Consider the following 132,331-nt stretch of genomic DNA (forward strand, 5'->3'; position numbering starts at 1 on the left):
CTCTGGGTGTGGTGGGCAGATGCCAGCTGGTCTCTTCCTTGTCCTGCTGGGTCAAGCCTGCTGTGCCCCCCTGGCCTCCAAGCCTCACCTCAGCAGGCCTCCCGGTGGCTTCTCTGTCCCTGGGCCCCAAGGAGGCTAAGGCCCAGTATCGGCGTGACCCACAGATTCCCAGGAAACAGCAAAGCCTGTGTGTGAACTTGTCCCTTTGCTGAGGGATGAGAGCATACAGCTCCTATGCTTACCCTTGTTGACAGAGGGAAGCCCTGATGTCCCCCAACACACAGCTCCCTGGGACCCTCGGCCTAAGCTTTCAAATACTCCCTCAGCATTTTGCTGCTCCCTGGCAGGCTCCTCCCCCAGGCCAGGGCTGATCAATAGGGTCACCTCAGTACAGAGGACGCTGATTGTGCAAGATCCACTCTTCAGACCGTCCAGCTACCAGGTGGCTCCGGTCGGGGCCTGGGCCTCTTGGCCTTGCAAAGGACAAGGTGGGACACAGAGCAGGGCTCTGGGTGTCTTGGCCCCACCCCCACACATTGTCGCTGCTCCGTCCCAAGCACCAGTCCCTCAGAAAGTTTGCAAGGTGGGGGCCAGGGCCTGAGAAGAGGGGAGCTTGGAGGATGAGGGAAAATTGTAAGGGGATGAAGTGAGGGGTTTGGGGTAAGGTCACAGGTCAGGGTCAGACCCATGGGCAGGGCTGAAGAACAGGAAAAGGGGAGGAAGGCATCCCCCATCCAGGATCCTAACCAGCCCCACGGTGTGCCCCTTGCCCTGCCCAGCCTCTGTGAGGTGGAGATGCTGCTGTGCTGAGCTTGTGGGCAGATGTGGTGGGTATGGGCCTCCACACCTCAGGACACACGTGCACCCACACCCACACACGCAGGGATGCAGAAAGTACACGCCAGAGAGTGAGTGCCGAGATACTCATGAAGGGCCGCACAAAGGCATCGCTCACGCAGCCTGTCTCTGCCTGGTCTCCAGTGTACACTCTGACCTGGCCTCAATGTCCAGGGTGTCACCCCGTGACCAGAAGGGTACTCTGCTGGGCACCCCGCACAATACTGGCCCTTCACGCTCGCCTTTTCTCGTTATCAAGTAGAGCCTAATTCTCTGCATTTTCCAGATCAGGAAACAGCTCACAAGTCAGGGAACTGTCTGGGTTCCTACAATGACAACTCCACTGGCATCGCAGAGAGGGCGTGAGCCTCCCCACAGAGCGCACCCCAAACCCCAACCTGTCCCAGCCATAGGTACCCACACTCCACACACACCTCACACTCCACACACTTCACACTCCACACACGCCTCACGCTCCACACACCTCACACTCCACACACGCCTCACTCTCCACATACCTCACACTCCACACATGCCTCACGCTCCACACACCTCACACTCCACACACGCCTCACGCTCCACACACACCTCACGCTTCATACACGCCTCACGCTCCACACACCTCACACTCCACACATGCCTCACGCTCCACACACCTCACACTCCACACACGCCTCACGCTCCACACACCTCACACTCCACACACACCTCACGCTCCACACACCTCACACTCCACACACGCCTCACTCTCCACATACCTCACACTCCACACATGCTTCACGCTCCACACACCTCACACTCCACACACGCCTCACGCTCCACACACACCTCACGCTTCATACACGCCTCACGCTCCACACACCTCACACTCCACACATGCCTCACGCTCCACACACCTCACACTCCACACACACCTCACGCTCCACACACCTCACACTCCACACACGCCTCACGCTCCACACACACCTCACGCTTCACACATCCCTCACGCTCCACACACCCCTCACGCTTCATACACGCCTCACGCTCCACACACCTCACACTCCACACACGCCTCACGCTCCACACACCTCACACGCCTCACGCTCCACACACCTCACACTCCACACATGCCTCACACTCCACACACGCCTCACGCTCCACACACCTCACGCTTCACACATCCCTCACGCTCCACACACCCCTCACGCTCCACACATGCCTCACACTCCACACACCTCACACTCCATACACCTCACACTCCACACACGCCTCACACTCCACACACCTCACATTCCACACACCCCTCAGGCTCCACAAATGCCTCACATTCCACACACACCATACACCTCACACTCCACACATGCTTCATGCTCTGCATACACCTCACACTCCACACACTTCACACTCCATACTTCACACTCCATGCATGCCTCACACTTCACACATGTCTTACGCTGCACACACTCATGTTCCAGACACCTCACACTCCACATACCTCGTACTCCACACACCTCACGCTCCACGCCTGCCTCATGCTCTGTACACACCTCACGTTCCATGCATGCCTCACACTCCACACACACATACCCTCCACATTGAGCATGTACATACACGTTCATACACACACATGCACACACTACCCCACACCACATATCTTCACACACACCTCTTACACTGTGCACACCCCAACCCCCACACTGTATACACATGGGCAGTCCACACACACTCACACACTCTACCTCACTCCATACACACCTCACACACGCCACACACTCTACACCCCACACTCCCTCACACACATATCCCACCCAAACTGGAAGCCGCATGCATATGGCGCCTCTGGTGCGCTCACCACATTCTGGTCAGAACACATACTCATTGACCCCTTACTGGGACAAACACCTGTTTGCACCCCAGCAAACCCAGGTGCCCATGCTTTGGAGCACACGCAGGTCACCCATCCCTGCAGCAGCACTGCCACAGAGCAACAGTGTCAGCCACACTCGTAATGTAAATTTTCTAGTAGTCACTTAAATCCTGCAAAAAGAAGCAAGCGAAGTTAATTTTTTTTTTTTTTTTTGAGACAGAGCCTCAAGCTGTTGCCCTGGGTAGAGTGCCGTGGCATCATAGCTCACAGCAAGCCCCAGCTCCTGGGCTCAAGTGATTCTTCTGCCTCCACCTCCCAAGTAGCTGGGATTACAGGGGCCTGCCACAACGCCCAGCTATTTTTTGGTTGCAGCTGTCATTGTTGTTTGGCAGGCCCAGGCTGGATTAGAACCTGCCAGCTCAGGTGTATGTGGCTAGCACCTTAGCTGCTTGAGCCACAGGCGCCGAGCTGTGAAGTTAATTTTAATAATAAATGTTTTTTGTTTTTTTTTTTTTGTAGAGACAGAGTCTCACTGTACCGCCCTCCGGTAGAGTGCCGTGGCGTCACACGGCTCACAGCAACCTCTAACTCTTGGGCTTAGGCGATTCTCTTGCCTCAGCCTCCCAAGCAGCTGGGACTACAGGCGCCCGCCACAACACCCGGCTATTTAATAATAAATGTTATTCAACCCAAGACAGCCCAAATGTTACCATTTCGACACAGTCGATATAGAAACTTTCAGGATAATTTACATCCTTCGTTTGCACTCTGTGCTGGAAGCCTGGCGTGCATCTCACCTGTGCAGTCACATCCTGAGTGCCCGAGAGCCACAGTGGTCAGGGGCCACTGCTAAGGATCAGGAAGGAATTCAAATAATTCCCAGTTAAATTGAGAATGGCGGCAAGCCCCACCCCTGCCTCCACTTTCTCCTCTTCTGTCCCCAGGCTGCATGAACCCCCCCTCTTTTCTCTCTTGGGCCCATGGCTCCTCTGGTCTCATCTGTCCAGGTAAGTGCAGGACGTGAGTCTCTGCTCTTACCTGCGTGGGCCTCTGCACAGCCCCCAGTCCTGGCCTCCCCCACCTCATGCTCTTGGGGACCGGGGGCTGTAACCAGGCAGGAATGTCACCAGGCAACGGCCCCCGGGGAGAGCTCAGGTCTCCCGCACCTGCCCGCCAGCCTCCGGGGTGCCACGGGGCGGGCACTGCGTGTCTCCTGCCTCTGGCCTGTTTACGTGAGCTTGGTCACAGTGCTGTCCTGGATCCAGCAGGAAGCCCATGGAGCCTGGGGCCACAGGCCACAGGGGACAAGGGCCAGACACCCCGGCCATGGCTCCAGGCCATTGATCCAGGCCAGGCCGGCCAGGCGGGGGTTGGGAAACCTTGGCCTAGACAAACAGAGGCTTCTGAGGCCTGTGTGCAGGCCCTGCACCTACCTGCCACTCCCAAAGGTAAGTGGGGGGGTCTCCAGGACAGGGGACCAGGACCTATGGATGACCTAGTGACTGTGTCCACTCTGAGAGCTAGGCCTGGCCTCTGAGGACTGAGCCACCTCATCAGGTGTTCTGAAGCCAGGTCTGCAGGACCTCATCAGCCAGAGAGTGACCAGTGAGCAGAAGGTGAGGGGTCCACAGAGCTGGGCTGGGGAGGCATGGTGGAGCAAGGCCAGGTGTGTGGAGGCTGTGCTGGCTGCAGGGTGGCCTGAAATTCAGGCCGGCAGGGACAGGGGGAGGGGAGAGGCCTAATTTAGCCAGATGAGCACCCTACCCCCACCCCACAGGACTAGACATGCTGCCCTCTCCACACCCAGGTTCTCCCCTGACCTCCCGCTGTGGGAGACAGGCACAGAGCCCCCCACCGCACCCATGTACTGACCTTGGCATGGAACCCTGGGCTCACGGGCTCCAGTTGGTGTGTGTGTGTGTGCACGCACGTGTGTGTGAATGCACGTATGCATGAAGTGAAGGTGTGCATCCGTGAGTTTCTGTGTCATGAATAAATGTGTGTGTAGCCCTCGGTGTGTCTCTGCTGCCTGTGTGTGAGTCTGTGAGTGTTCATATGTGAGGAGGGGATGTCCACAGTCCTCTATTCTCTCAGAGACACCCAGTTACAGTAGCTCCTGCCAGGGCTTTGCTCTGGCTCTGATGGCCTCTCTGAAAGGTGCCCCCATGGTCCTAGATCAGAATTAGGAATAACCAGAGAATCCGTGGGCTCTGTGCAAAGCTCACATGACAGTGTGGATAAAGCACTGGGAATAGTCAAAATCATGTGCAAGTGTTGTGGCCTCTGTTCCTGAGTCCCCATGGCTCTAGGAGTCATCCCCAAACAGTTCCTCCGTGGTCCACACTCAGAGTTAAAGAGGGGTGTGTCTCCTCGGGTGGAGAGACGGGACCTGGAGCGGAGAGAGGGTGAGAGCTGGCCCACCACCTGGGTTCTCTCCAGTCTAGCCACTCTGGGCAGGTTGTGGGGGACAGCCACTGCAGACACAGGTGGCCAGCCCAGGACAAAGAGGCAGCCCTGCACTTCCTGTTTCTCACCTGTCTCTTGCCTCTTTCTCACCAGGGATGCTGTGGACACTGGGGGAGTGCGTGAGGCTTTCCTACCCATGGCAGTACATTTACCAATCCCTGGCCCCCTAAAAGCCAGTAGGGCCCATCCCACATGTAGGGCTGACTATCCTACAGCTAGAGGGTGGAGAGGACAGCCCTGCCCAGTGAGAATGCCCTGCAGTTCCTGCGCTCCTTGGATCTGTTGGAAGCCACTCAGAGGGTCCCCGTGGCTAGCTGCCAGAGAAACTTAGCTGGGAACAGTGCCAAGAGGAGCTGCAGGGAGCAGGGAGGATAGAGGAAGGCTGGGGCCCCGCACGCACATCTGGGAGGACTTTGAGCATCATGGAGGAGCCACATTTTCAGGAATAACCCAAGATGAGCCCAAAGGAAGCAACAGGTGGCATTTATGGATGTAGTAAGAGGGAGACAAGCCTCCCAGTGGTCTACCTGCTGGGTGGTAGGTGGGTGAGTGGAGGGCCTTCTCTGTGCTGTGGGCAAACTCGCCCGGAGGACAAAGACATTCAGATGTTTGTTTAGATGTGTCTGAGACAGAGCTTCAGTGCTGAGCACTGAGAAGGGTGACATTCAGTAATTATTTAATCACTAATTGTTAATTAACAGCTCATTTGCAAGAGGCATCCCAACATAGTGGAAAGAACAGGGAGTCAGGCACCTGGACTCAAACCCCACTTCCCTGCTGTGTAACCTTGGGCAAGTGGCTTAGCCTCTCTGGGCTTCAATTTTTTTCATACGTAAAATTCGGCTGGTAGTGAAGGCCAGATATTCGAATGGCATTGGGAAACTGAGGCTAGGAAAACCCTAGACTGAATTGTTGCTACAGCCCTCTGGGTCTCAGTTTCCATAGAAACTTCTAGAAGGAAGCAGAGCTTTAAATGAGATAATGAACAGAAAGTGCCCTTACAGAGTGGGCCCAAGGAAGAAAAACACACAGGATTGGTCCCCAATCCCCAGGACCTGAGGATTAAATGTGAAATGTTTCATGAAGGCATTAAACCAGTGGTTCTCAGCCTTCCTAATGCCGTGATGTATTTTCATTGTTACAAAGGGGTCGCGACCCACAGGTTGAGAACCGCTGCATTAAATGAATATTAGATTTTGTCCCCTTCCTCAGCCCCAGGAGACTTTGAGAGAGTAGTGAGGTGACAGGGATGGTAAACCTGAAGGAGGCAGTCCCTGGCCCAGCACAGTGCTGGCTCCAGGTTCTGGTAGCTAAGGACATTGGCCATGATGGTGATTGAGAGAAAGAAAAGCATTCCCTTTCTGGAAGGAAAGTGAGGGGAAGAGAAGCTGACAGACACCTACATGACTTTGTACCTCCCGTACTCCTGTGAGGTGCAGCCTCGGGACTCGATGCTCATGGATTCAGGCACTGAACCTGCCTGTCCTCTGACTGTAGAGAGCAAAGAGGGTACGAAGGGGAGCTTCTTGAGTCCAGCTCTAGTCCAGTGGCTAGTCCAGCTTAGAGAGTGCAAGCCTCTCTAAGAGGCTTTCCTCCTCTGTGAGCTGGCTCAGTGCCCACTGTCACTGCCACTGCCACCTGGGGTTGTCACCCTGCCATTCCAAAAGGCAGGGGTGCTGTCTTGCTCATGTGCACCGTTGGTGCTCAGCAAAGCCCCCTCGCAAATGCCAGGCTGTCTCCAACTCTGATCTTTCCCCGCCAGGATGCCCATGGCTGAAGCCCCCCAAGCAGCTGGTGGGCAGAGCGATGGAGGTGATGGCAAGGAAGCAGAGCCGGAGAGGGTGTTCAAGGCCCCCGAGGGCACCAAGAGAAAAGCCCAGAACTACCTCCGCCTGGCGCCCCTGTGGCTGTCCCTGGTCGTGCTGGCATCAGTGGGAGTGCTGCTCTGGTACTTCCTAGGTAATGGTGTGGGCCCCCTAGGAAAGGCACCTGGAGGGGGTTTGGGGAGGCCATGGCGGGCACAGCAGGACAGATGTGGAACCTAGGTCTGTAGTCTGTCAATGCTTAGCAACTTGCTGTGTGACCTTGGGCAAGGCTTCCTCTCTCTGAGTCTCCCTCTGTGTCCCTCAAGGTGACAATGCTGCTGGACTCTGTTCCAGGTCCTATGGCTGGGGTCTGCTCCTTGCTTGGGCCAAGTGCCCTGCAGCTCCCCACAAGCTGGAAAAGGAGGGCTTTCTTAGCACCAGTTTTTGTAAACCAATAAGCCTAAGTAGTGTGAATACTGCCCTCTCCCCTTGCTGCAGTCATTCTCGGTTGCCCTGACCCTCAGAGCCACCCCCCTCGGCTGGAGGCGGCCCAGAGGCATTGGTGATGCCTGGTGTCAGTAAGTGCCTCTGCTCACTGAATCCAACCTGGGTGCTCCTCCAGGATGGGGACTACAGCTCTATCTGCTCTGGGTCTCCAGGGCCCAGCATGAATGGGGAAGGAAGGGGAGAACTAGAGAGCAGCTGACCTTGGGAGCCTCTTCTGTGTCTCTAACCCTGGCCCGCCCTCCTGATATCATAGCCCTCAATCAGTCCCCTGGAGCCCCAGGAGAAATGGGCCCACACTGGCCTTCCATGGTGGGTTCAAATGCTCTTGGGCATCTGCTGTCTTTCTTTGAAACCAATGGAGACAGTATCTCTTTCCTTCAGCTCTTGGCAGTGGGAAGTAATAAAAAAACCACACAGACGGTGTCCGTAAAAATGCTCCCTGCACACTGTAGAAGACCCATTCATTCATTCTGTGCTGAACACCTCCTGTGTGCCGGATTCTGGGGCCAGCCCTGCCCTGGTGACTTAGATGTGGAGTTAAACAGGACAATTGTACTAACACACAGCACGTGCTAGGATAGAGGAAGCTGAGGGACTGGGAAGCCACAGCAGGGACTACCCCGCTCGCCCAAGTGAGTGAGAAGCTATTAAACATTTAACCCCACTAAACATTCTGCACAAGTTAGACAGTGATCTCACTGCCTGAATCCCCCGGTGGAATTGCAGGCCTGTTAAAAGGAACCCAGGGATCAGCCTTGGAGCAGTGGAGATAAATCTACCTAGGCACCTCTGCTCCAAAGGGGGTCAGGGTGTGGAGATCTCTGGAACCACCCTCCAGGGGTGATGCTGTTGGGAAGCCTAAGTCAGACACGGACCCACTTGCAGTGACTCGTAGAGATTCTTCTCAAAGCTGAGCAACACAGGCAGGGAGGAGATGCTGTGTGCATTTCACCACTGGTGGGAAGCCAGCGCCCCAAATAGCACAGGGCTACGGAGGCCTCCTTGGGTAGCGGGATAATTAATCTTAAGGTTAAGCACGGGGCACTGGCCTGGAAGGCCAGGAGTTCTGTGGGACTGAGGAGCCAATGAGTGAGTGCTCCCTAACCTCAGCTTGGGCAAGCCAACACCCCCCCCACACACACACCACCCCACCTCCTGGCCAGCGATCAGGGGTAGAGGAGGCATTTTGGGGAACCATCTGAACTAGCAGCTTCCCCCACTGGGACCAGGCTGTGCTCCTGCTGCTGAACTCTCACCTGCATGACTGCAGTCGCCTTCCCGCAGCCCTCCCTGCCTCGGGCCTTCGCCTCCCCAGAGCCTTGCTCTGTGTAACAGCAGAGGGACCATTTCATAAAGCAAATCTAGTCATCTAACTTTTCTGCTTAAAACTCCTGAAACTCCCATCTCACTCAGGGTAAAAGCCCAAGTCCTCCCTGCGTGGCCGCGCCCTTCCCTTCCCCTTCTCGGCTCCGCCTGCTCTCACTCCCTCTTCAAACATAGCACAAACCCCCGCCTCCGGGCCTTTGCACTTGTGAAGATAGACACTACCCCACCCTGGCCCCCACATTGCCCTCCCACCACTCCAGTCCCTGGTTTCCATGGCACTTGCCGGCTCTACCTGTACAGACTGAACATGCTTTTTTTTGTTTCTTCCTCACTGGACTAGAACTTGAGGGAGAGCAGTATTCTTCTGTCGCTGTTATTTTGATATATTTGCACATGCTTTAGACTAGTCCCTCAATAAATGTGAGTAAAAGAATAAATGAATAAATAGGGGTATAACCCAGGGCTGTGAATCTGCTGTCTTCCCATCAGTCAAAATGGTCTTGGTGAAGCAGAAATCTGATGACATCATCCCGATCTTTCGTGGTTTCCCTTGTTCATCAGATAAGGACTAAAACCTGCCTTTCTGGCGCCCCAGCCTCTCTTGTCCCTCCCCTTCTCTGATTGCTCCAGTCACACCAACTGAGAGCCCCCTGCTCACCGGGCCCCTCTGCCTCGGGCCTGCACACATTCTGACCCTTTGGCCTTAAAGGTACTTCCTCCTCCCTTGTCTTCTCCATATGGTCCCCCAGACCTCGCATCTCAGCTGGAGGGTCATTCTTGCCTGCTGGGTTTCTTCATCACATCTCCTTAATGGCACCCCGTGCTTTTCCTTGGTGGCCCTCCTCATGAATGGATCCCACATGCTGGGCGGTTACTGGAATAAGGACCAACTAGTGCACCCCACATAGTGCGTGCTTAGCTCATACTAGAAACCTGGTGAATGGAAGGCTACATAGAGATGCTGACCCACGACCTTGGCCCCCTGCCTCTGTATGGGTTTCCTGGACTTCCTGCCATTCATGTCCTGCCCTGGTCACTGTGTCAGCCTTTCACTGTGAACCTGTGAGCCACCATCATCTATGGACCTCTCTCCTCCCTGGCACCTTACAGCCAGTTTGTCATCCAAGGAACTGTGGATGGCCATGATGCAAATGCCAATGACAAAGACGATGATGGAGGCTGAGTCACTGAGGTTGGGGGTGGCAGGAGATGGCATGGGAGAAGCAGGAGCCTTTCTCACCTGCCTCCTCTGTTAACCCTGCTGTATTCTTCCTGGGCAGGGTACAAGGCAGAGGTGACAGTCAGCCAGGTGTACGCGGGCAGCCTCCGCGTGCTCAATCGCCACTTCTCTCAGGACTTCATCCACCGGGAGTCCAGTGCCTTTCGCAGTGAAACCGCCAAAGCCCAGAAGATGGTAGGAAAGGATTTTAAAGATGAGATGAAGGGAATGAGGGAGCAAGAACGGAGGGGAAGGGGTCCAATCAGGTCAAGCCAGTGGGCAGCCCATCTGGAGCACACTCCGGGAGCAGGCCTGTTCTGTGTACCAGGAAAGGGACGTGGGCTAGGGTGGCGGGAAAGTCAGTGGGCGCTTGCTGGTACCTCTCACTAGGACAGAGAATGTGTGGCCTTAGGGCAGAGCAGTTGCTGCTGTGGGAGCCCCACCTGTCCTTCCCTCACTGGGCAGCAGCAGTGCATGGGTTTGGTCTGCTGCTAGCACCTTCCACTTAGGCTGCAGGACCCCTGCCCAGCAGTGTAGGCCAGAGTGCCCAGGAGTTATTCTCAGCGGCACCCCTCAGCCACAAGAGCGGGAGTGGGTGGATAAATGCCCCAAGTTCCTTGGCCCTGGTGGGAGCCAGTTCTGAGGCTGTCCCATGCCGTTTCCCAGGGTGCCCTCTTGGGCTGAGCCTCAGATACCCAGCAGCTCAAGCCCATGTCTTAACAGCCCGTGTTGGCTGGGTGGGGCCCGTAGCCCAGTGAGTAGGGGGCGGCCACAAACACCAAGGCTGAGTTCAAACCCAGCCCAGGCCAGCTAAAACAACAATGACAACTGAAACAACAACAACAACAACAAAAATAGCTGGGTGTTCACCTATAGTCCCAGCTACTTGGGAGACTGAGGCAAGAGAATCACTTAAGCCCAAGAGTTTGAGGTTGCTGTGAGCTGTGACACTGTGGCACTCTACTGAGGGTGACAGCTTGAGACTCTGTCTCAAAAAAAAAAAAAAACAGCCCGTGTTGGTTGTCACCCTTCTTGTGCCTCTCCCTTCCCAACTAGTGTTTTTCTGAATTACCTTCAGATAAACCACTGCCTCATGTCCCTGACATAGGGTCTGCTTCTGGGGGCCCCCACCTGAGGCCCTCTGCTTCCTTTTCTATAAAGTGGGGGTAATAATAGGGCCTGGCCCTAGGGACCTTCCATGGATGGTATGAGATTGAGATAACATGGCCATAATATTTCCTTGCCATTCAAAGGGCTCAGGAGCCCCTGCCCCCCTTGGCACTGTAGTTGGAAATGTGCAAAGACTCCAACCAGCTGAGATCCCCATTGGAGCAGGAACTGTGTCCCAGGCAGCTGGGAGGAGGAGCAGAGGGGACCCAGAGTCGGGGAGTGACCTTGACAAGGGGCAAAAAGGACACTGGGGATTCTGGTGGAGGCGAGAGCCAGGTGTGGGGGAAGGAGAAAAAGGTGGGCGGGGTGTGAGGTTTGCCTCCCTGCTGGGCACGGATCACTGATTGACCATGAACAGGCCTCTCCACCTGTAGGCTCCTGTGTTAAGCAGGGCTACCACGGGAGCAAAGTTAGGGAGCTGGCGCTATCTGCCCCAGGCAGGGTCCCCAGGGGGCTCTGTCTTCCCTCTTCACAGCTCAAGGAGCTCCTTGCCAGCACCAGCTTGGGAAGTTACTACAACTCCAGCTCTGTCTATGCCTTTGGGTGAGTTGTCCCCAGCCCCTACCAGCCCATGCTAGAACCTCAGACTCAAAGAATGGGAGGGGAACCTGTGGGCTTCTGATGCCATTTTTTAAATGGGGAAATTAAGGCACAGACAAAGAAACTTGACATCCCACATGTGACCTCCCTTTACTCAGCTTGGTTTCTTCATCTGTAGAATGGGTGTGATAGGGTTATGACCGTGACTGCTAATCAAGGGCCAGGCACGCATTAGGTGGGGCCATGAGGCCACGTAGGATTGGGAAGAATTAAGAGCAAGTGGCTCCACCACTTATGGCATTGACTGTGGCATAACCCAACCTCCCGTGCCTCAGTTTCCTCACCTGTAAGATGGGAATGGTGAAAGTACCTTCCTCAGAGGTTGCACAGAAGGAGGGAGAGCACTGCCTGGGATGTAGTAAGCGCTCTGTGTACATGGGGCCGATGTTGGTTTTCCCCCTGACCGGACCTGGGGCTGGGCGGAGGCCAGACTTCAGGCTTCTTCCCTGGCCCCTCTCACTTCTGCCTGTCTTAGGGAGGGACCCCTCACCTGCTTCTTCTGGTTCATTCTCCAAATCCCCGAGCACCGCCAGCCAATGCTGGGCCCCGAGGTGGTACGGGCGCTGATAGTGGAGGAGCTGCTGTCCACGGCCAACAGCTCGGCCCCCGCCAGCTACAGGGCCGAGTATGAGGTGGACCCCGAGAGCCTGGTCATCCTGGGTCAGTACTGGGAGGGGAATGTGGGGTCAGCCTGGTAAGGCTGGGGGAGATGAAATGGGGGCAAGGCCTGGGAAAGCCACCTGCCGGGGCTGGGAGACACTCAGGGTGGGCTCCCCAGTGACCCAGAGCCAGGACTGAAGAGTGGGGTGGGGGCATCTAGGGTAAATCTCAGACAAGGTCAGCTCTGATAGTCTCCTCTATTTTTTTATTTTTTTGCATTTTATTTTTATTCATTTGTCCTTGTTTATTTGTCTGTTCATTTCCTTTTGACAGAAGCCAGCGTGAAAGATATAGTTGCACTGAATTCCACGCTGGGTATGAGACTTTTATGTTTCTCCTCATTTTCCTTTTGAGTTGGTGTTTTTCTTGGCTTGGCTGAGTGTCAGGGAGCCACATGGCTCCTATAGCGGGTGCAGGGAGCCCTGGCCTGGAGTCTCCCAGGGCGTGCCGTGGCAGGCTGGGAGACGGGTCCTGAGTGAGGCATGGGGCCTATGGGGACAGGGGAGGTGGTGCTGTGCACGTGTGTATGTGTGTGTCTTGTAGATGGGTGTGCATCTGTTGCCTGGGTGGGTGTGAGACGAGTTGCAGATTTAGTCACACATAACGTGACTCTGCTTGTCTATCACTTGATTCAACTTGCCCACAAGCCACCGTTTCCACTGATCGTAGAAAATTATCTTGCCGACTCAAGGCATATCAGTCACTTTGGGTTTAAAACTTGGTCTTTTGGAGGTAATAATTCTGTTGCATTCAAGAATACTCCCAACATGCTCCCTTCACAGCTAGGCTAATTGGCCCTCCCTTCCCACCTGGTGCCACCTTGTTAGAGTCCCTTGCCTTTCTCCAGGAGATCCCATGGTCTTCTGTTGAGCCCTGAGAAGCAAAACATCCAGCAGAGCTACCTTTCTGCACAATGCCAGGAGGCGACGTTCACATCGTAGTCTGTGGGACTGGCAATGTCTGGAGTTGCGCAGTGCACCACCTGGGCTACTGTACCCTAAGATCCAGAGAACAAGCCCCTTAATTCTCAGATTTCTCCTACACTATGTGGTCTCCCCAGATACTTTGTGAGAGTGAACACCTCAACCCCTTCTTGAGAAGGGAGTTAGAGTGTAAATCCTAATTACACTCTTTTTGACCTTTCTCTCTTCTCATCCCTCTGATCAGATGCTTACTCCCTCGGTGAGTAGAGGTGATGATGTTCATGTCAATTTTCAAAAAGTCAAAACCATGACTCTCATACAAAGATAAAGTGAGCATGTGTCAAAAATTTATTTAGTCCATTAACGAGGGAGCCAGTAGGATGGTAAAGAACACGAGAAACTGATCTATCCCCTATCTATCATCTATCTGCAGTGGATAAAAAGAATTACTGGAGTAAGATTACCAATTTAGATATGAAGCTGGCTAATGTCCTACCTACTGGCCAATGAAACTCTAAGCTTTGGTGTTATCTTTTCTAGTGAACCAAAATAATTTACAGCTTTATTAGTCTTCTAAATGTTAACTGTAACTGGAAAGTGGAAAGCTTAGTAGGTGCTCGCAGCCTGGAGATTTAGATTTAAAAAGTATAAAATTTATTTTATCTCCTTAGAAGGGGAGAGAAACTGAGAGAGTGGGGAAAGAGAAAGAAAAGAACAGGGAGACCGCCTGGCATCCCAAAGAAGGAAAAAAAATGTCAGCCCTGAGGTCAAGTGGCATGTGAATTTAAGGGGGACAAAGAGAAAAAAAGTCATTGTAGCCCAATTCATAGGATAGTATAAAAGTGCTCCATCACTCCTGTTTTCTTAGCGGCTGATGATAGGCAGCTGTCTTGCCACTGGAGACATATTTATCACTGGTTTTCTGGTCCTGAGAACTGGCACTCACATCCTATTGTTTGTCCAGGAGCTGCAATCCTGAGAAGCGGGTTCTCAAAAGTAGTGAGCTGGTGGGTGCAAAAAGAGAGACTCACATTTCCTTTCATCTGCTCTTTTCAGTGGTTTGTGAAAACAGAATCCCACAGGGTGCCTGCTAGCAAGAGAGGCCAAGGTCAGAGAGAGAGAGCGCGCGCGCTTGATTTTTAGCTTGTACTGAAAAAATTACGAGTTCATAATTTTTCTCTTATATCACTATCAAGACCAAAACCATCCTTTCATTAACATCTAACGCTATAGAGTCTGGGACTTGGAAAACAAGAGTAAGTCAGGGTTACAGCTGGCAACACCAAGTCTTGCCCATTAGTTCCTGATTTTCTATGGAACCAGGAGCTGAGAATGATTTTTACATTTTTAAATGATTGAAACAAATCCTATAGAATTTTCTTTTTTCTCTCATTAATGAAATTACCTATAAAATAGCCTCCGTTTTGCCTCTTAAATCTCAAAGCTTAAAATATTTACCGAAGTTTGCTGCCCCCTGATCCCGGGCAATGCCTCTCAAACTTTTTGTGACTCAGGACTCCTTGATCCTTCCAGAAATTGTTGAGGACTCCCAAAGAGCTTATGTGAATTGTAGGTCTCAATATTTATCTTAGAAATTAAAGCTGCAAAAATTAAAAACCAATAAATAAATTAATTAATGAATTAAATTAAAAATTTATTCATTCATTATATCTATTTTTAAAACAATAACAAGCCTTTTAATATTAACATACATTTTTTATAAAAAATAATCATTTTCCAAAAAATAAAAATATCTTTTTTTTTTTTTTTTGCAGTTTTTGGCCAGGGCTGGGTTTGAACCTGTCACCCCCAGCATATGGGGCTGGCGCCCTACCCCTTTGAGCTACAGGCACTGCCCAAAATACCTTTTGAAGACCAGCGCCATCACACATTTTCATGTGTGTCTTTGGTGCCTAGCTTACTAAGGGACAGCTGGGTGCTCACATCTGCTTCTGAATTCTGTGTGTTCTGATGCCACAGGCCCCTCAGCCTTGGAAAACTCCACTGTGTACAAAAGGCAAACAGGAACATCCCTTAGTCTTGTTGTGACAATAGTTTTGACCTTGAGTTCCCCTTGAAAGGGTCTCAGGGCCCCCTTGGGGGCACCATATTGACAACCCCTGCTCTAGCATGGGTTTGAAATGGCTCACCGTAAGTAGTCTTTATTTCTGAGTTTTGAACAATTTTTTTGGATGGCTTTTAGAACTTCAGGCCATTCCCCCTACTCTGTGGTTTATAACAGTGGTTCTCAAACGCTGGGGCTCCCAAGAACCCTATGGAAAATAAATTAAATGTAGAATCTACACTGTTCCAAAATCTACATTTCATTCTGCAGCCCCAGGAGATGGGCTGAGATTTGGGTGGGAAAGGCTGTCTTGATAGTGAAAATGGCAAGCAAGCAAACTCCCTAAGCTCTGCCCTCTCTCCCAGCTTGACTCTGGACATGCTTTATCTTCTCAAGGTCTGGCTTTCTCTGCTTTAAAATGCCTTTCCTGGAAGGTCACAGAGGAGCAAAGGCCCCTCAACCTTCAGGCTGCCCCAGGTCTAGCTATCTGCTGGGCCTCAGTGGGGGATGAGGAGGAGGGAACTGGAGAGGTCGGCCCCACACCTAGTTAGGGTGGCACCACCACTATGCTGCCCCCACCTGGCCTGGCTGGACTGCCTGAGGAATTGGTGCTACCACTGTGTCCACATGTATGTACTCATTTGCATGTGACTGCACCCTGCAAGGGTACACGTGTTACCCTGGCCTGCACCATGTGTCCGCACCCTGTGTCCCTGTGTCCCCATTGCTCTGTAACTATCAGTGTTTGGTTCGGTGCGGGTCCAGAGCCGTGCTCTCCAAGAGAAGAGTCTGAGGGGCAGAAATGACAAGTAGACATTTTGAGCACCATTTCCTCTGCGCCTGCACTAAAGATGCCGGGTGACCATGTCCTCACCCCTGCCCTCAGAGGAGTTCTGAGCCCAGAGATAGACACATAAACGGATTCTTATATTTCAAGTGCCCTTTTGAGATAAGCGGCCCCAGAGGCATTGTCCAGAGAGAATCATCTGCCATGGGGACAGAGATGGCCAGCTGGGGCTGTGATCCAAAGCAGGAACATTCCTTTACGGACTCAGCACAGTGCACTGGGAGCCAGGGATAAAGGAGTTGCTCCTGACTTGGGGATCCAGGAAGACTTCATGGAGGGGGCGGCAGACTCAGGCATGGGGGTAGGTGGGAATGTGTCAGGGTGATGAGGGAAGAGGGCGCCCTGGGCAGAGGGAATGGTTTGTGCACAGGCCTAGAGAGAACGCACCAGACATGCCCCTTCTCTTTGCCAGTGACCAGAGCTGCCAGGTCCCAGAAACATGTTTCTTTCTTTTTTCTTTTTGCTTTTGCAGTTTTTGGCTGGAGCTGGGTTTGAACTTGCTACCTCTGGTGTATGGGGCCGGCATGCTAGTCCTTTGAGCCACAGGCACCGCCCCCACAAACATATTTTGGACCAACAAGAGAGGTTAGAATATACCTCTACACTTAATTATCCTCAAAAATTTTACTAAAATAACAAGAGCAAAGCATTAGCTTGGAGCATAATTTAAAGAACATAAGCACCTAGACGCAGCCAGGACCCCTTCCCCAGCTGCTGGTGGAGGCAGGTATCAGAAGCCCTGACCCTTCCCGCAGGTATCACAGGTCTATGCCTGGGGAGGTCAGCTCCCCGCTGCAGTCAGGATGTCCAGCTGGGAATGAGCAGACCAACAGGCAGCAGCCCCAGAGCAAAGCACACTCACCCCCATTGCCTTCTGGGTCCTCAGAACCCAGAGAAGGGAGGGGACAGGGGTTATTATTATCGTGTCTGATGGGCAGTGGTGTGGGGTTATGAAACGCTGCCTGTCAGCTCCAGTTTCCTCCCCCTTAATGCCTAGGAGTCCAGCAGATGGCTAGCCCTGGGGGAAGCCCACAGGCTGACCAAGCGGACAGAAGGGACCTTTGCTTAACTGTGACCTTTCACAGAAGACATTTTAAAAGCAGAGGAAATAACTGAAAACACGGGTTTTGTAATTTGGAGTCACCAGGCTGCCTCCCACATCCCTGGTTCGTGCCTTAATCCCTACTACTTCCTGGCAGAACACCCAACCTCCCGCTTCACAGGCTTAAGGGGAGGTTTAAATGTGATACCGCGTGGGCCATGGGAGAGGATGTGTCCACTGCTGGACCCTGGTGCCAGGGTGATCAAACACTCAGCAGCCACTCCACAATAGTTAAGAATGAATGAACCCAGGATGTGGGAAGTACTGCTCGCAAGTTCTATCAGCTCATCAAAGCTCAGGGAGTAGATTGAGAGGAGGCTCCCTGGTGGTTGGTTGGGGAGATGAGGAAGGAGGCCTCGTGAGATAGCCATGAGACAGGCCAGGTCCAGGCCTCAAACAGGGTCAGTTGCAGGGTGAGCGGTCACAGGACTTTCTCCCCAGCCCCACCTCCTCCCTCTCTGACACCCATCCAAAGAGTAGTCACTGCCATGTGTGTTCCTACTGTGAGGCCCTATCCTGAGCACACGTCATCCCTAAGGCTTATGCAAGGGTGGTGCTATTGCCCCCATTCTAAGGTCTGGGAAAGATCAGGTGATGATTAGGTGAATCCAGATCTGCCCAGCCCAGGTCGTGAAAATGGGCACAATAATAGAAAGTTTCTCATGGAGCTGTCATGAGCAGGGAAATAGCGCTTGTGAAGCATTCGGCTAAGTGCCCACCATGTAGCAAATGCTTGCACAGCACAGCCTGTTTTCTTCTCAGGGTCCCATCATCATTAGCTCAAAGCACATGTCCTCCCCTGGGGCTGCGTCCCAGACCCATCCTGGGTGCACACTCATCTCTCCCCCAGAAGTGAAACACTTGTCCCTTCTCACCTTGTTCATTGCACAGCCAGTTCAGTTGTCTCCCAGCCTCCCCAGTGTTGCTCCCAGGAGTCTGTGAACAGCCAGAGCATGCCCAGCCCTACCTAACCTTCCATGGCTCCCTGTGGCCGCAGTAGAAAGTACTGTCTGTCCTGGGTGTGATCTGGGCTCTGCCTTCCTGTCTCCAGCTTGCCCTCCTGCTGCACATGTCCTGTGCTCAGAGTCCTCAAAGCTCCCCTGTTCACCTGGCGTCTTGCTCCGTGACCCTCAGGATACCCCTGACTCACAGGCTGGCTTTGGACCCCTCACTTCCTGAGCTATTTCTGCCAGTTTCTGTATCTGTCCCCGCTGTTCTCCACATTCCCAGATAGCAACTGGACCTTTATCTGGGCACTCACCTGGCAGGGAGAGCTCAGAGGGTGTTTGCTCAGTGAGTGAATGATGGAACCAATGAATGAATGAGGAGACTAGACAGGGGAAGCAGAGGGAAGGAGACAGATGGACAGAGCATGTCTGGCTGTCCCCTTGGGCTCCTCCCCTGTCCTGTCACAGCCTGGGAGGACTAAGCAGGCCTGGCTCCCCTGGACCTCTCCTTCTGGCTCACAGGAGTCAGGGGTTCTGCCCCTCTCCCCTCTCCAGGCTGTTATCGATACAGCTACGTAAGCCTGGGCCAGGTCCTCTGGCTGAAGGGTCCCGACCAACTGGCCTCCAGCTGCCTGTGGCACCTGCAGGGCCCCAAGGATCTCATGCTCAAACTCCGGCTGGAGTGGAGACTGGCTGAGTGCCGGGACCGCCTGGCAATGTTCGATGCAGCTGGGCCCCTAGAGAAGAGGCTCATCACCTCGTGAGTCCCTGGCAAGGTGGGTGGGTGATGTGGGAGATCAAAGATCACACCCAGAGTCTGAGACAGGGGCTGTGTGATCCTGGGCCTGGGTATCTGGGAGACAGGATGGGTAGAGGGCAGCTAGTCTAGAGGGATAGGGAGAGGAGGCTAGCAATGGTCATGGACTGTGGGTAGTCCCTTCCCCTCTCTGAGCCTCACATTTCCCTGTCTGTAACAAAGCAGTGGAGGTTCAGCTCTGGGAGACAAGAAGGTTTGTCGGAATGTTTCAGAGTTTGGCAGCAGCCCTGGACTTCCAATCTCCACTCTGGCTTCCTAACTGTGTGCCAGCCCAGGTCATGAAAATGGGCACAATATAGAAAGTTTTGCCTTTGACACTTTGCCTCCCTGAGTGTCAATTTTCTCACCTGTAAAATGGGTGTACAATCATGCTTCCTTTGGAGGGTTATTGGAGGCTGTAATCCAGACTCCCTGTGCCATGCTCTTCACACATAGTGGGTGCTCAGTAAATGCCACCCTTTATTATTATTACTATACATAGTCTTCCTGGGACTGGGCCACAGAAGGGATTGAGTGGCAGGAGCAATTTGATATTTGTTAAATGGGAAGCTATTGAAAGTTCTTGAGCAGACGATCAGGGCTTTAGGGCAAGATCCTAGTGTGGAGTACGGAAGTGACCAGAATCAGAGGGCAGGCAGTAAGGAGGGAGAGGAAGTGGCCTTGGCCTCCAGGAGCCTAGCCACTGCCCCCTACAGGCTGGGGGGAGGCTCTGTAGGAGGTCAGGGGGAACATGTTGGGTGGGCAGCTCTCACTTACCTTGTGCCAGGCGCCAGGCAGATGCCTCTTTTGTCTCACTGCCAGCTCCTAGGCAGATGGGGATGGGACCAGAGCGGATCACTCAGATCAAGGGTACCCTCCCCCTCCCCCAGGGCTGCTCACTCATCTGCCTCCCTCCTGCTGCCCTGCTGTGTGCTGACCTCAATCTGGGGCATGCGTGGGCTGAGTTCCTGGAGGGCTCTGGGAAGTGCAGAGAAGATGCACACCTCTGACTTCCAAGTCTGGGGAAGGCGGGGATGCTCAGGGACTTCCCCTGGGGCTTCTCTGAGTGCTCCGTGAGCCTGCTGTTAGCGAGGGGACCTGGCTGCCAGGCCCTGCTCTACCCTTGCTCACGGTGGCCTCCAGCAGCTCACTGGTCGTGGACCTCTGGAGAAGGTCTAAAATGACTGGTCAGATAAGACTGGGGGTTCCTCAAACAAGTACCCCAGAGATATGCTAGGCCGTGGGTGGGGGCATGGTGGTGATGGGAAGGCGGAGGAGGTGGGACCCTCACCTGACTTTAACTATGTGGGTAGATTCCTGGGGTACCCTGGGGGTCACCAGACAATACACCTGCTTTCTCCCTATCTCAGCCTCAAACAAGACGAGGAGTTGGGGTGTGAGCAGCTGGAGGGGGTGGACCTTACCTAATCTTCCTGCCAGGAGCGCTCAGGTCACAGGTTATTCAGAGGGGGGTAATGAGGGTGCTGTGGGACTGCAGCCAAATGCCCTAGTTGAACTGTAAGCTGCAAAAGAGGGGGTGACCTCCCACCTCTTCCACCTGAGAAGCTGTTCTGGTCCTTGGAGGGCTTTCAGTCAGTCCCCTGGGGCCCGAAAAGGGTAGACACCTGCCTGGACACACACCAGTCTGGTTGTAGACCCAGGCCTGGAATCCAGGTGCGCAGACTCCCATCCACCCTCCTCTGTCCCTCTGGCAGCCACCCTGCCACGCTCCCTGCCATGTCCCTCCCAGACCCAGACCCACCCTTGCCACACTTTTCTGTTCCGTAGGGTCTACGGCTGCAGCCGCCAGGAGCCCGTGGTGGAGGTCCTGGCATCGGGTGCCGTCATGGCGGTGGTCTGGAAGAAGGGCCTGCACAGCTACTATGACCCCTTCGTGCTCTCTGTACAGCCTGTGGCCTTCCGGGGTGAGGGGGTGGTGTTCCCGGGGTAGGGGAGGGGGGGTGGGAGAACCCCAGGGTCCTCCCCAGGGCTCACCCTTCGCCTTCTCTACCATAGTTGGAGTGGGATGGGGGAGGGGGAGGGTTCTGGCAGCTCCCTGGCTCTCCTCCCGGTACTCTGGGCCTTTTCCTCCCGCCCTTCTCACTTCCATTTCCATCTCTTCCTCTCCTTCCTCTCTTCCCTAGGCTCTTCCTCTCTCACCACTCCCTCAACCCTCACTCCTCTTTCTCCCGATTTGGGTTTCTCTTTCCTCCCGTCCTGGGCCTGCGTCCCCTCCCTGGCTCTTTTCCTGGCCTCTTCCTTCTACATCCAGGGCCAGCTGAGCCCAGAACCTGGGTCTGTTTGCAGAAGGCCTGAGAACTTGTCACATTCAGCCCCAGACAATCCTCTCATAGCCAAGGTCAGGGTGTAGGGCACTTGGGGAGGGGCAGTGACACAGTAGGAAGGGCCAAGGCCTCTGGTCTCCCTCCCCTCCCCCTTTCCCAGAAAGCCCACCCTGCCCCACACTCCAGATCAGCCCTGCCAGGGCAGGAAGGGAGGACGGCATATAAGGGCTGCTTCTCCCCCAACTCTGCTCCTTTTGCTCGGTGTCCCCTCCCTCTCCTGGGTAGTGACCTAGGCCCTCAGCCCCTTAGCCTCCCCTGTGTGACCCCAATATGTCATTCCTCTTCTCTGAAACCCATCTTGAAAAAGGGATCAAATCAGCTTGGCGCCATAGCTCAGTGAGTAGGGCACCAGCCACATACACTGAGGCTGGCAGGTTGGAGCTCGGCCTGGGCCTGCTAAATAACAATGACAGCTGCAACCAAAAAATAGCCAGGCGTTGTGGTGTGTGCCTGTAGTCCCAGCTACTCAGGAGGCTAAGGCAAGAGAATCACTTAAGCCCAAGAGTTTGAGGTTGCTATGAGCTGTGATGCCACAGTACTCTACTGAGTGAGACTCTATCTCAAAAAAAAAAAAGGGAACAATTCTGAGCCCCCATCGACCATAACTGTGAGGCTTGTGCAGTTGTGAATGCATTCCGTACTCTATTGAGTGCTGTGCCATTGTCAATAGCGAGCATGTAGTGAGCACTTACTATATGCTAGGCTATAAGCGTCGGTACTGCTATTGTGCCATTTTACAGATGAAAAAACTGAGGCCTGAGTTCACCCAGCCACACTCAACCACTGGGCCTTACTGGTAGTGGTGATAGGGAGGTGGGGTTACTAGTGGCTCTGCCGAATGGGAGGTGCAGCCTGGGTGGGGCCCTGTGTAATGGCCTCTCTCCGGCTCAGGCTGTGAGGTGAACTTGACATTGGAGGGCAGGCTGGAGCCACAGGGTGTCCTCAGCACCCCATACTTCCCCAGCTACTACTCACCCAGCACCCACTGCTCCTGGCACCTCACGGTGAGCCCCCAGCCCGCCTGCCCTTGGGCTGAAGCACCCCATGGGAGGAGAGGGTCACAGTGTCCTGCCCCTGCTGAAGCATCCACAGGCTGACCCCGGGGTACAAATCCTGCCAGGGTAGATAGTGGGTATGGCTGAAGCCTTCTTCCTCTGTGGGTCATGCAATGCCTGTTGATTGAGTGACTGACAGACCTTGGGCCCAGCAGGGGTTCTGTGTCAGTAGGCTTCCTTCCTCCTGTGTTGCCTGGGGAGTTGGACCCCCACACTGGCCACACACACGCTACAGGATGACCTGCTCCTCCCTCCTAGGTGCCCTCCCTGGACTACGGCTTGGCCCTCTGGTTTGATGCCTATGCGCTCCGGAGGCAGAAATATGACTTACCGTGTACCCAGGGCCAGTGGACAATCCAGAACAGGAGGTACCTCAGGGCCCCCATTCTCTTTTTCTTCCCCTACAGCTATCCTCTTGGGAGGCCAAGTCTCAGACTTCAAAGGGGCAGCACTAGCCCCTGTCCTGGCCCTGGTCCTAGCCTCCCCTCCACCTGCTCCAAAAGTCTCAGACAAATACTTGGTCGTCAGACACTTTGGATGTTGATCCTGCTCAGAGCAAATGGTCCCATTTCCTTGGGTGCACCCCGGATCCTTAACTGAGATGATGTGGGAGTCTTGGACTCACAGATGACTGAGTGCCTTGCCCTTAAAACCACACAGAGTATGGCAGGGGTACCTGTTCCCAACCGCTGCTCGCTGCACAGCCAGATGGCCACTTGTGCCTCCCCAGCTGCTTCTACAGGGAAGGTGGTTATCAGGGGTATGCTGCGTCCCCGCATCCCTGCAGGGCAGATGGATAGGAGATGGTGGGGACAGGCAGAGTAAAGAGACATCCTCAGGGTCAGCCATGACTGGGGTTTGGACAGTAGTATGAGGACTGTCAGATACCTTCTGGGTTGTCCTGACAGCTTCAAGGAAGGGTCATTTTTTTTTAATTTTATATATATATATATATATATATTTTTTTTTTTTTGCAGTTTTTGTCTGGGGCTGGGTTTGAACCCGCCACCTCCGGCATATGGGGCTGGCCCCCTACCCCTTTGAGCCACAGGCGCCGCCCAAGGAAGGGACATTTAAGATGGAGAAGACTCTGTGTTTAAATGCCGTGCTGGGGCTTCCCACGGGGGTGGGGGTGCAGGTGCAGGTGGCAACACCCACAGGGGAGGTCTGGGGAGAGGGGAGCAGGTACAGGGAGCAGAGAGAGCCCTGTGGCTCTATTGTTGGAGGCAGAGGTTTGGGGAGAGAGGAGGGATCTTGAAGTCAGATCTGTCTTCAGGCCAGAGAGAACTGTGCTCACTTGTAGTCCAGGATGAGAAGGGCCATTTGGATAGGCACGCTAAGACGAGATCCCACATCTAACAGCAGGTTGGGCCCCGCCCTCTCTCCCAACCCTGGATTCTGGGGACTGGGAGGCTGAATTCTGGGCTGCAACATGCTTCCTTTCTTGGCTTCAAGGTTTTGAGCATTCAAGATTCCAGCATTGGAAGATGCTAGAATTGGAAAGTTCTAAGACTATTCAGTTCTGGGGTTTCTGTTCCAATTCTCCAACACTGATAATTTGCTTGTTGGTTGATCTTATTCCAAAGGATCATCCAGACAAAAGATAACAGGGATTGACAATGCTTGCTTCATTCTTGCTCCTTCTCAAAAACTTTGAAATTTATCAAGGACTGTGGTTAAAAGGAAGGAGAAGTAGCCAAGTTATGACTTTAGGCCTGTGCTGTTGAGGGGGCATTTTGTGGCCTGGCTGCCCAGATCCCTCATTCGTTCTCTTAGGGCCCCTTGCTCTCCTCCTGGGATGGCTGGGTCCGCCCCTCAGCCTCAGCTGGGGTGACCTGAGATTAAACCATGATTCACATTTCTGTGAATGATAACAAGTGTTCCTATCACCCCTCCCCCCCATTGCAATATAGAGCTGAATTGGATATCTCGGGGAGTCCTAGGAAGGAGAGCGAGAAGTCCTGGGTCTGACACCCCCGCTTTTGCCCCACCAGAGGCCGGGCCTCAGTGCCAGGGGCACAACAGCATGGAGCTAGGTGCTCAGCATGGAGCACTCAATTCATTGGCCCCAAACCTGGGTGGTCAATTTCATTGTTTCTGTCCCAAAGAAGTGAACAAAGGCTCAGGGGGATTAGGTGGCATGAAGGTGAGTCTGCAAACAAGGTCTCTCCCATCACTATCCACAAACAGCAGGACACAGGACTGGCCACACCGTGCTCCCCAGAGGAGAGCCCTCTTCCCTTCTCTCTGATGCAGGACCGGGAGAATTTGGGCAGGGGTCTGGGTATTAGGGCACTATGGACTCCATGAGCTACCCTTGGGTAATGACAGAGGGTGTTTTATATGTGGAGCATGGATGGAGATAGTCTCAGAAGGAATGATGCCATAATGGTGGGACTTTAGGTACTATGACAATGGGTTTGGAGGGGTCTCCCTAGTGTCTCTAAGCACCATTGAGTAGAGTGTGTGGGACTGGTCACGATGCCCAACCCTCACCCATTGTACAAAAAGGGAAACTGAGGTTAGAGAGGGCTAAGGACTGGGACTCTTACCCTGTCTTTTCCACTTTTAAAAGTGGTGGGATGGTCTTTGGGATATAGCCAAGAGATGGGTGAGTGAAGCCTGATAGGACCCATTGTTCCCACCATGTCTGTGTGTCTGTGGACATGTGTCCACACATATATGTGCACGTGTGTGTGTGTGTGTACATGAGTACAGCGCTCACACTCACGTAGATTCGTCCCCCAGTCTCTGAGCAGCCATGCCAGCTGTTAACTCAGCCATTCTAACCAACCCGTCCACATCCTGGCAGGAGAAATGATGGTTTCTGTGGCTCTCCCACCAGCTCCGAGAGAAGCCTGGGCAGTCCCAGCCCTGTCATCTCAGACCTTCTTCAACAGTCTGGGGTCTCCAGGGCGATAATTGCTTTCTCTCCCTCTCCAAGACATGTCTGACGGTGGCAGGGAAGGCAGAGGTGGCAGCTGCAGGCTGTGAGCGCTGGGCCAGCCCTTTCCTCTAGACATCACCCTTTTGATAATGATCATCCTTCGTAGATACTGAGAAATTGTATGAAGGAGCATTTGTTGGAAATCTGCTTATGTGGGTGGCAAAGACTTTAGAGGTCTGGGGAAGGGTAAATTTGGGGGCATGAGGTTTTAGGAGAGAGGATCTTAACCCTTAGGTGACTGCACAGGAACCAGGAAAGGGCCTGGGTGCCTACTGCTAGCTGGGCACCCTTGGGCACATCACTCAACTCCTCTGAGCCCTTCATGCCTGTCCCCACCCTGACCTCCCTGTTTTTTACCCAGCTCCTCTCTGTGCCCACTGGACCCTGGCTGAGGCTTTATGCCCTGGAATGGTCTGGAAACTGTGGGGAGACTTGGCCTCAAGAGATCTGGCCGTCAGCTGCTCAATGTCACAGAAGCCACTCCCAGGGCACCACCGCAGCTCAGGCTTCCCCGTTTCTGGGAACCTGCCTCTCGCCAGCTTCCTCTCCTGTGACATCACTTTTCTTGTGTTCCGCCCCACCATTTCCACTCAATCCTGGCCAAAGGGGACAGGCAGAATCACAGGCTCCCTGGGCCAGCTGGAGCCTCTCTGGCCTGATCTGGCTGTGGGTTGGTCCCTGTCCTTCCAGAGGCCCTGGTGGCCAGCACTGCCTAGAGCACAGACACTCACTGGGCACTTCCAGTGCCAACCCTGTCCTGTGGCTCGCCATGTAGCAGCTGGAGCCAGGTGAGCTCACGACCTGACAGAGTCAGCCATGTGCTTCCAAAGCAGTCGTGTTCTTCTGTACGCCCTAAAACACCCTACGGGGAAGACATGATTGCCCCCATTTTGCACACCTGGAAATTGAAGCTGGCTGAGGTAAAGCCACACGCCCAGCCTCACACAGTGTATACCTGTGGCAAAGCCGGGCCTCAAACTCAGCTCTGTAACTGCAGGTCCATTTCTCTGGCCACCATGGTGGATGCTGTTCTCTCCCCTCTCTTCTGTGGCGCTTTCCTTCTCTGGTCCTTCTTCCAGTTCAACCTGTCCTTAGGAAAGAGCATTCAGGCGTGCGTCCATCCCTCCACCCACCCTTACGTCCATCTGTCCATCCATCCATTCAGTACTTTTCAGATTCCTCCAGGTGGACTTGCTAATGTGCAAGAAGGTTGACAGGGTCCCTACTTACTAACTGGGAGGGGCAAGAAAGAAATATTCCCCAAATCCAAGAGGTGGGAAAGCAAGACAGGCCACATGGTGAGAAAGTGTGCCTTCAGCCACTCGGCACTGGCAGCGGAGACAAGTGGGCGGGCATCACAGCCTTCAGATGGCTGGTTCTTCTTGGGGAGAGCTTGTGGGGAGCACTTGGTAGACGGGAGGGGTTGGAGAGTCAAAGGCTGTGCACCCTCCCCCCGAAGTCTCTGAGGCAGGAACCAGAAACTTAGATGGGGAAAGGGCCAGGCCAGCTCCACCTCCTCCCAGAGCGGCTCCATAGGGAGGGCAAGGAGGGGAAAGGCCCCATGTGCCCTGCCAGTGCCTTCAGGGCTGCTTATTTTTTAGGAAGAGCAAGAATCTAGATTATTATGTGAAATTAGCTGGAAACTAAATTAAACATAATTTTTTTTTAGCACTGCATAGACTAAACAGATCCTCTCTAAGTTGAGTGACTCAGATTGAATCAGTAGATTGCAGCTGCTGCCTTGAATTCTCGTGCGGCCCCCACAAAGCAGAGGCTTACCCCAGGAATTCCACCCGCTCCGCCCTGCCCCCAGGCCTCCAGAGAGAGAACTAAATGCTGCCCAGGCCAGACAGGTTGAGCCTTGGGGGTGGTTCTGGTGTTCTTCCCAGAGCCCAACAGAGAGAGCATCCTGTTGGCAGGTGTTGGGGCCTTAGAGTCCCTGCCCAAGGCTCAGGTGACAACGCAGCCCTGCAGGCAGTTTCTGCTAGGTCGGAGAGTTCTTCTCCCCTCTGCCCCCTCTGATCCCTTCCCTGTTTCTCCACAGTTTCTGTGACAGTGTGGGAACACCCCCAAAGTCCCTGACGCTCTGGCTCCTCATCCCCACCCCAGCCCTTCCCACCTTCCCAGCCCCAAGCCCTGGACCCACTTCCTGGGGCCAGTTCTTTGTTTGAAGTTATAGACTGTTTTCCTCAAGCAACAAACCCCACACTTCCTTAGATTTAAAGGGCAAGAGGGGCCAGGCTTGCTCTGGGGCACCCCCTGGTGGTGGCTCTCTGACCCTGGGCCTGTGGGGGCTGCAGGAATCTTGGCATGGGCAGCCATTCTATCTCAGGATGTTCTGAGTCTCTTCAAAATTACTCAGCACCCTAAAGAGTGCTTGTTTATACAGGTTATGTAGCTATATTTACAGTATTAGGAGTTAAAACAGGGAAAATTTATTTCTTGTTTTTGTTTTTCTCCTTGCAACTTTATTTTCTTTTATTTCTTATGGGTTTTTTTTTTGTTTGTTTAGAACATGGAAAATTTAAAAACATTTATTATTTTAATATACTAATAAGCCCATTACATTTTAACATAAATAACATACTATGAAAATTCATTACATTTTCCAAAACTAAAAATATTTAGTGATAAGAGTATTGTTGACTTTCTTTTTTGTGTATCTTTAATGAATATAGTCTCTGGAAGATTCCACTGTATCTTTGTGAGAGAATGAGGTCAAATGACATCTGAGTATTATTAGGAAAATGAATCTGAGGCACCCAGGGGTCCCTGGACTGCACTTTGAGACCTGCTGCTTAACATAAGGACAAGAAATTGGTCACTGTGGCCAGACAGATCTACAGCAAGACTCTAGGCTAGGCCCTGGGGCACTTGTGGGGTGTGAGGGGGCTCAGATCCCAGAGCTCCTGGTGCAGTGGCAGTTAGAGTGTCCCCCACTGAGCAGGCTGGGTGAGTTCTGTATCTGAAGGCCAGATTCTTGCCCCACCTTGGCTCATGAACTTCATCTATGAAACGTGATGGGAATGATTCCTCCCTCACTGTGTGGAGTTGCCAGATGAATCTCAGAATTCCTATGGAGTGAGGTCTTGTGAAGCTGCTGCCAATGAGAGAAGGGCCAGACCAGAGGTCAGGTCCAGCCCCACACCTTGAGTTGTCAAAACCACCTCAGGGCTCATCCTCAGTTGTTTGTTGACTAACTCATCAAACTGTTAAGTCTTTGCCATGTTCTAGATGTTCTGGAGAAGTGCCGAGTCCCAGAGAATTAGGTGGCCTGCTTTATGGGGGGCTGCACTTGTTGTGGGGGGTTTCCACCAAGATTTGGGGACATTCCAACCTGCTCTCTTGATTTCCTTCCACTTTCTCTGCTGAGGGAATTTTCACCTATCTCTGTTTCTCCATCTGCCAAGTTGTTCCTATTTCTGTGGGGTGCTCCTTTTCCTGGGGGCATTCCTATGAGCTGATGAAGCTGTCCCCATCTGTTCTGCAAGGATGTCCCACCTGAGATGGAAAGGAAGCCCCAGCTATTGTGTAGGAAAGGTCCCACTGTTCTGGGGGAGAGCTTGTACACACTCTGTGAAGGCATGCCCACCTGCTCATAGGTGAGGTGCACCCAGATCTTCTGTGGAAGGAGCCCCCGAACCCTCCACCCAGAGGTGGAATGACTTCTACCTGTTCTCAGGGTAGGAGAGAAAGGCTCTGCCTCTCTGTGGATGTTCCCCACCTGCTCTGTTTAAACAGGTGGTGTAGGGGGGCATCACCCAGCAGGGGTGTGAGGGTGCTCCCGCAATGGTACACCCGGTGTGGCCAGGCACGGAGAAGATGCTGCCTATCAGCTCTGTGCTATTGGCCCAGGAGAAGGTCCTTGCCTCAAGCCCAGTGGGTCACAGGGAGACCACCAGGGCTGTGGCGGTGTCTCAGCAGAAGGGACAGAGCCTGAATGAGAGCATTGCTGTCCGCCCCGCCCCCCATCCCACCTTGAGCACAAGAAGAATAACCTGTCTTGTCTACCGAGAGTGGGCTGATCAAAGACACTGCTGATACATGGAAACTTTTTCTCAGGTTTAAGATCAACAGAAATAATAATTTCCCCTGTTTTATGCAAGAGAAAAGTGAGGCTCGGAGAAGGCCCCTGGCCTGCTAGAATCTCACAGTTTCCTAGGTGACTGGGACTAGAATCCAGACTTTGGATTTTTATCCCATAGAAAACTGAAGGTTTTTGAGCAGGGGATTGGCATAGCCAGCCTGCTTTCTAGAAGATGACTGTGGGGATGAGCAGTCACTCAAGGGAGAAACCAAGATAGAGGAGGTGTGTGTGGGGGATGAGCCCCTTGTTCCCCTTTTGCTGCCCTGTTCTTGCCCTATCTGTGCACAAGGACCCAGGCTGTGCCTTTCCTTGGGCTGGGAGATGAGCTGGTGTGGCCCTGAGTTGTTTCTAATCACCCCCAGGCTATGTGGCCTCCGCACCCTGCAGCCCTATGCTGAAAGGATCCCTGTGGTGGCCACGGCTGGCATCACCATCAACTTCACCTCCCAGATTTCCCTCACTGGGCCTGGCGTGCAGGTGCACTACGGCTTGTACAACCAGTCAGACCGTGAGTATGAGCTGGTCGGGCACCTCCTGAACCCCTGCAGTGTCTCCCTGCCACTCGGCCATTCCTAGAACCACAGGGCTCATTGGCAGCTGCTTAAGGGGCTGGACCAAAGGAGTGTGAGAGAGAGTGTGTGTGCACATGCTAAACACACGCAGCTTTGTGTGTGAACATGTGTGCAAGGAGGTCGGCTTGCAGCTGTGTACACTCACATATGCGTATGTCTGAGTGGACTGTGTACACAGGTGCCCAGAGACAGGTATCTGCAGGTACCTGATCATGCATGTGTAAGCACACAGGTGCTGATGCCTCTTCATGCGTTTTCACGATTACACGTGTCCTAATGGTACCCTCCTTGTCTCCACTGTTGCTTGTGATTGCCCAGCCTGCCCTGGAGAGTTCCTCTGCTCTGTGAATGGACTCTGTGTTCCTGCCTGTGATGGGATCAAGGACTGCCCCAATGGCCTGGATGAGAGAAACTGCGGTGAGCAGCCCGCTTGTCCCTCCTCTGTCCTCACCTTCCCTGGGAGCTGAGCAGAGACCTGGCTCCCACATGCAGCTCCCATTATCAGCACCCAGGAAGTGGAGTCCTCTGCTGTGCTGAGATGGCACAGTAAAGCACAGAGTGGGAAAGCGGCCTGGCCAGGACCACCCTATGGGAGCAGTGGCAGGGACAAGGAAGTGCCCTGGTCTCCTGACTCCCACCTCGGGGCTTCTTCCCACCAGATTACCACCCCCTGCCTTCTATACTGTCCAGCCTTCTAGGAAGGAAGAGAGTAGAGGAGGAGGAGGGGATGGCAGGTCTGGACGGCCAAGGAGAGAATCCTTTATCTTGCTCCCTTGAATGAGGCCTTCCTCCCTCCACTGCCGGGGCTCAGACTGGGAGTTGCCAGCTCTTACTGGAGTTGTGGTCACCACTGCTCAGCCCTGGGAGAAGGAGCTCAGGGTCCCCGTGGCTCCCTAACCCAGAGCTCTCCCTCTGAATAACACTTTCCCTCTGAATCCTGGCTTCTGACCCCAGAGTCACCACTCAGACAGGAGACGTCCCCCTTCCCTGCTTGACAAAGTTTAAATCTGTGGGAAGAGAAGTGAGAGAGAAAAGAGATGTGCCTGCCCGGGAGGATCCTGCCAAGGTGCTGAGGAGGGTGCCTTGTATTTGGAAACTGTCTTGCTTCAAGTTCTGGCTCAGCCAAGTGACCTTGGAGAAGTCACTTCATCTCTGTTTCTACCAATGAAATGGGGTATCGCACAGGGCTGCCGTGATACTCAGGTGTAAAGTAGCTGAGGAAGAGATCTGTGATGGGTAGAGGGCACTAGAGTAAGCCTTCCACAGCCATCTCAGGTCCCCCTGCCTCCCCTCCTGTGTCTCCCCCACAGTTTGCAGAGCCACATTCCAGTGCCGAGAGGATAGCACGTGCATCTCACTGTCCCGGGTCTGTGATGGGTGGCCTGACTGTCTCAACGGCAGCGATGAGCAGCAGTGCCAGGAAGGTAGGTGGCCCTGCTGTGTGCCTCTTCTGCCTCTTAGGCAACCCCTCTGTGCCTGCACCTGCATACCCATCAATCACCCTGTCTCCATTGATTCATATGTCCATTCATCATTCACCTATCCATCCACCGACCCATTCAGCTGCCAATCTACCTATATATTGGTTTGACCAACTACCCGTCTGTCTGTTCATCATTCATCCAACCTTTCGTTGATCTCCCTAGCCACCTGTATGTCCACTGGTCCTTACATCCACTCATTTATCCATCCTTCTAGCTGCTTGTCAGTCTCCCTGCCAGACCATCAATCTGTCAAGGGCTGCCCAACTTCCCGCCTGGGTCCGTTGTCCTATGCACCTGTCCAAACATCCACCCTTCCATCCAACTCACTAATATAGGCAGACTACCCAGGGATAGGAAAGGCGGGCTGAGGAAGTAGGGATAGAGACACAAAGATGTGGTTCCTGCCCTCCACATGGCTCCTGTTATCAGGAAGATGTGATGGGAGACTCTCCTGAACCAGAGCCTTCTGAACATTATGTCCAGCGGTGTGGAGAGACTGGGGGGCAGGGAGGACGTCAGACCTTCCTAGAGGCGGAAGGCTTTTAACTGGGGCTTGATCACAGGTAAAATGTAAATAGGCAGGAGAAAGGAGACCAGGCAAAGACCACTCAGAAAGTTCTGATGGTAAAAGTAGAGACAAGGTAGGCAGCAGTGCAGGGCCAGAGCAGGGGCCTGTCAGGCTAAGTGGGGAGACTTAGTCAACCAAGAGACACAGCCCTGCTTTGGGGACCCTGTAAATGGAGGCCCAGTTCTGTCTTCAAGGTCCACGTAGGCTGTGGAGGCACAGATGTCAGGAGCCCCAGGCTGAGAGGGAGACGCAGCCTTGTTCTCAACACCCTGTCTAAGTAGAGGGACATGGCTGGCTTTTAGGGGACCCTTCAGTGTGATTAAGGGACCCCTCCTTGTCATCTCCTGGCCTCTTTGGCTCCATCTTTCCTTGGGGCTCAGAGACCCACCTTCTATGCCCTGCACCCCTCCACCCCAGGGGTGCCTTGTGGGACATTCACCTTCCAGTGTGAGGACCGAAGCTGTGTGAAGAAGCCTAACCCCCAGTGTGATGGGCAGCCCGTCTGCAGGGATGGCTCTGACGAGCAGCAATGTGGTGAGTGGGCCCAGCCGCCCCAGACTGCAGCCCGGGGGGAGAGAGGGGCTGCAGCGGAAGGCTGAAGGGAAATTTCAACATTTGTCCATCTGTCTCTCTCTATCTTGGCCTCTGGCTCCTTGTGGCCTTGACTGTCCCTTTCTCTTCCCTTTCCTTTGCTCTTCCTCTGTCTCTCTGTCCGTGTCTCACTGGCCTTTCTGTCCACCCCTGTCCCTACCCCAGATTGTGGCCTCCAGGGCCCCTCCAGCCGCATTGTGGGTGGGGCTGTGTCCTCTGAGGGTGAATGGCCATGGCAGGCCAGCCTCCAGGTCCGGGGTCGACACATCTGTGGGGGGGCCCTCATCGCTGACCGCTGGGTGATAACAGCTGCCCACTGCTTCCAGGAGGACAGGTGAGCAGGGCACAGGGCCTAGACTGGGAGATGTGGGCAGGGAAGGCCAGGTGGGAGGCACATCTGAGCCCTTCGCAGACAGATGAAGGGGGATGAAGAGCCCCCAGACTGCCTACCAGGACAAGGCATCTAGTCCTGGCTCCACAGTGAGTGTACCGTGCTCCTGGACACATGGCTCAACCTCTCTGTGAACTACTTTTGGTATCTTGCTTCAAGTTGGGTCAGTGATTCATTCATTTACTCATTCATTTATTCAGCAATATCTTTTGTTCTACTACACGCAAGGGGCTGCGTCAGGCGCTGGGGATACAGTGAAGGACAGAACTGCACAGCCTGGTCATGAGCAGGCTCCCCCAGGTGTGACTGAGCTGTGACAGGGGTGGTGGGCAGGGCCAGGGAAGCCCCCAGGGGACATCTCCTCCAACTCCGTGGACATCTTCCCCATCTGGTGGGCTGAAACCTTCTTACCCCCCAGCCAAATCTGGGCTCCAGAGCCTGCCCCCCCGCAGAAGCCACCTCCCTTTCGCATCCCCTGCTAGAGGCCAAACCGCTGCATTCTATAACCCCATCCCTGGCTCCCCACTGCCCTCAGGTAAAGAAAGAACTCAAGGCCCAGGATGGCACGTCCAGACTGCTGGATCCCTCTTGTTTCTGCCCCTCACTCAGCTTCCACTCGCTCCCTATTAGAGAGCTCAGAGCAGTCCCAGCCTGTAAAGTGTACAGGGAAGAAGAAAAAAAAAAAAAAAAAAAAAAAACAGTGTTTTTCGGGCACTGTGCCAAATTTTTTACATAGGCCATCTTATTCCCAAGAACATATGAGTAGAAAATGCTACTCCCATTTCACGGATAGCAAGAGGGAGGCCTAGAGAGGACACGGATCTGAGGCGGGAGGCTGGGGTTGGACCCAGGCAGGCAGACTCCAGGGCCGACACTGAACGCTGTGCCCCCAGCTGCGGATCCTGAGGTGGGATGGGTGAGTGTGGAGGACCACGACCCAGGCAGGGAAGCTGGCAGCCGTGAGGGTCCGGGCGGGCAGAGGCAGCCGCGAGCAGGACACGGTCCTCTCGCCCCGCCCCCAGCATGGCCTCCCCGACGCTGTGGACCGTGTTCCTGGGCAAGGTGTGGCAGAGCTCGCGCTGGCCTGGCGAGGTGTCCTTCAAAGTGAGCCGCCTGCTCCTGCACCCGTACCACGAGGAGGACAGCCACGACTACGACGTGGCGCTGCTGCAGCTCGACCACCCCGTGGTGCGCTCGGCCGCCGTCCGCCCTGTCTGCCTGCCCGCTCGCTCTCACTTCTTTGAGCCTGGCCTGCACTGCTGGATCACGGGCTGGGGCGCCCTGCGGGAGGGCGGTGAGCAGGGGAATCCACCGTGGGGGGATACAGGGTGCAACATCCGGGCCTGGAGGAAGGTGGGCAGGGATCGGGGCCCTACTCCCGGCTCTCTTAGTCCTGGAATTCCACAGAGCTGGATTTCACAGAAGAAACTCTCCTTTTGGTATGGTCTGTAGGCCTCTGCCATCTATCCTCCGGGCTCTTCCCTTCCTTCTGGAAGGGCATTTAAGAATTGAGGTCACAGACATATGTGTGGGATAAACGGGCAGGCCAGGGACTCCACTACTCAAGCACAAGTTCCCACCCTCTGCTCTTTAGGCAGTGAGAATAGAAGCTCTTAACTATTTTAGCACTTTCCACATCCAGGCTGGATTTCAGGGGAACATGATTTCATATAATCTACTCAATAACCCTGGCGTGGGTATTACAGCTCCATTTTGTGGATGGAGAAACCAAGGTTTAGAGACATTTAGCAGCTCAAAGTCACACTGCCAGACAAGACTGGGACAGAGACTGGAACCCGGGGCTGCCTGCCTCCAGAGCCCCAGCTCTTTCTGCTCTAGCTCTCAGAAACAGGGGATCTCTCCTTTCCATCTTAGCTGACCAGAGCCAGCTGTCCTTGGAGGCACCTAGCTGTCCTGTGACTACAGGCCCAGATAGCATAAGTACACCCATGCCCGGCAAACTTCATGGGGTAGCTTTCAATATGTGTACAATGATTTATAGTCTTGGAGGCAGGCAGGACCATACAGGAATTTTAAAGATGGGGAAACTGAGAGGAAAGGTGATTTGTCCAAGAGAATGGCAGAGTCATGGCAAAGCAAGGGTTGGTTCACTCACTTAATTTGTTCATTCAACAACACCTACTATAGACCAGACATCGAGTTAAGCAAAGGGGATATAAAAATGACAATAGAATATTCTTGGGGGGCTTGGCGCCCATAGATCAGTGGTTAGGGTATTGGACACATACACAGGGGCTGGTGGGTTCGAACCCAGCCCGGGGCCTGCTAAACAACAATGACAACTACAACAAAAAAATAGCCTGGCATTGTGGTGGGCGCCTGTAGTCCCAGCTACTTGGGAGGCTGAGGCAAGAGAATCGCTTAAGCCCAAGAGTTAGAGGTTGCAGTGAGCTGTGACACCACAGGACTCTACCACGGGTGACACAGTGAGACTATCTCAAAAAAAAAAAAAAAGAATATTCTTGGGGGAGACAGACAGTGATAAGCGCTGACATGGATGAGGAGGTACAGGAGACAGTGGCAGCACAGAGAAGGCTCCTACCCAGGTGGGGTCAGGGAGGGTCTAAGCTGGGGCTTGGAGGATGAGTCACAGCATCCAGATGAAGGGGAAAGGTATCCCTTAGAAGGCACAGGTGTTGAGACCGGAAGACCTGAGAACATCAGCGGCCTGCAGAGGGGAGGCAGGGTAGGGGCAGGGGCACCTGGCTGAGGGACAGCAGGAAGGACAGGCAGGGCCTTGCAGGCCCCGTGGGAATCTTGGGCCAGGAGTTCTCCTTCCACCTGCACTTCAGAACCAGAGGCGGGGCTTCAAAAAGCATCCTGATGCCTGGGCTGCCTAAGATGAAAGAGGTCAGATCTCTGAGTTCAGGCAGGTGCCAGTGTGCATTAAAGCCCCCCAGAGGATTGTGATGTGCAGCCTCTCAGAGACGCACTGGGCTAGACAGTGGTCTGCTAGAGTTTTAAAGGGGCCATGAAGGGGTCAGATGTGTACTTTGGAAACATCCCCAGGAGCAGAGGGTTGTGGGAGCCCAGAGGCACTAGAGCAGGAGGGAGGGGCAAGGAGGCTGGGGGTTCTGCCACCATGAACCATGCAGAGAAGGAGCCAAGACAGGGCGACTGATGTGGAGGGGCAGGCGCTACTCCCAGTAGGTGTGGGGTGGGAAGAGCTCCTGGGTGCTCCCAGGGATCCCAGATCTTCTCACCTCTGCCCTTGACCCCATGGCAGGCCCCACCAGCAATGCGCTGCAGAAGGTGGATGTGCAGTTGATCCCGCAGGACTTGTGCAGTGAGGCCTATCGCTATCAGGTGACACCTCGCATGCTGTGTGCCGGCTACCTCAAGGGCAAGAAGGATGCTTGCCAGGTGACTTCCTCAGGGCGTGGGGGAGAGAAGGGAGAGAGGGTGAAGCTGACATCACCACGACCCAGTTCTTCACTCACATAAGCCTACTGAAGCCTCCCAGCCTCCCAGCCAGGTGGCGATGGCTGTGCCCACTTTACAAATGAGGAAACTGGACTCAGGTTGAGCTCAGAAGAGACTTCATGGTGGTCAAACCCAGTTCTGCTCCTTGCCCACCGCAAGGCCCAGGGTCACACAGCAAGGTGGATGTGGGAAGGATTGGAGGGCTGTCAGCCACAGAAGGCAGGTCGAGGTGGAGTGGGGGCGTGGGGACTCACAGCCACAGTTCTACAAGAGCCAGGACCCACTGGAGGCCAGGCAGGGCCTACTTTAGACTGTCTCCCTTAGCAGGAAAACAGCTGCAAAAGGCGATATGACTTTCTGGCATCCAGCAAATTTCCAACAGTCAGAACTTGAACCCCCATGTCCCCTTGTCCAGCAGGGGGATGCCCTTACCCTGATGCAGCCCTGTCTCTTCTCTCCCCCTTTCAGGGTGACTCAGGTGGCCCACTGGTGTGCAAGGCACCCAGTGGCCGCTGGTTCCTGGCAGGGCTGGTCAGCTGGGGCCTAGGCTGTGGCCGGCCCAACTACTTTGGCGTCTACACCCGCATCACAGGTGTGATCGGCTGGATCCAGCAGGCGCTCACCTGAGGAGCTGCTTCTGCAAAGCTGGGGCCTATCTGCTGGACTCAAGAGCCCAGGGCACATGCCAGACATGGGCAGGCAGGCCCTATGGAGGCAGGAGGTGGCATCCTGCCCTCAACCCACTCCCTGATGTCTGCCACAGTGATGGCAGGAGGAAGGAGCAAGGCCCTCCACTGGTGGTCAAAACGACCCCCTGGAACCAGGCCCACCAGGCCCAGCTGAAGGGGTTCACATCCAGCCCTTTTGTCTCCCAATTCTCTCTCCTCTGTCCCATTCCTGGTTCAGCAGCGATAATGCTGGCTTCCAGGTCCCCAGCAGGGGTGTCTGATGAGAAGCCTCTCCCCAGTGCAGAGGCTGCTGAGGCAGCCTTGGCTCCGGAGAGCAGATTCCAGCCTGTGAAACCCCAGGTCTAACTTGAGAGGTGGGGGTGGAAGGTGCTCCATAGGAGGGGCCCTCAGAGCCCTGAAGACTGCCTGGTGGGCCAGTGTCTGTAAGCCAAAGGGTGGGGAAGCCCCCGCTCCAGGGTCTTTGCCCCACCCCTTCCTGCCAGCCGGGCCTTCACTGTCCAGACCCTCCCCTGGCAGTGAGATGAGCTCAGCTGCCCTGTAAAATAAAGATGCCTGACCCAAGGCCCTGCTGCTGGGGTTTGAATGGGGAGCTGGCACCAGCCTCACGTCCTTGACTAAAGAGACCCTGCTTCTTGCTCAGCCTGTTCAATGAGGTTGAGTGGGTCAGTGGAGGCAGGTGTGGCCACTAAGACCTGGAGGCTCCAGGGCAGCTGCCCAGGTCCCAGGAGAAACCCCAAGAAGGCAATGGGACCCTCAGGTCAGAGTGAGGGACGGTCCAAGTTACAGGCTTCTTCTGGAACCTTGGGAGGAAACAGAGGCTGGGAGAGGGGCAAAGGCATTCTCACAGTGAAACTGGGGGTTGGGAGTAGAGGTGATGGGGACCTCCTGGTTCCCTCCAGTGCGACATCCACTCCCTTTGCATTCTATTGAGTAAAGCATTTCATGGGCTCCTGCTATGAACAAAGACCGTGTAGGGCCACAGAGACGAGCCCAACATGGCCCCTGCCCTCAGAAGCAGCAGGGCTGATGAGCTAGTAGATAGGGCTATGGGTAGCAGATAACCAGGAATGCCAGCAAAGGCTGCCTGGAGTGTGTGAGACCAGAGCTGGGGTTTGCAGGTGGCCAAGGAGGGGAAGGGCATTCCAGACAGGGGAAGAGCATGTGCAAAGGAGTCCCAAAAGAACGTGGCATATAAGACAACAGCAAGCCACACGTTCTTCAGAAGAGGCTGGGAGGGGAAAGACTGAAGAGGAATTCATGGCTCAGCACCCGGTGGTTACAGCGCCAGCCACATGCAACGAGGCTGGCAGGTTCAAACCCAGCCCAGGCCTGATAAACAATGACAACTACAACAAAAAAATAGCTGGTGTTGTGGTGGGCGCCTGTAGTCCCAGCTACTTGGGAGGCTGAGGCAAGAGAATCTCCTAAGAGTTTGAGGTTGCTGTGAGTTGTGATGCCACAGCACTCTACTGAGGGTGACATAGTGAGACTGTCTCAAAAAAAAAAAAAAAAAGGAAGGCTCTAGCAGAGGAGTAACACAGTGGATCCCCCATGACACCAGTGTGGAGGGAGTGCCAGGAAGGACTGCATGGGGCCTGTGCCAAGCTGTTCAGGACATAGGGTCACCAGGACTCCTGGGGGCAGTGGTAATGGAGCCAGAACAGCTGGAGCTGGGGTGTGGGAGAAGGGAGAGAGGGTGCCTCTGAGGCGGACACACACTGGAGAGGGGGGGGCCACTGTGGCTGGGTAAGGTGGAAGGGGAGGCGGGGTCCTGCCTGGAGGGAATGGGGCAGTTGGGCAGGCAGGGAGCTAAAGCATTCCAGTCCATGCAGTCCACAGGCCTCAGTGGGGTGGGCAGAACACAGCTGGATATCACCTTGGGTGCTTGGCTGAAATGTAGATTCCTAGGTCCCTTCCCAGTCTTGGCTAATCAGAATCCTGGTGGGGAGGGATAATGTATTCTTTTTTTTTTTTAGAGACAGAGTCTCACTTCATGGCCCTCGGTGGAGTGCCGTGGCGTCACACAGCTCACAGCAACCTCCAACTCTTGGGCTTAGGCGATTCTCTTGCCTCAGCCTCCTGAGTAGCTGGGACTATAGGCACCCACAACAATAGCTCAGCTATTATTTTGTTACAGTTTGGCCAGGGTCAGGTTTGAACCCGCCACCCTCAGTATATGGGGCTGGCGCCCTGCTCACTGAGCCACAGGCACCACCAGGGGTAATGTGTTCTTTGAACAAGCCTCCTGGTGACCCTTCCAAGCAAAGTTGGACACAAAGAGTGAGGTTACCTATGGGAGTGATGTGTCCTCAGAAGTGGTAAGGAAGGTGCCCTGCCCATCCATGAAGGGCCGCTACCTTTGGGGGCACTGCCTAGCAGGGATTCCCCCAGGAGCTAGGAGGGCCAGGGAGTTAAAGGAACTGGCCATGTAGGGAGGAGGGGCTGGGGTCCTGGCTGGGCAGGGAAGAGAAGGCTGAGGGTCTAGCAGACTCTATAGAACGGGGGACCTGGGTGGCACTTGGGGCAGAAGGGTAGCAGCAGCAGGGAGGCTGGAGGTGGCCCAGCAGTGTCAGAGCAGGAAGTGGAGGGGGGCATCCCAGGAGTTAGGATGCAGGTGAGGCCGCCTGGGCCTCTGCCCAGAGCTCTCACTTCCCGGCTCCCGGAGGCAACTGGGTGTTCTCAGGTGTCTGGCCACAGGGCAGAGGACCTAGAAGGTCCCCCAGCTCCCCCGTGCCATATAGGAAAGTGACAGCAGAGCAGGGTCCCTGGGCTGTAATCCATTCCTGTGGGTTGGTCTACCTCATCTTGAATTTAGCCATTATCCCCAAAGTGGCCCAGAGAGAGAGAGTGAGGCAGCCGCCAGGGCTGTTTCTTCAGGTTTTATTACATGGTGGGGTCAGATGAGAAGCCCGTGCCCATCCCAGGAGGCCAAACACAGGAGGGGGCCCTTGCTCAGCCCCATCACACCCAGCCCCTCCCCGGGCAGAGGGAGTGTCCCTTTCCCTATACAAGTTCCTGAGTCGATCCACGGCCCCTGCCCGTCTCTTCTCCCCTCCACCCCCTACTCAGACCAGGGCATTCTGCCAGAGATGGTGATGGCTGGTGGGGTGGGGGGAACAGCCAAATTGAAGGCCAAGTCACCCATCCCTCCTCTCAGAGCCAAACCCTCACAGGCTTCACCCCCACCAAGCCATGAACCTCCCCTTGCAAACCCAGTGCTCTGCCTGGAGGTTTGGCTGGGTCCTGCCCCTCCACTGGGAGGTAAAGGGACACTTTCCAGGGCTCCTGGGGGTCTTGCTCCTCTTTGTGCCCTAAGCACAACTCTGTGAGGTGGATGGGGTGAAAGGAGTCACCCCACTGGATGACTAAGGCTCAAGGAGGTGATGTGACCGGGCAGGGGGGGAGGACATCTGCCATGCAGCAGGGTGGCCTGGGGGAAGGGATATGGGGGCCTGGGAGACTCAGCTGGACAGTGCCACACTTTGGCCATGGGCAGGTGGCTCCACCCAGGGGTCCCAAGGCCCACCTCAAGCCTTCAGAGGTCCTAGTGGGCCCCCAGCCTGGCCCCGGAGGCAGGGGTACATCACAGCCCCACAGGCGCAGACAGAGGTGGCAGCGGGGAGCGTGCTTCTTCCATCTCAGGCCAGGAGCCCACCCCGTAGAACAAAAATAAAGGATTTCAGATGGGAACCCCAAGTCCCTGGAGGTGATCTGGGGCCTCACATCCGGGTGCCTCTGGCTTGTAACAGCTAGAAAATAAGAAAGAAGGGAAAGGGGCAGGAAGATGGGAGGGAACGGGCCAGTGAGGAGGGGGTGATGCAGAGAGGAGATTGAAATGGAGGGTGGGGAGAGAGGGAGAGAGAAAGGCAGGTGAGTCACAGGCTCCCTCTGAAGGAGGGAGTGGGGCTGAGGCCCAGAGAAGGTGGGTTCAGAACTGAGGAGGAGAGGAGGAAGGGTACCCCAACCAACCCGTCCAGGAGCCCTAGGCCCCATATGGAATCTGCCTAGGGATGGCCAGATTCTGCCAAGACTCTGACCAGGGGGTCAGGGCCAGGAGAGGCAGGTTACTGCTGCCCCAGACAAAAAGGAGTCACAAAGAGCAGCTGTCTGTCCCCATTTCAGAGGCAACTGTGGCCCAGAGAAGGACAGTGATTTGCCTGTCACAGCAGGCAGATATGGTTGAGTAGGGGCTTGTGGGCACCTGGCCAGGGCTTTTTCTGCCACATTGCAATCCTTAGCTGGCTCTGGCTGACTCCTCATAGGCCAAGGGTATCCAAATGTGGCCTGTCCTCCTCATCCCCACGGAACAAGGGAACTCAGGGCCAAGGGCAGTGAGGCGGGAGCTCCTGGACACGCAGGGAGGAGGCCGAGGCTTCTGGCTCCAGCTTTCCTTCCCTCCTCCCCAGCCTGGCTCCGGTGCTGACTGGTAGGTGGGAGGACAGAGTTCCCACCCCTTAACTTTCTTCTCTCAGAGCCTCGCCCCCAAGGCCAAGATCAGTTGAGAAACTTTGGTGGGTGGAGAAAATCAGCCAATAGCTCGGCTCAAATTCAAAGAACAAGAGATGAGCACCCTCCTCACTTCCGCCCCCCTCTCCAGCTCCACCAAGCTACAAACCAGGGGTGGCAGCTCTGGGGGCGGGCGAGGGGCCAGGGAGAAGCCCTCACTGCAAGCTCGGCCTCAGGTCTGAGAGGGTGCAGACGGGAACCTGCAAGGAGGAAACGTGAGGAGGCGGCGGGGCAGGATAGGGCAGGGCCTGCTGAGGCCCAGCCTCAGAGGTGCCCAGCAGGATTGGTGGGCAGAGAGGAGGTGCAGCTGCACTCCTCCTCCCCAGGCTGGGAGGCAGGAGGTGCTGGAAGGGGCACAGGAGGCGGCAGGCAAGATGCTCTGGGATGCAGGGCCAGGGGGCCTGGGTGGAGGGCACAGGAGGCTGGGACCAGGGCAGCCCCGGGAGGGAGGCGTGAGCAGGCAGAGAGAAAACCCGGACAAGGGCAGAGAGGGAAGAGGCAGGGTGCAGATGAGATCCAGGAGGAAGAGGAGGTGGATGAAGATGAGGCAGGACCTCCAGCAGGAAGCAGAGGAGGAGGAGTAGGAGGCGGTGGTGGTGGGAGGGAGAAAAGGTTAGCGGGATCCTGAGATGACTGGGCTGCAAAGAGAAAGTGAGAGAAGGGATGGTTATGCAGGTGAGGCGCCAGGCAAGTGGCTGAGCTAACCCTGGTGGGCCCGCCCCCCAGCCCCAGGGTCCCGGTCTGCAGCTGGCTCCACGGGGACTGGGTGGGAGGCTCCGGCTCTGATTAGCAATCCTTCTCCTGGGGGTTGGCTGCACCTTTCTCCTGGGTATCTGCCTCCACCTGCACCTGTGCCACCTGCACCTCCACCTCCTCCTCCTGCTGCCGCTGCTCTTCCAGCTGCTCCTCCGCGCTCTGTGACCAGCCGGCGGACCCAGGGAAGAAAGAGCGGAGACGCTAACAAGGGGGCCAGGGCCTGCTGGCTGCTGTCCCCAGAGGTCCCAATCTCAGGCAAGATGAAGGAGGGCCTCAGCAGGGGAGAGGGCTCCAGGCAAAGAAGCTGGGGCGCCTTCTCCAGTCCCCAGGGCAGTAGGGGAGGGCCCCACGGAGATGCTCAGGGATTGATCTGGCTGCAGCTACAGAGCCAGGCTGGGATGAGGGCTCACAACAGACAGGGCGGGCACTGGCACAGGACTGGGGCATCCCAGAGGGGCGCCTGGGAGGACTGATCCTGAGCAGAAATGTGGCCAAGGAATGTGGCCCCAGGGCAGACGCTAGATCTGAGATGCCAATCACAATCTGGCACCTCAGGTCTGGAGGCTTTGGCCCAGAGAGGCAAAGGGCTCACACTGCACCCTTGTAAGGCAGCGCCAGCCACTGGCACCAGTGTGGTGGGGTGGGCAGGAAAGTCACAGCAGGACAAGGAGGCAGACAGACAGACAGGAAGCCGGAGTTCCTAAGTCCACCACTTAGGGAAAAGTCCCCAGAAGGAACAGTCTTCCCAACTTGGCCTATGCCTGCACTGCTGGCCCTGTCCAAGGCCCTCAGGGTGTCTGAGCAGTTCCAGGTCCAGGATGGTGGGCAGAATCCCTGGTCAACCCCTTCCCCTCTGTAGGCACACGCTACTGAGGTGGGAGGTTCCTCACAGGCCAGGGGGCAACACAGGTCGGACTCCACAGGGCTCCTGATCACCATTGGGCAGAGCACCCAAGGGGCCTGGGAACCATTCTGCTTCCCTGAACTAGCCCAGCCCAGCTAGGGACATTCACCCACCCTGGGGAATAAATTGGCCGTTTAGGATCCCAGAAGTTCCAAGCTTGAAGGCACCAAGAGAACATGTAGTCATTCTCACGTCACGGAGAACTCAGCAAAGGTGCCAAGAGAGGGCACGCCTTGTCTACGGTCACACAGAGGATGTCACACTGCCCACGACCCCTAGTTCAGTGTACTTCCCATACCCCCTTAAGCCACAGCAACCGGTGGCCACCATGTGGCCCTCATTCAAGTGGCATCTGAATCCACACTGGGAAGGCCCTCAGGATGGTCTCATCTCATTGCCCCCCAGCCTGGGCCTGGGTAACAGCATGAGCAGACAGGACCACAGTGGCATGGGATGGATGGCATCAGCTGTGACCATGGGGTTATGCATGTGCAGCGGGAGGGAGAAAGAAGGTGGCAGGATGGTGTGGGGGTGGGGGAAGCAGGGGGTGGGGAGAGGGGGGAGCCTTCTCTAGACCAAGACTGGGGTGGGTGTGGCTCACCTTGGTTTTGCGGCTGGATTCAGAGCTAGGCCCGTTTGGGGAGCTATAGAGCTCCTTGGATACCACGCACAGGAACTCTGCCTGGTCCTCGCTACCATAGTTGTAGGAGGAGCCGATGTTCACCAGCTGGATGGGCAGAAAGTGGGGAGAAAGATGCAGGTTGGGGTTGGGGGGGCAGTGAGATGGGATGAGGTGGACCTTAGCACCCATCAGCATCAGCTCATGTCCTGACCTTGCTGCCTACAGGGACCCTGCCCTGAATTTGCAGAGTCCTCTCCCCACCCCACCTGCACCTCTGGTCTGTTCCCCAGGACCAGCCTTTCCCCACCTGGCATGTCTGGCCCAGCCCTGGAGAAGGGTGGCAGCATCCCCACCATCCCCACCCACCACCCAGCCAAGCCTCAGATCCAGGCGGCCTCTGTCCAATCCAGGCGGAGGCCTGTCATGGCAGGCTGGCCCTTATCCCAGAGGGGGCTGGTGCAGCTCCAGGATAAGATTACAGGGTGGGGTTGGCATGACAAGCCCCACAGAACACTCGCTTCACTCTTGAAAGCAGAGGAACACGGTGCCTATTTCTCAGGCTAGAGGGCAAAGGACCAGTGGCCCCTGACCCACTCAATTTGAGAGTCTATGTAACTGCTAAAGAATCCTGTAGGTTCTCTGAGTGGCCCCATCTTTGTTTTGGAGTCCCTAGAATAACCACACCTATGGGCCTTTCTGGCTAATAAAGTCCTTGCTCATGACAGGTCTCATTCAGCCTTCAGCGACCCTCATACAGCAGGCAGAAAGATGTCACTCCTTTTGGCAGAGAAGGCTTAGTGAGGTGGTGGCCTGCTGGAGTCCCATAGCAGGGGAGAGGTGGACAAGGATTGAATATGGAATCCCTTCTGAGAGTCTCACAGACTTAAACACAGCACTTCCACTCAGTGGCACTACACTAGTGCCAATGCAGGGAGTCTCACCCGGAGCGAGGGGCTTCAGGGGCTTCCTTCTAATACTTACAGCCATCCTGCAAGGGAAGGACTATTAGCCCACATCACAGATGAGGCAACTGAGGCCTAGAGAGGAGACTTGACTTGTCCAAGGTGGCAAGCCTATCAGCGGATAAGCCTAGAGGTGGATCCAGGCCTTATGCTCCTGCCCTAGGCTCCACCTTTCATACCACCAGGTCTCCCTGGAGCCCGGCCTTCTGCCTGCTTTAGTCTCCCCATGTAGGGGAGCTGTGGGCAGCTGTGGATAAAAGGTGAGGCAAACCCTTCTCCTTCTCTCAGGGCAAATTAAGACTTCAGATTCACTTTCTGGCTTTGTTCCTCCCAAACCCCAAGAGGTGAGACATCAGCTCTATCACTAGGGCAACTGCGCTTAGGACAAGTCTCCCCTGACTGGCAAACTGCATCTGGGCTAGGAGGAAGCATAGGGCACCATAAATACCGCATGGGAAGTCACTGCCTTGGGCTTCCCTGAATGTGGTAATGTTTATAACTGGGAATGTCCCTGGTGAGCCCCTGGATGTGCCTAAGCAATTGTTACAGCCATGTGGTGTTGACTCGAGAGTTACAGAGGTGTGAACTCGAGATGGACTCCACTCGTCCTGTTGATCTGGTCTCCTTGCACCTAAGCTGTCACCTAGTTTTAGGAGACTTGCACATGCTACCATGTAGATCATGGCCCAGCTGCGTGAGGTTCCAGGTGCTACCCTGTGGCAAGTGGGTCCCCCGTTCTCTCTCCTCCTTGGTCAAACTGCTGCTGAATGTGGTCTTTCCTAACCTTGTTTAGTTTGATTTAAGAAGATTCTGGTGGGGACTATGGTGGGGAATCGGAAGCTGGGACTGCAGGAAAGGAGGGGCTTGCTGTGCTGGGAATCGGGGAGGTCGTACGGTGGGCCTGTGTCCCCAGCCCACCTGCTCAAAGCGCCAGCCGTCGGACATGGTGGAGACCATCTGTGTGAGCTCCTCCTCCTGGCACTGCAGCACACGGTATACGTGCTTGGGCGGGACCTGAAGACAGAAGGGCCACATGGAGGGTACCAGCACCAGGCACCCCAGGGGGTAAACACCTACCACCCCCCAACAATATACCTAAAGAGAAGGGGGGGAACCATGTCCTGAGCACCACTATGTACCAGGCACTGGACACAATGGCCTCATGTAACCCTTCTAAGGCTCTATGGATCACGGGCTTTGTCAATGAGGTTGACCTACTTGCACAAAGTCACACAGCTCCAGGGTAGCAGAGCCAGGACTGGAACCCAGGTGATACAAGAAGGAAGGAGAGCAGTGCATGGGGGACACTCTGGGTTGCCAGTCCAGTCAGCCCTTCATGGGGACATGGGTCTCTATCTGTCCCTCAATCCTAATGTCTCCCTGAGGTAGGCAGAGAATCTCTCCACCCCCTCCCGCACACTGTTCACAGACGTCCAAGGTCCAAGTTCAGAAATGCCAGCCCCAATAGCTTGTGCTAGGTCTATTAGGGGATGGCCTGATACCATGAAATGCACAATTTACTCATCCTGTGTTGTCCCTAAAGGGCCGCTGATCCCCACCCTGACCCCTGTGAAGAACGGATGGCAGCTCTCAATACCTCTGTATCCTACAAGAGGAAATCAGGGTTCAAGAGAGAAGAGAGCGCAAATGGAGCTGAGGCAGGAACAGAACCCCAGCATGTCTCCCAGGCTGGGGCCACACTGTGCAGTCTGGAACACCAACAAGTGCCCCTTTCCTTACGGGCCAGCTCGGCCTCCTGCCCTCCCCCACCCACCCCTGTGCCCCACCTGGGTGACCGTGTAGTCCTTCTCTTCCATCCGGTCTTTGATGATGCGGATCAGCGGGCCAATGTTGTAGAATTCAGCTTCCTCCAGGACCCCTGGGAAAAACAGAGCAGCCCCACATCACTCCTACTGTCCCCACTCCCCATATCCCCTCTGCCCCCAAACCACCTCCTCCTGCACCAGCCACACCTGAGGGGTGAGCTGAGCATCTGTGTGTTCAGGGCTCAGGCCGGAGGGAGCACTTCCTCCCCTGAAACCCACACTCCCCAAGGAAAGGATGAATGCCACCACAGCCCCGGTCTCTTCCACTGTGCTGAACATGGGAAACCAAGGACACCTGCCAGGCCATAATCTAGGCTGCTTTAGGGCTATCACGAGACAGCAGACTCATTGGGACTGATCCCTAGAATGTCACCATGCGCCTTGGCCGACCCCCTAGTACATACCCTACTGATTATGTACCTGCTGAATGCCAGGCACTGTGCTAGGCACAGTCTACCCTTGATAGCATTTAATTTTCAGAGCCAGAAATAGGTATTTTTCATCATCTGCACTGAACAACTGGGGAAACTGAAGCTTTGACAGAAGAAGTAGCAAGGTAAGTGGCAAAGTAAGTACAAGTTTTTCAGACTACAAGCCCATGTTTTCCCACCAGACCCACACAGTCTCTGCATGTGCACCCCCCAGCTGCCATCCTTTAGTCTGCAAAGGCTTTCATGTGCTCATCACAAGTCCTGGGGACATGAGAAAAGCAGATATTACTGTCTCCATTTTACAATTAAATTAACCTGAGAGATTAAGCAAGTCACTCCACCAGAGAGGTGGAATAAGCTCCCAGGGGTGTGGTCCCCTAAACTCTATAGGGCAGGAGACCGTCTAGTCCTTTAAGCCTTGACTGGCCTCTGGGCTCCATGGGGACTGAATGTGTTACCCCAAAATTTACATGCTAAAAACCTATCCCCAGTGTGATAGTATTAGAAAGGAAGTGGGAGCCTTAAAGAAGTAATTAGGATATGAGGGTGGAGTCCCCAGGTTGGAATTAGTGTCCTTTTAAAAAGAGGCCAAAGAGCTAAGACTTTCTTTCTGCCACATGAGGATATAATGAGAAGTTGTCAGTTTGCAACCTAGAAGAAGATCCTCACCAGAATGGCACCATGCTTGTGCTCTGCTCTTGACCTTCCAGCCTCCAGACTGTGAGAAATAAAGAAGCCCCCCAGTCTATGGTACTGTTATAGAAGCCCAAACCGACAAGGTGGGGGCCTATTTCTGACCTGTTGTCTGTCCCAAGTGACCACAAAGGATCTTACACAAAGCAGGTGGTCAGTGAGTGTTGCTGCCTGAGTGACAGAATTCTCCCCAGTGCCCTGGGTGGAGCCCTGCAGGTGGCAGGCAACAACACTGCATCCCACAGCCTCACGGCCAGGAACTGAGCTACATATGGCTCTGTGCTAGCCCTCTGATGCTCACAGCATTTTAGTGAGGTGGATGCTACTGTCACCCCATTTCAGATTGAATGGACAGATTCCCCAGATTCCCTATGCCCCTGACCGGGGGCCCTTGCCCTGTTGAAGGTGCTGAGGGTAGCAGGGCTTTGAGAAACCCAAAACCTGTAAACAGGCGTTGGCTGTGACGTGGCTGGAGTATATTCACCTCGCCTCCCTGTGGGACTGGCTCCTGTGCCCAGGCCACACCCATGGTATCTATGCTTCCCTAAGGGTGCAGGGGGAAGCTGTGGGGCTCTGCAAAGCCACGTACATACAGCAGGCTCTGATGCCAAAGCCCTGACCTCCTGGGGAGATGCTTGGCTTCCACAGGGCTGTGGGAGAGGAGAACACAGCCTAGAGGGGGGAGCCCTGGGCTGTACTCAGTATACCACAGGCACAACTGCTAGGCATAGGCCTCATGACATCTGTGATCCCAAAGCAGGCTCTCCAAAATGCAGGTCACGGCCCCCATTTTATAGACATCATGGAGATGCAGAGAGGACAAATGACAAGTAAAAGTTAGCCTGGCTGGGTCAGCTGACCCACAGCCATATCCTGTGCCCCAAGGAAGAGTTAACTTGGCACTGGCTGTTGTCCTTGCCCTTGGCTGGTGCTTCGCTAAGTAGTCATTCTCTCAGACACGAATTCCCCATGGTCTGCTAGGCCCAGATGTGGACATCGATCTGTAAGGCCTCAGCTACCCAGGCCTGGGAAAGACCAAAATGCTGCTAGGGAGCAGACTCGCCCCTCCGCTGCCTCCACCTACGACCGGCACTGTGCTGCAGAGGCTGCCAGACTTAGGGAAGAGTCACCGCCCCACCTACCTGCTGCTGCAAGCCCTTACCAGGCAGAGTCTGAGATCCTGGATCTCCCAGAGGAAGAGAGCTACAGCTCTTCTCATGCCTGTCTCCACCTCATTCCCTTTCTCACCCCAGCCTCTGGGTGTGAGAAAGGGCAGCCCTGCCCACAGTGGAGGCTCCCTCCATCCTCTGTGTGTCTGTCCCAACAGCAACCAGTGAAAGCTCAGGCCCATCAGCTTGGCAGAGCCCCTAGGCTCAGCCCACACGGGGGCTTTGGGAGTCCGCCCTGTCTGAGACAGGAAGAGGAAGGAAACACGGGAGAAAGCAGATGTCTGTCCTGGCTTTGGGCCTCCACAGAAGGCCCTGGCAGACTGCAGAGGACAGGGCTAGCATGTGGGCTCCGGGCCAGCCCGATGGACCAACTTACCCTCCTCAGCCATGTCCTTGTCCAGCACCAGCTTGCCATGACGGAGGAAGTTCAGAATGGGCCCGAAGTAGGTGGGGTCACGGTCAATGAGGTAGGCCCCAGTCTCATCCTATGGAGGGAAGGGACAGACAGTGAAAGGAGAGTGAGGCTTCCCCTCTGCCCAGCCTGCACATAGGCCCTCACACAGGCCTAAGAAAGGACTGCAGGGAAGGAGAGTCCAGGCTGCTCTTCCTTGAAACAAAGAAACATGATGAAAAAAAGGCTCTGGAGGAGACAGACCTAGGTTCAAACCTTGCCTCTGCCTTTTCCTGGCTGTGTGATCTTGGGCCAATGGTTTGGCCTCTCTAAGCATCACCCCTCTCTCCCATAATTAGGGGTCACTGTGAGCATCCAGAGAGGAGGTCTGAGTGGCACCTGGCCCAATGCAGGATTCAGTGAATGTTCCTGTTAGAAGCTGTCCTCCTGTAGCCAGCCCCTCTGTCGCCACCAGTTCCCTAGACTTTCAGGGAATGTTTACAAATTTGCAAAGGAGCCACTATCTCATTGGACACTCACAGCCTGCAGGGAGACAGGCAGGCACCAGCACAACTCTACAGAGGGAAGGAAGACATTAAGAGGTGAAGAGGACTTGCCCAAGGTCATGGTATCAGATGGTCACCAGATATTGGGGACAGAGGACCCTAGAGTCATCTCCAGACCAGGTTACAGATGAGGAAGCTGAGCCCAAAGCATGAAGGGTCTGACCCAAGGTCATGCAGGCAGTTTGCTGCAGTCAGGATGGGAGCCCAGAAAAGGTGCCTGCCCCTGGGGCAGGGCCATCGCTGCTCCCAGAGGAAGCCCATAACAAAGGAACTTCAGGACTCCTCAGCCCACCTCCCTGCACCCCTCTTCCACCCACGCCCCAAAGTATGGGAAGAAGCAGACTCATCAGCTCCTTCCCCTTTGGGAAGGAAGGAAATGCCTACATGTCTGTTCTTCCCCATGGCCCCAGAGTAGGGGAAGAGGCCCCGATCTGGCCGTGCTCAAAAGCTTCAAATGGCCGCGGCCTGCGTTGTCCCGTTGCCACAGCAATGGGCACATCCCTCACTCTCAGACCTACTTCCCCTCCTTCCTCCCGCCAGTCCTTCCCACCTCCCGCTCCTCGGAAACTACCCCAGCCGGGTCCCCAGCCCGGCGGGCGGGCAAGGCTGGACAGCCCCGCCGCGGGAGAGCAGAGGACCCCGGCCCGACAGCCGCCCACTCCGCGGGCCTCACCCGGTCCGACTGCAGCTCCTCCCCCTGGCACAAGCGGCTGAGGAAGGACTTCTGCTCGCGGCACAGCGTCTGCCGGGTGGTCAGGAACACCGTGCCCCCCACGTTGAGCCGCACCCACTTGCCCCAGCCGCCCGCGGCGCGGCCGCCCGCCCCCACCGGCGGCGCTGCCTCCCCGGCCTCCATCCTCATCGCCCGCCGGGCGTCTGCATCCTCCGCCCGGAGCGGGGGGCGGGCAGGTGCTGCGCGCGGGGCCCGCCGGGAGCTGTAGTCCGCACCCGGCTCGGCGTGGCCGCGGGGGTCCCGCCTACGCTGCCCCTGCCCGCCCCGGCCCCGCCCTCCTCTGCCCCTCCCTCCCGCAGGCCCATATCCCGGGGCTCTTTGGCTGCGTCCTTGTGTTTGGGAAAGAAGCGGCTCCAAACACTGAGAGAACAGGGAGTGAGACCCAGATCGGCAGTCTTCCCATTCTCCCTCCTGAAATTCCCGTAGCATGTTCCTGTATCTGTTTGTCTAGTATTTTTTTTCGTTTTGCCCTTTGTGCGTGTAGGCGTGGGGTGGGGGGAGGGTAGGGGTATGAGAGCGGATTCTTTTCCCCCATAAGTTCTTTGAGGACATTTGGACTTAAGGCTGGCTGAGCACCTTCTATGTGCCAGATGTTTTTTGTATGTATTTCATTCATATAAACTCTCAGCAGCCTTGTGAGGCTGGTATTACCCATTTTACAAAAGGGGCCACAGAAGTGAAGTGACCGCCTGATTCACACAGCTAGTGGGCTCCAGGTACATGGCCACTACCAAGGTCTCTTTCCTGCTCCTCAACCATGAATTGTCAGGGATCCCTGGGAAAGGCTTCAAGGGAGAAAGAGTAGAGAGGGCACTAGATCAAAGCAGGAGAACTGAGTTTTCATTTTGGCTTTTGTAGGGTAAGATGTTAGGAGAGGTCTCAGTTTTTCCACCTGGAGATGGGGGGCGGGTGTTTCTGTGGATCCCCTTCTGAGTTATTCCCCAGATAACCTGGAGGTGGGACTGACGCCTGCCTGCATCCTGCAGGATAAAAGAGGGGACACTTCCTGGTGGGGGCTGGGACCAGGGAGGCTTGAGGGCTGAAGGGGAAGTTGTTCTTAGCGTCCTCTCCTTCTTACTGCCCTAGTCCTGGTTCTGGACGAAGGGTTAGGGGGGATCTGGGGCTTCCTTCAGGACGAAGGGGAGGGATCTGGGGCTTCCTTCATTGATCCAGAGTCACACACAGAGCAGCCTGGCCCTGTGCTGGGAGAAGCTTCCCTGTTACTCCCAAAGTCCTGCCTTCTCTGTAAAGCCTTTCCCCAGGGCAGGGAGTGAGTCAAAGTTCTGCTAGAATCCTGCTTCTAGGAATTCACGAGTGTGTTCTTGAGCAACTTCCTCTCTAAGCCTGTTTTCTTTCTTGCAAAATGGGAATTATAATAGTTGTGACCCTGGAGCATTGTGTTTAGATTAAATTATGTAATGTCTGTAAATGCCTAGCATAGTCCCTGGCATTCAGCATTTTGAATGAATGGATGAAGGTGTGCATGAGATGGGATGCCAGCTGGCCCTGACAGATCAGCAGCACTCCTAAGTACCTGGTGGGCCCTTGACCATTGTTAGCAAAAACCAAAGAGCAGGAGATACTTGTCCACTTAAAGGTTGTAGGCAGGGGAGAGACATCATCAAATTTGCAACTGCATCCTGTACTGAGGATGTCTTGGAACGTGAAGAGACCAGTCAGGCGGACACTTGCATCTAGATAAGGAGTAGGGGCAGTCCAAACCAAGGCAGTGTCACCAGGAGCAGGTGGAATCAATGGACACTTAGAAGTGGAATTGAAAGACTCAGGTTCAAGGTCTATGGAGGAGGGAGGGGAGGAGCCAGGCTCACCACCCGAGCTCCAGGCTGGAATCAAGTCAACAGTGGTTTTGATGGGCAGAGGCAGATTTGGGGAGTAAGCAGAGAGATGAGGAAGTCAGTCTGGGGACAACCTATTTTTATAGTGCCTGTGGGGAAAGTGACAATTGTCCCTCCAGATATAATACTCAAAATGACAACATGGGCTGGAGCGAACAGGTGGCACTGTCCTCACCCTCGGGAGGGGAGGAGACCCCCAAGGAGGATATGAAAGGTCTTGGGAGAAAGGTCTCAAGAGATACGTGCAGGGAAAGGTGGATCAAGCTGGGGAAGAGGAAAGAGCAAAGCTGGAGGCAGAGGAACAAGAGTGTTCCAGAGGCTGAGTATGGGCCAGTGTGAATGAAACAAGGAGTTTACTTGGGAAGTGAAAGGTGGAAAGGTCAAGTTCAACATCCTAGAGCTGTAGGACCCAGGCTTGCCTGACCCGACCTGCTCCTGTAAATGTGACAGAAGCAGGTGCAGAGGTGCAGGGTGACTAACATGGGATTAATGGGAGATGTGGGACTGCCTCCCAGTTCCTGGGGCTGCCTCACCCCAATGTTGATTGGGAACTCCACGAGACTGGTACAGCCCTGAGGTTTTAGGCACAGGAGGAATGTCTTGAATGTGGCATTTTGGGCAGCTTACCCTGGCATTGGTGTACCAGTAGAGGTAGGGAGATCCTGGAGGCAGGGAGGGAGCTGTGGGGAGGGGAGGGTAAGTGCCAGTGTTCGTGTTGTGGGGAACTTGCCCAGAGCACCATCTTCTCATCTGTTTCCCCTACTGCATAGTTAAATCCCTGAGGACAGGCACCATCCCTGAGCTGCCAGCTGCCATACTGCAAGTGCCAAAGGTGTCAAACACTGGGCCTAACTTAGTGGAGGTGAATGAGACAAAAAGCCAAACACATTGGGACTATCTTAAAGACAGGGATCAGGCCTTCGTCCTCCAGCTGAACATCTGTGTTATCTGATTTATGCTTCCTGTGTGCTGGGCACTGTTCTAAATGCACGCACCTGTGTGTTCAACAAAGACAAGTTTGCCATCTGCTACTCGTCAGACACCACATTCCAGGCCTTCTGTAACAACACATAAGTGGCAGTTGTCATGTATTAAGGGTTTGTTCTGGACCACCTAGTGCCCTTGCATTATCTCTTATAATTGTCCCCCAAAGCCCATGAGATCGATGCTGTTCCACCCTCACCATACAGATGGTAAGACCAAGACAAATGGTGAGAGGTTGTGGGCTCTTCCTAGGTTATGCTGGAGGCTGCCAAGAGCAGAGCTGGCCTCTAAGCCTGGTCTCGTTGACTCTTAAAGCCAAAGCCAATGGCCATTCTGCTCTCCTGCCTCCCATGGCATCCCACAGCACTCTTGTAGCAAGTGTTCTTAGACCACGTTATGGATGGTGAGGAAACCATATGCTCCTAGGGGCTGGTCCAATGCAGGCACATCTGTCCTTAGCACAGGGCTGTCATTGTTGTCCTGTAGGAGCTGTCCATTGGGCTAGAGTCCTGGAGGTGTCAGATGGAGGCTGGCCAGCACCTTTGACCCCAACGTGGAGGAAAAGGCTTGGGCTGAGACAGTCTCACTCCCCTGGTTTCTGCAGAGCTCCCCCTCTGGCGCCCCCAGCACTCCCTTCGGTAAGCACCTCAAATGCTCCTACTTGGGGCAACAACCTCACTGATGAGGGACACAGTCAAGAACCAGGGGAGAAGAGCCATGGCCAACAGATGTGCCATCATATCCCTGCTTGTGCCTGGGCAGGCTTTGTCTGAGGGTGGCATGTCTGAGTGGAAAAGCATGGGCTTGGGAGGGGGTGCACCCACCTCTTAAGAAGACTTTTGGCCTCCTCCCTCCTACCAACCTGAAGGGCTCACTATGTTTGTTGAGCACCAACTATATGTCAGGCACTGAAACTCAGGGATGAAGATGTCGGAAGTGTTCTCTGCCCTAAAGGAGACTTTGGTTTTGGAAAGGCAAGCTTGAGAGGTTTGGACAAAACATGACTTCCAGATAGCCCTACCTGTAATCACAGGCTGTTACTCTTCCTAGTTTTTTCCATATCCTTTCCAGTTAGAGGACAAGGGTCCTCAGATGCTTTTCAGGGCGATGCCTAAGCTGGAGTAGGGCCAGACTTCAAATTCCTGTTGGTTAGTTATACTGTCCCCTGCTGTCTGCTCTGGGAAGAGCAGCCTCACTACTTTGTAATATGGCTCTGGCTTCTGCTTCTGAAAGTGAGACAGGACCAGGTGGTCAAGGGTATAGGGCCCCAGACAAGGATACCAGCCTAGGCTTTGTGGCTTGCTATTTTGGTGACCTTGAAAAAGTCACTTAACCTCTCCAAAAGAAGGGCAAAGAGGCCACCTCAAATGACACCAGTGCAGAGTGGCTGTCATTCCTTCATGCTAAACCCCTGTGACCTAGAGTGACCTGGGAGTCTCTCTACTGCAGATAGAGCTGAACAAAGGAACACAAAATACATCCTGAAGTTCCCACCCGAGCACACCACCGAGTCCTGCTTTGAACCCTCTCACTTTAACAGCAGCACGTCCCCCTGCAGAGCGGCCCTTCATATCTACTGCCGGTTCCTTGATGTTCTTCATCCCCGCTGGGATTTTTAGATTCAGTTCTCCTCCTCCCCAAGTTCAGCATGTCAGAACATTCTGATTATCCTCCACTCCTTTTTTTGTTCTTTATGTGAAATCCAATCCTATCACTGCCTGGGGACTGACTCTGCTACTTATGCTTGGTGTGGGTGCTGATTTTGAGCCTGCACCTTTTCAGGTCACTGGAGAGAAACAGGCATATCCGATCGAAAAGAGTAAAGGGTGCATCCTGATTAGTCAGAACTATTCGTGCATAAGAACAGGCTTCTAGAAGCCTGAGGTCCAGGGTTAGAAACTCTGCTCCATGGAACCCTGGCTCACGACACCTGGTTAGTTGCTACATAGCCTCTTCAAGCCCCACTTTATACCACTGGCAATATTTACATCATAGCATTATTCATACTTAACTTCTTAGTGCTGTTGTGTGCAGTGAATATTAGCTATTATGACTGAGCATCTATTATGCACCAAGGCCTGGGCTACAAGTATCATCCTCAGAGGGGCTAGATAGTGGCCCATAGAATTGAACATTTAGAAGGTAACAAGTATGTCGCCATGCTTTTTACCTAGAACTTCCTCTGGTTGTCACATTCCCCAGCCTGCCTCAAGTGCAGGCTTTGGAATTTCAGAAGTGAATTAGCGTCTGAACTCCTGCTAGAACTCACAGAGGGTTAGGGCAAGTCGGCTGACTCCAGGGGGCGTCGTTCACGTCGCAAAAAGGCAGTCAAGGGTCAGGGGAAGGAGGTGCCTTCTCTAATTTGCACAAAGGGAGGAGCGGGGCCTGGCGGTGAGGCTGCCCTCCGGCTGGGGCTGGACTACCTTGGCCTGGGGCTTGGCTGGCTCCCCAGCCCTCCCTCACCAGGCTGGGAGTGCGGACCGTGGCGCAGCCTCACCAGCAGGGGGCGCGCCTGTCTGCCCAGGTCCTTGGGGTAGAGACTACAGAAGCAGCAGCGGGCGGCTCCCCCATTCCACAGCGGTCCTGTCCGCTGGTGTAGGTTCCCTTTTCAGAAGCTCAGCTCTGGGTCCTGAGACTCTTGCTGGGCCCCTTCCCCAGGCCCTCTTCTCCCCACTAAATGTCTCTCTGGCTTCAGTGCACGTTAATTCCACTGCTTCATCACACAGAACCAGGGATCTACTACCTGCCCCCTGGGTTCCTGCCCCTTCTGCCAAAGAACATATATGAACTTGGGAGGGGTCCAGGGGTTGTTCAGCGCTCTTTCCACCCCCAGCCTTACCCCCATGCTCCTTCCACCCTACACCACCTGGCTGGGAAGCTGGGATGGGGATAGGAGAAGGAAGGGTAGGAAAGGTGTTCCTTGTGCTGTGCCCTTGTTCACTGCTGTGGCTTTGGTCTGGCTGGAACAGATGTTGGTCCCCTGGGACACTCAAGGATCACTCTACTGAGTCCTGTTGTCCCCTCTTTGTCCCCAGCCCTCATGCACAAAGTCCCTTTGGATAGCTCCAAGCCATTTCTCTTCAGCTGGGCCCAGAAAGCCAGCAGGCATCTTTTCCTGTGACCAGGCTCATCAAAGGCAGCTGTCTCTCCTGACTGCACCCAGGAGCAGCTGGCCAGGCCAGCATCACACCTGCAGGCTTCCCAGACATGGGGCCTGCCCAACTCTGAGCCCCTCAGAATTCAGGGTGCACAGGTCACACTCTACAGATGGCCTCTTTAAAGCCCCTTTCACTCAGCCTGCAGAAAGGAGAAGCACCCCATGTACCTCCCGCCATTGGGCAGCACCCCAACAACTGCTTCTAGGGAAAGCATTCCTCTACCTTCCAGCGGCTCCCAGAAGTATCTTTCCTATCTCTGCTGTGGGCAGGAGAGGGGCTGTTTCCTAAGCTTTCTACAAGTAGGGCTTGAGTGCTTTGATATTAAGAACTGCTTCAGGGCGGTGCCTGTGGCTCAGTGAGTAGGGCGCTGGCCCCGTATACCAAGGGTGTGGGCTCAAACCTGGCCGGACCAAACTGCAAACAACCAAAAAAAAAAAAAAAAAAAAAAAAACCATGAAACTGCTTTAGATGGTTCAGCTCCTCTCTTTGTTTTAGAGTGCAGTTGCAGTGAGCGGTCCTGGCTGAAACAGAATCAGAAAAACCTGCATTAAAACAACAACAAAACATATCATTTTGAAAATAATTTCAAGGAAAAGTTGCAAAAATTATACCCCCCAAATCCCATAGAGCCTCTGCCCATATTCGCCAAATGGTAACATTTTACTTCCTTTGTTTTTTCCGCCCTCTCACCACACCTTCCTTGTTTTTCTGATCTGTTCAAGGGTAAACTGCAGTTAATGACCTTTCACTTCTAAACTCTTCTGCGTGATTTCCAAAAAACAAGGGCATTCTCTCCATAACTACAGTACAAGGGAATTAACCTTGCTATACAGTATTAACTTATTTACAGATTTCTTCAAGTGTCCTTTGTCCCACTAGTGTCCTTTACAGCTAAAGAAAAAACAATGCTAAAAAGCAGCCAGGATCTGATCTAGGACACATTGTATTCCCTTGTCATGTCTCTTTAGTTCTTTGATCTGGAAGTTTCTGTCCTTAATTTTTGAAGAATATAATTGATTTATTTTTGTAGAATGACCTTCCATGTGGGTTTTCTAGTATTTCCTCATGATTAGATTCATTGTAAGCATTTTTGCTAAGACTACCATAGAAATGATGCTGCATTCTTTCTTTCTTTCTTTCTTCTTCTTCTTCTTTTTTTTTTTTTTCTGAGACACAATTTCACTATGGTGTCCTCTGTAGAGTGCTGTTGCCTCACAGCTCACAGCAACCTCCATTCTTGGGCTTAAGTGATTCTTTTGCCTCAGCCTCCCAAGTATCTGAGACTACAGGTGCCCGCCACAACGCCCAGCTTTGTTGTTGTTGCTGCAGTTGTCATTGTTGCTTTTTTTTTTTTAGCTGGCCCAGGCCAGGCTGGAACCTACCAGCTTTGGTGTTTGTGGCACCCTACCCACTGAGCTATGGGTGCTGCCTCTTCTTTTTTTCTTTGAGACAGAGTCTCACTTTGTCCGCCTCAGTAGAGTGCTGTGGCTATAACACCCAGCTGTTTTTAGAGATGGGGTTTTGCTCTTGCTCCGGCTGGTCTCCAACTCCTGAGCTCAAGTAATCCACCCCACCTTGCCAGAGTGCTAGGATTATAGGCGTGAGCCACTGTGCCAAACCCATGCTGTTTTCTTTCAGTGCATGTTTGGAGAAATCTTACCAAAATGGTTCATTCTGACCCTTTTGTTATGGTAGCATCTGTCAGTTTCACCTTTTCTCTTCGAACTAATCAGTATCTTAGGGGAGATTCACTAAGACTATGTTAATATTCTGTTTCCCATCAAACTAATTTATTGCATCATTAATTTTCACCATTGATTATTCTTGCCTGAAGTCATTATTATTATGTGATTTTCTAATTCTCTGATTCCTTCTACATTTATTGGGGGACAGTCTATTGGAGGAAGATATTTCTCTTCTCATTCACTCATGCATTTATATCAGTATGAACTATTAGATTCTTATTTATTTGGCAGGTTACAATTTGTTAGTGATTTTAATGCTCAAATTATCTAAGATTTGGTCAATGGGAGCTCTTCCAAGTTGTACCCTATATGCTTTTAAAAAATAAGTTTTCTTTTACACTGTTGGTAGGATTGCAAACTAATACAGCCTCTTTGAAAAGAAGTATGGAAAATCCTCAACTCAAAAACGACCCTCCATTTGATTTCACAATCCCATTACTAGGTATCTACTCGGAAGAAAAAAAAATAATTTTATCATGAGAACGTTTGCCTTAGATTGCTTATCACAGCTCAATTTATAATCACCAAGATGTGGAATCAACCCAAGTGCCCATCAACCCATGAATGAATTAATAAACTGTGGTATATGTACACCATGAAATACTATTCAGCCGTACAAAAGATGGAGACATTATATCTTTTGAATTAACCTGGATAGAGTTGGAGAACATTCTCTTTTAGTAAAGTACCGCAAGAATGGAAAAACAAGTATCCAATGTATTTAATACTAATACGAAGCCAGTAAACGAACTAATACATGCCCACACAAGAGAAAATCTCAATTTAATTCAAGTTGTGGGTAGGGGGCGAGGGGAGCAGCAAGGGGGATTGGTAAGGTCTCACCTAACAGGAACAATGTGAGGGTATATGGCACACCTCCTGGGTGAGGGGCACAGCTATAACTGGGACCTTACCTAACAAATGCAAACATTGCCCCATGTACCGAGGGTGGCGGGTTCAAACCCGGCCCCGGCCAAACTGCAACCAGAAAATAGCCGGGCATTGTGGCGGGTGCCTGTGGTCCCAGCTACTCAGGAGGCTGAGGCGAGAGAATCACTTGGGCCCAGGAGTTGGAGGTTGCTGTGAGCTGTGTGATGCCACGGCACTCTACTGAGGGCCATAAAGTGAGACTCTGTCTATACCAAAAAAAAAACAAATGCAAACATTGTATTCTCATTGTTTGTAGCCTCATATTAATCTGAAAAAATTTTTTAATGTTCTTAAATAAAAACTATCTTTTTTTAAAATTGGGGTAAAAGACAGATAACATAAAATGTATTCTCTTAACCACTTTTAAATGTATAGTTCATTGGCAACAAGTACAATCACATCGTGATACTGTCACCATCATCCACTCACAAAGCTCTTTTTATCTGGCAAAACTCAAACTCTCTGCCCATTAAACAGTAACCTCCCACCCCAGCTCTGTTCCTGTACCCTTTGACATGTCCCCATTATTCCTGGAGCACCCCCTTGTTTCTTCACCCAGCAAATGATCTGGGCTTATATGGTGCTTTCCCTGCCCAGGCAGTTCCAGCTCCTTTTGTTGATTAATTGTTTCTTTTTTTTATTTTTGAGACAGGATCTTGCTCTGTTGCCAAGGATAGAGTGTAGTGCCATTATCATAGCTCACTGTAACCTCAAACTCCTGGGGCTCAAGTGATCCTTCTACCTCAGCCTCCCAAGTAGCTGGAACTACAGGCGTACAACATGACACCTGGCTGATTTTAGTAGAGATGGGGTGTCACTCTTGCTCAGGTTGCTCTCAAATGCCTGAGCTCAAGCAATCCTCCCCCCTCAGCCTCCCAGAGTGCTAGGATTACAGGGGTGAGCCACGATGCCCACCCCATTAATGGTATTTAAAACCAAGCCCTGAGCACTAGGTGGGCTCACTGCATGAGGCTGTCATCGCTTCTGGGCACTCAGGGAATAGAGCTAGAGCTAGGAATCATGCTCTCTGGCTTACACACCTGGCACACATCTGTTTCTATATCTGTCTTAGAAATCCTGAGTTCACACTGATGTCTCCAACTCCAGTCTAGCACCTCAGAGTTCATTCTAGCCTTCTTCCTTTGCAAATTTGTTTTTCTTCTCTCTGATAGGTAAAAAAAAAAAAAAAGGTTCCTAGTATCTTTACCATATTTACTTAATTGCTCCGTGCTAGTTTTATCATTGGTAACCCATCAAACTGTGAAAAACAAACCTAGTCACAGGAGTCCAATATTTGTCTTCAGAGGTTTTTGCTTTTTTGTCTTTTGTCTGAGGATATACAGTCAAAACAGCCAAAATAACGTGTTCAAGAGTTACTTGGGTGGGTGGAGGGGGACAGAAGTTATCGGGTTAATTCCTTCCTCTCTTCAGTGTAGTTGTGTCATCCCTTTGAATTAAACTTAGGTTTACTTGTTTCTGTGTGTATTACGTTTAACACCCCCCCATTTTTGTTGATTTCACATATTTGTATGCTCCAAACTATGCAAAAAGGTATATGCAAGAAAGGAAAATGATCTGTTCCGCTCTGTTCATACCCATCCTCATAGCTAATCAGTCTAATTAGTTCCTGGTTTATCCTCTGATGATTCTTTTTTTATTATTATTATTAAATCATAGCTGTGTACATTAGTGCAATCAAGGGGTACAATGTGCTGTTTCATATACAATCTGAAATAGTCTCATCAAACTGTTCAACGTAGCCTTCCTGGCATTTTCTTAGTTATTGTATGTAGACGTTTGTATTCTGCCTTTAGTAAGTTTCGCCTGTACCCAGTCTAAGATGCACGGTAGGTGTGGCCCCACCCATTACCCTCCCTCCACCCTCTTTGATGTTTCTTTTGTAGAAATTTATAGATACATGCATGTTTCAATTTCTCCTTCTCTCCTATACAAAGAATAGTGTACTATGGATACTCTTTTGAACTTTGCTTTTCTTTTTCACTTAGCAATATATCCTAGAAATCACTCCACATCATTTCACAGAGATTTTCTCCTTCTTTTTTTGGTCTGTACCGTGCTTCATTGTGTGATCGTATGATGGTCTATGCAACCATTCATGTGTATGCGTATATAGTGTAAATATTCTTGCGTATTTGATGTTTCATGTGAACATGTATCTTACAGCGTAAGTGGTTTCTATTATTTTACCAGGACAAATAATGCTGTAATAAATAATTAAGTTATGCAGAAGTATGTTCATATTGTTGGATGAAGAGTGCAGGTGGGAATACTGAAAGGGAGAATCATATCTTAATGTGCTTGCATTGCTGGCAATAATGATTTTATAAGTTTGAAACCAATATCCAATTATTAATTGTTAGTAGATTAGAAATATTATTAGGGGCTCTGTAGCACAGTGGTTATGGTGCTAGCCACATACACTGAGGCTGGTGGGTTCAAATCCAGCCTGGGCTAGCAAAACAACCATGACAACTGCAACAAAAAATAGCCGGGCGTTGTGGTGGGTGCCTGTAGTCCCAGCTACTTGGGGGGCTGAGGCACGAGAATCGCTTAAGCTTGAAAGTTGGAAGTTGCTGTGAGCTGTGACGCCATGGCACTCTACTAAGGGCGACAGCTTGAGACTCTGTCTCAAAAAAAAAAAAAAAGAAAGAAATATTATTAGGAATAGGGAACAGAGTCTGGACAAAGGAGGACAATAATGGAGAATTGATTCAGATTCAGTTTCTTGGCTTTGAGCACGAAGTGCAAGATCTTGTCATTTTAATATTCTGAAATCTGGTGTGTTGTATACGCCTCCTTCCCTCACAGTCGCTGCGCTGCAGCTGGCTGGAGGCCTTGAAGCTACCAGGACGGGGCTGTGTGCACTGGGAGAGCGCTTTCTTTAAACTTACTCCACTACAGGAAGACTTGTTCCAGACTAGATAAGGAGAAGATACATCTCTTTTCTTCTGTCACCTTAATTGGGCCAGAGGAGTCTATCTGTTTGGACAAGGCTATCAGAGTATTAAAACATCACATCTGTGGTGTGTGACTGTGGGTTGGCTGGGATTTGGTCCTTGAGTCAGTTCTGATTGGCTACCTTATCAAGATTCTGTTTGTATTAAGACCATATACCTTAAAACAGTAAAAAAGAACAAGTAAATAACATAATCAGTTATAGAGTTAGTCTAGTTAGTAGAAATGCAAGTGCGGCATGAACCTTGCCTTGCTTTCATAAGATTTATGACTGTAACACTAATATATGAAATACAGAGCTAGCCTGACACTTGGGGTGACATCCTGGAAGCCTCATGAAGAAGCGTGTGCCGCCTCCTGAACACCGCTGCTCTTTTTTTTTTTTTTATTTATTTTTTTTTTATTATTTATTTTTTTTTGTAGAGACAGAGTTTCACTTTATGGCCCTGGGTAGAGTGCCGTGGCATTACACAGCTCACAGCAACCTCCAACTCCTGGGCTTAAGCAATTCTCTTGCCTCAGCCTCCCGAGTAGCTGGGACTACAGGCGCCCGCCACAACGCCCGGCTATTTTTTGTTGTTGTTGTTGTTGCAGTTTGGCCGGGGCCGGGTCTGAACCCTCCACCCTCCATATATGGGGCCGGCGCCCTACAGACTGAGCCACAGGTGCCGCCCCCACCGCTGCTCTTAAAACTATCTCTTTGTCTGTGTATTATTTCTCTATATTAATATTCCATAACTCCTACTAATAATTTTCTGTTGCTGTCCCGCACCACCAGGCCACAAGGAAGTAAACCCAGTGTGTGTCAAGGCTGGTCTGCCACAGTTGGAGGCATACTTGCAGGGTAAATTCCTAGAAGTGGGGTTGTTGGGTTGAAAGATAAGGGCATATATGGTTTCACTAGATATTACCAAATTTTCTTCCCCAAAGGACTAAACCAGTTTGTATTCTCATTAGCAAATACAAGAGTGCCTGTTTTCATTTTCACCCTCCTGTAGTTAAAATGTATCTCACAGAAGTTTTAATATGCTTTTCTCTAACTATGAGGGGATGATGGACATCTTTTTGTATGTTTAAGGACCATATATAAAATGTCTATGTACATGGTGTGTGTGGATTGTCTGTTCATGGGTAAAAGAAGCCATTTTTAAAGTTAGATTTTTGTTGAGGCTCCATTGATTTTGAATAAACACAGAGTGTGTTTTCTCCTTCCCTAAAAATAAATAAATAAATAAATAAAGTTCGACTTTTGGTCTTTTATTACCTCCATTTTTGAGTCTTTTCTTTTTAATATTAGGGACAGTATCCCTTTGTATATGACAGATTTGCAAATATGTTCTCCAAGATTGTCAGTTTTCGGGCAGTGCCTGTGGCTCAGTGGGTAGGGCGCCAGCCCCATATACTGAGTGTGGTGGGTTCAAACCCGGCTGTAGCCAGCTAAAACAGCAGTGGCAACTGAAACAAAAATAGCCGGGCATTGTGGCAGGAGCCTGTAGTCCCAGCTAATCAGGAGGCTGAGGCAAGAGAATTGCTTAAGCCCAAGAGTTGGAGGTTGCTGTGAGCTGTGACACCACAGCACCTGACCGAGGGCTACAGAGTGAGACTCTGTCTCAAAAAAAAAAATTGTCAGTTTTCTTTTGACTTTGTTTTTTTTTTTGAGACAGAGCTTCAAGCTGTCACCCTGGGTAGAGTGCCGTGGCATCACAGCTCACAGCAACCTCCAGCTCCTAGGCTTAGATGATTCTCCTGCCTCAGCCTCCCGAACAGCTGGGACTACAGGCGCCTGCCACAATGCCTGGCTATTTTTTGTTGCAGTTTGGCTGGGGCTGGATTTGAACCCGCCACCCTCAGTATATGGGTCTGGCGCCCTACTCACTGAGCCACAGGCGCCACCCTGTTTTTGGATTTTGAGTCAGTTAGAAAACCTTTCTACATACCCAGGTTATAAAGGAATTTGCCCACATTTCCTTCCAGTACTTGGATTATTTCACCTTTTACATTTAGATCCATGATCCATTTAGACTCTGTTTACTCTTATCCATGGTGAGACCTACGGAGCCTGCCTTATCACTTCCACATGCTCACTGGTGGTCCTAGCGCCTCTGTTATATTATCAAGTCCAGCTTTGCTTCACAGTTTAAGATGCTTCGTTTATCATATAGGAAGTTCCCTGTGTACTAGGGCCTAATTCTGGACTTGCCATTCTAGTCCTCTGGTCTGTCCAGCCGTGCACAACACACACTGTTTTGATTAGAGTCTTTAGAGTATTCTTGGAGGGCCAGTCCCTTTTTGCCCTCTGTTTTCCTGCTGTTCTTGCATATTTGATTTTCCATGTGAACTTAAGTGTCAGCATTTTTAGCACCCTAAAAAAGCTCATTGGTGTTTTTATTGGGGTTGGGTCAAATATATGAATTATCTTAGAAAGAATTGACATTTTTATAACAAGGGATGTCTTCCATTTGTGCAAATCTACTTCTGGGTCTTTTAGGAGTTTATTTTAATGTTTTTCTCCACAGGCTTCGTACATTTCTTTTTAAAATCTTTTTCAGTCTTTTGCGTTGCTGTTCACACTGAGGTTATTCTACCATTATATTCTCTAACTGGCCATTGCTAGATTATATGAAGGCTATCAATTTCCATATGCTAATTTTATGGCTAATTTCTTTTACTGTTTGAGTGACTTTTATTTTATTTCTTTCATTCATTTTATTTTTTTAGACATGGGGTCCCATTATGTTTCCCAGCCTAGTCTTGAATTTTGGGTTCATATGATCCTTCCACCTCAGCCTCCAGAGTAGCTTGGGACCTTAGATGTGCCACAACACCTGGCTTGAGGAACTTTTATTAATTCCCCTGAGGCTTTTCAGGTATCACATCACCTGGAAACAAATACAGTTTTCCTCCTGCTTTTTTCAATTCTCATGCCTCTAATTGAGTTTTCTTGTCTAATTGCATTGGCTAACACCTCTAGTACAGCATTAAACAGTAGTGATGACCTGGGCATCCCCATCTTGTCTTGTTGCTGATCTTAGTGGAAATGCCTCTACTGTTTCCCTATTAAACAAAATGCTGTGGAGGGAGGAAGAGAGAGAGAGGCATTTATATTGTGTTTTATTTTATATGTACAAATCATCTCTGTAAGATACCTAAGAAACTGTAACAGTGGTTGCCTGGGATAGAGATTAGCTCAATGGGAGGTGTCCTGGGAAAGGGATGGCCTATAAATCCTTTTGAAATTTACTCAGAGTAGAGGTGTTATTTTCTCAAACGATAATTCATTTTTAAAAATCCAGCTATTGGCCAGGTGTGGAAGCTCACCCCTGTAATCCTAACACTCTGGGAGGCTGAGTTGGGTGGATTGCTTGAGCTCAGGAGTTCAACCCTGAGCAAGAGTGAGACCCCATCTCCACTAAAAATAGAAAAATCAGCTGGGCATTGTGGTGGATACCTGCAGTCCTAGCTACACAGGAAACTGAGGCAGGAGGGTCACTTGAACCCAGGAGTTTGAGGTTGCTGTGAGCTGTGATGCCATGGCACTGTACCAAGAGCAACAAAGTAAGACTTTGTCTCAAAAAAAAAAAAAAAAAAAGGGAGTGTGATGATAACTGAGCCCAGTTATTGCAACTACTATTCGGACTGTACTGTCCTTGATAGGCAAACATGTGACTTCCCCTAATGATACTCTGTCTTACTCTCTATTGCGATATCTTGCCCCAACTCTCGACCTGCCAGCCAGTCCAACACACCCATCCCCACTGTACCCAGTGGCCAGGCCAGGTGAGCTGCAGCCTCCTGGGCTTGCTGCCCCCTGCCTGCTTCCTACCTGTGCTCCAAGGCTCTGCCTCCATTCTCCTACCTGCTTTTACCCTCCATCTAACCCTCCACAAAGATGAAGGTTGTTATAATACATGGCCTACATTGAAGGACTCATTTCCCAAATCTGACTCTGGCTCTTTCTGCTCCACATAAGTTTGACAATCCTACCTTGCCTCCCACCTCAAGGGATCAAGAGTCCTGGAGAAACACATGGAAGAAAGCACATCTAGCTAGGCAAGTAAATTAGCCTCTGGCTGCCTTATTCTTCACCTGTGTCCAAAAGTGTGTGTACAAACATGTGCGTGTGTGTGCATTGTGTATGTGTGCTTGTGTTTGTAGGCGGCTTAGGAACCCCCAGGAGAAGCCTGTCCCCTCGTTTATGGTCCCCTGCACAGTTCTGTCCTGCAGCAGATGAAAGCCTGTAGTCATTTTTCCAGGATGTAAGGAAGGCCCAGCCCCAGAATCTGTCCTGTGAACTTGGGTGACTCACCTGACCCCTTTCCTGTAAATTGGAGGATAAGAACTCCTATTTCTCAGGGTTGTTAGAGTAAATGGAGGCAAAGCACTTAGCATCCTCCTGCCACATGGAAAGCACTCAGTAAATAGGAAGGATTATTAAGGCCACTGGCAGCCCTGATGATTGATGTATGCAAAACATTCATTGGCCTCTGAAGAGAAAAAGGAAAAGCTTCCCCTTCATCCTCTGAAAGTTTTCTGCAAATCAATTGACAAAAGACAGATAAACAGGAGAAAAGGCATACAAAATTTATTTTAGTGATTACGCCTGAACCTACTGGGGTACATACAAATGCTTACACAAAATGTGGCAATTGGAGGGATAATCAATGATTTTTAGGGAGAAATTAATAGGCCTAACAGTTATAACTAGTAAATAACTGTCTTTGGAAATTGAATGGGATGGAGAGCAGATGACAGTTTGGGGTGAAATCTGTCTGAGCTCTACGTGGGGTGTTTAATTTTCAGTCTCTTCCTCTGTGATTCAAGTTTTACGCTTCTCTGACTAATAACATTTCAGGGAGGGCAATCACATTCCTGTTTGGCAGGTCTGGTTTCTAGGTACATACAGGAACTTCAGAGAACAGCTTCATCCCATGCTTTGGGAGAGACAGAGGACTGAGAAACAGGAGGAGGTGGGAGATCAGAGGGACCTTGAGGCTATTTCCTATCAAGCACTGTATTTTGGGGTCTGGTTTTGAGCCTTAACACCCCGTCTATGTCACTCACTATGCTGGTGCCAGGAAGAGAAACATGCACAAGATATACTTATATTACTCCTCAAGGGCTCACCGCCCAACCAGAGGAGGCAGGAAGGGCAGGTGCAGGACAGAGTATCAGTAATAGTAATACTACAAACATTTATTTGGTGCTCACTGTGGCAGCTTCCATTCTCAGTGCCTTGTATGAGTGAATCATTTCATCTTCACAGCCATAGTGGATTACACTCATGTCGCAGGAGAGAAAACGGAGCCCCCCAAGCCAAGGAGTAGAAGTCGGGGTGCTCCAGATGCTGCACTTTGAACCTGTCTCCTACTGTGTCTCCACCTGGAGCCGGGGGGCACAGTCCAGGGAATTCATAAGAGGGACTGGCGGCCCATGTGGAGGTGCCTCTCAGACCTGGACACAGCCCCTCCACCTTCCCGGGTTCTCTGTGATTCATCTCTCAGGTCTCCCTCACACAGTGTTGCCAGGGTCTGTGTCTGCCCCTTCCCACGAGGCCAGTGCCCCCTCTCAGGGTGTCTTCATCCTCTGTGCCCCCAGATCCTGATTCCAGGCCTGTCTCTAGCAAATGCACTGGAATTGGCGTGTATCTTGGCGGGTGGGGTTTGGGTTTCTGGACCAAGGCAGTGACCAAGACAGGAAGACACAGAACTCTGCCAGTCCTGGTGCAGCCTAACTGGCTAATGGAGGCAGAGTCTCAGGTCATTGCCTGCCAGGTGTGGGTGGGGGCGGTGCACACTAAGATTGGGACATTGGCGCAGGAGCAGGTTAGGGGCCCAGCAGGCAGTGACACAGGGACCTGGTTCAGGAGAATGCAAGTTGCACAGGGGTCTGGCCGTTGGAATGGATGGCCTTATGCAGAGAGCATGAGCCCAGTGGAAGCAGAACAAAGAGGACTCTGACGGACCTGGACACTGAACTGCAAGGGCAGCCAGTGAGGACGGTTGGGAGTATCAAGGACTTGGGTACCGAAAAGTCATAATGGTTGCAGCCATTCAGCTTAGGGGCAAGCAGCCTCTGAAGGTTATCACTGTGCAAGAAGGGGATAAAACAAAGCCACTGCGAATCCAGGTATGCCCAGTACACCATGTTCCACCCCCAATAGGTTAAAGTGCTGAAAATTTTGGTGCTTAAAATGATAACACTTTCACCTAACCTGAACATTTCATCTCCGCCCAAATGACTCATTCTCCATGAGTTGAGGATAATAAAGCCCCATTGTGCGTACATAGCCAAGGTTAGTCCAGTAGGTGTGGTGCCTTACATTGAACTTTACCTTATCTGACAGCACACCCACCTGGTGTGCTGGCAGAACTGAGTTTGCTCCCATTTCTCAGATGAGAAGACTGGGGCCCCAGCAGGAAGGCAGAACTGGGCCTGGTGCAAAGCTTGCCCCAGAGCACAAGGGCCAAATCCCCACATTGATCCACTATTCAGTTCACTGTGTGAATGTGGCTTTGGACCATGGTCCCTCGAGGCAATGACCCAGAGAGTGGAAACATTCTAGAGCAGCTGGTTAGACAAGGTTGGGAAATGCACTTCCAACTGTGACAGAGGGGGTGCTTAGTAAATATTTATCTGCCAAGTGGACAAACATTTCTTCATCCTTGTTGCCCAGTGTTGCAAGTTTCTGCCTCGAACACAAGGGGTAGGTGGAGCGGGTGCTGCCAGAGGCTGGGACGCTGCAGCCAGTGGTTAATTATTCTGGGAGTTCAGGCTGGTGGGAGGCAGAATGGAGCCGGCAGGGGTAGGTGTATCTGCGTCATTCCTAGCAAACTCCTACAAAGTTAAACTGAAGATCCTATAGAGCTCCTCCTTTCTCTCACCTCTACTCAGGTCACCTTTGAACCTGTCCACACCCATCAAGGACCTTTCCAGAAGATTAAAGCCCTAGCTGGGATGAACCTTGGTTTCCTTGCTGGGAGGCTGGATTAAGGTGGGGCCAGGGAACCTAAACAAAACTCCTTGCCTCAACACGTTCATCCAAGGTTTCCCTGTGGAGCTGGGGAAATACATCTTCCACACGTGTTTGTCACATTTCTATTCTCACCTTGGTCCCCAAATCTGGAAACCCATCCCAGGCCAGATCCACGAGAAGTTCCTACTGCAAGAATTCTAACTCCAGTTAGGCTCCTCTGTCAAAAAAGCTGTGTGCCTTTAGGCAAATCGCTCAACCTCTCTCAGCTTATTTTCTCACCTGTTGTAAAATAGATCATTTCACCGTATTCCCTTCTCCCTGGAAATAGGATATGAAGGACCAGTTTCTCCTTCCTGATGTGGAAGCTTTATGAAGATAGGAACGCAATTCTCATCTGTTGCTAGAAGTACAGGTGTCACTCAACATGCTGAATGAGTAAAACGTCCTTCAGAAAATAATGGTAATAACACTACTCTGTGCTGGGCACCAAGCTGAAAAGTGTCTATGGACTCTCTCATTTAACCCTCACGCTGCTCAGGAAGGAACTGTGATGTAGTACCCATTTTAAAAATGAAGAAACTGAAGCAGCATGTCCAATGTCAAGTAGCTTTGTGTGGGGTGCTGGGACAGGAGGCCAGACCAGAACCTCACACAGAGTTTGCATACAAGTTCCTCTCCCAAAGGCAGAGAAACTCCAGGGAGGGAAAATGTGAACGGGAGTTTCTCAACTGTTAAATTCAGCTCCAGGGCAAGGGCCTCATGATAAGCCCCCTCACGTTTGGGTTCCCTGTCTACACTGTTCTGACTGCTGTGGTCAACCGTGTTATTTGCCCCTGGAGCGGTGATTCTCAACTGGGGGTGATTTTTGGCCTCCCGGGTTATCTGGCCACATCTGGAGATAGTTTTAGTTGTCGTAATTGAGCAGTGCTACTGGCATCTAGTGGGCAGAGGCCAGAAATGCTGCTTTCTCAACCCAGCAGTGCTGAGGTGGAGAAAGAAACCGTAGTCTAGAAAAATGGGACTCTGCAATGGGCTCTTGGAAAGGTTCCTGTCTGAACCCCTTCTTCTGAAGTGTATATTATACCCATTTTATAGATGAGGCTGAACCTCAGGTTGGGACTCACTTTCAAGCTCTTATTTGTAAAATCAAGATTCTGGGCTATTGTTTCCAACCACCCCCATCACCCCATCTACCTGGTGGGCTTGAGAAATGACTCAGCATCAGAGGGAAGTTGGTGGGACAGAGTCCGGTAGAAGGAGTAACTTCAGAGTCGGGAAACCTGGATCTGGTCCCGCGGCTGTGGTAAACTCAGTGTGTGTGATCATGGTCACTGCCCCTCTCTGGTTTTGTTTCCAAAAGAGGCGCCAGATAAGCTCACTTCTAGGGTTCTCCCCAGGACCGACTGACAGGACATTGCCCCTCTGCTGCTGAGATGGTGTCTGGGATCAAGAAAGATGAGGAGGGTCCTGAGGGGGCATCTGGGACCTCCTGAGGCACCTAAGTCCCCCTCCTCACAAAGGATAAATCCTGAGGGAGAAGGGTGCACCCCCAACCTTGGGAAGTGGGAAGATGTCCTCCTAAACGGAAAGCAGCAGACTCCCTGGGGCACCTACCTTGGGAAGATCCAGAGACTGTCCCCCAGTGTGAATTCCCAGAGTTAGAACCGGATTCTCCTTGAGTTCAGCCAAACCGAGCCCTTCCCCAGAGCATCCTGGCTGGGCTAGGATGGCCTCCGTTAAGCTCTGGACCCATCTCTTGAGATGAGATGTACTATCTACCTGGCGGAGGGTGCTTTAGTGGGCCCCCAGACATGTCATAGCAAAATTCACCTTAAATATAACCAGGAGCCAGAAGGGAGACACCCTCAGGATTATGGGGTGGGGAACCATTGGCTAGGGGCCATTCCAATCACAGGAAGGGGGGGGCCCTGGGCCCCCAGCATTGTTCAAAAGGCAGAGAGACAGGGTCCCCAAGACCCCTGGGCTCCCCAGGGCAACCAGTGCTGGGCATGCCAGAATCCCTGGTCCTTAGGAAAACTGAGACGCCCCACAGCTACAAGGATTTAGTACTTGGCTCTTTTATTTCCTCAAAAGAGAAGGGAGGCAGGGCTTCAGCTGAGCACTGTGCGGGGTAGTGGGGAGTTCTGTCCTCCCCCATCAGTGTCTGCTCTCTGCCTTCTCTCCCAGCTCCACCGGCAGCCCACGAGTCAACGGAATTCCTGGCCTCTGGGAGGTCACCCCAAATGGCACTTGAGTTGGATAAAGAAACACTCTGTTGATTAAAACAGAGTCCAAACAACCAGGCCTGTGTCCTGCCCAGCGTCAGTGGGTCTTTCCCCGGCCCTCAGAAATGACATCCTCAGGCTGGGCCCGCATGTACCACTCTACCCAGGAGCCATCGTAGATGGGCACATCAGGCTTGCCACAGAGGTAGGCCCCCAGGGCCACATGGCAGGCTGTGACACCAGAGCCACATGTGGCCACCAGTGGCTGGGACAGGTCCACTTTCTTCTCCTGGAACAGGCGACGGATCTCTTCAGGGCTCTTCTCCAGGCCCTCCTCAGTCAGGAAGTCTGTGAAGGGGATGTTTATGGTGCTGGGAATGTGGCCGGGTTCGATGCCTGCAGCAGGGGGCAGGAAGAAGGGAACAAGCAGAGGATGGTATGAATGGCACCCCATGTTTGTGGCACCTGTGGTAGCAAAAGCATGGTGCTAAACCCTCCATATGCACCGACTCATTTAATTCTCACAACCATAAAACTCAGGCACCATTCAGAGGCAGTCCCATTTTACAGGTGGTGATGCTGAGGCCAATGCATTTAGCAATTTGCTAGCTGAAGTTTGAACTTAAGAATCAGACTCTGCCAGAATCACACTCTGTCCCCCAGGTTTTCTAATTATGTGTTCTGGGGACAGCAAAGTAATAGACAAGCCCCCCTGCTTAGCTAGGACTTGCAACACTTGCAGGCAAGGAGTTTGATCTGGCAGAGCAGACAGACAATAACTGAGTAATTACAAGTAGAAAGGGTGATACAAAAAGGCCCTACTGGATGGCATGGGGGCATAGCATAAAAAATAACACCAGTAGCAACAACAGCGGCTGTCACTGAAGGCTCACTTGGCGCCAGGCACTGTTTAGAGCCCCTAGCTCTCCTTTAAACCAGAAGTTTATGGGAAAGAAATAATTAGCCTCTCTTTTGTACAGATGAGGAAAATGAAACATTAAGACCAACTTGCCCAAGCTGAGAGGATTTAAACCCTCAGCCTGAGCCTGGGGGTGAAGTAAGCTTCTCTGAGAAAGCCCTGACAGATGAATAGGATTCAGCCAGGTAAAAAGATCAAGGCAGCGGGGGCCTGGAGCAGCCTAGGCAGAGGAAATCTCAGGGGGCAGGGAATCACACGTTGCTGGGGTGTTGGGGAATTAATAGTCTCCATGGAGAAAGCCCGGACAGTGGGGAACCAGGTGCCCAAGAAGAAGCAGAGTAGGAGTGTGAACAACCTGACCTGGAGCGAGACTGAGGGCCTCGGACCTGACCAAGGGAAACCAGACTTTTTAAAAGATTGTTTCCATTGCGGTGGCAAAACCAGTGAACGTGAATTATGAGGATCATCACCTCAACCACATCTCTGCAAACCTCCAGGCTCCCAACACGTATTCTGTTTTCACCACCCCCATCAGCCAGGTGTTATCAATATTTCAATTTTTATGAAAGAATGGAGGTTTGCAACAAAATAAACACAGCTAATGATACAGATTTGAGCCATTCCATCTTTAGGGCTGGGCTCGGGAAGCTTCTGCCTCAGTTTCCCTCCACAGGGGGGTGAGCCTAATGGAGAGCTGCTGGCCCCTGTTAGTATCTATTTTCAAAGTGCAGTGCCCAGACAACACTCCTGGGACCAAGGAGAGGCTGGGATAGGTCCTCATCCCCACCTAACAGGTGCAGAAACTGGGCTCAGTCAGACACTACAGAGAGACCAGCCCAGAGCAAGCTCTCAAGCCAGGGTGGCATCTGTAAAGCAGGGTCAGCGCTGCGCCTTGAATACTATCAAGCAAGCATGCTTCCCTGGCTGCTACACTGACATGGCACATTACAGGTGCACTTAGCCAGGCCTCAGGATATGGATTGGGAATGATGATGACAGAGAGTGACATTCAGCACTGATTCGGCAGCACTGAACTTAGTTCATCTCTACGACAAGCCTGCTGGGTGTGTCATCATCTCCTATTTTACAGATGAATGAGCAAGACTGAGGTATGCGTCAAGCCTCTTCCATTTCTTGAGTGCAAGAATGTGTGTGCAAACTCGGAGCTAAGGCTTTACACACTTCTGCATTCTTTACATCTGTATTCCTGCTCCTGTTTTACACAGAAGAGATGAGGTGACCTGCCAAGTGTCATGTGGCCCAACAAATGGGACAGGGCTCTGGTTTGCACCAGCCAGCTGCCCTATGTTTGTCCACCCACTCGGGCTGAGCGGGGGAGGGAGGGGCAATAGGCTCAAGGTGGTGCCCTTATTAAGCTGGATGTAAGTCATTTCTGATGGTTTGAGTAATGTTAACACTGCTCTACAGGGACCTTCTGAATTCACCACACCTCTGGAGAGGGACAGTCCTTGGCCCTCAGGCCATCCAAAACTGTGGTCCACCAGTGTGAGCCCCAGAGGCTCCAGAAGCATAGAGCAAAAGCTCCAACCCCGACCTGGGGCATGAGGAGTGCCGTTCAGATAGAATGTCTAGAGGAGAGGCCAGTTCCTTGCACCCTTGAAAGTGTGAGAGAGGGTTAGGGAGTTCTGAGTTGTTCACTACGACGTTGTGAACAGGTTCCAGAGTCTGAATCTGGCCCGGCTGCTTTCTGAGACCTGGATGAGACTTCATTTGTTCGTCTGTACAATGACAGTACCTACCTCATGGGATTTTCAAAAGCGGCACACCAACATGGCCATTGACCACGCTGCCTTGTGGGGGACCCCTTGCACCATTACACAGAGCTTTCCCACAGGCTTCTTGCCTGGGGAGATCCAGACCACAGGCAAAAGGCTCTGTCCCAGCCCCGGCAGCAGCCAGCTATATTTCATGTTCCTCCACTCTCCCCTCTCTCTCACTGCCCCACCTGTCCCCTCTCCCTCACTCCACCATCTTCGGGGGCCACGGATGCATCCTTCTGGGATTGTTCCCACACTGGGGCCGGCCCCTCATCATTCCACAGTGAACTCACACACACATAGTACTGGCCGAAAGCTGTCTGGGTTTCACACTTACATAAGGTCCCCTGGGTTCCCAATGAGCTAGGAGCAGTCACCGTTCAAAAAACCGGAGGGGATGGGGCAGCGTTACCACTCTGCTTTAGGAATAAAGCCAGCGCGACCCAGAGTGCGGCGACTAGAAACCAAATCTCTTTCCCTGGGCTATGCGGGTCCTTCACAGGCAAGGGCCCACGCCGCGCCCCAGGCGCCCTCCAGCCCCTTCCACCCGGCTCCGCCTCGCGCTCTCACCGTCTCGGGGCTCCGGCTCGACGCCGCGGAACCTGCCAGCGGCGCGGGCGTCCACCACCTGGAAGCGCTGGGATTCCAGGTTCTCCTTGATGTCCTCGTACGTCTTGACGAAGGTGGGGTCGAGCTCAGCGCGGAACTCGGCGGGTGCGGTGTGGCTCTTGCCTGAGCTGAGCGGGAGGCCCTGGCGCAGCCATTGGCGGAGGCCGCCGTCGAGCAGCGACACAGCTGAGTGGCCGAAGGCGCGGAACATCCACCAGACGCGCGGGGCGGAGTAGAGGCCCTGGTCGCTGGCGTCGTAGACCACCACGTGCGTGGTCGCGCCCACGCCCAGGCGGCCAGCGTACTCGGCGAAGTGTGCGGTGCCTGGCAGCATGTGGTCGTAGGGCGATGTGCGGTCGCTACACTGGTCGATGTCGAAGAAGGCGGCGCCTGGGATGTGGCGCTCCTCGAACTCGTGGCGCGCGTCGCGGCCCAGCTTGGGCAGGTACCAGGAGGCGTCCAGCAGCTGCAAGGGCTGCCCCGCGCGCGGAGCCCGCAGCGCCTCGGCCACCCACTGCACCGACACGAGTGCGCGGAAGAGCTGCGGTGGGGCCATGGCAGTGACACTTGGGCTACAGGCCTGCACGACAAGAAGGGAGTCAGGATAGAAGCAAAGAGATGCAGCCCTGGGGCTGGAGACGCCCGCGCCGCTGGGGCAGGGCCGTGAGGAACGTGGGGGCAGGAACAGGGCAGAAGCCTCCAGCGGAAGCCAGAGACGAGCGGCGCTGAACCCAAGCACAGACGTGGGTCGACAGGGGCCTCCCCGTGCCAGGCCTTGGATAAATAAACAGCTGTCAGTGACCAAATGACCGACCGTGACGTCCTGGAGAGGACTGGGCGGTCCCTCACCTCCACTTGCTGGGTTGGGTGGGAGGAGGTGGATGGAGGTTTGCACCGAAGGCCCTGCAGGCACTTGAAGACAAACAGGGGCAAAGTCTCACCCCTCCCTAAGATGCAGCTCTGCTTCATTTGCAACCAATGAAGGTCAGGGTGGAATTCATCTACTCCTCAAGTATTTACAGGAGCTGCCTATGGGAACAGTAGCTGGAATGTCCTTGCTGAGTACCATTGCATCCTTACAATACCTGACACAGCGAACTCTCCATTATTTGTTGAATGAGTAGCCTAAAGAGGTTTGGTGGATTGTTACCATTTCATGGAAAGGGACACTGAGGATCACAGAAGTACACAACTTGACCTGGTGGCGCCAGGCTTCACAATAGACAGACTTCTCAGCTTTGAGGGCGGCACAGGTTCTGGGAGCACAGCAAGGCCAGGTTCTGCCCTCCAGCCTGCACTTTCTCTCAGTGACTTGGCATCTCTCCCCCTCCCTGCCTGCAAGCCACCAGCCCACCTCTCAGTGTAGATGACTCTCCCCTTAAGTCCTATCCTGGGCAGCACCAATCCATAAGGTACCTTTGTGCAGGTGAGAGAAATGGGCCCCTTCTGCCAGGCAGAGATGGAGTCCCCACCAGGACATACGGTGGGTATGTGGAGAGGAGGCTGCAGGTCAGCTGGATCCTGTGCAGGGAATAACCTTTCTACTTAGAGCAGCCTGTCCTGCCAGCAAGATGAAGGGGGTAGGTACAGAATACATTTGTGGGGTTCCCCTGTGGGCCAGCCCATATGTTAAGCACCATAGCCATTAAGACACCAGTTTTATGAATGGGGCAACTGGCAGTTAGAGGAGTAAGGGCCTTGCCCTTGGTCACAGAGCTGGTCCAGGGGCAGCCTCAGGATCTGAATCCAGAATTCAACTCCTGAGTCTGGAATTCCTAAGCCCCATGGGCTGTGATGACCAGGAAATAACAAGTCCATAGTGTGACACTCAGTGTCTACACCACCCCCCAAAGACTCATCACAGTTAGCTTTTAGAAAACCATTTCACCCACACAGTCTGGCCCAGTGCTGGACACTGAGGAACTCTTGACTTGAGTATCCCCACTGAGGCCCTGGGGGTAAAGACAGGCCCTAGGTCCCAAGAGCCAGTGTAATTGAGAACAGTTTAGAGTTCAGAGTGAGAACAAAGGGAACTCTGCCTAAGGCTGATATGGGAGCAGAAGGTTTGAAGGTTCCTAGAGGAGGTCAATGCCCAAACTAATTTCACCTTTTCAGGGCTCCAGGAAACCTCATCTTGACCTTCACAATAGATGAAGATGCTACCAAGGGGACTTTCTAAGGGGTGATCTCAGTATCTGTGTGTATGTCACACCTGGGTAATGCTGGGGCCTGCTAAAGCACCCCCCCCCCAAATCTTGAGAATCCATTTAAAGTGGAAAGAACCCTGGTTTGGGAGTGAGAGAGCTCCCTGAAGTCAGTGCAAATCCCATTTCTGTTTAACTGGCTGTGTGTTGTTGGGTATGTTAGGGTCCCTGGGCAGTTTCTGTTCCTTATAATGGAGGTCCCCCCCTCACCTCTTATAGAGTGGAGAGGGGCCAACATAATGCATTACATGTGGCTGGTCTTAATAATCATTAAAAATGTTTTAATACAATTCCATAATTTCTTCCATTACTGTTACAGGTAGCCCTTGAACTGACAGCAGCAAATCTAAGAACCTTAGAATTTCAGGGCGGGGTGGAACTTCAGAGGTCAGAGGTCACCATGCTCCGCCCTTCTTGCTTGACTGGCAGTTCTCACAATAGCAGGCAGCAGAGCCGGGTCTCAGACGCTGTGCTGTCTGGGAGGGGGCAGACCAGGAAATGGGACCAGGTACCTGTGTGCATGGGGGGCCAGGATCATTGTGGGAGTGTTCTGGGAGTGAAGGACCCCAGGACCCACTACCACCTCAGGGGTGTGTACACAGGTATAGCACTGAGGTCAGAGTGGACTGACCTCCTGGGGACTTTGGGCACTCCTAAGAACTTGCCCCAGCCTGGTCCCTCCAGGGACTACAGTGCAAAGCTTGGAGGATTGCTGTGAGAAGAATCAAAACAAAACCAATTTTTTAAAAAGGGGGATGAGGAAAGCACTCCAGACCAACCAGTGCGAACTCTGAGTGGGAGCAGTGGGTCCAACCAGCAGCCAATGGTTAGATTTTCAGGAATTTTGCCAACTGGTTGTTAAATAGTTATTGTTAAAAATTAAGTGATATAAATTTACGATTAAGTACATTAAATTAAAAACAAAGGCAATTTCAAAAAAGCATGAGGCTTCAGGGAGGAGCCAGGTAAACAAAGGCAGCTACTACCACTGGGCTTCAGGCTGCCCTTAGGCCCAGCCTGAACTCCAAGTGTGTTCTCCGGAAACTTGCTCTGCCACTCTCTCCAGTCTTTAAATAAGTTTCTGGCCTACCCAGCGGGGTTATTGTGGGAACTAAGTCATACCTTGTTAGTGTTCAGCAAAGTGCCACACCAGACAGGCCTAGACAATGTTAGTTTCTTTCATTCCAGCAAGTCTGTTGACAGTTTCTCTTCCTGAAACCTCTGGGTCAGTGGGGCCTGGTCGCCCTGGCCTCTCTGAAGTGCTCTATTAGTATTCTGTCCTCCTTCCTACACTCTCTGGGGGCACAAGGCCACCCTCCCTCCCAGTCTCCCCCTGCTACCTCCTTTCCTTGCCCCGCACCACTACTTCCCCACCTGCCACTGGCCACCATCTCGCCCTGCAGGCGGAGCCGCCGTCAGTCACCCTTAGGACAGACCTCTGGGCGCGCCTTCCCTCCCAGACTGCGCCCCCTTCTCCGCGCAGGCCACGCGGGGACCTCCGTGCCGCGCACCCCCAAGGGCGACCTCCCCCTCCAGAAACGCAAGCGCAACGCCGTGGCAGTTACCCGGGTGTCGGGCTCGCGGCTTCCCGGCTCCGCCATGGCCCCGGCGGTGCGACGCCCCCTCCCCGCGCCCGCAGCGGTCCCCTCCTCCTGCCACCAACCTGCGGCCGACCAAAGGGAGGAGACTGTGGCACAGCCCACCGCAGCGGCCACTCGGAGCCGCCGCTGCCCGCGCCTTCCACTGGCCGGGCCCGCGGGGGGGACGCCCGCTCGCCCCGCCCGGCCCTGAGCCGTCCCAGCGCCGCTAGGCGCCCCCCGCCGCCCCCCCGCGCGTCTAGGAGCCGCCACGCGCCTGGTGTAGCGGGAGCCGAGCGCTGCGGCACGAGGGCAGCGCGGAGTCGCAGCTGACAGCGCGGGGTCACCCCTCGAACCGTGGCGCAATGGTGCGGGCCGGCTGGGGAGCCGAGAGCCTTGGTTTTGAACCCGCCAACTTCTCCAGCGGGCCAGGGCGAGAGCCAGAGCTGCGACGAGTGAGTGTGGCGGGGCGGGGGCGGCGGCCAGGCGCCAGGGCCTCAGGGGATTGGGCCGCCAGCCGGGCCACCTGCGTCCCAGAGAAGGATCCTGGTGGCGAGAGGCTCGGGCGGGGTGACCTGGCCCAACTAGGGCAGAGAGCACCAAGCTAGGGGCCAGACTCAGGCATTCTGGAGGTGGGCGACCCGGGCCTCAGGCCATGTTGCTTTCGGGGGGGCTCCAGCCGCGCCTACCCCTATCCGCCCACCCTTCTGCATTACCAGGAGAAGGGATTCTGAGTGCAGGATGCCGTTTTCCCAACCCCTGGGCATGCTTTCTCTGCTCTTTTCCGGCAGATTCAAGTGTTGTAGCTAACCCAGCCAGGACCCCTCCGGTCCGGGCCCCTCCAGCTGGAGCCTTCGGAAACTCCTGCTCCGCCCCCTCCGCGCTGGGACCCCGGGAGGGGCGGGGCCGGTTTTCCTTGGGGAATCTGAGAACTGCTCGCCCCTGACCCGCTGGGTGGCTATAAACACGACACCCTGAGGGAGTGCGGTAGGAGAAAGAGCTCCTCTTCCCAGGTTCCATCTCACGACACGCGCAACCTTCCTCACGCTTGTCTCTCTTTCCTGGTTCCCACCCGCACCAGGTGACGCGCAGAGCTGAAACCATGGTTCATCAGGTGCTCTACCGGGCGCTGGTCTCCACCAGGTGGCTGGCGGATTCGGTCCGGACTGGCAAGCTGGGGCCTGGCCTGCGGGTGCTGGACGCATCCTGGTACTCGCCGGGCACCCGTGATGCTCGCAAGGAGTACCAGGAGCGCCATGTGCCCGGGGCCTCTTTCTTTGATATAGAGGAATGCCGGGACACAGCGTCGCCCTATGAGATGATGCTGCCCAGCGAGGCGAGCTTTGCCAACTACGTGGGCCGCTTGGGCATAAGCAACCAGACGCACGTGGTGGTGTATGATGGTGACAACCTGGGTAGCTTCTATGCTCCGCGGGTCTGGTGGATGTTCCGTGTGTTTGGCCACCGCACAGTGTCAGTGCTCAATGGTGGCTTCCGGAACTGGCTGAAGGAGGGTCACCCAGTGACATCCGAGCCCTCACATCCAGAGCAGGCCATCTTCAAAGCCACACTGGACCGTTCCCTGCTCAAGACCTATGAGCAGGTGCTGGAGAACCTCGAATCTAAGAGGTTCCAGCTGGTGGATGCACGGTCCCAAGGGCGGTACCTGGGCACCGAGCCGGAGCCGGATGCAGTAGGTAGGTGTCCAGTGGGTGAGTGCTCCCTGAGGAGTATTGCCCAGTGGAGGGATAGGGAGTAAAGATGATTGGGAACCTCTCCAGTTTTGCCCTTAGTACCCCCATATAGGCCTCAGTCTTTCTCTTCATGAAATAAGAGGATAGAGCCAAACCTCAAGGCTTCTTCAGCACTGATGCATGAAAACCCATGGCTATGTCCACATAGCCATGTGCTAACAACTGACCTAGCATCTGTGTCAAATGGCTTCAGCAGAAGTGACTGGTGACATGCCCACCCACATCCACTCCCAGACAACAGCTCCCCCACATGTCGTAGGGTGCTCCACGGATATCATGCCCATGAACCAAAGTTTGCATGGCTGTACAGAAGCCTCCCAATGACAACTTAGCTTCTTGGGGTCTCTCTAGTCTCCCAGAAACCCTGACAGGCATCAACAGTGCCTTTCTCCTAGGTCCCGTCTTGCTTCATTCAATTGTTCTGGGCTCTCCTACTGGTGTTTGCAAAAGTCAACCTGGTTGATACCCTTCCCAGGCAGCTGCAGCCAGGTGCCATTTCATGCCAGATACTGCATTAGCCCATCCAGCAAAGTTTAATAACCCCATTTTAGGGGTGGGAAGGAACTGAGATGCCTGGACATTAAGAAACTTGTTAATTAAGTGGTAGAAGCTAGCAGCAAGTCCTTTCTGCTAGACATCCCTGGAGAGATGGTTGGTGGTCCACTTCCTGTGGAAGGGGAGGCCAGAGGATTCTACACTGCTTGAGGGGTGGGGGAAGACTCAGGTGAGAGAGAGGCTCAGAAATACTGAGTTCTAGAACCTCCTAACCAGCAAGAACCCCAGAGCTCTTGCCAGGACCAGAGTCCCTGCTAGATGCCCTCCAGTGCCTGCCTGGACACCTCCAGTGGCAGGTGGCAGGGACCTCACTAGTCTCTGGGCCTCTCACTGCCCAGGCTGGCCTGAGCCTCAGGGCAGCCAGCCCCTTCTTGGTGGCTCTTTCCTCAGTCAGTGCCCTCCTCTGCAGAGTCCAAGTCATGCGCAACATTTTACTTTATTGAAAAACATCTCTTCCTGTCTGTGCCTCTGAGGGAGGGGTTGCTGGGAAAGCTCTTTCACATACTCTTTCATCAGACAGAAGGGACACTGAGGTGCACAGAAGCGGCCTCAAGGCCACACGGCTGTTAGCGGCAGAGTCAGGGGAGCACAGGGCTCTCTGCCTTCCCCAGCCAGGCTTTTTTCCTGCTCCATAAATTTCTTCCTGGCCCTGATCTCTAAAAGTCTGGCGTTGAAGATTCAAGTTCATTTGGCATGGTCCAGAACCCCCTGGCACAGAAATGCTGCAGTCTGCACCTGGCCTTGGTTCAAGAGGCCTCTTCTCCTTGGGACTTAAGCTGCCTCTGGGGGAGGTGGGGTTGGTTCTCCTGCTGCTTCCCAGGCAACCTAGAAACAAGGGGAAGGAAGACCTGGGAGATGCTGGGTCCCCCCTCCTCGCTCTCATTTTGCAGATGAGGAAACTGAGGTGCTGGTGCCTCCTGAAGGCCCAGAATTTGAAGTCCCTCTTCTCTGTGATTCTGCTCCCACCCACTCTGGTTCCCATCTGAGAACTATCCCAGGGAGCATGGATTCTCATGTTAGCTCAGCCACTCCTTTGTGGGTGACCTCAGTCCAATTGCTTGGCCTCTCTGGATTTCCTTATCATGAATTGAGAAGAGTAATATCACTGGGTATGTATTTATTTAAATGCAGCCATAGCTGGAAAGAGCTTTTGAAAGAAGTAAGGAACTGTTCCAAGGCCAGGGCCATCTAGAAAGACTTCACTTGCCTCCCGCACAAGACAAAGGCATAAGAGGCTATGCCATATTTACAGTCCCCAGTCCATGGATTCGGCAGTCCAGATATAACACATGAGGGCGTGTGGGTAGCAGGCCTGGGGAACAGGCCTTGGCCTTGAGCGTCCCCAGAAAGGGTGACCCCAGGAATAGCTGGGAGCAGGACCTTAGAAACCCAACAGCCATTTCCTGCCCTGCTTAAGCAAGCAGCTTCCCCTCTGGCCTTAGTTTTGTGTTTCCAATTGCCTTCAGTCTTTTTGTAGGGGTGCAGGGGAGGAGTCGGACAGACAGGACTTTAGACGTAGGTGTGGCATGATGTGTGGCCTCAGACAAGTCCCTTCTCCTTGAACTCCTTCATGAACCAGACTCTGCATGCCCCTTATGAGAGCTGGAGGGTGGGGGTGAGGGAAATAGAGGCAGGAGTTTATCCAGTCCAGTTTCTTTTTATAAACATAGTTTTCTACTTCCCCCCTTTTATCTGCAGAACCCTTTATATCCCACCTATTCTGGGCACCTCTAGCATCCCTGGAAGGCTAGGAAGCAGGGGTAGGCTTGGTCCCACTTCACAGGTGGGGGAAGGGAAAGAGACGTCTTTCCCCCTAATGGGATGGACAGAGTGCCCAAGACTTAACCTGGGGTCGGCGAGCATCAAAGCAGGGCTGGCTGGTCCCCAAGGCCACTGCTGTGTATGGGTAGGCCATGAGCAAAGGGACTGGGGGAAAAGGTCATAGCTCTGCAGTGTGGCTTCATGGGACCAAGGAGCCCCTCTGCTGGTGTCCTTCCCTCCCAGGGCTGAGGGAAGTGGGAGGGTGCGGGGCTGCCCGTGCCAGATTCCCTACTGTCTGTAGGAGGAAAGCCAGAAAGGCCCAAACAGGTTTTCCTGGCCTTGAAAATCCACACCGATCAGTGAACTGAGGGATAACTTGCCAACTTAACTGGCATCTTCTTAGCCAAAGTTGGAACACAAAGTCCCAGACCTCTGAACCTTTGAGGAAAGAGCATGAGAGCTTGTCCCATCCAGTCCCTGCTGTGGCCTCCTTTTCCAGACAGGCTCAGGGTTGTCAAAGATCTGAGGCTTTGGGGGCAGACCAATCTGATTTCACTTCACACACGTTTGCTGTGTGTCCTGGGCCAAGTTACCTCACCTCTCTGAGCCTGGGCTCCACATCTGTGCTGGGAGAATAATCTGCCTGGCTTTGGGAGGACTGAGGAAGATGAGGTTCTTGAGAGAAACTGCCATGTCAGGGTGCCTAGTATCAGGTGGTGAGGATGGTGGCATGCCTGCTGGGGATGGGGACAGCTGTGAGCCTGCAGCTGCAGTGGACTTGGAGGGAGCAGCAGGAGTCCCTCCTTCCACGTCCCATGCTCCTTTCCTCCAGTTGGCTGTTCTCCAAGGTTCTCTGGCCCAGGTTCACAGTGGCCCTTCCCACACATAGCCAGCCAGTTCCTGCTCATTTAAATTCCCTAGATAGGCTCTGAGCACTGATAGCAGAGATGAAAAGAAGACCCTACCCTGGAGGCTGGGAGGTCAGGCACTGCAGAAGCTCCCTGGTTTATCTCTACCCACAAGAGGCACCATTTATATAATCAGTAGAAAACAGTGAAGTTGCTTCATCAAGGATGGGGGGAAAGGAGCAAACTGCATTCAAACATTTGTGCTTTTCAATGCATTTAATGCCACCTCACTGCCTAGATGCTGGAAATCTTTAAAAGCTGGGTTTCTTGGGGAAGAATGCCTTTGAAGCCAGCTGCTCAATTATTCCTCACTGGTAGGGTTAGCTTGCATCTGATACCAGATTAAAGTTTCCCAACAAAAAAGATAAAATCAGAACGGGAAGAAATTCAGTAATCTTCTAAGTTGGGATGTCTTTTCAACTCTCGACTTGTGCTAGTGAGTGTTGAATGCTCCTTGGCCTTGGGGTGTGGAGACCGGGACATTGCTGGCATGGTTATGCAGTGCTTGGGGCCTTTACCTGCGGTAACTAAACCTTCCCATACACCTATGACGTGGGTGGGGCTCCCTCCCCATTCCACAGAGGGGAGACTGAGGCTCAGATACAGGGTCTGCCTGGGGCACATTGCTGCACGTGGCCCAAGATGTGCCTTGGCCACACGGTCAGGTCCTTTCTTCCCTCTGTTGTCACCCCGTGTCTGCCCAACTGCACAGCCCAAGTTGCATGAGGAGATGGGCTGTCAGGCCCCATTCCCAGTGAGCAAATCCACCCGGGTATGGGTGCTTGAGGAAGAGAGGAGTAGCTGGGGCATTGAGGGACTGGCCTGAGGCCTTGGCCCTGTGCATGGCACCAGCTCTGACCATGGCCCATGCCCCTGTGTCCCACTTGCTGGCTGTTCTGAAGCCAGATTTGGCAGAGGGACCTCACTGGGTGCCTGGACAGTTCTACAAAGGATCCCCAGGTCAGGCTGGACCCCCAAGCTTCTTCCATTCCAAACTTTCAGAGGTGGTATGGTGGAGAGGCCTGCGGCATCTGAGGGTGGGTGGGCAGTGCTTTCCTGTGGCCCTCCTTACAACAGCCTATACACAGGTGGATACTTTTTTTTTTTTTGGAAAGAGTCTCAAGCTGTCACCCTGGGTAGAGTCCTGTGGCATCTTAGCTCATAGCAACCTCCAACTCTTGGGCTCAAGTGATCCTCTTGCCTCAGTTTTTCTATTTTTAGTAGAGACAGGTCTCACTTTTGCTCAGGCTGGTCTCGAAACTGTGAGCTCAAGCAATCCACCTGCCTTGGCCTCTCAGAGTGCTAGGATTATAGGCATGATTCATCTTGCCTGGCCCAGGTGGATACTCTTGTTCTGGTTTTACACAGAGGAAACTGAGATTCAGAGAGTTGATACGACTTGCTTACGGTGAGATTTGACCTTATGTCTAACGAGCGCTTTCCTGCCTACCTGCTTAACAAAAAAACCTGATGTAATCCTGGGTCTGCCTTTGCCCTCCTGTGGCCTTTCACCAAGCCTCAGTGTATTCATCTGTATAAATGGAGTGACCTCCTATTGAATGAATTACATGGTTACCTGTTTAATTCATGTCTTCCTTGCTAGACTGTGAGCTCCCCCAGGGCCTATCCTTTCCTTTCACTGCTGTGTTTTCAGCAATTGGCACAGCACATAGCATTATATTAATTGTCTCACTTGCTCTTCTCCCCTGAGGTAGGCATGCGCCACTGAGCCCATTTTACAGATGAGGAAGCTGAGGTTCAGAGAAGTGAAGTGACTTGCCCAGGTAAAGGATAATGAAAAGGTTAGTAGACCTGAGACCCCTACTTCTATCCTCTAAGCAGCTATGGTTTTGGACATCCCTATTCAAGACAGCTTTTAGGGGAGAGGGTGAAGATGTCTTAAGTCATGATTGTTGATAGTAGGTAGAGCTGAGCTCCAAGAAGAGTGAAGATATTATTTGTATTTGTGAAGCTCTCTATCCTTCCAGCCACACTGAGTGAATCCACCAGGTCCCTTCCGCCATCCCCACTCCTGCCTTCCTTGACCTGTGTCCTCTGCCCCTGCCCAGGACTAGGCTCGGGACACATCCGTGGCTCACTCAACATGCCGTTCATGGACTTCCTAACCGAAGATGGCTTTGAGAAGAGCCCAGAGGATCTCCGTGCTCTGTTCCGGGACAAGAAGGTGGAGCTCTCACAGCCCCTCATTGCCACATGTCGCAAGGGGGTCACTGCCTGCCACATTGCCCTGGCAGCCTACCTCTGCGGCAAGCCTGATGTGGCCATTTATGATGGCTCCTGGTCCGAGTGGTTCCGCCGGGCTCCCCCGGAGACCCGTGTGTCCCAGGGGAAGGGTGGGAAGGCTTGAGCTGTGACCTCTCCTCTGCTCACCATAGCTCCAGCCTGTTCAGTGACCTGGCCATGACCTGCAGCTGGTTTGTACCTGTTAGATGAAGGAGATTGGCATGTTTTTAGAATTGCTGTGCGAAGTTTACCCTTTCCCTACCAGCACTGGAATAAACTTTGCCTTTTCTGAGTGGCCTGTTTGCCTGCCTCTTCCTGGGCTCTGTCCTTCCCTTCACACTTCCATGTAAAGACTCCTTAGAATCCAGCAAGGGGAGAGACGTCCACACCATCCTCCCGCTGGGGAAGCTGCGCCAAGGACATTCAGTTTTGGCAGAGGAGGCCGCCTGCTGTCTGTGTCCTGTGTGCCCTGCCCCAGAGCAGACGGGGTCCTACCTGGAAGGCCAGGAGGGAAGGGGCCCCAGGAAGCCAGATGGGTGAAACCCCTCATGCTGTAGGCCCAGTCCCCTGGGTGGGGGTGGCAGGGTGGTGGTGGTGGGGAGACAGCTGGCCTTCCAAATGAGTGTCCAAAGATGAGTCACATGGTCTTAGAGCCTCTCAGAATAGAAGATGCAAAAGGGGAGGTGGCCTCCACCTTGGGCGCCTTTCCTGCCTCTGAAAAAGACCCTCTGGGGAGTAACAGAGGGAGGGACTGTAGAAGCAGCATCAGCCCTGGGAGGAGGTCCAAGGGCTCTGGCAGTGAGGATCGGAAGCTACAGTGGAGGACAGTGACTTAATGGCCTAGTCCCATGTGGCTGGATTTGGGGTTTCCCAGAAACATGTTCTCTAAACCCTCTTTGGGGAACGCAAGGTGAATTTTAAGCCCCACCTACTGGAGATTCCTGGCTCCCCACTATTCGGCCTTTCTGGGTGAAGACAGGGCTGTAGAAGGCTGGGGACCATGGCCATCCAGGCCGGCAGGTCAGGGCAAGCCTAAAGTCTGATGACTGCAGGGTTTGAAGTGAAGGGACCAAGACAGGCTGGAGGGCTGACATTTATCCCTTCCATTTGTTGAACAAACATCTCTGCTTCCCATCTCACATGGGGGTCACATCCTACTGGGCTGGGAGGAAGCAGAAACAAATGTGGTATGTCAGGTGGGGATAAAAGGTAGGGTAAGGAGAATGGGGGTGTGGGTGAGCTAGGTTGTCTTTTAAAAAAGAGTGCTCTGGGAAGGTGAGCAGATTCCTTAAGAAGGTGAAGAAGCAAGTCATATAGATATCTGGGGATGGAAGTTGCAGCAGAGGGAGCAGCCAGTGCAAAGGCCCTGAGGCAGGACTGCTTGGTGTGTTCAAGAAACAGGAGTGGGGAGCAGCAGGGCTGGAGCAAGGGAGTGGTTGGGAGAGTGGGAGGAGCAGGCAAAGCAGAAGGCAGCTCACCAGGTAGAGTCTTACGGATAAATCGGAGAACTTCAGGTAGATACTGGAAGGTTTGGTACAGGGGTGATGCTGAGACAGGTTTTGGTAGGATCACTTGGCTGTTGCTGTGGGAAAGGACTGTGAGATGATGTGGTGGGCAGATTCCAGGTGATCCCTGTGGTATCTGCCCCTCAGGTACATGCCCTGAGGTGGTCCCTGTGGTGGTCCAGGAGGTCCCTGTGGTATCTGCCCCACAAGTACATGCCCTGAGGGATCCTCTCCCTTTTATCCTTTTATGTGAGACATGTGACTTGCTTTTTTTGTTTGTTTTGTTTTGAGTGTTGCCCTGGCTAGAGTGCAGTGGTATTATCATAGCTCACTGCAACCTCCAATTCCTGGACTCAAGTGATCCTCCTGCCTCAGCCTCCCGAGTAGTTGGGACTATAGGTATGCACCGCCATGCCCAGCTAATTTTTCTATATTTTGTAGATAGGGGATCTCACTCAGGCTGGTGTTGAACTCCTGACCTCAGGTGACCCTCCTGCCTGGGGCTCCCCAAATGCTAGGATTATAGGCCTCAGCCACCGTGCCCAGCCTGTGACTTGCTTTTACCCAACAACATATGGCAAAGGTGAGGCATGCCACGTTTGTGATTCCAGGACACAAGATTGTAACGCCCATCCTGTGAGAAGACTCTTTTCTTTGATGGCTTTGATGAAATCAGTGGCATGTTGGGGGCCCACGTAGCAAGGAAGTGAGGATGGCCTCTGACCAACAGTCATCAAATGCCAAGGCCCTCAATCCAGCCAATTGCAAGGAACTGTATCCTGCTCACATGAGCTTGAAAGCATATCCTTCCCCAGGGGAATCTCAGATGAGACTGGCCAGTACCTTGACTGTAGCCTTCTAATACTCCAAAGCAGGAAGCCCAGCTAAGCCATGTGCAGACTCCTGACCCACAGCAACTGTGCGATGATAATTGTGCATTAGGCTGCTAAGTTTATGGTAATATTATTATGCAGCAATAAGTAATTAATACAAGAGGTGAGCAAAAACAGGGAGACCAAAACCAGGCAATTGTGTTAACCTAGGCAAGCGATGAGGGAGGCTTGGACCAGGGTTGGGAGGTAGGGGGAGATATGAGGGTAAACGAAGGGATCCAAGTCTGTCAGAAGTGCGGATGGGTCTCTTAGGGAGTTAGCTTTAGAGTTACTTGAGATGTCTCTCTCTGTGCCAGGGGATGTGCTGGGCACTTCACAAAAATGATTTCACTCAACTGCCACTCTTGACCTTGAGGTGGGTTATATCTGTTTCATGTACAAGGAAAGTTCAGCTAAAGAACTTGGCCAGAGTCACTCATCTAGTAAGTGGCAGGCCCAGATTCTGGGGACCCCAGGTTTAACCACAATGCTGTCTGCCTCCTGGGGAGACCCTGAAGGATGGACCCATGCCCTGCCCTGCAGCCAGGAAAAACAAGCCAGTCCTGGCATCCACGGCTCCTGCCTCCTCCTTCTCTGAAGAAAACGTTATTCATCTCCTCTGCAGCTCTTTTGGTTCAGGGGGAGGAGAGAGGCCCCTTGCTGTCCCACCTCTGCTTTAGTTTCACCTCCTGGTCCCTGAGCATATGCTTCAGACAGCTCCAGGCTCATTTTCTCCTTGGTTCACTATTACACGCTCTTTATTTTTTAACTTGCTAAGAAATTTTTATAAAATGCAATAATATTTGTAATATTATTTAATATTAATATTATTATTATTTATTTTTTTTTTTTTTGTAGAGACAGAGTCTCACCTTATGGCCCTCGGTAGAGTGCCGTGGCCTCACACAGCTCACAGCAACCTCCAACTCCTGGGCCCAAGCGATTCTCTTGCTTCAGCCTCCCGAATAGCTGGGACCACAGGCGCCCACCACAACGCCCGGCTATTTTTGGTTGCAGTTTGGCCGGGGCCGGGTTTGAACCTGCCACTCTCGGTATATGGGGCCAGCGCCTTACTGACTGAGCCACAGGCGCCGCCCAATATTAATATTATTTAATAATATTTATTCAAGTTAATATAATATTAACTTGAATAAATGCTAAACATATTAGAAAACTAGTTTTCCAATGAAAGGAGAGTTATCACCAGTAAATTTGTAACAATTATTATTTGCTTTTTCTGTGCAAGCAAAGGCTAGGTCAATAATAGACTTTACCATAAGTAGATATAATCAAAATGTCTATTTATCAATTGATCCTGAATGGTACAATATACCCCCCAAATGCATTATAGATGAGATTTGTGAAAACCCAGAAGTAAACATTTTTCTTCTGTATTTGTTGGAGTGTTTTTCTTTACATAAACAAAAACATCTGGTAGATTAAAAGGCGCTGATGTAAAAATAAATATCCTTTCCATATTAAAAGCATTAAAATAGCTGGGCATGGTGGCTCACTCCTGTAATCCCAGCACTGTGGGAGGCTGAGGAGGGAGAATTGCTTGAGTTCAGGAGTTCGAGACTTGCCTGAGCGAGAGTGAGACCCCGACTCATGAAAAAAATGGAAAAACCCAGCTGGGCGTCTATAATCCCAGAGGCTTCCGGAAGCTGAGGCAGCAGGATGCCCACAGCTGGAGTCTGAGGTTGCAGTGAGCTATGAAGCCATTGCACTCTGCTCAGGGCATAGGGTGGGACTCTGTCTCAACAACAATAAATAAATAAATAGTGTATGGTGTCCCATGATTGCATTAATGTACACAGCTATGATTTAATAATAAAAAAAAAGAAATGCTGCTCTACCTCCATAAAAAACAAACAAACAAATAAATAAATGCATTAAAATAATGGCAGTGTGATTTGATATTTATTTTTTATTTTTTGTGACAGAACCTCAAGCTATTGACCTGGGTAGAGTGCATGGCATCACAGCTCACAGCAACCTCCAACTTTTGGGCTCAAGCAATCCTCTTGCCTCCGTTTTTCTATTTTTAGTAGAGACGGGGTCTTGGTTTTTTGGTTTTTTTTTTTTTTTTTGCTCGGGCTGGTCTTGAACTCGTGACCTCAAGCAATCCACCCACCTGGGCCTCCCAGAGGACAAGGATTACAGGCATAAGCCACCACGCCCAGCCTGATCTGATATTTCTTATAAAGCTAACATTTTTGAGAAGTTTCTTATATATTTATCACAGAGGTTAAATTTGTATTAAGATGCTTGGAAAACAATTTGGCAAAATATACCAAAAGCCTTAAAATATACTTAACTTGTAAGTAGATAATTGTGCTGTTGGAAACTTACAGAGAACATGCAGTATACTCAAGGAAAGGGAAATGGGTCTGGGGATGAGAGAAAGGCTGGTATATAAATCCACATTATGAAGTAAATTTTTTTCTTTTTATTGAGACAAGAGTATCACTGGGTTGCCCAGGCTAGAGTGCCATGGCATCAGCTTAGCTCACAGCAACCTCAAACTCCTCTGTTCAAATGATCCTCCTGCCTCAGCCTCCCAAATAGCTGGGACTATAGGTTCCCATCAAAATGGCCAGCCAATTTTTTCTATTTTTAGTAGAGATGGGGTATCCCTGTGCTCAGGCTGGTCTTTAACTCTTGAGCTCAAGGGATCCTCCTGCCTCAGTCTCCCAGAGTGCTAGGATTACAAACATGAGCCACCATGCCTGGTGGAAATTTTTAGACAGATACCTGCCCTCCTTCAGAATTAACAAGTCCCATTATTGGTTTTTTTAATATAGTCCCATTAGGTTTTATGAGTAAAACAAGTTAAAATATGCTATTCTCTTAAACACACCCATGCCTTCTAAACTGTTCAGCCCCTATACATCCTTCAAGATCCTGTTCGGATGGCCCTGCTTGTGAGCTCTGCCTCTTATTCCATAGAGAGAGTTATCCTTTCTCCCTACTTATTCTTTTGTACTGTCATGAACTTCCTTGGCACTTGGTGGCATCTGAGCCTTCTGTGCCTGGCACACACCAAGCAAATGTTCAGTGCTTGGTAGACATTTTTGAGTGGCTGAATGAAGATCCCTTCTGCCTCCTCAGGCCTGGCCTTCTCTTGGCCTCTCTTCCCCAGGGGTGGGCCTATCAGCCCTCTGAGGTAACAGAGCCCTGTGTATAGTGATCACCATGGCAACTCTAATAAACATCAGTGGGAGGGCTGCATCCTAGCAACCACCCATGGTCTTCGCCAGTAGTTCTGCTGCACAGATCTGCACTCCTGGGCTTCAGCATACACCAGTGTGGTTCCCATGCTTTCTGACGTTATGAAAGAGATTGGACAGGTGAGGCAGACTTATGAGGTGGGTCAGGACTCTTCCAGAACATGGAATTTTATCATTCTTTTCCCCATTCAGAGTTGCTCGTGAGTGAAGAGTGCCCAGACTGCAACTGGACCTACCTTCTTGCCCTCCTCAACCAACATCCCTTGGGACATTTCTCTCCAGGTTAGACACTAGAAGTGAGTTCACGCTGCTGTTTGGGCTGGTCCAGGCTGCTCTGGACTGGCAATGCCGTTGGGGCCAGGCACAGGTGACTTCTGTGGGCCTGTGGCTGGGGAGGGGCACAGGGACAGAAGATGGCTAACTTGAAAGAGCTTCAGTGAACTTGAAGATATGTGGCTTAGTTTTAGCTTCACCTTGGTGAAGTCCCATTTCTTTTCTGAGCCAAATTTTCTCCATCTGTGAAAGAGGGTAAACTAATAGTTTCTCCAAATACCTTCCTAGGCACTTCTGAAGACAGACTATACAATCTACTAGAAGTGAGACTACTTGACATAGGAGTTTGTATTAGTTATCTATTGCTGCATAACAAATCACCCCAAAACTTAGTGGTTTAAGATGATAACATTTATTATTGCACATTTTCTGCAAATGAGGAAAACAGCTGTAGCTTTGGTGGGTTTTCTGTCTCAGGGTCTCTCACAGTCTTCAATCAAAATGTTGACCCAGGGGCAGCGCCTGTGGCCCAGTCGGTAAGGCACCGGCCCCATATACCAAGGGTGGCGGGTTCAAACCCGGCCCTGGCCAAACTGCAACCAAAAAATAGCCGGGCGTTGTGGTGGGCACCTATAGTCCCAGCTACTCGGGAGGCTGAGGCAAGAGAATCGCTTAAGCCCAGGAGTTGGAGGTTGCTGTGAGCTGTGTGAGGCCACGGCACTCTACTGAGGGCCATAAAGTGAGACTCTGTCTCTACAAAAAAAAAAAAAAAAAATGTTGACCCAGACTTCAGTCTCATCCCAGGGTTCTTTCCAAGGCCACCCATGCGACAGGATTTCGTTCTTCCTAAACTGTTGGCCACAGGCCACTCTTAGTTACTTGCCATGTGGGCCTCTCCATAGGGCAGCTCATGACATGTAAACTGGCTTCTATCAGAGAAAGTAAGCTAAGGAGAGCCAGAGTGAGTGCATGAACAAGACAGAAGTCACAGTCCTTTGTAACTTCCTCTTGAAAGCAACATCCTTCACATTTGCCATATTCTATTGGTCACTACATCAAGTGCACACTCAAGGCGATGGAAGCAGGGATCACAGAGAGCCATGTCAATGGCCCACTCTGTCTGCCCTCTGGTCCCCAGTGATATGAATCCTTTGCACTGGCAAAATACATTGGTTTCTTTCCAAGATCTCCAAAAGTCTTATCCTGTAACAGCATAAGCTTAAAACCTAGAGTCTGGTCCTGCATGTCAGGTCCAGGTGGGCAGGAGGCTCCTCAGGTGGCGTTCCTTGAGTAGGACTTCTTGAGTTCGGTTCTACCCTGGTGGTAGATCTGTGAAACAAAGTTCTGTGCCCTAAACATACCCGATGTACAATTGTGGACAGGCATAGGGCATGGGATAAGAGCTTGTGACACTTGTATTCAAAAATGAGGGAAATGGAGATGTAAAAGCATAACTGGTCCATAGCAATTCTGAAATCTAGCCATACAAATGTTGAACGTTCCTTGATTACGTTTCAAGGCCCAGGACTAATTTTTCATGCCTTTCAGCTCTGCCCTATGGACTCTTCTTCTTCCATTCATTCTCTCTCTCCCCCACCACTCTCTCTCTCTCTCTCTGTTTGCTTTGTCTTGTGGTTTCATTTTATATTGTCTCTATCCCTTTCACTCTGAGCTGGCAATACTTTTGCTGATACCATTTCCTCAGAAACTGTGAGGCTTGGTGAGGCTTGGTGCCCGCGGCTCAGTGGTTAGGGCGCCGGCTACATACACCAGGGCTGGAGGGTTTGAACCCAGCCTGGGTGTGCTAAAAAAAACAACAATGCAACTACAAAAAAAAAAAAAATAATAGCCAGGTGCTATGGCAGGTGCCTGTGGTCCCAGCTACTGGGGAGGCTGAGGCAAGAGAATGGCTTAAGCCCAAGAGTTTGAGGTTGCTGTAAGCAGTGACACCACACCACTCTACCAAGGGCAACATAGTTAGACTCTGTCTCTACCAAACAAACAAACAAACTGTGAAACTCATAGAACTTCATTCCACTGGACAAAAGCTACGCTTTTTTTTTCTTTGAACCTGTGCTCCTGCCAAAGAAAAACACCCTTAAGCTTCCTAGAGAGCACGCTGTGTTCCATTAAGAGGATATATGAGGCATATCATTAATCTCTTTAAGGTACCTTTGTGTGACTTGTAAAACCCTAATCTTTCCATCTTTCATAGGTTGTACAGTCAAACTCTTGGCCACATTTTCCAGACAGTCCTCTGAAGTCATTTCTTAATTTTCACATCTTTTCGAGAGGCTGAGAATGTTCACATATTAAGTCCTGACTTCTTTTCACTTAACAGACCTTTAATTCCTCTCTCTCCTCTCACACTTCGCCACAAGCAGCAGGAAGAAACCAAGAGGCAACTTCAATGCCTTGGAAATCTCCTTAGCTGAATCTCTCAGTTTGTTAGTCACACCTTCTGCTTGCAGGTGACAGTGTCCCTGAGTTTCTGTCACTCTGTAACAAGGGCCTTGCTTCCTGTAAGTTCTGATAACATGTTCCTCAGTTCCTTTTGTACCTTCACAGGCAATTTCTTCCAAGTCCATATTTCTGCTCATTGGCTATTTAACGTGATATAGGCTTTTGCTATCATGTGTCTCAAAATCCTTCCAGGCTCTGCTTACTGCTTGATTCCAAAGTCACTCCCACATATTTAGGTATTTTTTAAGAGCAACATCTCACTTCTGGTCCCAAAATATGCATTAGGTATCTATTGTTGCATACAAGGCTTAGCATTTTTGTGCTTTTTGTTTATTATATTATATTTTATTTTATTTTTTGAGACAGAGTCACAGTTCACAGCAACCTCAAACTCCTGGGTATGATTCTCTTGCCTCAGCCTCCCAAGTAGCTGGGACTACAGGCACCCGCCACAATGCCCGGCTATTTTTTGTAGTTGTCATTGTTGTTTAGCAGGCCCAGGCCGGGTTTGAACCTGTCAGCCCCTGTGTATGTGGCTGGTGCCCTAACCACTAAGTTACAGGCACTGAGCCTGTTTATGTTCTTTTAAAGCACAAATGTATGATTTAAGGGTTTCTCTGGGTCAGGATCTTGCTTGTGGCTCAGCTGGGTTCTCTAGCTCAGGGTCTTCCAGGCTATAATTGAAGTCTCATCTGGGTTGTGTTCTCATATCAAGGCTCAACTGGGAAAAGATCTACCCCCAAGCTCATTCAGGTGGCAGGATTTATTCAGTTCTTTGAAGACTGTTGGACTAAGGGCTTCTGTCCCTTATGAGCTTTTAGCCAGAGGCCACCCTGACTTCCTTACCATATGGGCCTCTCTCCGAGTGGTCAAAGTGAGCAAACCAAGGAAAGCAAAAAAGGCGAACAAGAGAAAAGTCACTAATATAATCCTGGAAGTGACATCCCACCATTTTTGTCACATCCTTTTATTCAGAAGCAAGTCAGTAGATCCCTAACCCATACTCAGGGAGGGGATTCACAAGGTGTGAGTACCAGGGGGGTAGGATCATCAGAAGTCATATCAAAAGTTGCATAATGATCAGACATCTATTAAGTGTCAAAATCAATAAGATGCTTTGATCCGGAATTCTTCAAGAGAATAAAATCAATCAGATTCCTCCCTGCTTTGAGCTTCCCAAGAAACTGACTTGGTGGGTAACATCAGACAAATCACTCTCCAGCTCTGGGCCTCAATCCTCAAAGATCCTTGCCGGCTCTGACTCGCGTCTGTTCCTCCCTTGTGATCCATACGAAGACACTGACTTTGGAGGGTGTGGTTTTACTTTTTTATTTGTAGTATGAAATTCACAAAAACCTGGGGAAAACCAACAGGGGATAAAATAAGAGAATATATTGATAAATAAAGAAAAGATTATTTAGGGAAAAGAACACAAACGGGAAAGCTGTGGAGCCTTTGGAGGTGCCGGAGCTGCCCTCCACTTTGGCCCAAAGGCCTTTTCTCAAATTAAGACAGTGTGGGGTCTGCTCTCGACCCTCCAGGGTGGCTAAGGTTCTTCCCTCCCCTGACTGTGAACGATGAGCCAGCATGGTGGAGAAATTGTATTTGCAGAAAAGCAAGTAGTTGCCAGGATGTGGGAGCAGGAACAATGCACCCCACAGCCATGGGCCTGCTGGGGGCTCCCTAGGTGGTGCTGGTACAGGAGAGGAGGAGAGAAAGGTGTCAAGGTGTAAGAAGAGCCCAGGGTCCCAAGGCTGCTTGAGAAAGGCCTTTGAGCCAGCCGGGGTGACCAGGGCTTTCCAGAGAGGGCAGAGCCTGCTGGGGTGATGGGTGGGTGAGACAGGGGCTCTTTGGGTCTGCGCAGAGCCAGAAAGCTCTAAGAGTACCCTGGGACCTCTGGACAGATGGCCACAGGCCTCCCTGTTCAGCTCTCAGCTCATTCTCATTCACAGAGATCATGTGTCACCCGAGACGATGAAACATGTTGCTTTGTCTACAGGACCCGGCTTGGAATTACCTGTCCCAGAGCAAGAGTCGATGGAGCTGGGCCACCGAGCAGGTAGGGTGGGCTGGCCAGGGATACGCTAAAGGTACATCCAGGGCTTCTGGAGGGACTCCTCGGGGCAGCAGAGCACAGGGCCTTCCTCCTCTCCCTCAGTTTCGCCTCAGCCTCAGACACACTGCTGACCCTGACTTCTTAGGGGGACCTCTGTTTAAGGACAAAAAAGAAAAGGAGGAAAAGGAGTTACTGAGCCCTTCCCATCCTGCCACGCCTTGTGACACCAACACGGTCCCCATCCTCAACTGCTCTGAGGCTGGGCACCAGAAGGGCAGAGTTGGGGGAGAATAGCGAGGGGCCTGGCTGCATGGATGGGAGTCACCGTGGATCAGGAGTGCGCCAAGACCAGAAACTGGTGTGGCCCAAGGAGGGGAAGAGAGAGTGTTCCAGAAAGGAAAAGACCTGGAAGGGCTCCAGAGAGGGCTAGTGCTTTTGTGGGGCCTTAGGACAAGAGGAAGGATTTCAATGCAGGAGTGACTGACTGGGTCACTCAGAGGAGGGTCCCCAGGTTCTGACAGGTGGGATGGGGGTGATGACAATCCTACTGAGAGCTTTCTGCAATGACCTGAATGCTCTGGGGACCTTGTGAAATGCTCAGACTCCCAACCTTTTCTGATGCAGGAGCTCTGGGAGGGGCTCAGGAATTTGTATTTTTAATGGGTGCTAGGGAATTCTGATACCTGGCCAAGTTTCGAAAACTCTGTTGACTGATCATCTGATCCTGGTATCAGCAAGTGAAGCAGAATTTATTCCTCCCACTTTCCAGCTGAATGAATGGAATGGAGGAAGGGTGGAGTTGCAGTGAGCACCAAAAACCTTTGTTCATTCGTTAATTCATTCATTGAACAAACATTCAACTCCGGTAGAACAGGAGTTGGCCTATTCACCTCCCTATTGGGTCCCCATTGCCTGGCACAGCACCTGACACACAGCTGGTGTTTGCTCAGTCGATAAATTGTCAATATACTGGCTCTCTGAGCCAGAGGACAGAAGACACATCTTGGCCATAAAGTGCTCATAACCCCAAGGGCTGGCAGGGGGTGGGCAGCAGTTGCAACCGCAGCAGAGCACAGCCAGGGACACACAGGCAGTGCTGCTCCAGCCGTCCTGAGCCAGAATCCTGGGGGACTCCAGGAGAAGCCACCCCTGTGCTGGGCCTCAGTCTGCCCAGGAGCAGGGCGAGGGGGTATGGGTGGCCAGGTGAGTATTACCCCTGCTGTCTGCCCCCGGTCTTTTGAGAAGGGTCACCATCCCCATCCTGACAGCCTATCTGTCCAAAGAGGTAACCCCTCTACCTGGCTGCTTGCTGGTTGAGGCAGAATCAGGCCAGAAGGGAGGGAAGACAGTCTGGTTGTTTTCTCCGCCTTTTGTATAAATGACAAAGGGGTAGGGAAAAGGGGTGAAGATGAGGAAGTGGGGGAGAGCAGGAAAACCTCAGCCTTCCCTGTCTCCTACCAGCTGGGAGAAGGGTCTGCAGTCCCCCATGGGGTGGGTGAGAGGGCTGCCTAGAGTACCATCACTTGGTGACCACATGGCAGGGTCTAGTAGGAGTCAAATATAAACCCAAAGGCCAGAAAGCCCTGATGCTTACTGCATCCTTCCCTGAAAAACTAAACTGGAACAATGTGGATGTCCAGCAGAGGGGCCTCAGCTAAATCCTGCGGGGTCTGAAAGGAAAGTTGGGTCAATATCCTCTGCCTTATGTAGCTGCCCGGGCCTGATTGGTGGCTTTTAACAGTAAGTAACAAAGCAACAGTAGACTCTAATCTCATTTATAAACAAAGTAGAAACAAAACTATGTATCTTTTATGAGGACTACAGGAACCAGCTAGAACTCACCAAACACATTCATAGCTGTGACCTGAATTGAGGTTCAGTGCAGGCTATGAGGGACACTTGGCTTGACCTCTGTCTACTGCACAGAGAATCTATATGCCACTTGGGTGTTGTATGAAATGTGAGTGCTAAGCTGCCATCCGCCTGGATGTAAAATGCACTGTTACTTAAGAGTCACTAAGAGGGCGGCGCCTGTGGCTCAGTCAGTAAGGCGCCGGCCCCATATACCAAGGGCGGCGGGTTCAAACCCGGCCCCAGCTGAACTGCAAACCAAAAAATAGCCAGGCGTTGTGGCGGGCGCCTGTAGTCCCAGCTACTTGGGAGGCTGAGGCAAGAGAATCGCTTAAGCCCAGGAGTTGGAGGTTGCTGTGAGCTGTGTGAGGCCACGGCACTCTACCGAGGGCCATAAAGTGAGACTCTGTCTCTACAAAAAAAAAAGAGTCACTAAGAAACAGAATACAGTGCTGGCTTAGACCAGGAGCCACGGCCATTGTCAGCTACAGCCTGGTGTCAGAAGTGTTCAAATGGAGGGAAGGAGTGGCTTAGCATCAGTGAGATGCAGTCATGGGGTGTGACTCCCCTTTACCCCTTCTCACCCACTCATGTGCTGATGGGTTCACCTTCCCTAGATGAACAGGGCTCTCTGGTGGTGGTTCACACATGGACCCTGCCTCAATGACCTTCTCCCTCACCTAGGAGGGGAAATGAGACTGTAGCTTACAGCATGGCGGAATGGGAAGCTCAGGGTGATGAGAGCTGTGTGTGGCTATGTGTGGCTCACTGGGGACAATGCTGGGAGTTGAGAAGGAGGGAGCTGACTGAGCTCCAGCTTGGGGTAGGTGCAAGAAGAACTTCTTAGTGGGCTCTATTGGAAGAAAGAAGGGTAGGATTTTGACCTAGGGAAAAGGAGGGCTGGCCTTCCAGGTAGCAGACCAGCCTGGGCAAATCCTGGGCAGAGGGATTTTGCAGGGCGTGGGTAGGAGGAAGTGGCATTCTGTCTGTCTGGAGCCAGGGAGATGTGGTGAGAATGAGAAGGAGACGCAGCAGGCTGAGAGCAGGAGGCCCGTGGGCCTGAGGATGGGGCGGGGACCAGAGAGCCTGGGCGCTCGCTGGGGCTCCGTCAGCCCTGGAGGAGAGAGAGAAGGTGGGATACAGCCCCAAGCATGCAGCAAAGACTGGGGCTCCATCCACCTCTAGTACTTTCCAGGCACGTGACTTGGCCAACCCAAGGAATGCCTCTGCCAGCCTCCATAGCTGCTGATTGCTGTGGGGTTTCAAGGTGGGGAAAGGAACTTTCCAAATGTGGACCCAGGAGCACTAAAGCACAGAGAAGCCAAATCCCTTGCTCAGGGTCACACAGCTAAGCCTCAAGGCTGGACAGACTTGGGCTGCAGTCCCTACCGTCAAAAGCAATGTGGAAGAACCCTGACCGGGGGAGGCTCTGCAGGCGGAAACTTCTCCCTCTGTGAATCTCCTATGTCTCACCCAGGCCTCTGGCTCCTGAGATTTCTCTCTGTTCCTCTTTCTGTTTTGTGGTCTCTGGGGCTCTGTGTTTGTCTGTCCCTTGTTCTCCCTCATGTCTCCATCCCTCTTCTCTCCCTCCCACCCTCTGCATTTTTCTGTGCCTCTCCTGACCTCTGCCTCACTTTGTCCCATTCAGGTACAACCCCTCTGACCAGGGCCCCCCTGAACAACAAGGAGGGCCAGCAGGATGCAGACCCTTGGAAGACTGCCCGCAGCTCCTTAGATGCCTCCAAGTTCAAGCACCAGGTCCCACTCTCATCACAGACGCCCCCACCCGGGGGAAGCAGCAGCCAAGGCAGCCCCCTGGGGCAGAGTCACTCGGAGAGGATCCACACCCCACCCCCGAGCATTGTCAGCTCGGATTCTCTGGGGAAGGACCCACAGCCTGGGTCCTTGAAGAAGGTGGGCTCCAGGTCCTCCTTGAGAGAGAACAGGACCACCTTCCAAGGAGGGGCTCAGCCATGCCAGGGGCCAGATAAAGGCCCCAACGTGGGAGCCCAGGCCCAGAGGAGCATGCCTGCAAGCCAGAAAGGCAGCGTCATTCCCAACAACATTCGCCATAAGTTTGGAAGCAATGTGGTGGACCAGCTGGTTTCCGAGGAGCAGGTGGGTTTAAAAACAGGGTGCAGGAGGCTAAGGGCGGCAGAAAGGCTGTGCGCAGAGACTGGCAATGGGGCCACAAAAGAAACCTGCTCTTGAATATGGTGACCTGTGATAATATCACAAGAAGGCAGGATTTACTGAACAACTGCTATGTGAAGATGTGAATTCATCTTTCCAGCAGCCCCATGAGGAAGATGCTATAAAATTATCATCCCATTTTATGGAGAAGGAGCCCACAGCTTAGAGGGGTTAAGTAAGTTAACCAAATTCACCCAGCTATGTGGAGCAAAGATGCAAACTGCGTTGGCAGATTCTGGAGTCCTGGCCCTTCACAAATTTGCAGTTAAAAGTCTTTTGTTTGAAGGCCAGGCACGGTGGTTCATGCCTATAATCCTAGCACTCTGGGAGGCCAAGGTGGGCGAATTGCCTGAGCTCACAGGTTGGAGACCGGACTGAGCAAAAGTGAGACTCCGTCTCTAAAAATAGCAGGGCCTTGTGGTGGGTCTTAGCTATTCCAGAGGCTGAGATGAGGTTGCTGTGAGCTATGATGCCACTGGCACACTACCAAGGGTGACAAAGTGAGACTCTGTCTCAAAAAAAAACAACCAGTCTTTTGTTTGAATTGAATGCTGAGTCTCCTGAGGGAGATAGCAGTGAGCAGATAGGAGGCATTTATTGGGAATCAGAAGACCTGGGTTGAATCCTGACCCTTCCCCTGAATGCTGAGCGATTTTAGAAAAGTTACTTCCCCTCTCTGGGCCTCAGTAGCTACATCTGTAAAGTGAGGCAGCTGGACTAGATGAGGCTGACAAATAGGTGGCGTGCATCCACGCCTCTCCTAACCTGCACTCACGGCCCACATCACTAATCAATGCTGGCTCTCTTTCCCAGCTGATAGTCCAGTCTAGGCAGTCACTACTAATAAACTGAAATTGGAGATAAAATTCACCTGCCGTTTCTAGTCAAATGCTAAGTGTTCTTCTTGCCATGGCCTTCTGAGACATATTTTCTTTTTTTTTTGTAGAGACAGAGTCTCACTGTACCGCCCTCGGGTAGAGTGCCGTGGCATCACACGGCTCACAGCAACCTCTAACTCTTGGGCTTACGCGATTCTCTTGCCTCCTCCCAAGCAGCTGGGACTACAGGCGCCCGCCACAATGCCTGGCTATTTTTCTGTTGCAGTTTGGCCAGGGCTGGGTTTGAACCCGCCACCCTCGGCATATGGGGCCAGCGCCCTACTCACTGAGCCACAGGCGCCGCCCCCTGAGACATATTTTCAAAGCCACCATCTCAATCCTCTTAGCCACTGCATTGTGTGGCACTTACTGCACCCTTCTAAATAGATGGTAACACCAAGACCCCGTGTATGATCTGCTGGGGGTCACACTGATTAAAGTGGAAGATTCAGGATCACAAGTCTGTGAGTGAGGTGTCTCTCCTACTTTGTCACCTTAGAGTGCAGTGACCCGCCTTACCAGCAAGTCTGGGAGGTCACAGTCTAAAATGTTCTGTCCCACTAGGAGGAGGTTGTCCCGTTTTGAGGTTGACTATATGGTCACTACCTCTCACTGCCCTTTTAGGGCTTGGGACAATGTCACTTCTCACTTCAGCCACCAATGTCCTAAGCATGAATCAAGAGATCTGGTTTTTCTGCCCAGCTTGATCACAGGTGTCATCAAGCCAGCAAGTGTCAGAGCTGAAAGCTACTTCAAAGGCCACCCAGTTCCACCTTCCACCCACATTTTACAAGTAGGGAAACTGAGGCAGACCCGTAGAGGAGCAGAGGATTTAAAGTCAGCAGCTGGCATGTGGCAGAATTAGAACTCAACCCCAGGTGTCCTGCCTCTTAAGCCTGGGCTCAACTTCTCTGGGCCTCAGTTTCCCCATTGGTACAAAGAAAGAGTCAGCCTCAATGAAAGCTAAGCAGAGCTGACATGTGTGAGGCCAGTTGTAGAAGGCTAGCCCGGGCTCTGTGACTCAGCAGCTGGGTGAAGTTGGCGAATCTTTGGCCTCCTGAGGCCCAGGTTCCTCATTTATAAAATGGCAAGAATAGTGTCACCCTACAAAGACATTCTGTGCATAGCAGGTGCTCCGTGCTGGGAGGAGGTTTTATAACCATTATTATCCCTGATGCTCCTGACCCATTGTGGGAAGTGGGGGGATGGGAGGAGGCAAAGGGGGCACCTTTGATTACTCTGGGTCCCCAGCTCTGCTTTGGTTGAAGGCTGTGGGCTAAGGGTGGGGGAGGGGGTTGGGAGGGCAGGGTCTGGGGGAGGAGGAGTTAGTGGGGAGATATGGGGCTGGGCCCTGCTTTCCCATCCCTGTCTCTTCTCCCTGTCTCCCCCCTCAGGCTCGAAACATTGTCGGTGAAGTCCTTGAAGGCCAGAAGTCTTCAAGGGCAAGCTCATGGCCCAGCAGGACCCAGAGTCCTGCAGAAATCTCCTCCATCTTCGCAGACTACTATGACCTGGGCTACAACATGCGGTCAAACTTGTTTCAAGGTCAGGTCTAAGGGCAAGTGTGTAGCATCTGTGAACACCCATGGTCTAAGGCAGGGAAGGCCTTTGGGGTGTCTACCCATATGGGGTCCAGGACCCCAAGACACATCCCCATGGACCTTATTTTATGCCCACCATAGGCATCCTATCTGCAGGGCCTTGCTGAGTGAGTTCTGGGACCATCCAGCCTGCTGGCAAGTCTGTACTTGCTGCGGCCTCCCTCACACCCACCACATACCTGTGGTTTCTTAATCTGCCAGTGAGAGGCCCAGGACTCCTTGGCCCAGGCACCTTTGGTCACAGTGACGATATCAGGTTTCTTGGGTTCAAAGCTCTGCTGAGCCACTCATTAGCTGGGTGTGACCTCAGGTGAGATCATTAACTAACTCTCTGAGCCCCAGCTGCCTTCTCAGTACAAGGCACCACGGGACGATAATGACAGTATGGCTCTCACTGGGCTTTTGGCAGGACCCTATGAATTGCCGCCTCCGGTACGCAGACTACAGTGCATAGCGAGTGCTCAGTAGCTGTCGGCCATCATTTTTCTTTCCCAGAGCCTGGTAGTGGCGCCACCTGGGAAGGAAGGAAGTGTGGGGTTTACAGGGGGTTCATTTGGGTCAGCAGAGTCCTGTCTGGTGGGGAGGGAGCAGGGGGTGTCGTTAGCTGCATTTCACAGGCAGATCTGAGATCATTGGCCCAAGACCCCTTAGTAGTGTAAGGTATGTCTGGGACTCGAATCCAGCTTTTCTTTCTGCCTCTAAAGCCCCAGAGTCTTTCCTCCATACTAGGTCACCTCCCTAGTTATGGCTGCATTCCCAAGGGTTTTCTGGATTGCTCAGATGTGGTCCTCAGTCAGCACGCAGGGGCTTCTCTCAGCTGCCACGTTCCAGGTCAGCCTCACTGCAAAAGGCTCACTCTTCCTAGCCCTGCTCCTTCCTCTCTTCTCACTCTCAGGCTAGGAAAACCTCCTCCACTGGCTCAGGTCCCTGTTACCCGAGCAACTAGACACCCTTGGGAAGCCTTTCTGGGTTTTTCTTTGAGCTTGGAGAAGGGGCGGTGCTGGGGAGAGAAGTGAGAATACAGCTCAGAATGTCCCCTGCACAGGGCTCCTGGATCCTACTTTTCATGTCTCTCTTTAACAATTGTCACCACCCAGCTCTTACATACAACCTTTATGATAATGTCTATACAGATGCAAAACAACAACATTTTAAAAATATCTGTGTGCCCAGAACTCTGCGCCAAGGGTGTGCTGGGGCCAGCTCAAACCAGCTTGCACCAGCTCACAAGAGGCAATTGTTGGATTTTCCTGAATTGATTGGCACATAAATACTATCTTAAAATTGGTCAGAGCAATAGTGTCTACACTCTGGAAATTGGCAAACACTACCACCCCCTCTGTGCCCCGCCCAGGGTTAGCCTTTGCACTTGCTTGTGCACGTTGGCAAGGCTGGTGTGGCAGCATAGGAGTGAAGAAGAAATCAGACAGGGAATAGGCTAGGTTGCGAAGAACGCTGGAGGGTCTTTTCTCCGAGTGAGACGGATGGGAAGGCGAGCCAATGTTGTTAGCAGGAGAGTGGTCTTTGGTTTAAGATAAAGGATCACTCCAGTTGTTGTATTGAGAATAGATGTCAGGGGTTGGGGCAAAAATAGGAACACGAGTGAGGATGAAACTGTAAAAATACAGGTGGAACTGATGACAGTGGCTTGGTTTTGGAAGCTGGGCTAGCCCACTGCACAATTTTGGGGGCACCCTTCTGCCATGTGGTACCTCAGGGAAGTCATGCGAAGGTAGCCTGGTATAGTAGGATTCTGGGTATTTGTGTAAGATAGAGAGAGCAGATAATATGAGAGGAAGGAATTAAGGACAATTTCAAGGGTTTGAACTGAACCATTGGAAGGATGGAATTGCTGCTTACTGAGATAGAGAAGGTGCCAGGAGGAGTCAGTTGAAGAAATCCTATCTCATGCTGAGTCATGGAAGTAATCTTTTATATAGTCTTCTAAAAGATTTAGTTTTGCCTTTCACATTTACGTTTTTAATCCATCTGGAGTTGATTTCTGTTGTGTGAAGTAGGGGGTTCATTTTTAATTCCTTCTTTATGTAGATGACTGAATATCTCAGTCCCTTTTGTTGAACAGTCCCATCTTATCCCCAGTGACCTGCAGTGGCACCTCTGTTACCTATCAAGTTTCCACATGTGTGTAGATCAGTTTCCAGAATCTCTATTTGTTCATTGGTCTAAGATTACACTTTTAATTACCAATGTATTATAAGTAGTTTGATGTCTAGCCAGGCAGTACTCCCCCCTCACCACACACACCAGTTAATGTCTTGGGTTTCTAAGGCCTTTACTTGTCCATATAAATTTTACATGGAAATTTCCATGACAAACCCTGTTGGGATTTTGATTGAAAGTGTACTGAATCTACCGCTCTACTTAGGGGCAGTTATCAGTTTTATTATAATGAATTTTCCAATCTATAAATATGGTATATAGCTCAATGAATTTAAATCTTTCTTCAATACCTGCCAAAAACATTTTGTATTTTTTTCCTATATAGATCATGCCATTTTTGTTAGATTTATTTAGCAGAGACACTTTATTATTTTTGCTGTTGATTATAAATGGTATCTTCTAAAAAATTATACTTACTAACTTTGATACTGATACTGTATGCACGGATCCAATTTTTATTTTTGTATATTTATCTTATATCCAGAAACTGCTCAGTTCACCTATTAATTCCAATAATTGTTTGTCGCTTCTTTGGGGGCTTATTAGAATAATAATGGCTATATTTATGTATAGTATGTATAATGTGCTGACCACATGCTACATGCTATACATACATGTATTTTACATTTTAATTTTCACAAGAGCCATATATGGTAAATGGTATAATCCCCCTCTTTTTTTTTTTTTTAAATAACTTATTTTAATAGGCCATACAAGTTTTATTTAGTTTGTACCCAGTTTTACACAATTTTTTTTTTTTTTTTAATTTGGCCAGGGCTGGGTTTGAACCCGCCACCTCCGGCATGTGGGACCGGCGCCCTACCCGCTGAGCCACAGGCGCCGCCCTAATCCCCCTCTTTTTTTAAGATAGAAAGTATTGAGTCATGGAAAGGTTAAATAACCTACGTAAGGCCACACAGGTAGTAAAACTCAGAGTTGGGATTTAAACCCTGCCAGCCAAGGACCAAGTTCACCTGCTTAAACATCAGGCTTTTCCCACTTTCCCGTCAGTGTCTGGCTGACTTGTACTGGACCAGGGTACATATAAGCAGGAGAAACAGGTATTCTTATCTCCTTCTTGATTCTAACATTGTGCCAATAAATATAATACTTTTAAAGGAATTTTTAAAATACTTTTTATCAGATTAATATGGTCTCCCTTTGTTTCTAGCTTTTACTTTAAAAAAAATTCTGAGTGTTGAGTTTTATTATTTATACTGCAGTTAGATGATCAGATGATTTTTGTCCTTTGATCTGTTAATATGGTAAATTCTATTAATGGATTTCCTAATATTAAATCAAACTTCCATTCTTATGTTTAAACCAGTATACAAAAAATAAAATAAAAATTATATAAACTGGCTTAGTCCTTGCATTGAAAAAATTTGTGCGTAAAGAAACCATGCCACAGTTAAAGGATCACAGAGGAAGGCAGACAGAGCCAACTCCAGGCCCTCATCTGGCTTTGGCTGCCCTGAGAGTTTAGTGATCCCTGGCTAGGGAGGAGGGTATCCGTGTAGCCAGGATGTGTGGGCTGCAAGTGGACCACACAGGGTGTCCTGCAGGAATATGGTCCAGGGGAATCACCCTTTTTGTATCTTTTGCCTACAAACGTATCATGGCTTCAGCTTCAGGAGGACATCAGGGCACCATTGTGGGCTAACATGAACATTCTCTCTTCTCTCTGGAAAGGGAGAGTGTTGGCAAAATCTGGGCCCAGCTCACCTGGACGGAGCATGCACAGTGGCATAGGCGTAGCAGTAGTAAGGACAGCTCTCAACCTGTCCGATCAGGTTTCCCTGTCTCCAGGTACCCAGGGGTCTCCGAACCAGCCTCTTGAGGATTTCGTTCACCTCTCCACTGTTAGAATCCCCATTTTCCCTAGTCTGTGTCTTCTTTTTTGGTTTCTGACTTGTCTTTGTAGGAATATATCTCCTACATTGATGGCATCATCATAGCCTGTAATGATTTTAGAACTCTGAAGTTGTTGAGACTTGCTCCATACCCTAGCAGAGGGTCATGTTCTATAAATGATCTGTATATGCTTGAAAATAATCTCTTGGGCTCAGGATTTTGTCTTTGTCTAATATAATAGAGTTGTTAATTGTTTCCATACAAGTCTTCTGATTCCTTATTCATATATTTTGCTTGATTTATTAATTACTAAAACATATATCTTTAAGTTTTCCCTGATAGCAGATTTGTCAGTTTCTCCTCATAGTTCTGTCAATTTTGCTTTATCTATTTTGAGATGATTTCATTGCAGCAAGTTTAGAATTATCACATCACCTTCATGAATTGCAGTCACTTTCAGTTCTCACAGTGTCTCTGCCGTACATGTTGTTGTATTATCAGTACAGCTAGACTAGATTACTTTTCTTTAGTGTTTTCTTGGTATAGCTTTTTCTAGCTTTCCATACTTAGCCTTTGTTTGTGTCCTTTTATTAAGTGTATTTTACACGGCATATATCTGAAAAATACTTTCTGTGGTCTCACAATCCATATAGCCCATTTATTGATATTTTATTCTAGTGACTGATATATTTGGATTTATTTCCATGACCTTATTTTGTGTTTTCCATTTGTGCCGCTTTTTCTGGGCAACTTCTTTCTCCTTTCTTTCTTTCTTTCTTTTTTCAGGATTTGCACAAGCTTTTGATCTGATACTTGTCCTTCTCTATTCTACCTTCCTCAGGGTCCCGAGTAGCTCCGACTATAGGCACTGAACACAATGGCTGGCTAATTGTTTTATTTTTTTGTAGAGGTGGGGTCTTGCTATGTTGTCCAGGCCTGTCTTGAACTCCTAACCTCAAGGGATCCTCCTCTCTGGGCCTCTCAAAGTGCTAGTGTTATAGGCATGAACCATCAAGCCTACTTCCTATTCTTTTAGTGGTTATCTCTGACATTTTTATGTGCATAGTTAACAAGTTGTCAAGTTAATCCAGAAATTTAAATGTTCTGAGCATGGTAAGGACCTTAGAAGGCTTCAACTTTAATTACCCTTTTCCCTCCCCAGCTTATATGTTACTTTTTTATAGAATTTTAATTGTACATAAGGAAAGGACAAAGCTATGTAGCTTGGAACCACAGGGGCTGGGTTTGAGTCCTAAATCTTTCACTTAATTGGCTGTGTGACTTTAGACAAGTTACTTAACTCCTCTGTGCTTCAGGGATTTAAACAGCAAAATGGAGATGATCATATCTAGTCTTAAGGTTGTTGAGAAGATTCAGTGAGTAAGTTCACATGAAGCTCACCAATCTTCAGAATGGTCAGCTAACATTGTCATCATTTCACTCCATACATTAAACCCTGCTGCTGTTATGATAATGAACGTAGATTTACTCAATTTCGACTTTCTTTCCACATTCCTTCTTGTATCTCAGATCATGCTTTTTTTCCCCTGAATTATGTTTAGAATGTATTTTTTAGTGAGGTTTTGTTGTTCGTAAACTTTAGGCTCTGTCAGAACAGTTTTTATTTTGTCCTCATTCTTGGAAGACAGTTATACTATGAATGGTCTAAATTGTTGATTTCTTTTAGCATTTGGTCTGTCTTTAATGGTTAAATCAATTACTGCTGTCTTTGTAAGTAGTTTATCTTTTCTTCATGGCTACTTCTAAGATTGCTTTGTCACTGGTGTTCTAAATTTTACTTGGAGGTGCTAGGGTAGGAGTTCTTTTTTATTACCCTGATTGGGGAATTGTGATTCTTGAATCTCACAATTCACATCTTTCATCATTTCTGGAAAAAAATTCACCCATTATTTTTTCAAATATTGCCTCTACCCATTTTCTCTAGTCTCTCTTTTTGCAACTCCAATGAAATGTACGTTGGACCTTCTGATGAACTTGCATCTTAACATCTTCTAAATATTTTCCACATTGTTTCCCCCCTTTGCTGCATTCTAGTCAATGTTTTAATGTTTTAAATCTTACAGTTTACAATTTTCTCTCAGCTATACCTGATCTGCTATTTTACCCATCCATTGATTTTTAAAAAAACTTTTATGATGGCAATTTTCACATTTACAGAAAAGTAGAGAGAATAGTGAATAGATATTGCTCACCTCACCCAGCATCAATAATGATTAATACTAAACCAATCTTGGTGGTACCCGTAGTTCAGTGGGTAGGGTGCTGGCCACATATACCAAGGCTGGCGGGTTCGAATCCAGCCTGGGGCAGCTAAAACAACAATGACAACTGCAACAACGACAACAACAAAAAAACAATAGCCAGGCATGTGGCGGGCCCCTGTAGTCCTTGGGAGGCTTGGGAGGCTGAGGCAAGAGAACCCAAACTGACGCCACAGCACTCTACCCAGGGTGACAGCTTGAGACTCTGTCTCAAAAAAAAAAAAAAAAAAAATATATATGTATAAAACCAATCTTATTTCATATTTTCTCCCTACCGCTCACTTACTACTCCCAGGTTATTCCAGGTTATTTCAGAGTAAATCTAGGCATCTTATCCATTGAGCTTATTTTTTTCAATTATTATGTGTTTCACTTCTGAAATTCCATTGCTTCTTTTACTAATCTGTTATTCCTAAATAGTTTCTTACTCTTTGCTTATATTTTTATTTTCTCTTTATGGCTTCAAACATTTGATATACCTGTTTTATATTCTGTAACTGCTAATTCAAATCCCTACTAATGTGGGGGATTTGGTCTTCTGTGAAGTGTTTCTGCTGACTCGAGATCATGGTAATCTACTTCCTTGTGTGTTTTGTTGAATTTTGCACATAGAGATAAGTTTTCTCAAATTGTAGGTATTAGTTGCCACATGCCAGATGACCCAATGAAAGCCCTGTAATTTCATCTCCCTAAACTTACAAGACAATTTTATTCCTTTGTATAGATGAAGAAACTGAAGCTCAGAGAGGTTAAAAAATTGTTTGAGGCTATACTGTCCCTAAATGATGGATCTGATTGACTGACACCCTCCCACTCCCCCTTCCCTTCAACAACCCACCATCTAGAGAGGAAATTGACACCCCATTTAACCATGGAGCACCTGACCTCTGTTGACTTGTGCACTTGGGGATTCTTCATGGTGTTCCACAGGGGCCCCTGAGGAGACAAAAAGCCTCATGAAGGCTTCGTATACACCAGAAGTGATTGAGAAATCAGTGAGGGACATAGAACACTGGCATGGCAGGAAGACGGATGATCTGGGTGAGTAGGAGCTGGGGGTGTTGGGAGGTGGGCACTCTCCTCCATGGGCCGGGTGCATTGGCTCTAAGATCTAGAGGGAAACCAGGTCAGGAGACAGAGACTGGGGTGGACTGGGAAGAGGTGTGGGCCACCAATGAGGCTTGGGCACTCCGGAGTGGGTGATCTATGGTGGCTTTTCTCCTGCTCTCTGTAGGACGGTGGCACCAGAAAAATGCCTTGAACATGAACTTGCAGAAAGCATTGGATGAGAGATATGGAGAGAAGAACAAATCCAAAAACTCAAAGTACTAGATACAGCACAGAAGAGGTGCCCTTCATTCAAATAAAGTGCTAACAATAAAGAAAGAGACAAACCCAAGCCATGCTCTTCTGCTTGGTGCCTTTCTTCAGTATTGTGAAGTGTTAGAGAGACCAATTGAGGAAAGATGGAAGCCCTGAAGGCCCAAACTATCTACCAGACCCTCCTCCTATATTCACATACACACACATGCCTTCACACCTCCCCCCATTATCCCAGGAAGGGATGGGACATTTGAGTACAACTCTGTCTCAAGCCCAATGCGCCTGGCTTCTCCCTAATGTCCTGTATCTGGAGGGTCCTATAGCAGACACTGCTGGATCTTACCCTACGTACTTCCCCTAGCCAGCTCCAATTATTTCCAGGCATCCATTCCTCCCTCCGTATACAAGCCCATTTCAGAGGAATTGGCCACACACATTCCCTCTAGTCTAGTGGTGAGTTTGATTGGTCATATATATTTTTTACTTTTTTTTTTGTTTTTTTTTTTGGCTGGGGCTGGGTTTGAACCCTCCACCTCTGGCATATGGGACCGACGCCCTACTCCTTGAGCCACAGGCACCGCCCTGGTCATATATATTTTTGAGACTGGGTCTCACTCTATTGCCCTAGGTAGAGTGCCATGGCATCATATCTCACGAACTCAGACTCCTAGGTTCAAGTGATCCTCCTGCCTCAGCCTCCCCAGTAACTGGGACTACAGGTGCTCACCACCACACCTAGCTAATTTTTGTATTTTTTGTAGAGACAAAGGTCTATGTTGCCCAGACTGATCTCTACATCCTGGCCTCTAGTGTTCCACCCACAGCAGCCTCCCAAAAGGTGGGGATTTTTTTTTTTTTTTTTTGTAGAGACAGAGTCTCACTGTACCGCCCTCAGGTAGAGTGCCGTGGCGTTACACAGCTCACAGCAACCTCTAACTCTTGGGCTTACGCGATTCTCTTGCCTCAGCCTCCCGAGCAGCTGGGACTACAGGCGCCTGCCACAACGCCCAGCTATTTTTTGTTGCAGTTTGGCCGGGGCTGGGTTTGAACCCGCCACCCTCGGCATATAGGGCCGGCGCCCTACTCACCGAGCCAAAAGGTGGGGATTTTGAGGGCCTGAGCCGCCTCCTGGCCTCCCGCGAAAATTCTTAGCCCCACCCCCTACACAATGCTATTGGTTCAGGAAGGGGCATGTGAGTCAGTTTGGGCCAATGACGTGTAAGGAAAACTGTGGGTGTGTCTTATCTCTGCCAGAACACTGGGGGAGCATCCCTCTCTCTTGACGTGTAGAATGAGGAACCCTGCAGCCCAGACTGCTCCAGGCAGACACCTGTGACCATAGGAACTCCCCGGCATGCAACAGAGTCAGGGGCCTCTGTGACCTCACTGGGCTATTACACCAACTTGGCCAGAAGCCACCCACCTCTGGACTTCCTGTGATGTGAGCCTGAGCACATTCTCACTGCTTATGCAGACAAACATCCTTAGCCCATCAGGTCCCTGGTGACAGCAGGGGAGGGACCTGGGGAAGACTGTCCCAGGGAATGGGTTTCAGGGCAGACCATTATGTCTACCAGTTGATCCTGAAGCTTTTCACCTGGTTGGTCTCTAAGCCAGCAGCAGTGCATCCAACCCCAGATCACTAGCTAGCACTCTCAGAACATTCTCTACCCATGGGTTATTTATTATTGTGTTCCAAACCACACCAAAATCTATTGGCTTAAAATGACACTTATTTGCGGGTGAGTGTGCTGTTGGACAGAGCCCAGGTATGGCCCATTTCTGCTCCACCAGGCAACTGCTGTGAAGATGGCTGCGTGTCTCATATGCCTGGTGCCTCAGCTGAAGTGATTACCAGAGCTGGGGACTGGCTGGGCACTGCTCCTTCTCCCTGGGGCCCCTCCCTGTGAACAACTTGGGCTTCCTCCGGTATGGTGACTGGAGTCCAAGAAAGAGTCTGCTGAGGGGACAAGATTCAACGTGCAAGGGTTTATCAAGCCTTGCACTGGGCTGGGCTCAATGGTGCATACTTGTAATCCTAGCACTCTGAGAGGTTGAGGTAGGTGGATTGCTTAAGCCCAGGAGTTCAAGACAAGCCTGAGCAAGAGCAAGACCCCATTTCTACTAAAAATAGAAAAAATTGTCAGGCACTTTAGCATGGCCTATTGTCCCAGCTCCTCAGGAGGCTGAGGCAAGAGGATTGCTCAAGCCGAAAAGTTTGAGGTTTCTGTGAGCTATGATGCCACGGCACTCTAGCCTGGGCAACAGAGTGAGACTCTGTCTAAAAAAAAGAAAAAGAAAAACGAAGCAAAACAAAACAAAAAACTGGCTCATTCATGTCTGTGGCCAAGCCCAGATTTTGAGTGACGACTACACACAGAGCATTGGTATATACCAGAGTGGCTCCTTGGAGAGATCATCTTGCTTTGGAAAGATCGAAACAAAAAGAAGAATCAAAATCACCAGCACAAGAAGGGGAAAGCACGTCCTCACTTCTCCCCCAACTTCCCTCCTTCTCTCATAAAAGGGAATGATTTCTTTAGGATAGGATTGGATCACATGTAATACACGGAAGTGAACTTGACTTGATTTAGTGATTATTGAGTGCTGAACTGTGTGCAAAGTGGTGGGTTAAGCTCAACTTTTTCATTGGGCACCTAATTTCTGCAAGGCATTGGAAGAATCAGACTTTATCTTTATTGAGCAGCTGCTATGTGCCCATCACATGTGACACCTGAGAAAATGAGCTACGCAAAGTAGACTGTCTACTATTCTAACATAGAAATGATAATACAGCAGGTCCTATGAGGATGTTCTACATGCTTTATACAAACAACTGTATTCCATCTTTATGATTCCCTTTATGACTGGGGCTTGGAGAGGCCAGGGAAATTATACAAGGTTTTGCCACTAGGAAGCTAGGATCCAAACCCAGGCATTTCTGATCAAAGCCAATTTCTTCCTTCTCGACCAGGCAATCATACTCAGTGTCAACAAACATACTGACACCTGTTAGGCACTGTGGGGACGGCAATATGGATATAATGCAGTCCTTGCCCTCGGGGACTTTACAGTTTGTAGAGGACTGGTGTGGTATTAGCTGGCTTTCAGGGTTAGACCCTCATCTGACCAACAGGTACTCAACATCTACCTCTGCCCAGCCCTACTTGATGAGCTGGGAATGCAAAGATGAGTAGACATGGTGCCTGTCCTCCCGGAGGTCAGAGTCTGGATGGAGCTAGAACAGATCCAGCAGTAAATAGATGCTGAGTTTTCTACGTGCAGTGGGAAGTTCATACAGAGCCAGCATGAAGGAGAATGTGGTTACCTCTTCCTGGATTCTGGGATGAGGCCCTGGTCATGTGGTAGGCTTCATCTAGGAGATGGCTCTTGAGATGAGTCTTGGGACATGAGTAGGTATGTTCAGGTGCATTGGGAGGTGCAGCATTCCAGACAGAGGAAGCAGTATGCACAATCCCTGTGTGATATATTTGAGGAGCTTCAGGCAGTTCATTAACCTTGGAAGGTAGAGCTCTGAGGAGAGGCACAGAGGAGAAGTAGGAAAGGTGGAGTTTATGCCTGGATGGGGTTGCTCTGTGGAGGTCTGAAATGCAAGACCCAGCCCTTCCATCTAGGAGCTTACAGTCTGGCTGGAAAATAAAGGGTTAATTCTAACTGAAGAAGCCACAGAGAGGAGTTGAAAAAGAGGCTCATTATCCTCAACAATCAGAGATGCAAATTAATGTAATAAAGTCTTTGGCTTGGCAAAAATTAAAATGCAAGTGTAGGGGAGAATGAGGGAAGTGAAAACTCTCATATACTCCATGAATTATGAGCAAAGAACAATAAGGAAGTATTTACTAAAATTGAAATTATATTTCACAAAGCTGGAAATTTCATTTCTACATAGCCTAGAATAGAAACATTTAAATGTGCACAACAGGAAAGTCTTTGCGGTGTTGTTGGGAAACAGTAAAAAACCTAAATGTCTTTCAGCTGGAGAATGGACAAATGAGATCACCTACTGCAGGGGAAAGGCATGACCCACATGTATGTATATCAGCAGGGAAAGACCTCACAACATATCAAAGAGGATGGGAAACAACAATCTGCCCTACAGCAGACAAAAACACTGTGTTACTCATGGATGTGTTTATAAGTATATGGAAGGTGGGCTGGAAGGACGCTACAGAAACCCACCCTCACATTGCCTTTAGCTTAGCTCTTTGAAGAAGCGGCTTTATGAGAGAACTACCAAAATACCTTCTGATGAGAGGACTCCGATGCTAGAAAAAGCAGCTGAGTAACACAGTGTTGGTGAGCTGACTTAGAGTTAAGTGAGCAATTTCAATTTTGACATTAAGTGAATAAATGTAACACATTATATGACTTTGCCTCAATTAAAGATTCCATCTCAGAACATTAAGAGGAACTCTTTTAAATTAAACATTCAATATTTTAGAGAGAAAAGCTGTAATCTTGGCAAAGTAAATAAAACATGAACAGATTTTTTTTTTAAACTTAAAGGCTTTATCCTACTGATGCTGTTTCCAACAGCATTCCTATTCCTCATGCTTCCGAGTCTCCTAGAGGGTGGAACTCACAGTGATTCTTAAGTTTCAAAAGGTACAGGGACCAGGATTTAAGTGGCATTAATTCACATAGTGAAAAAAATTATTGATCCTTCAATTCACACAGGGTCTCATTTACCGGTAGTAACTCAGAACCATCTTCACAATTTCTGACACATTCATGAACCACTTCAGGGGACATCAATAAAGCAATTTAGGACACTTACCCTAAGGTGCAGTTGACCAGCCTCCCATGGCTATAATTCCTGCCAAGCCCTCCCCCTAGTGGTAGGGTTTCCAAATTGCAGGCATAGAGTTTAGGAATCATTATTTTTTTTTATTATTTTATTTTATTTATTTATTTATTTTTTTGTAGAGACAGAGTCTCACTTTCTGGCCCTTGGTAGAGCCGTGGCCTCACACAGCTCACAGCAACCTCCAACTCCTGGGCTTAAGCGATTCTCTTGCCTCAGCCTCCCGAGTAGCTGGGATTACAGGCACCCGCCACAATGCCCGGCTAGAGTTTAGGAATCATAAATCCACAATGTACATGCTGAGGAGGGAGGGAACCTACAGACCATTTAGTTGCATCTTTCTAACTATGCCTTCCCTACTCCCCACCCAGCTCCTTTTCATAGATGAGGAAACTGAGGCCCAATGGAATAAAGACATGTTTATACTGGAAATGAAAAGTCCATGTTGTCTGCTTTGCAAATCCAAACTGTCCTTAATGGCACAGAATGGGAGGTTGATCTTTTGCCTCACTCTGTCTCCCAGAATCATGACCTCTGTAATAAACAGTATTAAGCAAGAGCTTCTGCAGACTTGGAGGAAAATCTTAATGCAGGTACCCAGTCAAGAGGTAACAAGTGACTCTAGATAGGCTCAAGGCCATGGGAAGACCAGAAAGAGCCAATTATCTCTAGAGTATTAATAGAGGGCCAGTTACACTTCTTTCAGAGGCTATCATAAGGTTTACCTGAGAAAACGTATGCCTAGCACAGAGCCAGGTATAAGTGTGTAATAAATGTTTATGTTTTTCCTTCCTCTAGGCAAGATTTCCTAAATATGTTTAAAAGAACACTATGAAATGTTAGTAGATGTTAAATGAGAAACTGTCAAATGAATTTGGGTTTTGCTGATTTAAATAACACTCTACAGATTTCTCTTGTGCAAGATTTTGCAGAACCTTGAATATGCTAAAATTCATTGTGCCACTCCAAATTACTGCACATAGATTTTACTATTCCCCACTGTGCCTGGCACAGACAGCAAAAGCCATGATGACTGTGACAAGGCCTGTGATTATGACAATGATTTTATGAACATTGCAGGTTCAGAAGCCTGAGTAGAATAATCCTGATTTTTAGAGGTGGTTAGATGGCTGTTGTATAAACCAGGATGCCCATTACCAAGAATCACGGAGAAGTGTGCCTGCCAAGGGGCCTGGCTGCGTTATGGTTCTGGCCAATGCTGTGGGAATCCACTCGGGGAGCAGATAAATCATCAAAGGGGATGGGCCTAGCCTCAGGAAAACAGGGTTCCATTTCCTTCATGCTGGTACTACATGCATCGGGCTGAGAATCCCAGCCCCACCAAGTGGCTGGCTTCAGAGGTGCTGGGCAGCCTGCCAGGGCAGAAGGCAGGCTGGGGCCTCTCCTAGTCCAAATCCCTTTCCAGTGGGCCAGTATATAATGAGCACCTAGTATGTGCTGTGTTTGGCACCAAAGGGGACACAGGGATGAGTAGTCCTTGGCTCAGAGGGAGTGATAACACAGGACATAGGTGATCTTAATATGAAGGAGTGAAAGTCAGGAGGGGGAGGGGGTAGCCTGGGGCCGGAAGTCAACTGCCTGGGGCTTCCAGGGCGAGAGTTTAGAAGCTGTGAAGCTCTGTGGCAGGCCCTGGAAGGGTCCCTTATAGATTCCCTAGGTCAGGATGTTTCTAATCTCCTGGGGAAAGGGAATTGGTTAGGTTACTGTGAGCCTTTTGGAGCTCAGAGTGAAGAGTTTCTCTGCTCTCTTGCTCCCCAACTGGTCCCTACAGCACAGACCCTCTCCTCCCAAGCCCAGGTGATTATAAGATATTTCCTCCCATTTATTTTAACCTCCCATTTATTTTTTATTTTTTTTGTAGAGACAGGGTCTCACTGTGCAGCCCTCGGGTAGAGTGCCGTGGCGTCACACGGCTCACAGCAACCTCTAACTCTTGGGCTTAACGCGATTCTCTTGCCTCAGCCTCCCCAGCAGCTGGGACTACAGGCGCCCGCCACAACGCCCGGCTATTTTTTTGTTGCAGTTTGGCCGGGGCTGGGTTTGAACCCGCCACCCTCGGCATATGGGGCCGGCGCCCAACTCACTGAGCCACAGGCGCCGCCCTTAACCTCCCATTTATTTTAACTCATTTATTTTCCCCTCGGTTTTACTTTAGGTTTGGTTCAGTCTCTTTACTCCTTGGCCCCAGGGGTAACTCCCTATCCTCCAGCCTCTTTGCAATGTCTACCACAGAGGAGGTAAGTCACTAAGGAGACACTGTATTTTCTTAGTCTTAAGGGGCTTGACACACAGGGTGATCTCATTAAGAACATAACTAGCAAGGAGACAGCCTTTCATATACTTTAACTCACTTAGTCATCACAACACCCTGGGACGGGGATACCTTTATTGTCCCCATTTTACAGATACAGAAACTGAGGCAAAGAGAGGTCTAGTGACTTGCCCAACGTCACACCACTAGTGAGTGCTGAAGCTGGGATTTGAATCCAGGTGGTCTGACTCTGAAGTCCACACCCTTAACCACTCAGTTATTTTGCTCAGAGGAAGTGTAAAAATGATGTTTTTCTCAGAAATTTGGGCAGACAGGGGCAAGGCTTCCAGAATGTTTATACAAAGTGTCCAGAAGAGAAAGGTTTTTTTTTTATTATTAAATCATAGCTGTGTACATTAATGCGATCATGGGGCACCATACACTGGTTTTATAGACCATTTGACATATTTTCATCACACTGGTTAACATAGCCTTCCTGTTGTTTTCTTAGTTATTGTGTTAAGACATTTATATTCTACATCCACTAAGCTTCACATGTACCCTTACAAAATGCACCATAGGTGTAATCCCACCAATTACCCTCCCTCCGCCCATCCTCCCCCCTCCCTCCTTCCCCAACCAGAAGAGAAAGTTTATGTGGCGATTTTCATATTTGTTGCTAGCCCTTAAATTCTTCCTAACGATGAAGTGTTAGGAGTCTTTACAGCTGAGTGAAGGAGGGGGAAAGGTAAGAGTTGGGTAAAAACCAGGTAACGTCCACAGGGAAATTAGCCTGAGTCATGTTTACAGGCAGCTGTGTGCGTGGGGCATCTTGGATCGTGACCCAAGGTCATTAGACCATGGTGTGTTCCTAAGGAGGAACATGAGTGCAAAGACTTCAAGGTCTTAAGAGACCCCCCCCTTACACCTCCTTACTTAACAAATGGGGGAACTGAGGCACGTGTGGAGAAGGAAGGGAATTATCAGGGCTAGTGAGAGGAAGAACTAGAATTGAACTCAAGTCTCTCGGCATCCCTGTGGGTGACCTCCCTGCCCTGGCTAACTCTGCCCATTGTGGGCACAGCCAGCTTCTTCTTCCTCTGGATGCCAGCTCAATAGCTGTGACTGCCCAGTAAGTAACTTCAGCCTCCTCTGAACCTCAGGTGCCTCCTCTGTGAACTGGGACTAGTCAAAGTTTCTACCTCACGGGGAGGCTGTGAGAGGTCAAGGGCCTCTGAGTGTAGTGGTGGCCATAGTCCCCTGCTCAGAACAGGTGCCGGACACAGGGGAGTTAGTCTGAGCATTTGCCAGTATTCCCTTGCTACCCAGAAATTATTAAACACAAAGAAAGGAAAAAAGGAAGACACTCCCTCAGTTCGGAAGCAGGAAAGTTGGGGGGGGGGGAGGACATCTATAGGTTTGGAAATCAGACCCTGGGAGGAGTCTGGGCTATGCCCACAGGGGGCAGATACACATATTACGCCAGCTGAGAAATAAAACATATGCCCAGGTGAGAAATAAACACATCCTCAAACACCTCTGCGTGGGGACAGAGCTGTAATGACTGGGGAAGGGTAGCCTCTGAGTTTGGGTTCTCTAGCAGCAGACCCGCAGGACTGGGACAAGGATTCCCAGGCAAGGGTTTACTTGGGAGCCACAAGTAGGAGATGCAGGGAAGTGAGGGAGAAGGAAGGACGCCAGAAAATGCACATTATTAGGGAAGTTGCCATTCAGCAACTGGAAATTTTCCCAAAGGACCCTAGGAAGTTGTGTGGGCTATGTACCTAGGAGCTCTCCCACTCCAGGGGCATTGGAGAAGACTGTTCTTGGGGGTGCCACCTCCCTGGCACTTGTAGCCCTGGGACAAGTTCCACTCTAGCAGCAGCAAGCACCCAGCCACTGAGGACAGTGCAGGTGCTGGAAGTGGGAGTCAGGAGGACAGTCTGGGAATGGCACAGGTGGGAGGAAGGGCCTGGTGTCAGCGGACACAGCCGACATCAGTTCAAGTGTAAAGGCAGATTTGACGCCATGCCTCCTGACACTAGGTTTATGCAGAGGGGACCAGGTGTTTGAAAGGGAGAACAGGGAGTTAGGGGGAAAGTGGGTGCTCATGTGAGCAGGGACAAAGGGAGCTCAGCGTTGATGTGACTGGGCTGGCTGTGTCTGTGAGCTGGCACTCTAGAGGCTGGGATTCTGTCCTCCCACAGAACCTAGGAGACAGAGGCCCTTCCTTCCTAAGGGCTCCTTTCTAAAGGAATGGCTTTCAGGTCCTAAAAATAGACACTCCCTAGTGTAGAAGATGCATGAACCATGTGTGCCTCAGTTCCCCCATTTGTTAAGTAAGGAGGTGCAAGTGGGGGGGTCTCTCAAGACCTTGCAGGTTTTTCACTCATGTTTCTCCTTAGGGAGGGAGCACAATGATCTAATGTCCTTGGGTCCACTGTCCAAGATGCACCCCCCCCACCACCACAGAGCTGCCTGTAAATATTACTTAGGCTAATTTTCCTTGTGGACATTGCTTGGCTTTTACCCAAATCTTACCAAATGCATGAACATTTCAGAGGGATGGAAGAAGGAAAAAACTGTGAGCCCTTCTAAATCACTGAGAAAGGGAGCACGGGAGCCGTGGTCAGGTGCTGGTTGCAGCACTCAGCTCTCCAGGTGGTGCTGAGGGCACCCCAGGGGCACACAGCCTTACACTGCTAGGACCCTCGCTAGAATATGGTCTCCCCTTGGTGCGGAGGGGTTGTGTGTGCCAAGAGTTCTGCTGTTGTCAGTGGGTGGGTCTGACAGATCCTCTTACAGGTGGCATCAGAGAAGCCAACCCCGAGTGAGACAGGCTTCCAGGTCCTGTCCTGAAAGACAGAAGCCTGCTGGTCACACGCATTCACACAAACACACACCATACGGGAGCTCACACACAGTCACCTAAGCATGCAGGTGCGGACAGGCAAACATCAACACGATGCACACACACACTTGTGCACACATCTAGGCACAGCATACAAAAGCATCGCTAACTTACATCCAGTCCAAGCGTGCAAGCAGTCTTTATGGGCATGCAACCTATAACCTGTACAGTCCCACACTTGGTTTAATGCCCTAATGTTACTTTTGAAATTCTTACATTTTTGAGAAAATGCCCCACATTTTCGTTTTGCAGGGGCCCCGCATGCGTGAGGGCACATACAGGTGTCTACCTCATTCTGTCTTGTTTTTTCTCCTATCTTGATTTCATAGGGGAAGTTTCCATGAAGCTCCGACCTCAGCCCAGAACCTAGAGGGCTTAAACCGAAAACTGAAAACTACAGCTGGAAGGGCAGGCCCCACAGTAGAAGTAATGCCTGATGCTACCGCTAGGTGACAGCACAAGCCGAGGCAGAGACTGGGACGGGATTGGGCAGGGCGTCATCAAGTCCCTGGAGGGATCATTCTCCGGACACCACGGAGATTCCCCAAAGCAAAGGTCTCCAAGGGATTATCTATTCTGCTGTCAATTCATTTTTAATGGCTTTCTTTTTTTGGTTTGTTTCTTAAAACTTTGTGATTACAAACGCAACACTTTTATTATAGAGAAAAGCACATATGAAAATAAAAATCATCCGTAACTTGATTCTCAGCTCTTTTTTTAAAAGGATGTAAAAGGAAGTGACAGTCTGTTCAGGACACTTTGTATTGACAAATCATTGACTTAAATTAGCATCTGTAATAGCTCAGGGTCAAGTGCTTATGGCCGGCAAGACTTTGGGACACCAAGTAGCTGCTGTAATGGAGCCTTGTGGAGGAGGGATGGATTCTTAAGACACTAGACACATGGACAAAAAAAGACAAACTAAGGGACTTTAACTTTCCAGCTCAAGGCAAGGGTAAACAACCAGAGAATTTCTTGATCACTCTGAAAGAATTCTTTATTTCTTATAGTCACAGGGCTAAGAGTTCTGAAAACCAACCCCCCAGTAAAATATAATACAAATTGAATCCATGACTTTGTTAGATCTCTTATGTAAAAGTTAAGAAATTACTTGGTAAGGAGAGAGACTCTATAAATTGGAATGGGGACACAGGGTAGATTATGATGAATCTCAAAGGAGTAGGGTGCTGGCCCCATATGCCGGAGGTGGTGGGTTCAAACCCAGCCATGGCCAAAAAAAAACTGCAAAAAAAAAAAAAAAAAAGAATCTGAATATCTTGAACCCCTGAGTTTCCCTAGGATGAGTATCAGCTTTCTTCCCTCCTGAGGACATCAGCCTGAAGACTTAACTCCCCTGAGGCAATTGCCCTGAAGGGAACAGTTGATTCCACTCAAGAGCCCCTTCCTACTTTTCATGGTTTACGGACTCATAAAATCCTGCAGACCCTAGGGCAGTGCTTTTCAACCTTTTTTTTTTTTTTTAATCTCTTGACACACTTGAACTTAAACTTCTGTGCACACTTAAATTATGTTGATCAAAAAACAGTAAGAAAAAATATATATACTTACCGTGCTTTGAACTTCTTTTAAAAATAATTTAATCATCTTTACAAATTTTCGAGGCACATCTAAGATCCTCTTATGGCATATCAGTTGAAAATCACTGTCCTGGGAAGATGAAGACAAAGGCTTATCTAGAAGGAGGTACCAAACCAATTTCAAGTTCAAGATCTTTGCCAATTTATAAAGGCAGAAACTTGGGGAATAGGTGTGGGAAGGAAGTCTCAAAATGTTAGAGCAAGGCAGAAGGTAGGTTATGTTGGACAGACTGACCTGATTAATATGGAAGCACTAGCCAGAGAGTCTGGAGTCACTCTAAGATCAAGCAGCTGCCAGGGGCTCGCACTGGGTGCTCAGTGCTGCAACTTGGACCCCACAGTCCATTATGTAAGTCAGAATACAAGCATTTTCTTTGGTATGTTACAGAAGAGGAAGTCGAAAGGCTTAGGCAGATAGGAAAGTTGAAGTGCATTTGTTGTGTGCAACCTGCTCAACTTTCCCCTGGGATAGTATGGAGATGTCGCCTTCATGAAGCCTTTTAACAATACTGTGGTGTGATGAGACACACTGAGGCCTATTGAGGACAGAGAAGCCTGGTTCCCAGTCATCCTGGGGACAGAGAGCTCCACCATGGTGCAGCTGGACAGCTGCACAGAAATAGAAATATTATATAAGGAGCACGTCCGAATGTCTACTCAGGGTGAATTATTGTTAGTATAAATTCATAACAAAACATATTTTGGAACAATGTACAAGCACTTGCTGATTGCTAGATCAAATGTACCATTAACCTGTAAAATATAATTTTGGTTAACCTGCAGAATATAACTTACCAAAATCAGTTCAGAAGGAAGTAGAAATGCTAATGAAAAAGAAAAAGATGAAAATATCTTTCTTTTCTTTTCTTTCTTTCTTATTTTTTGAGATGGACCCTCATGATGTTATTCAGGCTGGTCTTGAACTCTTGTGCTCAAGCAATCCTCCTGCTTCAGCCTCCTGAGAAGCTGGGATTACAGCTGTGCATCATGGTACCTGTCTGGGTGTTCATTTTAATCTGATGCCCAACTAAATACTAAGCCACAGAAGCCCTCTAAGCAGCAGACAGGCCTAGCCTAGGAGATGCATTTGCCTTGGACACAGATTCTTCCAGGTGAATGCTGGCTGTCATCAGAAAAAGACTATTTTCAGAAAGCAACAAGTCTCCTTTTAAATGGTAAAATATCAAAAAAAGAGAATAGCTATAAAAAATTGGAAGAGCTTATTTAATAATTCATCACTTATAAATCCATCAGGCCTAGACAGTTTAATAGACAAGCTCTTTTATGTTTTTAAATTCTTATAAGGCAAGTTGCTTTTAAGTACAGGTAATTCCTGTGTTATCTGAAATGTTGCAGGACCAGCAAATTGAAACCAATAGACTCTCACCAAAGGAATTTTATTTTAGCTGGAGGAGCCACAGCAGATTAGAATCCAAAATGGCTGAGCTCCCAGATCAGCTCTGTCCTTGTTCTTTTATTGGATTCAAGTAGGCAAAGGAATTACCATATTACCTCTCATTGGAGGTGTCAAATCATGTGCAGGGTTTGCAGAAGCAGAAGCAAGCAGCAAGTGTTGGTTTCAAGGACTCATGAGGCTAAATTTTATGAATTCTTAAGGGCTGGGTTACCATGAGGAGGTCTTTGCAAGTGTGTCCTTGGGCTTCTCTGAGAAACCTTTGTTTTTTTAGACTTTACTTTTCCCGGTATCCTCCCTCAAAATACCAGAGGAATGGTAAAAATGGAAGGAAAATGGTTATTATATCCTTCAAATACAGAGTGGAAGCTGTTAGGGTAGAAAGCTCAGTAGGGGCTCTATGTGGGTTGAAAAAAGAATTTCTCTAGACCAAGATTAGGATATAAAAGTCTAAGTTTAGGCTGGGTGAGAAGGCTCATGCCTGTAATCTTAGCGCTCCGGGAGGCCAAGGTGGGTAGATTGCCTGAGCTCAGTTCAAGACCAGCCTGAACAAGAGTTGAGACCCCTATCTCTAAGAAAAATAGCCGGGCATTGTGGCAGGTGCCTGTAGTCCCAGCTACTTGGGAGGCTGAGGCAAGAGAACTGCTTAAGCCCGGGAGTTTGAGTTTGCTGTGAGCTATGATGCCACTGCACTCTACTGAGGGTGACAAAGTGAGACTCTGTTTCAAAAAAAAAAAAAAGATATAAGTTTATCTTTGAGAAGGAGAGAGGGAGTAAGGGAAGAGAAGAGACTTGAGGAAAGAGGGAGAGAGAAGAGAGCAGGGAGATGGTGTGGCTCCCAAAGAACGCCCATGGTTGAGGTCGAGCAGTTGCTGAATTTAAGGGGGACAAAGAAAAAAAAAACAGGTAATTGCAGCCAAATTCACAACATATTGTGGATGTGAATGCTGTATCCGGTTTTCCTGTGGTAAGGCTTGAAGACTGACAATTTCCCACGTGCTTCCAGTCCTGTGGCCTGATGTTCAGTATCCCATTGTTTTTCCCTATGCGGGAATAAGCTGAGGCTAACGGAGGAAAAGTCTAAAAGGCAAAGGAGCTGGTGAATGTATAAAGAAGAATTTACATTTCCTTTCGTCTGCTGGGCTCCTCCATGGGTTCTGAAAAGAGAAACAGGGAGGGCTGGTAGCAAGAGAAAGAGGAAGAAAGCAGGTAGAGAGATTGATTTTAGTCCTTACTAAAGAAAACTCAGTTAATTTTTCTCTAACCTTTCACTATATAGACTGACCATCCTTACAGAAGTGCACAAACTGCTCTTTAGAAAACCTAAGATCAGGAGGACAGGGCCTTTTTAGGATGGAGGTCAGCTGCCTGCTAACCAGAAACACCTCGCAGGTTACAGTTAAAAGCTAAGGAAAAAGCCTGAAGCCAACAGTTTTGATCTCCCCAAAGGCCACCTCCTGTCTTCCAGGAAAATAATGAGCTCTTCTGATGGTCATAAACATGATAATTGCTTGTTGTTACACATATTAAGGCTCTGAGTCATTTAGTTATTTAGTTATTTCAAATGCTTGTGAAATATTGCTCAGGCTAAATTATGGAGTTCATGAAAATTGATGATGGCTCAAAAAAAAATTATGTCAGCATACATAAATGATTCAATGGTAAGCTAAGCAGATTTCTTAAAGCAGTATGATGCTCGCAGACTACAAAACCTCCAGAGTTGATACAGAATTGAGAGAGATCTGCTCTCTTTTAATAGTGGTAGGATTTTTGAATAGATATTTGACAGCTTTTGAAATCTTGAAATCTAGGGCGGCGCCTGTGGCTCAAGGAGTAGGGCGCCGGTCCCCTAGGTTCAAACCCAGCCCCGGCCAAAAATCACAAAAAAAAAAAAAAAAAAAAAAATCTTGAAATCTAAATGTAAAGCAATGCTTTATATTATGTTTAAAATTTTCCATGTTCCCCAAATCTGAAGGTAGCATAAAAAGATTTGTAAACTAACTTTACTTATAAACCCAGACACAAAATCATCAATAAAATATTGGCAAATCAAGTCCAGCAGTGTTTTAAAAGAATTTCTAACCAAGTAGGATTCATTCCAACAATGCCAATTTAGAAATCAATCAGCGTGATACATTTTAAAATCATATTAATAAATCCCATGGCATTAGAAGGCGCCTTATAACTCAGGGAAGTTGTCCTCCTTGTGGGTTTGGGTTTCCCATCACTGAGGCTTATACAGGGTGTCCATAAAGTTCATGTGCAATTTAGATAGCCAACTCTTTTAAAATTGCACATGAACTTTTTGGACACTCTGTATGTCACCAAGCTGGGAAGTGCCAAAGCAAAAATTGCACCAAAGTTAACAGGCAAGGAAGACTTGATTCAAGGCTACTGCAATAGAAGAGAGGCCAGCACTAAATCTGAACTCCACTTGGCAGAAATGGCACATGAGAGGCTGTGTTGGCGCTGGGGTGAGAGGAAAATCACAGGCCCTTTGTGCTCACCAGTTGGCTTTACCCAAAGGAAAAATAAACTTTGGCTTGGCGCCGTAGCACAGTGGTTACAGCACCGGCCACATGCACCGAGGTGGTGGGTTCAAACTTGGCCCAGGCCTGCTAACCAACACTGCAACAACAAAAAAAATAGCTGGGCATTGTGGCAGTTGCTTACAGTCCCAGCTAGCTGGGAGGCTGAGGCAAGAGAATCACTTAAGCCCAAGAGTTTGAGGTTGCTGTGAGCTGTGACACTACAGCACTCTATTGAGGGCAACATAGTGAGACTCTGTCTCAGAAAATAAAATAAAATAAAATAAAATAAAAGAGAGAAAAGTAAACTTTCTCATAGTTTTACAACTGTCCACCAGAGTGAGGCTCTACCCATCTACGAGACTGAAGAGATGGGGCACCATCTTCCTTGGTGACTACACTTCAAAAGTATGACTGCCAGTCCTGGGTTGTAAAACTGGCAAAAGGCTTTTAAAAAGATTTGCCTACATCTCAAGGGAACAGAAATAATTTTTTAAATACAAGCCTTCTAAAGAAAATATTCTAAGATAAGGAAAATATTCTAAGGTAAGTCATGGCCTAGAGTCCACAGAAGCTTATCTGAAGTTTAGTCAACCTGAGGGGTCACTAAGGCCATTTTGGTCAGAGCCCCTGTCATCTGCCAGGGGAGCCTCCTGGGGGTGGTCTTAGTCCGAGGCTTATTTTGTTAAAATGCCTCATGTGGCTGCTTGGGGGTAGGGGAGGAAAAATATTTCCTTGGATATAGACCCTTGGAAGGTGAAAGTCTGCTGTCAAGGCTAGACTATTTTTGCTGCGATAAAGAACATTTTTCAGAATTCAGTAGGAAGTGTCTTAAGTGGTGAAGCGTTCATCACTCCCTGTATAACCCCACTGAAGACGGCTGTGTGCGCTACCAAGTATTAATACGTTACTTTGAACTGTAGTCCTAGTGCAACTGGACAGGAACAATAAGTACAATGAGAGACAAAACTTAATTTGCAAATTTTAAATGGGTAAGAAGGAAAAAAAAGTTAAAAAAAATCATAATTTGGAGAAGATATGATTGTGTGTTTAGATAGCTTATAAGATTTAAATAAGAATTAGTCAACAAATAAGGCTTAAGGAGGGAGCTGGGTATAAATTCATGATAAAATTATCAATAGCTTCCCTTTGTACTAATAGTAACTGCTGGGAATAAACGGAGCTGGGAAGATATTGGCAGAGAGAAAAATGTAGGCAGGCCAATTGGCCTTGATCTATCTTAAAAACCTGGAGATGAATCTAATAAGCACCTAGAAAGAGACTTGTAAAATTTGCTGAAGTGAAATTCCCGAATCAATGTAGATCCATAGCTACCGGTTCAAAACATCCAATATTTCAAAGTTCTCAAAACTGTCAGGTCTTCACAAACGAAGAATTAAATTTCATGCAATTCCAATAAAAATACTGAGAGGACTTTTTTATGACTTGATAAATTGATTCTTACGGTAATTTGGAAGAATAATAGCATGATACTATCCAATAAAACGTTGAAAAAGAAGAATAATGAGTGAGGATATCAAATACCAAAGCATATCGTAAGTTACGGCAACTGGGTAAGTACGGCATGGCCACTGGACGGAGATATAGCTCGGTGCAACAAAGGGAAGTTGTCCTGGTTCTCTCTCGCTCTCGTTGAACCTAAGACCTCACGCATCAGGACTTTCTTCTTGCGGAAAGAGGGAATTATTCATTTTCTTATTTGCTGTTATCCTTTTAAAAAAATTTTAAAGCAAGTTATTCTGAAGTGTTCATGTCCCTTTCAAGAAAAGCTTGCTTATCCCTAAGAAGAATTATACCATGTCTGCAAACTCTTTGTTCGAAGTTGCCTTCTAAAATTATGCTAAAAACCTCTCTGTGCTGGGAATTCCACTTGCTTGCTGTATATGTATTTTGTGTGTCTATGTATTTACAGATATATATTGTCTCTTAAGAATGAGAGAAAAATGCTTGCTTGCTCATCCCAAGTGAGATAAAAAATAGTGAGTGGATGTCACATGGCCCTGGGAACTTCTCCATCTGGCTGTCTCAGGGGCTCTTTCGGGCCATGGCAATCTTGCTGGTGTTGCCACTATCAGAAGGAGAACTGGTGTAAAGCCAGACCCTAAAACTGCCTAGAAAGTTGAAGGACCCCACCTTCAAGCAGAGTGCTGGAGACAGTGCTGGGATGTCCGAGTTCTGCCTGGCAAAGTAATGAATAGGAAATAAAGGGGCATTCTCTTGATATTGCATAATTGCTGGCATTTCATGTGGATCAAGGGGAATTAATCTGCTCTCTGATCCAGAGAGGGGAGCCCTTTCTGACTTTGGCCGGTCCAGGGGCACACCAGGACCAGCAGAGGCCGCCTGCCTCAGCCTCTAGCCCACCCCAGGAAGAGAACATCCTGGCCACATATGTGCTCCGCCTGGCTTGGGTCACAGTGCAACAGGCCCCCATCAGAGCCTGATGCTACCCCAGACTCACTCCTCCGCTCTAAGGGTGAGTGACATCTGATACTTGTACTGAGCTGCTTCTCAGCAAGGTTTTCTGCAGAGTGAGGGATGCTGGGCCGGCTGGCTCTGCACTGTCCCATTGGCCTGTCGGACCTCTCATGACACATAAACACATTCCCGAGTTTAGTAAAGTGGAGGTGACTTTCCAGAGTCCGGACATCCCTGGGATTCTGGGAACAGATGTTCTGGGCTTGAGACACTATGGGCCAGAATCAGATCACATCTGCAAATTCACCAAGTAAACTGCCCCTTTGTGAGCCTCCTTGGGAATAATACTAACAGTGCCCATTTGCCCCCAGCTAGAGGGAGTCTGCTTCTCATGGTCAAATGCGCCAGGCCAGTAGACAGCACTGTGGCCGAGGCTGGTCCTCAAAGCCCTGGTGCAAACCAGGTTTGGTCTAGGATGGAACTTTCACTGTCATTTCATGTGAGTCCACAGAAAACAAGGGCAATGTCAAACCCAACTGCCCTTTTAAAAAAAGAACCATCCTGTAATCTAAGATTAGAATTTTTTCTACTTCTGTCTTAAAATTCCGTTTTTTTCCTGTCATCCTAGCACTCTGGGAGGCCCAACCAGGTGGATTGTTTGAGCTCAGGAGTTCAAGACAGCTTGAGCAACAAGCAAGACCCTGTCTCTACTAAAAATAAAAAAAAAAACTAGCCGAGTGTAGTGGCACATGCCGATAGTCCCAGCTACTTGGGAGGCTGAGGCAAGAAGATCACTGAAACCCAGGAGTTTGAGGTTGCTGTGAGCTATGATGCTACAGCACTCTTCTGAGGGCCATAGAGACTATCTCAAAATAAATAAGTGACATAAAATAAGATAAAATATCCTGTTTTAAAGCAGAAGATGATGTTGATAGCATGGTTTCTTTTTAATTGACTTTGATTTAAAAAGTTAGTCCTTTCCTTCACATGGTAAATTTTTGAAAAAATTTTATTTTATTTATATATTTTTTAATTCTTATTTTTTATTTATTTTTTAATCATCAAAATCAATGAAAATTTAGTCTAGAAACCATATAAGTAGAGGTATAACCATGTAAGCGAGCCTTAAGGGATGTCTCCACAAATGTTCTGATCACAATGGCAGGGAATCAGGGTGCTGAGGAGGCGCCCAGGAGGAAGGTGGGTCCAGCCAGGACCAACTCCAGGGCCACTTCCCTAGGGAAAATCATCTTCCTTTTAAGGCCTCTGCCTTGCCCAGCAGGTCATAGGACTTGTTCTAGTCTGGTTCTCCTTTGAATGCTACTAAAGGATAAATCTTAAAAGGGAAAGTCATGTAGATATACAAACACATGTTAAAGATTTAAGTCATTATTAATAAGGGAATCAATGGTTATATCTAAATCAAGGAAAGCCCAAAGAGCAGACACATTTGCATTTATAATAATCAGGAATATTGAAATGAACTCTGTGTGCGTGTGTGCGCGCGCGCCTGTGTTTATTTGCACTTCTATAGACAAGGGTTGTTTTGCATCCCTTATGCACAGTTTACAGAGTTGTGAAACGGCTCAAAGACAATAAAAGACACCATCAGACCTCCTCCCCTGCCACCTCTCCAGTGTGCTCTAAACAAAATTTAATTTCCCACTAGAGACATCCAGTAATCTTTTTTGCTTACCGCAAATTTCCTTAAGACCCAAAGAGGAATTTCTTAGTATCTGGTTAAAACTGATGTCCACTTTGCAGCAAGCCAGAGGCAGGAAATGAATTGTACTACGCTCATTATTCAAAGGCAGCTGTGTCAGGCCTTGGCATTTGCTTTGTCTCCCGGGCTCTTTAGCTTTTACTTCCAGGGTTATAAAAATAGATGCCTTGGGACCTTCAGAGCCTTGCTAGCAGTTTCTACTGCTCCAAATTTTACATTGAAGATTTTTCAGTAATGATGGCATGGTTCCTTACCTTAACCCCCATCTTAGGGTAAAGGGGACTTGTAGAGGTGCCCACAGGTTCCTTTGAGGCTTACCAGGTGTTGTAGGGAGGTTGCACACCCACTTGGGAGCTGAACCACCTTCAGCACATGTGTCAGTGAATTGCCCTAATGAAAGGGGCAAAGCAGGCTGAGCTCTTGGGGGTCAAGGGCAGCTGTGTTGTCCCTTGGAGGGCTCCAAAGTTTCCCCACTCAGCCCAACCTCAAGCTCTGGCGACCACCTTGCTCCAGTCCACTGGCCCTGCTCCCCTCCACAGCACCTCCTTCAAGGGTCCCCCACTGCATCCTCAGGGGTCTGAGGCACAAAAGCCCCTTCTCTTGACTTCTCTCCAGAGGTCCCCCAGGAAACAGTTTAAGGTCTGGTGGAAGGCTAATTATGCAACTCTCACTTAATCCTCACAATTAACTTTATGAGGAAGGTTAACAACTAGCATTGTTTCCATTTTACAGAGGATGAAACTGAGACTCAAGATGAAGTAGCTTGTTCAATGTCACACAGTTTTTAGAGCAGGCTGCATCCCCCAGCCTGGCTGCAAGGCCAGCCCTCCTTCACCACCAGGTTTCAAATCCATTTCTAAGTTTCTTGGCTTTGACTTTCCACAGAGGGGATTTCATCAGCACAGCCCCAGCATTGGAGAACAAAAGCTGCCATGTTTCTCTTCCTTCTGTTCTCGCCAGGGGCAGCTTCTGCTGTGTCATTGGACAGAATGCTGATGCAGTCTCATCTTCCTGCAACCACATTGTAGTTGCTGGCATCTCCCTTGCTCTCACGTTTGGGGAAAAAGACTTAGAGAAACTTAGACCCCAGCTCATACTTTGTATTGGCGTCAAGAGACAATGACTAGGAAAGAGGGATGTTTGGACGTTTAGCCCCGGTAATGCCAAACAGCCAAGCACTGCCTTGGGGGGCATTTCTGACACTGCATTATGTGAGAGCAACCATGTCATCCCCGAGTACACATAGAATCTAACCAGCAAACAAATGTCTGTCATTCCCTTGAGGAAAGGGATGTAAGTTTCAGGGTAGGAGATTGGGGCTTCTTCTCTAGTTCCCCATTCTTGGCTCAGTCAATCCTGCCTGTGAGTAATGACGTGTCTGTGCACTTCTCACATTCAGTTTTCTCTCTGGAACATGTAAGAGAGGGGCTCCTCTAGGCTATTTGATTTGTAGCTCTCACGTTTGGGGAAAAAACTTAGAGAAACCTATAGGAAGGAGCTGGAGCAGAGCAGGTAGGCTGGGAGAAGAATACTAAGTGCCCTGGGGACTCTAAAGCCGAAAGGCCTGGCCGAGAAGCTGAGGCCGAGAAGGGACCAGAAGGGACAGTTAGAGAGGGCAGGAGGAAGCAGAGAGCGTGGTGGGTGGCACAAAAGGGGAAAGGGTTTTAAGGTACTAGGAAGGACCAGTGTGAGGGGGCTGAGTCTGAGGTGAGTTCATCAGATCAGGTGATGGGGAGCTCCTTGGGGATGTTGGCCAGGGACAGTTTAAACTGGAGTAGGAGAGATTGGGCAGGAGCCAGAGCTGAGAAAATAGAGTGAACAGGAAGTGGGAAATGAAGACAGCTCTTTGGAGAAGCACGGCTGAGGGAGGAAAGCGGTGGCATAGAAGCTTAAGAGGGATACCTGGTTGGGTGAGAAGGCAGGGCATTTTTTTTTTTTTAAGATGAAAGTTGACTATCTTTCAGATTTGGGGAAACATACCAAAAATTTTTGAAATACAAGAAAAAGAGGGATCCATTGATGGTGGGGTGAGGGATAGGGGAGCAATAAACC

General features: G+C 50.5%; 5 protein-coding genes across 17 annotated transcripts; 3 read left to right on the forward strand and 2 right to left on the reverse strand.

Moving 5' to 3' along the window:
• The first annotated feature begins 3,927 nt into the window (after positions 1 to 3,927).
• TMPRSS6 (transmembrane serine protease 6) lies at positions 3,928 to 40,002 on the forward strand. Of its 3 annotated transcripts, none has more exons than XM_053582604.1 (18): positions 3,928 to 4,134; positions 6,915 to 7,111; positions 10,071 to 10,204; positions 11,655 to 11,722; positions 12,255 to 12,439; positions 12,713 to 12,754; positions 18,879 to 19,083; positions 20,908 to 21,044; positions 22,356 to 22,468; positions 22,778 to 22,887; positions 29,916 to 30,061; positions 30,444 to 30,542; positions 31,436 to 31,549; positions 32,595 to 32,711; positions 32,934 to 33,102; positions 34,182 to 34,453; positions 36,407 to 36,543; positions 37,072 to 40,002. In XM_053582604.1, the coding sequence occupies exons 2-18, from the start codon at positions 6,916 to 6,918 to the stop codon at positions 37,228 to 37,230; spliced, it is 2,403 nt and encodes an 800-aa protein (XP_053438579.1). In that variant the 5' UTR covers positions 3,928 to 4,134; position 6,915; the 3' UTR covers positions 37,231 to 40,002. The 3 variants fall into 3 exon arrangements, with proteins under 3 accessions (XP_053438579.1, XP_053438578.1, XP_053438580.1); XM_053582603.1 differs by lacking the exon at positions 3,928 to 4,134 and adding an exon at positions 4,147 to 4,302; XM_053582605.1 differs by lacking the exon at positions 3,928 to 4,134 and having other exon boundaries at positions 6,912 to 7,111.
• A 154-nt stretch (positions 40,003 to 40,156) lies between these two features.
• Positions 40,157 to 51,065, reverse strand: KCTD17 (potassium channel tetramerization domain containing 17). Of its 8 annotated transcripts, none has more exons than XM_053582614.1 (9): positions 50,792 to 51,064; positions 49,538 to 49,646; positions 46,830 to 46,921; positions 45,961 to 46,056; positions 44,060 to 44,185; positions 42,617 to 42,713; positions 42,353 to 42,436; positions 41,908 to 41,998; positions 40,761 to 41,041 (listed from the first exon to the last, which is right to left on the reverse strand). In XM_053582614.1, the coding sequence occupies exons 1-9, from the start codon at positions 50,978 to 50,980 to the stop codon at positions 40,972 to 40,974; spliced, it is 954 nt and encodes a 317-aa protein (XP_053438589.1). In that variant the 5' UTR covers positions 50,981 to 51,064; the 3' UTR covers positions 40,761 to 40,971. The 8 variants fall into 8 exon arrangements, 6 of the variants coding, with proteins under 6 accessions (XP_053438587.1, XP_053438589.1, XP_053438590.1 ...); XR_008378699.1 differs by having other exon boundaries at positions 40,908 to 41,041; positions 41,494 to 41,998; positions 50,792 to 51,065; XM_053582615.1 differs by lacking the exon at positions 42,353 to 42,436 and having other exon boundaries at positions 50,792 to 51,063.
• Positions 51,066 to 71,535: 20,470 nt separating this feature from the next.
• Positions 71,536 to 78,993, reverse strand: MPST (mercaptopyruvate sulfurtransferase). Of its 2 annotated transcripts, none has more exons than XM_053583548.1 (3): positions 78,872 to 78,993; positions 74,966 to 75,584; positions 71,536 to 72,094 (listed from the first exon to the last, which is right to left on the reverse strand). In XM_053583548.1, exons 2-3 carry the CDS (start codon positions 75,558 to 75,560, stop codon positions 71,796 to 71,798), a joined length of 894 nt encoding a protein of 297 aa, XP_053439523.1. In that variant the 5' UTR covers positions 75,561 to 75,584; positions 78,872 to 78,993; the 3' UTR covers positions 71,536 to 71,795. The 2 variants fall into 2 exon arrangements, with proteins under 2 accessions (XP_053439523.1, XP_053439522.1); XM_053583547.1 differs by having other exon boundaries at positions 78,774 to 78,957.
• A 114-nt stretch (positions 78,994 to 79,107) lies between these two features.
• TST (thiosulfate sulfurtransferase) lies at positions 79,108 to 86,299 on the forward strand. Of its 3 annotated transcripts, none has more exons than XM_053583545.1 (3): positions 79,108 to 79,240; positions 79,577 to 80,482; positions 85,833 to 86,299. In XM_053583545.1, exons 2-3 carry the CDS (start codon positions 79,888 to 79,890, stop codon positions 86,129 to 86,131), a joined length of 894 nt encoding a protein of 297 aa, XP_053439520.1. In that variant the 5' UTR covers positions 79,108 to 79,240; positions 79,577 to 79,887; the 3' UTR covers positions 86,132 to 86,299. The 3 variants fall into 3 exon arrangements, with proteins under 3 accessions (XP_053439520.1, XP_053439519.1, XP_053439521.1); XM_053583544.1 differs by having other exon boundaries at positions 79,112 to 79,240; positions 79,867 to 80,482; XM_053583546.1 differs by lacking the exon at positions 79,108 to 79,240 and adding an exon at positions 79,249 to 79,417 and having other exon boundaries at positions 79,867 to 80,482.
• Positions 86,300 to 91,664: 5,365 nt separating this feature from the next.
• Positions 91,665 to 110,640, forward strand: TEX33 (testis expressed 33). The gene is made up of 7 exons (XM_053583549.1): positions 91,665 to 91,734; positions 91,807 to 91,896; positions 96,350 to 96,409; positions 99,906 to 100,375; positions 102,723 to 102,873; positions 110,177 to 110,287; positions 110,481 to 110,640. The coding sequence occupies exons 3-7, from the start codon at positions 96,388 to 96,390 to the stop codon at positions 110,576 to 110,578; spliced, it is 852 nt and encodes a 283-aa protein (XP_053439524.1). The 5' UTR covers positions 91,665 to 91,734; positions 91,807 to 91,896; positions 96,350 to 96,387; the 3' UTR covers positions 110,579 to 110,640.
• Positions 110,641 to 132,331: the final 21,691 nt, after the last annotated feature.

The sequence above is a fragment of the Nycticebus coucang genome, chromosome 3 (assembly GCF_027406575.1).
Source record: "Nycticebus coucang isolate mNycCou1 chromosome 3, mNycCou1.pri, whole genome shotgun sequence".
In the NCBI taxonomy this organism is placed as follows: Eukaryota; Metazoa; Chordata; class Mammalia; order Primates; family Lorisidae; genus Nycticebus; species Nycticebus coucang.

Excerpts from the sequence above, each read along its gene's own strand:
- TST (XM_053583544.1), top strand. The coding sequence starts at position 79,151 with ATGGTGCGGGCCGGCTGGGGAGCCGAGAGCCTTGGTTTTGAACCCGCC. Across the intron at positions 79,241-79,866 it reads GAGAGCCAGAGCTGCGACGA|GTGACGCGCAGAGCTGAAAC; the intron begins GTGAGTGTGGCG and ends CACCCGCACCAG. Across the intron at positions 80,483-85,832 it reads GCCGGAGCCGGATGCAGTAG|GACTAGGCTCGGGACACATC; the intron begins GTAGGTGTCCAG and ends GCCCCTGCCCAG.
- TEX33 (XM_053583549.1), top strand. The coding sequence starts at position 96,388 with ATGGAGCTGGGCCACCGAGCAG. Across the intron at positions 100,376-102,722 it reads AGCTGGTTTCCGAGGAGCAG|GCTCGAAACATTGTCGGTGA; the intron begins GTGGGTTTAAAA and ends CTCCCCCCTCAG. Across the intron at positions 102,874-110,176 it reads GCGGTCAAACTTGTTTCAAG|GGGCCCCTGAGGAGACAAAA; the intron begins GTCAGGTCTAAG and ends GGTGTTCCACAG.
- MPST (XM_053583547.1), bottom strand. The coding sequence starts at position 78,809 with ATGGCGGAGCCGGGAAGCCGCGAGCCCGACACCCGG. Across the intron at positions 75,585-78,773 it reads GCCGCGAGCCCGACACCCGG|GCCTGTAGCCCAAGTGTCAC; the intron begins GTAACTGCCACG and ends CTTGTCGTGCAG. Across the intron at positions 72,095-74,965 it reads CGAGCCGGAGCCCCGAGACG|GCATCGAACCCGGCCACATT; the intron begins GTGAGAGCGCGA and ends CCCCTGCTGCAG.
- KCTD17 (XM_053582612.1), bottom strand. The coding sequence starts at position 50,980 with ATGAGGATGGAGGCCGGGGAGGCAGCGCCGCCGGTGGGGGCGGGCGGC. Across the intron at positions 46,922-49,537 it reads CAAGGACATGGCTGAGGAGG|GGGTCCTGGAGGAAGCTGAA; the intron begins GTAAGTTGGTCC and ends TGTTTTTCCCAG. Across the intron at positions 44,186-45,960 it reads ACGGCTGGCGCTTTGAGCAG|CTGGTGAACATCGGCTCCTC; the intron begins GTGGGCTGGGGA and ends CTGCCCATCCAG.
- TMPRSS6 (XM_053582604.1), top strand. The coding sequence starts at position 6,916 with ATGCCCATGGCTGAAGCCCCCCAAGCAGCTGGTGGGCAGAGCGATGGA. Across the intron at positions 31,550-32,594 it reads TGAGCAGCAGTGCCAGGAAG|GGGTGCCTTGTGGGACATTC; the intron begins GTAGGTGGCCCT and ends CCTCCACCCCAG. Across the intron at positions 36,544-37,071 it reads GCAAGAAGGATGCTTGCCAG|GGTGACTCAGGTGGCCCACT; the intron begins GTGACTTCCTCA and ends TCCCCCTTTCAG.